The sequence below is a fragment of the Chiloscyllium plagiosum genome, unplaced genomic scaffold, assembly GCF_037043375.1.
Source record: "Chiloscyllium plagiosum isolate Xiang-an unplaced genomic scaffold, Cpla_swu_hap1 HiC_scaffold_43, whole genome shotgun sequence".
Lineage (NCBI taxonomy): Eukaryota > Metazoa > Chordata > Chondrichthyes > Orectolobiformes > Hemiscylliidae > Chiloscyllium > Chiloscyllium plagiosum.
Window position 1 is genome coordinate 28,593,853 of NW_028270181.1, and position 144,179 is coordinate 28,738,031.

Genomic DNA, 144,179 nt, shown 5'->3' on the forward strand with positions numbered 1-144,179 from the left:
TATGTGTAAATAAAGGGTGATTTGGAGATGGGATACCAGCCTCTATGGAATTATTTCAACTGTATGTTTCAATAAAATCTCCTCACATTATTCTATTTATTAATGAGTATGGGCCCAATCTATTCATCTCTTCTTATAAGGCAGTACCTTCATTCATGGAATCACCCGAATGAACCTTCTCTGGACCAGGGTAACTCTAATACTGATACTACTGTCCACTGATAAGGGAACCAGAACTGACCACAGTATTCCAGCTCTGGTCTGACTAGTTCTTTGCATAGTTTTAGTAAAGCCTCCTGACTTTTAAACTCCCTTCCCTTTGAAATAAAGGCCAATCATCCATTTGCCTTCCCTAATGGCTGCTGAGCTTCTTTGCTAGTTTGTTTTGCAATTCCTGGACAAGTAATTCCAAAAACCTCTGTCCTGCAGCTTTCTGCAGTCGTTCTCCATTTAAATGATATTCACCTCCTCTATTCTTCCTGCCAAAGCCCGCTGTCAAGGAAAGGCTGTCAACACTCTCAAAGATCCATCCCACCCTGGCAATACTTTTCTACAACCTCTTGCAAACTCTTTGCGTCACCCTCGCTGCTTATCTTCCCATCTATTTGTCTGTCATCTGCAAACTTAGCTATTACATATTCACTTTTCTCATCCAAGCCATGAATACATGTTGTAAATAATTGGGCCCCCCAACACCAGTTATAGGTTGCCTCCTGAAAATGCCTCGTTTAACCTAACTCTGTCTTCTATTAATAAACCAATGCTCTACTTATGCTAATATACAGCCCCCAACACCATAGGCGCTTATCTTACTAAATATACCAAACTGCGGCACCTTATCAAACACCTTTTGAAAATCCTGACTGGTATAAGCCATAATGTTTTTTAGAGCACCTTTGAATACTCACTGACTTACAGGCACTGCAGTGTGAATTTTCAATACGTTAAGCTAGAATATCATTGTATATATTTTTAATCAAACAGAGCTAGTGGGATTTGAAAGAGCAAATTACTGCAGATGCTGGAATCAGTACTGCAACAAAAAATGCTGGAGATCACAGTGGGTCAGGCAGCATTCATGGAGAAAGAACAAGCTCACTAGAAGACTTGAAATGTTAGCTTGCTCTCTTTCTATGGATGTTGCCTGACTCACTGTCATCTCCAGCATTTGTTGTTTCTATTTGGGGTTCGTTGATTCAGAGATAGGAATATTATCACTGCACCAGAGGTGTGTCATAATCCATCTGAGCAGTTTAATTAAAAATAGACACAATGAAATTTTAGCTCTATTTATTGAAAATTCATACTGCAATGCAAATAACTTGATCCAACACAGGATGGTCTCGATCCGCCAAACGTTTGGTTAAAAGCCAAACAACGCTGACAAATTGTGCGAGAGACACTGAGAAAAGATGCAATCAAGTCTTTTTGATTTTGCATCATCACCTGTTAATTTTATCCACAGATAAAATCTTACAGATATATCTTATAGAAATTTCTGTAATCCTTACAGATATTTCAAACCAGCCTGCTTGACTATGTTACGACACATGCCAGGAGCAGGTAAGACTTAAACCTGGACTTTTAGGCTCAGGGGTGGGAACCCCACCACTATGATCAAGAGCCCCCTGTATTGTCAGTTTTTAACAGTGTGCCATTGAAAAGTTTTTTTTTAATAGAAGCCCTACAGTGTGGAAGCTGGCAATTTGGCCCATCAAGTCCACACCAACCTTCCATTGGCATCCCATCCAGTCCTACTCCTGAACCCTCTCCTGTGGCTAACCCACCTAGTCTGCACATCCCTGAACACTATGGGCAATTTAGCATGGCCAATTCATGTGGCCTGCACATCTTTGGATGGCGGGAAGTAATCAGAGCATCCGGAGGAAACCCACGCAGACATGGGGCGAATGTGCAAACTCCGCACAGACTGTCATCTGAGGGTGGAATCGAATCCGGGGCCCTGGTGCTGTGAGGCAGCAGTGCTGTTTGGCTGCACATTAAAAGACTCCTGCAATGTTTAGAAGCGTCCCACTCAGACCTGGCCACAGTTAAATGTTAGACAACACTGGAAGTGCCTACTTGCTTATAGCTGGTATTCTTATTTTGCTAACTTGGATTGGAATGCAATGGGTTAGAGTCCTGCACCATTTTAACTTCCTTTCCCCCCCACCAAAGGGCAGCAAATTGACTCCAGTGTGTCTGTGCGAATAGATATCAATTCCCATCTACTTTTTCTGTTTGTCTTTTAAAAGGCCACCTACAAATGCCTGCCCCTTGGCAGTCCGGCTCACTTCTTCTGGTTGCTATGGTGACTGTTTAGATGAAAACTTTTGCAAATCAGCTAACGACTTCAGAAGGAGCAAGCGAGCTGCTGATTCAGTTCACTTCATCTCACCCCCTTGTTGGTCCCATGGAAACAGCACTGAGTGACATGAAGGGGCGGACGTTGTCTGAATGGGCTGGAATGCAGCGTGAGATTCAGGCAGTACTGAAAATACTGACCCGTAATATCTAAACAGGTTGAATTGAAACACGAAGACGTTATGCTAAAATTGTCTACAACAACATGACTAGTCGACATTTGGAGTACTGCAAACAGTTCTGGTCTCCATATGATAAAAAGGATATGGACACACTGAAACAACAACCAAATATATTCACAAAGACCGAAAACACAACTTAGAGGATATATTAATCAGTAAGGACTGAACAAGCTGCAACGATATTCTTTGAGAAGAGAGAAAACTTGGAGGCTGACCCAATAAACGGTTAAAAGTTGTGTGGACATTCGAATATACATATCCCTCCTGTTGTAGAAAGGGTATTATTAAACTTGAGAGGTTTCAGAAAATATTTACCCAGAATTTGCCGGGAATGGGGGAGTTTGAGATATAAAAATAAACTGGAAAGCATGGGACTCATGTCACTGGAGTATAGGGGGTTGAGGGATGACCTTATTGATGTTTATAAAATCATGAGGGGCATAGACAAAGTGAATGACAAGCGTCTCTTCCCTCGGGCGAATTCAAAACTAGGGGGTGTTTTTTTAAGGTGAGAGGAGAAAGGTTTAAAAAGACCAAGAGGGGCAACTTTTTTACCAGAGGATGCTTCCTGTGTGGAATGATCTGCCAGAGGAAGTGGTGGATTCAGGTACAGTTACAACGTTTAAAAGACATTTGATTAAGTTCATGAATAGGAAAGGTTTGGAGAGAGATGAGCCAATTGCGGGCAGGTGGGACTATTTAGTTTGGGAACATGGTCGACGTGGATTGGTTGGATCGAAGGGTCTGTTGCCATGCTGTATGACTTGATAATTCTTTGAGTAGAAGTGGAGAGGATGTTACTATTGAGAATCATAAAAGGTCATAATTATAGAATAAGAAATTATAGGGGCAGCACAGTGGCTCAGTGGTTAGCACTGCTGCCTCACAGCACCAGGGACCTGGGTTCAATTCCAGCCTCGGGTGACTGTCTGTGTGGAGTTTGCATATTCTCCCTGAGTCTGTGTGGGTTTCCTCCCACAATACAAAGATGCGCAGGTCAAGTGAATTGGCTGTGCTAAATTACCCATAGTGTTAGATGCATTGGTCAGGGTTAAATATAGGGTAGGGGAATGGGGCTGGGTGGGTTACTCCTCAAAGGGTTGGAATGGATTTGTTGGGCCGAAAGGCCTGTTTCCACACTGTAGAGTATCTTATCTAAAATTCAATAAGGAATTCAGGGCAAATGTATTTACCCAGAGAGTGGTTTGAATGTGCAGGGAATAGCTGAGGGGCAGAGCAGAGCTCCATTTAAGTGAAAGCCAGTAGGGAGAATAACAGAGATGAGTCAGAGTGGAAGGAAGTTTATATAGAGTCTAAATGCTGTGTGGACCAGTGGACAAATGTCCTGTTTCTGAGCTGAAGACTTAACGTTTAATGGTTTGAATTAAGATGCATTAACCAGTTATGGTCCCTCAATCAGATATTTTGTAGGGTGGCGAATGTCTAGTGGTATTATCGTTGGATTATTGATCCAGAGACCCAGGTTCGAATCCCGCTACGGCAGATGATGGAATTTGAATTCGATCTTTAAAAATCTGGAATCAAGAGTTTAATAATGATTGTCAGGAAAAAAAAAACATCTGGTTCACTCATGTCCTTTAGGTAAGGAACAGTGCTGGCCAACAGACTCCAGACCCACAGCAATGCAATATGGGGAATAATTGCTGGTCTAGCCAGTGACCCCATCGGTCCATGAACAAATAAAGAAGAATTTTTGCACAGGCAGCAGGTTCATTAAATGCGCTCCCTAAGATGTTGTATCAAATCTGAGTCGCAAGAACATACACATTTCCATTACACTGATGCCAATTTCAGGAGCTGAAAGAGATGCATATGCAGGAATTCAGGTCTGGTTAAACCTAACAGCTACAGGGTCATAACCACCTCCCCCAAGGTCCAAATATAGTCACCCACAAAGTTGTTGTAAATTGATGTTTTAATAACAATAACTTGCCTTTCTATGGCACCTCTAACTTTTTGCAATAGCCCAAGGCTTCACGGAAGTGTTATCAAGCAAAACCTAGCTCTGTGTTACCGACAGAGCTATTAGGATTCTTGGCCAAAAAAATCTGGGTCTGAAATGAGGAGAGAGACAGGAAGGGAGAGAAACTGAGAGAGAGAGAGAGAGAGAAAGAAAGATGAGAGTTTAACAGACAGAATTACAGAGCTTAGGCAGCTGCAGGAAGAGCCAGGAGAAAGGGAGGACTGCACATGCTGGAGATCAGATCAAAAAGTGTGGCGCTGGAAAAGCACATTCGGTCAGGCAGCATCCGAGGAGCAGGAGAATCGGCGCTTTGAGCATAGACCCTTCATCAGGGATGTCCTCAGATGCTGCCTGACCGGCTTTGCTTTTCCAGCACCACACGTTTTGACTCTGAAGGATTGAATGTAGATTCAATCGGATGCTGTCTTGTGTTTGGGTAGCAGCTGGTCGGAGACAGGGCACAGTTGAGCCATGCCATAGCACAGGAACCTCTCCAGCCTGCCTTTTTCTTCAATCAGATCAAGCCAAATCTCAGCCTCATTATTTTACAAGAGACTTGAAGTTCTCTGTTGCTGCAACCAAGCACAGTTATGTGGGTGGCACGATGGCACAGTGGTTAGCACTGCTGCCTCACAGCACCAGAGACCCGGGTTCAATTCCCACCTCAGGCAACAGACTGTGTGGAGTTTGCACATTCTCCTTGTGTCTGCGTGCTTTGCTCTGGTTTCCTCCCGCAGTCCAAAAATGTGCAGGTTGGGTGAATTGGCCACGCTAAATTGCCTGTAGTGTTAGGTGAAGGGATAAATGTCGGGGTCTGGGTGGGTTGCGCTTCAGCGGGTCGGTGTGGATTTGTTGGGCCTAAGGGCCTGTTTCCACACTGTAAGTAATCTAATCTAAAGTTACCAATCGCGCTCTTGAAAATTTCAATGAATCCACAGAAGGGGATTTCTGATTTACATTCCAATGACATGAAGTCCCATACCAGGAGTGCTCATTTATTAGGTCACCACTCCACTCCATGGATAACCTTCAAAGTCCGCTTTCCCAAACTTTTCACCGGCTCTCAATTCCTTTGCCAAGCACTGGGCACTTTCACCAGCCTAGAGAGCCAGCACTGGCATGTTCGTCATGGAAGGGATGTAACAAACATGATCCCATCGAACGTAGATACCCACACATGGGAACCTCCCAATATTGGGCAGTAGTTAAGGATTTGCAGCGTTTTGTTTCTTATTTGTTTACGGGATGAGGGTGCCGCTGGTTAGGCCAGCATTTATTACCCAGTCCTAATTGCCTAGAGGACAGTTTAAGAGTTAGCCACATTGCTGTGGGTCTGGAGTCACCTGTAGGCCAGACCAGGTAAGTATGGCAGTTTCCTTCCCTAAAGGGCACTGGTGAACCAGATGGATTTTTCCTGATAATGGTTTAATGGTCACCGTTAGAGTCTTAATTCCAGATTTTTAGTGAAATCAGATTCCACCAACTGCCCTGGCAGGATTCAAACCCAGGTCCCCAGAACTTTACTGGGGTTTCTAGATTAACAGCCCAGTGACAATACCACTGGACCATCACCTCCCAATTTAGCTTTGGGTAACCTAACCCATCCCTGATGAATGTAGTGAGTTGTAGCAACCCTGACAACTGGAGAAAGAACGCCTCATCTTCTGCCTCCAACCACACGGCATCAATGTTGACTTCACCAGTTTCCTCATCTCCCCTCCTCTCACCTCATCCCAGACCCAACCCTCCAACTCGGCACAGCCCTCCTGACCTCTCCTATCTGTCTGTCTTCCTGCCCATCTAGCCGCTCCAAACTCCCCTCCGACCTATCACCATCACCCCCTCCCCACCTGCATCTACCTATCGCATTCCCAGCTACCAGCAACCACCCCACCCTCCTATTTACCTTTCAGCCCCCTTCCTACCGACATTCCTGATGAAGGGCTTAAGCCCGAAACGTTGACTCTCCTGATCCGCGGATGCTGCCTCTCCTACTGTGCTTTTCCAGCGCCAGATTTTTCGACTCTGACTCTCCAGTGTCTGCAGTCCTCACTTTCTCTCTGTCCCCATGCATAGCCAACTATTGTAGGGCAGCCCTGAGTTGACTACGCCGTCAAAGCAATAACAGCATTCTCTGTCTGCATTCTCTGATCTTGCTCACAGTTTTTATGGTTGCCTTGTAAAAGAAATATAAAAATACTCTTTGTTACATTCCAATGCACAGAGCACGTTTTATGTGTATCTTCGAATAATGCTGTCAAAGTTTAATGTCTGCAGTACTCTCTGCCAAGGACCACCATTAAAAATACGCGCAAGGCAGAGTCCATTTAACTCGTTAAGAGTCATGATCTTTTCTGGAGATAACATTTTAATTGTATATGATAGCAGAATTCAAATTCAATAAAAATCTGGAATTAAAAGTCTAATGATGACCATGAATCCAGCGTCAATTGTCTGAAAAACCCATCTGGTTCCCTAATGCCCTTGAGGGAAGGAAACTACCATGGTGAATGGTAGGGCCTTAAGGCATGTAGTGGAACAGAGGGACCTTGGAGTTCAGGTGCGTGGTTCTCTCAAAGTCCCAGGTAGGAGAAAGTGAGGTCTGCAGATGCTGGAGATCAGAGCTGAAAATGTGTTGCTGGAAAAGCGCAGCAGGTCAGGCAGCATCCAGGGAACAGGAGAATCGACGTTTCGGGCATAAGCCCTTCTTCAGGAATCTGAAGAAGGGCTTATGCCCGAAACGTTGATTCTCCTGTTCCCTGGATGCTGCCTGACCTGCTGCACTTTTCCAGCAACACATTTTCAGCAAAGTCCCAGGTAGACAGGGCAGTGAAGAAGGCTTTTGGCACACTGGCCTTCATCAGTCAGGGCACTGAGTATAGAAGTTGGGAAGTTATGTTGCAGTTGTACAGGATGTTGGTGAGGCCACATTTAGAGTATTGTGTTCAGTTTTGGTCACCTTGCTGTAGGAAGGATGTTATTAAACTGGAAGGAGTGCAGAAGGAATTTACAAGGATATTGCCAGGACCTCAGGGTCTTAGTTATAGGGAGAGGTTGGACAAGCTGAGACATTTTCTTTTCGAGTGTAGAAGACTGAGGGGGGATCTCGTAGAGGTGTATAAGATCATGAGAGGCATGGACAGGGTGAATGCACTCAGTCTTTTTCCCAGGGTTGGGGAATCGGGAGCTAGAGGGCATCAGTTTAAGGTTAGAGGGGAAAGAATAAAAGGGAACCTGAGGGGCAATGTTTCTACACAGAAGGTGGTACGCATATGGAATGAGCTGCTGGCAGAAGGGGTTGAGGCTGGTACATAAATAACATTTAAAAGGCACTTGGACAAGTACATGGATAGGAAAGGATTAGGAGGATACTGGCCAAGTGCAGAGAAGTGGGGTTAGCGTGGTTGGACATTCTGGTCGGCATGGGCCAATTTGGACCAAAGGGCCTGTCTCCGTGCTGTAGGACTCTATGATTCCATGACCTTATATTTTAGAAACCTGAGTAATCAGAAAGTCAGACAATCCAGTGGTCTACTTAACAACACTGTTCACTAAACTTGCAAAAACCTTAATCCCAACCAACAAATGATAAGAATGTTTAACAGACACTGTTGCTACTCAATGCTTTCAGAAGCCCTGCGACTGGAACATAGGAATATTAGGGACAGGAACAGGCCATTCAGCTTACTCACATATGTTCTAGCAGATGGCCAGATTCCTGTTCTGAGGAAGGGTCACCGGACATGAAACGTTAACTCGGATTGCACTTCACAGATGTTGCCAACCTGCTGAGTTTTTCCAGCAACTTTGGTTTTTGTAGCCAGATTTGGTTGTTATCGTTGGCTGACAGCTAGGGATCCATTGATCAGCTGAATCACCTAAGGGTGGCACGGTGGCTCAGTGGTTAGCGCTGCTGCCTCGCAGCATCAGGGACCCAGGTTCGAATCCAGCTCTGGGTAAACGTCTATGTGGAGTATACATGTTCTCCCTGTGTCTGTGCAGGTTTCCTCCGGGTGCTCTGGTTTCCTCTCACAATCCAAGGATGTGCAGGTCAGGTGAAGTGGCCACGCTAAATTACCCATAGTGTTCAGATTAAGTTAGGTGAATTAGTCAGGGGTAAATCTAGGGTAGGGGAATGGGTCCAGGTGGGTTGCTCTTCGGAGGGTTGGTGTGGACTTGTTGGGCTGAAGGGCCTGTTTCCACACCATAGGGATTCTAAGGATACCTTGGCCTCGGGTGAACGCTGCTTGATTGACTACACTGCCTCATTGATCTCTTCTGTCAATTGTATAATGCAATATTTATACAAGGTTTTTGAGTGCTCACAGTTTCTGCTATTGGTATTTTAAAGATTCTGAATGATTGGCACTTACATTGGATTGTAGGAAAAGGGGACTTTTTTCAATAGAATGGATAGCAATAAATAAGTGTTTTTAAACATTTTTCTTTAAATAGTCCAGTGTCAAGACAGAGATCTTTAGGTTATGTACAGCATATTGTTGGTGAATGAGCATGGAAATGTCATATGTCATGGTATGGGACCATGAGGGACCATGGAGCTATAGGTGAAAGGGTATAGATCTGGCCATGGTGCAGATTGAGGGATTCGTCAATAAAGATCATATACTGACACAAGGAACTTATCTCTCAAGGTGTTTTTTTGTCCAAGAATGGAGGTGCGGTGAACCATGACTCTTTGTAAAATCGGTCCATTCCAATGAAAATTGTGGAGCAGCAGGCCATGCCTGTCTCTGCAATGGATGGAACCAGGGTGGGCATGTTGAGTGCAGACTCAAACCAGCCACCACCTTAAACAGTATTGGTAAAAATCAGAAATACCTTTGGGAATCCAGGACTCAGGATTTGCCCACCAATTTAAAACATCTCTCAAGTCGTCTTGGCTCTGGAAAATTCCAGCTCCCTCAGTTTCATTTACCCAACTTTGCTTTGTTTCTATTAGTACCCATACCTAAGAAAAATCTTTCAATCTAAGTGTTGAAAATTCCAATTGTCCCCCAGGGTTTCAGCTTTATAATACACTTTGTATGGAAATGTGCTTCCCGAGTTTGCTCCTGAGTGTCATGGTTTTAATATCACATTATTGCCTGAATGCCAAGACTGGGTTCTGAGTGCTTTTCATAGAAAAGGATGGGAAGCCATATCAATGCAATACTTATACCAGAGACCTAGTCCAGCAAGGCTCCATTAGATCTTTTGCCTTCACTTCCATGGGATGTGATATTGTCTGACTTAACCAATGAACGCCCAAACAGTTGTTTAGGTGCCTTGCTGTGCCAATGTCGAAATATTACAACTGTGCTCTGGATGGTCAGATAGTTGCAAACTGAAAGGGAGCCATTGAATTATCTGCACAGTCATAGAGTCAAAAGAGATGTACAGCCCAGAAACAGACATTTCTGTTCAACTCATCTGCACCGACCGCATATCCTAAACTGATTTAGTCCCATTTGCCAGCACTTGGCCATATTCTTCTTAACCCTCCCTGTTCATACACCCATCCAGATGCCTTTTAAATGTTGCAACTGTACCAACCTCCACCACTTCCTCTGGAAGCTCATTCCACACACACCATTCTCTGCATGAAATAGTTGCCCTTGGGTGCCTTTTATATCTTTCCTCTTTCACCCTAAACCTCTGCCCTCTAGTTTTGGACTCCCCCCACCCCAGGGAAAATACCTTGTCTATTTAGCCTATCCATGCCCCTCATGATTTTATAAACCCCTCAGTCTCTGACATTCCAGGGAAAACAGCCCTATTCAACCCCTCCCTTCAGCTCAAACTCTCTAACCCCCGGCAACATCCTTGTAAATCGTTTCTGAACCCTTTCAAGTTTCACACCATCCTTCCTATAGCAGGGAGACCAGAACTGCACACAATATTCCAAAAATGGCCTAACCAATGTCCTGTACAGCTACAACTTGACCTCCCAGCTCCTATACTCAATGCACTGACCAATAAAGGTAAGCATACCAAATGCCTTCTTCACTATCCTGTTGACCTGCAACTCCATTTTCAATGAACATTGAACCTGCACTCCGAGGGAGAAGAAGGATTCAGTGAAGTGAAAATCTAAAGAGTTAAGATTGAGGTGCAATTTCTCTGGGATTTCTTCCCTTTGTAATAGATGGTGAAGAGGAACTGGCTGCAGTTTTGCTGTGATGTTTGCGTTAATATCTTTCCAACAGTAAGACAAAGTTAGACTCTTTTTCTTTCTTTTGTGCAATCAACTTATGTTTTATTTTTAAAGAACAATTACAGCCTCTTGTGGATACATTTCAGTGATGAAGCAGCATGTTGATTAACACAAACATTGAACAAAGGATCTGTGCTTGCCTAACAGTTTCTCCCCTGTGTAAACTTCAATACCTTCTGTTTATCTCCATAAGGAATAGGAATTGGAGCAGGTTCTCTGACCCCTCAAAGCTGCTTTGTTATTCAATGAGATTATCGCCAGTATTACACTTTCTGGCTTCCATATATTAGAAACAAGCGCACTTTAGATTTGAAAAAATTACAGCTCTTTCTTTTTCAAGCAGTTTGTCATCTTTTCTCATCAGTAAACTGCCTTAGGACAGTACATGATGTACACTGCATGACTCTCCCAGTGTAGCCGTGAATGTGCCCCTCGGAACACTTAAACATAACAGTCAGTTGCTGGCTAATTAGTTCCTAGATCTTGACAGACAATGTGTCAATATATAACAGTTAGATGTCAACTCCACTTTCCTATCCAAACTCCACATCCCTCGATTTTCAGAGCGCTGAAAAATCTATCGAATTACATCTTGAATATTTTTCAACATCTGAGCATTCATAACCTTCTGCTTATCAAAATACAAAGTTTCCCTCTCCAGTTAATAATCCTCATCTCAGTCTCAAATGGTTACCCCACAACCTGAGATGAATATTCCTTGTACTAGATTCTCCTGCCTGATGGAAGCAAAATCCTGTTGAGGCTTTTAGGAAATTCAATCTATCAATGAATCTATGTGATCACTGATCACCCTTGTAAAGTCAGGAGAATTAAATGGACCACATTTCTCTTCCCAGGAAACTTATCAGCAACATTGCAGAACTTTGCTTTCGCCAAAATCTACAGAACTTTCAATCGCAGAATGCTCTGGTGAACTTTGAAGTTGAATATTGGAACAAGCTTGAACATAGAGTTATAGAGTCTTACAGCATGGAAACCCACCCTTCAGTCCAACTCATCCATCCCGACCAAGTTTTTCAAACTAAAACTACTGCCACTTGCCTGCGTTTGGCCCATCTCCCTCCAAGGCAAAAATGAGGACTGCAGACGCTGGAGGTTAGTGTCAAGATTAGAGTGCTGCTGGAAAAGCACAGCAGGTCAGGCAGCATCCAAGGAGCAGGAAAATCTACGCAAAAGCAGCAAAAGCCCTTCATCAGGATTCCAGGATCGTCGATTTTCCTGCTGCTCGGATGCTGCCTGACCTGCTGTGCCTTTCCAGTACCACTCTAATCTTGACCCATATCCCTCCAAACCTTTCCTATCCATGTACCTGATCAAATGTCTTTTAAATGTTGTAACTGTACCTGCATCTACCACTTCCTCTGGCAGTTCATTCCACACACGAACCAGTCCCTGTGAGAAAAGGTTGTTGTGCAGTTCACTTCTCAATCTTTCTCCTCTCACTTTAAAAATATATCCCCTAGTTTTGAACTCCCCCTGCCTAGGGAAAAGAGCTTTGCTATTCAACTTATCTATGCCCCTCATGATTTTGTTAACCTCTATATGGTCACCCCTGAACCTCCTCTGCACCAGTGAAAAATGTCCCAGCCTGGGCAGCCTCTCCTGTCAGACTCCAACCCTCCATTCCTGGTTACATCCTAATAAATCTTTTCTAAATCCATTCCAATTTAATAATATCCTTCCTATAGCAGGGCGACCAGATACAGTATTCCAAAAACGACCTTAACAGCATTCCGTACAACTTCACCATGATGTCCCAATTCCTACATCAGTAGTCTGAACAATGAAGGCAAGCGTGCTAAATATCTTCTTATAGGAAGGGTTTGGAGGGATATGAGCTGGGTGCTGGCAGGTGGGACTAGATTGGGTTGGGATATCTGTTCGGCATGGACGGGTTGGACCGAAGGATCTGTTTCCAAGCTGTACATCTCTATGACTCTATGACTCTATCTATCCTGCCTACCTGTCTACATTCAAAGAACAATGTACCTGAATCCTTAGGCCCCTCTGTTCAACAACACTATCCAGGACCCTACCATTAACTGTATAAGTCTTGCCCTTGTTTGGTTTGCCAAAATGCAATGCCGCAATTTCTTAGAAACCTTACAGTTTGGAAACAATCCATTAAGTCCAATAAAGTCCACACCAACCCTCCGAAAAGCATCCCAGCCAGACCCATTCCCCTGACATTATAACTCTGCATTTCCCTACCCAAATGCTATGGTTAATTTCAGCATAGCCAACCTACCTAACCTGCACATCTTTGGTCTGTGGGAGGAAACTGGAGAATCCAGTGGGAGCGAGAAGACCGTGCAAACTCCACACAGACAGTCGCCTGAGGGTGGAATCGAAACGGGTCCCTGGCACTGTGAGGCAGCAGTGCTAACAACTGAGCCACCATGCCACCCAAATTAAACTCCATCTGCCACTCCTCAGCCCATTGACTCAATTGATCAAGATCCCTTTGCAATCTTAGATGACCTTCTTCACCATCAACCATACCACCACTGCTAACTTACTAACCATGCCTCCTAAGTCCTCATCCAAGTCATTTATATCAATGACAAATAATAGTCAGCCCAGCAATGGTCACAGGTCTCCAGTCCAAAATACAACCCTCCACCATCACCCTCTGTCACCTACCATCAAGAATATTTTGTATCCAATTGGTAAGTTCACTCTGAATCACATGTGATCTAACTTTACTAATTAGTCAATCATGTGGAACCTTGTCAAAGGTTTTGCTAAAGTCCACGTAGACAATGCCTACTGCTCTGCCCTCATCAATCTTTTTGGTTACATTCTTCAAACATTCAATCAAGACTGTGAGACATGATTTCCCATGAACAAAGCCATACTGACTGTCCCCAGTCAGTCCTCGCCTCTCCAAATGTATCTAAATCCTACCTCTCAGAGTCCCCTCCAACAACATACCCACCGCTGACGTCAGACTCACAGGTCTATAATTCCCAGACTTTTCCTTACAGACTAAATAAAGGCACAACATTTGCCACTCTCCAGTCTTCCGGCACATCACCTGTGGCTGTAGATGATATGAATATCTCTGCTAGGGCCCCTGCAATTTCTTCCTTAACGTCCCACAACATCCTGGGATTTATCCATCCTTATGTTTTTTAAGACCTCCAGCCTGTCCTCTCCTGCAATGTGGACTGTTTTCAAGACATCAATATTTATTTCTCTGAGTTCCCGAGCTTCCATTTCTTTCTCCACAAGAATACTGACACAAAATATTAGTTTAAGTATCTCTCCCATCTCCTGTGGTTCCACATGTAGACAACCTCATTGATCTTTCTGAAGCCCTATAATATCATCAACAGTTAGTGCACTGTAACTACCTCAATGAGAAGATTAAACTCAAAGGTAATCACTATCAAACAATGTAATCAAGCCCTGCTCACTGAAAAGGAAAAGTGATCAAAGATTTACAAAACCCTTATACACTGGAACCAGTATTCTCCCACAACCGACACAACAGTGAGAGATATTAATGAAGGAAAAGTCTTGTCTGTTTAAGAATTCCAAGACCACATTGAATAAAGTGCTGAAGAAAACTTTCTGCTACAGGTTAATCTGTAGTGACCTTGTCTTTGAATAAGAGAAACTGGATTAAGAGAACAGACACCTTCAAAGTCAGCACATTACAGCCTTCTAGATTTCATATTGAGTTCAACACCTTCGGGTTGTTAACCAATTCTCAGGTCTTCCCTGTCTTTTAACTTTACTTGTTAACCTCTCCTATTTCTCCCCTTCCTTTTAGTTTTGCTTGTCACATTCTTTGTTACCATTTCATCTTTCGCCTCTCCCCAGCCCAATGGGACTGCCTTCTCTTTCCGGCAGTTAGACACCCCATGGTGCTGTCATTCTCACAGTCCAATCACTTAATCTGAACTGTCAACATATTTTGTCCCCCAGTACTCTATACCCACCAAACCCACCACACACACACACACCCTCTATCGCCACACACGCAACACACACACACCCTCTACCCCTACACATGCAACACACACACACACACACAAACACCCTGCCCACCCAATTGCAGCATAAATGCTGTCCCCCTTCATATTTCACTTCAGCTCTGATGATGTCATCTGGACTCAAAACTTTAGTTTGCTCTCTCTCCATGGATGTTGCAATCTCCAGCATTTGTTGCTTTTACTACAGATTCCAGCATCTGCATTAATGTTCTTCTACAGATGTTTCCAGTGCCTTGTTCCTTTCCTTCCTCTTCCATGGGATGTGGGTACAGCTGGCAATTGTTACCCATGCCTGATTGTGTTTGAACTGGGTGGATTGCTGGGCCATGAGAGAGGGCAGCTCAAAGCCACCGCGTTACTGTGAGTCTGCGGTCACATACTGTCAAACTTCCTTCCCTCCAGGGCATCAATGAACAAAGTGGTTAATTTCTTCCAACAGTCAATGCTCATTTCTTGGTCACCATTACTGAGACTTGGTTTATATTTCCTGATTTATTTATCAAATGTAAACTGCCATAGTGGCATTTAAACAAATGCCCCAAACCATGAGGTTTAGTCTCTGGGTCCCTTGTCTAATGACATTACCATTGCATCATCATCTCACCTAAATGAGAGGAATTATCCATAGAATGATGCTAATCTTTCAAGTCAGTCTACAGGTCACAGCACTCCTCAGGAATTTTCCACTGACTCTGTTCTGGCTGTGTATCCTGTCATACAAAGAACAAGGAAAATTACAGCACAGGAACAGGGCCCTTTGGCCTTCCAAGCCTGCGCCGATCCAGATCCTCTATCTAAACCTGTCACCTATTTTCTAAGGGTCTGTATCCCTCTGCTCCCTGCCCATTCATGTATCTGTCTAGATACGTCTTAAATTATGCCATGGTGCCCACCTCTACCACCTCCGCTGGCAATGCTTTCCAGGCATCCACTACTTTCCACGCATATTTCCCTTAAACTTTTCCCCTCTCACCTTCAACTCATGACCCCTAGTAATTGAATCCCCCACTCTGGGAAAAAGCTTCTTGCTATCCACTCTGTCTACACCTCTCATGATTTTGTCAGTTAGGTCCCCATTCAACCTCCGTCTTTCCATTAAAAATAATCCTCATCTACTCAACTTTTCTTTGTAGTTAACGCCCTCCATACCAGGCAACAGCCTGGTGAACCTCCTCTGCACGGTCTCCAAAGCATCTACATCCTTTTGGTAATGTGGCGACCAGAACTGTATGTCGTATTCCAAATGTGGCCGAACCAAAGTCCTATGCAACTGTAACATGGCCTGCCAACTCTTCTACTCAATACCCCGTCCGATGAAGAAAAGCATGCCATATGCCTTCTTGACCACTCTGTCAATCTGCATTGTCACCTTCAGGGAACAATGGACCTGAACACCCAGATCTCTCTGTACATCAGTTTTCCCCAGGACTTTTACACTTACTGTATAGTTCACTATGATAGTGCTATCCTACTTTCTCTGGAGTTCCTGGCATGTCATTATCTGCCTGTCTGCAGCTCTCACTTCAAGAAAGATTGAAGGGATACCTCCAGAAAGAAAAAACAAACATCCCAACTCCAGACTTAGTGGAGAAGTTGTCATTTCATTGCCTCCAGAATTGTCTGCAGAATGACCTTTGTTCTATGTTTCGAGTATTTGAGTCATCCCCAGATCCTAGAGCAAAATCAGGAGGAAAGGAAGGCAAGAAATCCAGATCTCCGTCTTTATTTTTCAAAGGCTGAGATTGTTTGATTCCAGGAGTGTTCTTCTCCAAATTTTGGCTCTACTTTATTGGTCTTCACTGCTGCTACTTTCAAATCAGTGTCACAGCCTAATGCTGAGCTGTTGTTTGAAGTTGCCATTCAGCTGCACCAATGTGCTGTATATCCACAGAAATGATATGAGAACACATACATCTTACACATCTATTCAGAGAGTAGAGAACATTACTGGAGGGTAATGCCTCAAGGAGAAATGAAACTTGTGAATGGGTGGGGTGAAGATTTAAATGTTCATGTTTAAATATTAATGTTAAACTGAGGTACTGTCAGAAGGACGTGTGAATGGTGATGTCGAATAAAGGGAAAACACCGTTCCTCTGAGGTACAAATGGAGCTTTGACATTTTGCATTAGACCACATGGAACTGGAGTCAATGTCTGTGGTGTTCCAGCTAAGAACCATCACTTCCTAACCTCTTTATAGTTACATTCAATAAAACCTGCTGCTATTTGTTCACACGAGTGTAGGTCTCACATTGCTATGTCCTGTGTATTTTTTTAAAAGATATGTGTGATGTTGTCTCGGCCAGCATTTACTTCCCAGTGAGGAGTTAAGAGTCAACTGCATTGCTGTGCGTGTGGAGTTATGTATAGGCCAGACCAGGTAAGGATGGTAAATTTCTTCCTGAAAGGGATAACGGCAAATGAGATAGGCTTGTTGCAACATGGTCATCATTGGGCTAAATTCAATTCAAATTTCATCTGCAGTTACAAATTTCTGCTGTAGTTGGATTCAAACACATGGCCCCAGAGGGTTAGCCTGGAATTCTAGACTGCAAGTTTAATGACATTACCACCACACCATAACATTGCCTCATACTTCATTTAACTGGCAGCGTCACTCCTGCATTTATTGCAATACATTGTGTTTCACTGACAATCCCAAGCCTGTAAATAGTACACAGAGCTTATTGCTGGTCTGGTGCCACTGTATGTCTCCTTCCTTCTTAATTCATGGCGATTTTCTGAGATGTAAGATCTGTGGTGTAGTTCTGCTGCTGTTATTAAAACCATCAAATTATTCACTGGATTTTCTACAGCGTTGGCCAGTCTTCAGCCTGGGAACTACTCTGCTACATAGTTTTTGCCTGCTGAGGAATTGTGGTCTAGTGACCTTTGCTGATGTTAGTTAACAGCCCAGTAAAAAATGTTGTCAAACTTGTTCGAACATTGGGCAGGCTGACAGTCTGCGCTTGGGATTGTCTGAATCCAATATGTCTAGTGAATGGCAGAGGCTGTCTCACTGTCTTGCACTATTGCTATAACCCTGTTTGTCTGCATTGATTGAAATGCGCCATCACCATTGGCGTGGCGTGGTGGCTCAGTGGCTAGCACTGCTGCCCCCCAGCAGTACAGATCGGAGTTTGACTCCAGCCTTGGGTACCTGTGTATGGAGTTTGCATGTTCTCCCTGTGTCTTCTAGGGGCTCTGGTTTTCTCTCACAGTCCAACGATTTGCAGGTTATGTGAATTGGCCATACTGAGTCATAGGGGATATATACAGCACGGAAACAGACCCTTCAGTCCGACTCGTCCGTGCTGACCAGATATCCTAAATTAGTCTAGTCCCATTTGCCAGTATTTATACCATATCCCTCTAAACCCTTCCTATGTGTATACTCATCCTGATGCCTTTTGAATATTGCAATTGTACCAGCCTCCACCACCTCCTCTGGCAGCTCATTCTGAACACACACCATACTGTGTGAAAAAGTTGCCACTTAGATTCCCTTTATACCTTTCCACTCTTCACCTTAAATCCACACCCTCTAGTTTCGGGGTCCCCTACCCTGGGGAAAACAGCTTGGCTATTCACCCTATCCGCGCCCCTCTGATCTTATAAACTTCTATAAGCTCACCCCTCAGCCTCTAATGCTCCAGGGAAAATAGCACTCAGGAGCAGTCTATTCAGCCTCTCTCTAAAGCTCATCGCCCAAAGTGTCCAGGGATGTGCGGGTGAGGTGGATTCACCATGGGAAATGCAGGGTTACAGGGATGGGGTGGGATGCTCTTCGGAGGGTCAATGTGAATTCAATGGGCTGAATGGCCTTCTTCATTACTGTAGGGATTCTATTCTATGATCACAATGGATTAATTCCCTCCTCCTCTCCCTGGGGCAGTTATTCTCCCTCTTCCTTTTGCCCCCACTAGTTCTTGCTGATAACTGCAACCCTCACAGTCCGTGACTGTGAATGTCAAGCTTGCCAGCTCCATTTTCCGATTGTAAATATCTTTAATATGTTAAATAAGAGCAGACTAACACTGGCATTCTAAAGTAGCTTTATAATTACAGAGTCTTAACGACCGCATCGGGCAAGATGCTTTATGATTTATAACATCAGCACCCCTCAGTTACACTGTAGCCTTGTAACACTCTCGAAGCCAGGTAGTTATTCAAGATATAAATCTTCTCTGCTCAATGATTTTCCTTTCATATTAAAAGCTCTCAGAGCTGAGACTCGTGAATCAGTTTATGTCTACAGGCAAACATTAACCTAGTCTCTTCTAATTCTCTGCTAAGTGCCTTGTGTGCTTTAAGATGCAGTCTGGCTCATTAGTTAACACACTTTCTTACTTTTTAACAATGCTGAGCTTGAGTTCTCCCAGTAGAATCCAAATTCGATATTTCCAGGCATATACAGCACAGTTTCAGTTTGAGGGTTTTTTTTTTTAACAAACTGGTTTCATGCTTGTAATTATCTCTTGCTGGGGAGCTGTAAATTAGATTAGACCGTAGAGATGCAGTTGAGCGATCCACCCCTATCACCCCAGTTAGAGGGGCACACAGAGATAAGCAGTGTACGCAGGGATTTTTGCCACATCCTCACAGGCATGACCTCCCTCTGGAAAAGATGAATTTTCTGTCACAAACGCTCTGCAAGGCCCTAGTAATCTCCCCAGCACTGGCCTTGTCTGTTCCTGCACTGCTGCAATTTCCATTGCCCTGTTAGTGAAAAGGCAAGGCAAATACTCACAAAGGAGGTTAACAGCCAACTCCTCCTCATCACCACTTGGAGTCAACCATTTGGCCTGTTGAGCTGGCTCTGCAGTACAGTATGATCACTGCTGATCCTGAACATCACCTGCCCAGCTCCTGGAGAGAATAAAAGTCTGTTAATCTTCACCTTAAGTATGCTCAGCAATAGAGCGTTCTTAATACTCTGGGGCAGAGAAATACAGATTTCAAAGTTGCTGAGTAGAAAAGGCAAGAAACCAAAGAAACAAACAGATCACAGAGTGCTTGCAGGATGGAAGCAGGTCATTCAGCCTATATCAGTCCCACTCCATCCTTGTAACCCTGCATTTCCCATGGCCTACCAACCTAACCTGCACTTTGTACTGTGGGAGGAAACCAGATTACCCAAAGGAAGCCCATGCAGACATGGGGAGAATTTGCAAACTCCACGCAGACGGTAACCCAAGGGTGGAAACAAAGGGGGTCACTGACATTGTGAGATTGCAATGCTAACCACTGAGCCACCTTATAGAGACACATTTTATGACTGAGGTGAATTTCTCTTCTTTTAGAAATACAATTGTTTGAAATAAAACACCCCTAGTGTTAAGGTGGGGTGAGGGAAAGGTGTGGAATAGAAAGGACAGACACTTTGCCGCAAAACAGGGCCCTCGGTTGCTAACTGGACCTGGATGTACTCCTGGAGACGTTATCCAATGGACTGTGGGAGGAAACCGGAGCACCCGGAGGAAATCCACACAGACACGGGGAGAATGTGCAAACTCCACACAGACTGTTGCCCGAGGGTGCAAGTGAACCTGAGTCCTTGGAACGATGAGGTAGCAATGTTAACCACTGTACCGCCGATGGTGGAACAGGGAGCCTGTTAGAAAGGGAGAACATCGTACAGCTTCTGGCTGATGCTGTTTGTCAACATCATTCTTTTACATGAAGCAAAGGTCCTAAATGATTGGCCCCTTGTCCTCGGACTGTTCCCACCCTCAATCCAGCATAAACCTACCGAACCACTAGCGCAGATGGGGATGAAGTCCCTGTTTATTGCCAGCATATTGAAGGGCAGTTCACAGGAGACAGTCGTCCACTCTCAATCAGATGGAATCTCAAGCAACGAAATCAGTCCACTCTCACCGTCTCTCATCTCATCCCAATCATTTCCCTTTCCTCCCTCCCTTGTGTCATTCCAACTAAATGAAGCCTTGCTGGTCACAGAGTACAGAAAGTAACTGAGCAAAGAAACAAACAGGTGATGAGAAGCATCTCCTCCAGAGCTCTGATGTCCTTTTTGTTAAGTGTAGACGGAATTGTTCATAGTATTCTAACTAAGTTTTAGATTACCTCCAGTGTGGAAACAGGCCCTTCGGCCCAACAAGCCCACACCTATGCGCAACCCACCCAGACCCATTCCCCGACATTTTTTTTACCTCTTCGCCTAACACTACGGGCAATTTAGCATGGGCCAATTCACCGAACCTGCACCTTTTTGGACTGTGGGAGGAAACCAGAGGAAACCCACGCAGACACGGGGAGAATGTGCAAACTCCACACAGTCAGTCGCCTGAGGTGGGAATTGAACCCTGGTCTCTGGCGCTGTGAGGCAGCAGTGCTAACCACTGTGCCACCTTGATATAAGTTTAACCTAACCTCTCCTATTTTCTTCCCATTCCTTTTGTATTTATAATATTCTTGCTCTTGCTATACTGCTGAAGAATTTGTCGTTTGTTGAATGAAGGAAAAAATGTAACTTTATTTAAAAGGAATCCTACTGTGGCTTCAAGATCATGTGATATTTGATCGCTTTCTGTGGTGTATTGTGTTAGCGTGTGGCACAGTCAGATAGAATCCTCAATTATCCAACATTCGATTTTCTATATGTTGGATTATCCAGCAAGGTCCTGATGCTCAGCTAAACTATGTTATCCTGCTTTCGATTATCCGAACAAAATACTAGGTGAAAGTGGGTATACTGCAGATGCTGGAGATCAGAGTCAAGATTGGAGTGATGCTGGAAAAGCACAGCAGATCAGGCAGCATCCGAGGAGCAGAAAAATCGACGTTTCGGGCAAAAGCTCTTCATCAGGAAATACTCATGTCCTTCAGATAATCGAAGTTCCTCTGTATGTTACAGTAACAACTCTGAGCAGAAGCAGTCATGCAGAGGTGAGAATGAACGAGCAGCCCTTCCCATGATCAACCTTTGGGTCCGCTATGTGGATGAAACCTTCATCATCACGGAATGCAACAAATTAGAAGAAACCCACAAACACATAAACAACATCCTGTCCAGTATAATGTTCACCAAAGAGGAAGACTCCCATTTCTAGACATCACAGTAGAATGTAAAGCCAATGGACAGCTGCAGACGAGGGTCTACAGGTAAGCAACACACACTGACCAGATACTCAACTACAGGAACAATCATCCCAGCACCCACAAAAAGAGCTGTGTCGGGACATTATTTAAATGAGCCACAACACATTGCAGCACCCAGGAACTATGAGAAGCTGAAGAGAAACACCGTATTCAGGAACAACAGATCTACGATAAGCACAGTCCGCCGATTCCTACATAACAGACCTAAACAAGAAGACACAAACACATCCAGAGACTTTAGCCACCCTGCCATACATTAGACATTTCAGAGATGATGACTGGACTGCTCCGGCCTCTCGGCATCATGATAGCCCACAAACCAACCACTACACTGAAACAGCTCCTAATGAATTTAAAGAACCCCATACCCGCAGTCAGCAGAACGAACATCACAAGGACTGCAACAAACATTACATTTTCAGGAAACTAGCCACCGGGATACATGAGCACCAACTAGCCACCAAAAGACCAACTATCACTAGTCTCCATACACACAGATGAAGAGGGACACCCATTCGACTGGGACAATACATCCATCCTGGGACAGGCTAAACAAAGATGATATGGGAACTCCTCGAGGCCTGGCGTTCAAACTGGAACTGCGTCACCAAGCATATCAACCTCTCAGAAACAGAACCAGAAATGATATCACCCACCGCAACAGACCAAGACACATAAGTAGCAAGGGGAACAGAACACCAGCGCTTCATCAGAGGCTCACTGATGATGTTACCCAGCATGGTGACGAAACATCTGAGAACAAACCTACCAGCTCAGCGAGCAAACTTACATCATCATCCACAACCTGAGCTACAAATCTCCAAAATCGCATTACAGTAAAGACAGATAGCGCTTGGTTGTCAGTTTTTTGATGACTATTGTCACTACATTTAGTGATTGCTGCACCCCTACTTTCAGACCCTTACTTTTCAAAGACTAGCTGGACTCAGTTCACCCAAGAGGGAGCCTCGAAGGCTGAGGATTCCAGAAAAAACTTGATTCCTCTGCTGGGGTAGCACAGTGGCTCAGTGGTTAACATTGCTGCCTCACAGCACCAGCGGCCCAGGTTCGATTCTAGCCTCAGGCATCTGTCTGTGTGGACATTGTCCCCGTGTCTGCATGGGCTTCCTCCAGATGCATTGGTTTCATCCCACAATCCAAAGATGTGCAGGTCAGGTGAATTGGCCATGCTAAAATGCCCATTGTGTTAGGTGCATTAGTCAGAGGGGAAATGGGTCTGGGTGGGTTACTCTTTGGAGGGTCAGTGTGGACTTGTTGGGCCGAAGGGCCTGTTTTCACACTGTAGGGAATCTAATCATTATCACCTTCGCCAGCAGGAGTCAATGGATAAAGATATTTTTTAAAAAGCAGAAATTGCTGTTAAAGCTCATGAGATCTGACAGCATCTGTGCAGAGGAATCAGCGTTAATGTTTTGGGTCAAGTGACTCTTCTTCAGAAGTCATGATGTGGAGATGCTGGTGTTGTATTGGAGTGGACAATGTCAAAGGTCACAGAATACCAGGTTATTGATAGATTGATTTAAATTGATTTAAAATCATAAACTTTCAAAGCACTGCTCCTTTGACAAATGAAGACTTCACCTGATGAAGAAGCTGTGCTCCAAAAGCTTGTGATTTTAAATAAATCCAGTAGACTATACCCTGGTGTTGTGTGACTGTTGACATAGAACTAAAGAAGAGTCAACCAACCCATGGTGTTAAGGGTTTAGATGGAGAGGAATTTGTTAAGTGTGTACAAGAAGTTTTCTGATTCAGTATGTGGATGTACCTACTAGAGAAGATGCAAAACTTGACCTACTCTTGGGAAATAAGGCAGGGCAGGTGACTGAGGTGTGAGTGGGGGAGAACTTTGGGGCCAGTGACCATAATTCAGTTAGCTTTAAAATAGTGATGGAAAAGGATAGACCAGGGAATGATAGACCAGTGAGTCTGACCTCAGTGATGGGCAAATTGTTGGATGGAATCCTGAGGGACAGGATGTACATGTATTTGGAAAGGCAAAGAGTGATTAGGGATAGTCAACATGGCTTTGTGCGTGGGAAATCATGTCTCATAAATGTGATTGAGTTTTTTGAAGAAGTAACAAAGAGGAATGATGAGGGCAAAACGGTGGAAGTGATCCATATGGACTTCAGTAAGGCGTTCGACAAGGTTCCCCATGGGAGACTGGTGAGCAAGCTTAGACAGGAAGAACTAGCCATTTGGATGCAGAACTGGCTCAAAGGTAGAAGACAGAGAGTGGTGGTGGCGGCCTATTTTTCAGACTGGGGGCCTGTGACCGGGGGAGTGCCACAAGGATCCGTGCTGGGCCCACTATTTTTCATCATTTATACAAATGATTTGGATGTGAGCATAAGAGGTATAGTTAGTAAATTTGCAAATGACACCAAAATTGGAGGTGTAGTGGACTGCGATGAAGGCTATCTCAGATTACAATGGGATCTGGACCAGATGGGCCAATGGGCTGAGAAGTGGCAGATGGAGTTTAGCTTAATGTGATGTGCTGCATTTTGGAAAGTAAATCTTAGCAGGACTTATATACTTCATGGTAAGGTCCTAGGGAGTGTTGCTGAGCAAAGAGACCTTGGAGTGCAGGTTCATAGCTCCTTGAAAGTAGAGTTGCAGGTAGATAGGATAGTGAAGAAGGCTTTTGGTATGCTTTCCTTTATTGGTCAGAGTACAGGAGTTGAGAGGTCATGTTGCGGCTGTACAGGACATTGGTTAGGCTACTGTTGGAATATTGCAATTCTGGACTCCTTCCCATCAGAAAGATGTTGTGAAATTTGTAAGGGTTCAGAAAAGATTTACAAGAATGTTGCCAGAGTTGAGGATTTGAGTTATAGGGAGATGCTGAATAGGCTAGGGCTGTTTTCCCTGGAGCTAAGGGGTGACCTTATAGAGGTTTATAAAATCATGAGGGGCATGGATAGGATAAATAGACAAAGTATTTTCCCTGGGGTGGGGAGGCCAGAACTAGAGGGCATAGGTTTTGGGTGAGAGGGGAAAGATATAAAAGAGATCTAAGGGGCAACTTTTTCACACAGAAGGGTACATATGGAATAAGCTGCCAGAGGAAGTGGTGGAGGCTGGTACAATTGCAACATTTAAGAGGCATTTGGATGGGTATATGAATAGGAAGGGTTTGGAGGGATATGGGCCGGGTGCTGGCAGGTGGGACTAGATTGGGTTGGGATAACTGGTCGGCATGGACTGGTTGGACTGAGTGGTCTGTTTCCATGCTGTACATCTCTATGACTCTCTGACCCAAAACATTAACCTTGATTTCTCTCCATGCATGCTGCCAGACCTGCTGAGCTTTTCCAGTAATTTCTGTTTAAGTTTCTGATTTGCAGCATTCTCAGTTCTTTTGGTTTTTAGAGTCATAGAGTCAGTGTAAGGTACCAGTCTTGCCCATCCCTGAGCCATGTTTCCGTAATTGCTATGATATCCCAGTCCCATGTTCCTAACCATGCCCTGAGTTCATCTACCTTCCCTGTTAGGCCCCTTGCATTGAAATAAATGCAGTTTAATTTATTAGTCCTACCTTGTCCCTGCCCTGGCTGTTTGACTCACTTCTGTTCTCAGCTGTACCCATCTCAGATCGATCTCTTTCCTCACTATCTCTCTGGGTCACACACACCTCCTCCACCCCCACCCCCACCCCCGCCCCCACCTTACTAGTTTAAATCCTCCCGAGCAGTTCTGGCAAATTTCCCTGCCAGTATATTAGTCCCCTTCAAATTTTGGTGCAATCCGTCTTTCTTGTGCAGGTCACTTCTACCCCAAAAGAGATTCCAATGATCCAAAAATGTGAATCCTTCTCCCATACACCAGCTGCTCAGCCATGCATTCATCTGCTCTATCCTCCTATTCCTGCGTTCACTAGCTCGTAGCACTGGATAAAAACTGCTGGCTGCATTTTCTTCCTCAATCCTCACTGTTTTACAGTCATTTCTGAATGGAGCTCCAAGTTGACCAATTCAAAGTCAATTCCTAAGCTGTTTTAGAGACACATTAAGAGTAAAATCATAACAAAGAATTCAGAATGCATTAAGGACCACAACAGCAAGCTGTGCATGGAACCCAGAGGATATAGGTAGTATTCTAAATGATTACTATGTGTTGGTATTCATTAGTGAGTAGAACAATATGGGTGTGAAAATCAGGGAGGGGGTCTGTGCTACATTTGAAGAAATTAGCACAGGTAGAGAGTCAGCTTTGAATTGTCCGGCTAGATCATAATGAGATAAGTCTTCAGGGTCGGATGGAATACATGTCAGGGTTTGTGTGAAGCAAGATAGGAAGCAGAAGGGGCACTTGCAAAAATTTCACTTCCTCTCTGGTCACTAGAGAGGTGCCGGAGGACTGGAGGACAGCTAATGTGGTATTGTTATTCAAGAAGTGACCTTCAAGAAGTAGATCTCTGTGACTCAGTAATTCTATGACTCATCTCAACACACCTTTGACATGATCCACATTCACTACCTAACGCAAGCTGATTTTTCTTCCATGTCAAAAGACGATGGTAAAATAGAGAACAGTGGCTTTGAAAAGTGGCATTGTGACTGATCAGCTTTAGCACATCACCAGGCTGAGTGAGGGAGCGATGTTCCTTTATCTTCATTTAATTGCTGTGAGGAGATGGAATTTGACTCTGTGTTGTAGTGATCCATTCACTACAAACCTCTAAATGCCCTGATTGTTCAATGATGCAATAACATATTATGCAAAGAATAGCAAAGCGATTCCACTCTTGGATTTTAATAACTCTTTTCTCTGAAAGTCAGTTTCTTTTGTTTTGAGTGCAAAGTCTGGAAACAAAGTTAATCATTTTTTACAATTATGGTTTTAAATTTAAAGAACATTTTCTTTCCAGTGCGTGTCCGCACTCAGAGAGGCATACAGATTGAGAAACACACATAGTCACACACAGAGACTGACAGTCAAACAGACATAGACAGATGCAGAGATCTTTGGAGCAGAAATTCTTGCACTAACATACTCAGTTCAGTTACATACACACAGACAACAGTCAAGTAAATGTATGTACATCTTCACATGCACTGGGATCTTAAACATAAGTACGCAGACCTACACAAACACATATACACAAACACGTATAGATGCAAACAAGCACAAACGCACATCAGAATATTTAAATGCACAGACACACAGCAACCACGCACACAGGAAACAAACATGTGCACACTCAGTGGGCAGTGGTAGTGTCCCTGCTTTTGAGCCAGGAGGCCTGGGTTCAAGTCCCACCTGCTCCAGAGGTGTGTCATAACATCGCTGAACAGGTTGATTAGAAACTATAAACACATGGAGATGTAATCACACACAGTACGATACAAATGTACAATGGGTGAACAATCAACATTGTTGTCAGGTAATTATATTGGCTTCATCCATTCTAGCGATGTTGCATAAAGCCTGGGGAGACAAAGAGCTTTCAGGGGGAGCAGATGAATCAGCACCAGCTCCCAAACAGCCGAGTAATTACACCTGAGCAAATGGAGGGCTTTTGCCTGACACGTCGATTTTCCTGCTCCTCGGATGCTGCCTGAACTGCTGTGCTTTTCCAGCACCACGTCTAATCTAGACTCTGGTTTCCAGCATCTGCAGTCATTGTTTTTACCTACCTGAGCAAATGTAGCTGCACTCGTTGCTATCATGTGATAAATTGTCTGATTCTGTAGACCCTCTCTGTTGATGTATCCTCCATAGTTCATCACCAGATAGGCTCAAGTCAAAGGAAGGGTGGTGGTTGCAAACTATTTCAAATAACTCTTTCTAGACTGCAAACACCACCAGGTCCTGGGAAACACCACATGCGGATCTGACCCTTACAACAGGGAGAAGGAAATCCAGAAGATCCAGAAGCAGAGAAAGCAAACTGAAGCAAGTGAATTTTCCACTTTAAGAGTGAAATAACTCCACAGAGGCTGGTATCCCATCTCCAAGTCGCCCTTTATTTACATGCGGAGAGTCCTTGTCACTGATCCAGTTCCCTCAGAGCTGGCTCTCAGAGTGAGCAGAACTATATCTGTCAGCCAGGGCTACCTGATTGAAACAGATTAACAGCCCCAATCAGGGAACTCGGATTCTATGAGGTTCACGTGACAATCTGTACAAAAAAACATGATTGTTTTAAGAAGGCAGGAGTGACCTGTCAGCAGCTGAAGTGGAATGACTACAGTGAGAGCCGCAGCAGCTGTGGGAGTCGATAAAATGCAAGTCGAATGCAAAAGTACATCAAGAAGCTGATAAGAAACACTGGGACAGGAAATGAGAAAAAAAACCAGCTACAGGATATTGGTGAGGCCCCTACCAGAGCACTGTATTCAGTTCTGGTTGCCCTGTTATAGGCAGGATATTATTAAGCAAGAGAGGGTTCAGGTGTATGGAAGGTTTGAGTTATAAGGAAAGCCTGGATAGGCTGTGAATTTTTTGACTGGAGCTTAAGAGATTGAGAGGTGACCTTATCGAGGTTTATAAAAACATGAGGGGTAGATAATGTTAATGGTAGGTGTCTTTCCCCTAGGGTGGGGGATTTTAAGACTAGGGGGCGTATTTTTAAGGTGAGGTGGGAGAGAGATTTAAGGAAGAGATGAGGGACAACTCTTTTATGCAGAGAATGTTTCATGCGAGGAATGAACTTCCTGAAGAAGTGGTGCATGCAGGCACAGTTACAACATTGAAAAGATGCTGAGAAAAGTACATGGATAGGATAAGTTTGGAGGGATATGAGCAAAATACAGGCAATTGGGACTAGTTTTGTTTGGGAATATGGTTGACGTGAATTAGTTGGACCAAAGGGTTTGTTTCCATGCTGTATGACTCTATAGGTCTATGACTTTACAAGTTATATAGCAACACAGGGAGCATTGAAAATGTTTAAGTGGGTTTCCAATCATAATTCATTGCTTTTGAGAATGCTCATGTGTCACAATCCAAATTTCCTGAGGTAAGTAAAAAAAGGTTTGACTACCTCCCTCAGAGAGCCGACCCAGAAATGCACAGCTGTTAAATGGACTAGAAACAAATCACTGACTTTGTGACTTCCAAAATGGTGGTGGTGGGGTTGGCAGTATTTGGCTCCTGAGTGCGGGGCTCGGCTGCTCATGGCTCGGCTCTCTGAGGGAGGTAGTCAAACCACACCACTCAAGCTTGGGAATGTATTTATTCAGTTTTGGTTGCCCTGGGGCCTCCTCCGGATGTCGTCCCCCGTGTGTCTCCATCCCTGCTCCATCTCAGGATGCGGCATCGGAAGAAGAGCCAGGGCTCTGTCACGACCCCATTAGTCAATGTCCAGCGTCGGAGGTGATGGCAGACCCACGGAGCGTGACCGTCTCCAGCTCAAAAGCAGCGGAAGCGACTGCGCCAATGGCAGCAGGAAAAGAGCAGAGGATCCTGGGAACAATATTGGATGGTGGCGAATGGAGGAGCAGAGGAGGTAAAGTCTGCTGAGAGGGAAAGACAAACATTTGCAGTTGTTTCAGTTTTAGTAATGTCAATTAACATTAACTTATTCAATATTTTACCATTTGTGCAATTTATCCAGTAATTTATTCTGTAATCCAAGATGGCGCCGGAACGTGACATTATCCTAGGTACAAGTGACAATATTAAATAAATCATTTTTGGACAACCAGTCAAAGTGCATCCAGTGACATACTTCACCGTCTTCCTAAGGCCATAGCAGAACCCGATGAGGAGCACAAATCTGTTGTGTTTATCTATGATGGCACAGGATAAATGGGCTGAGAACAAACAAGTTGGAAGGAACCCTTCAAAAGTACAAAAAAAGTGAAGATTTTATAGATTACATTACAGTGTGGAAACAGACCCTTCGGCCCAACAAGTCCACACCGACCCGCCGAAGCGCAACCCACCTATACCCCTACATGCACTATTTTTTGGCTCACATTGTATTGTTGGATAGTTAGACCAAACTCCCAGTGTGTTGGCTGAAAAGGCTTTCTTTGAACATTTCATCATTACAGATGACGGACTTTGGGAAAATGTATTAGAAAGAAAATACTGGAGGTACTTCAGCATTGCCCAGATGTACAGCCAGGGAGCAGTCATCACCATAGACAATTCATACAAAGACGCAACTTTAGGAACTGGCCACTCAGCCTCTCAAGTCCGTTCTGGTGAAAGTTTGAATTCAACAAAGTCTGCCGTTAAGAAGCTCCAATGTTATTTGATACACTAGTGTCCTTCAGGGAAAGAAATCTGCAACCTTACTTTGTTTAGCCTACACGTGACTCCATTGCCAGTGGCTAGGTGGTTGACCTTTGAAGGGTAATAAGTGCCAACCTAGCCAACAATACCCACATTCCATTGGCGAATAATTTTTTAAAGAGTGTCAAATGAGATGTTTCGAGAACAGTGTAGAAGGCTGAAAGCAAACAGCTCGATGTGAAAGAGGGACAGAGAAATAAAATGACAAGCAGCTGGAAGTTTGGAGTCATGTTTGTGCCCTGAATGGACGTGTTCGTGAGAGTGATTATTATTTGCTCTCCTCAACATAGAGGTAACGGCTAATGTCATTAAACTGCGCTTTAAACCAAAAGTTTCCTAGCCTTTGTCGGTCACGGAGCCATTGTAGAAAGAACACTTATATATTCATGAAAACAAGTGGAAAAAGATCATCTTGGAAACAAGAGACAAATAGATGAAAGGATGTGTGCAGCGAATGCAAAATATTCAGGAGATAATTATTTTACAGTCGCATAAACAGAAAAAGGAATGTGTAATATGTTGGAAGTTTACAGTGTTTAACCTTTTAATGTTAGCTCCATTTAAGAGTACACGTTGGCCGTGATAAAACCTCAATGGGGGAGAGGGGTGTCTGAAACAACATCGAAATGTTCTTTCAGGGGCAGTTCTTTCTCATCTGGCAGGTTCTGGAACAGTCTCTTTGAGAATCATTATTTTGACTCTTCCTGTCCATTACTGACATACAGACCATATTCTCTGTGTATTGTGTGATCATAGCTAAAAATCACAAAACACCAGGTTATAGTGCAACAGGTTTATTTGGAGGCACTAATATTGGAGCGCTGCACCTTCATCAGCTACCTGAATATACTAGCTTCTCACCCTAGATATATTTAATCAAGACAGAGTCTGATACATTTATGATGACACAGTGGCTCAGTGGTTAGCACTGCCGTCTCACAGCAACAGGGAAGTGGGTTCGATTCCAGCCTCGGACGACTGTCTGTGTGGATTTTGCACATTCGCCCCTTGTCTGTGTGGGTTTGCCTTCGGATGCTCTGGTTTCTTCCCATAGTCCACAGATGTGCAGGTTAGGTGAATTAGCCAGGCCAAATTGCCCATAGTGTTCAGGGATGTGTAGGTTAGGTGCGTTAGTCATGGGAAGCGGGAGTAATTAGGGTAGGGGAATGGGTCTGGGTGAGATACTCTTCGGAAAGTTGGTGTGGACTTGTTGGGCCAAATGGCCTGTTTCCACACTGTAGGGATTCTATGATCTATGGATGGCTCGGGTAGAACTTGAAAATGGATCTTCTGTTCTCACCCCATTTTCCAGTGGGTAGTATAGAACTTGTTGAGTTTGTCATTAAAAGTGTCCTTCCATCACGAAATAGTGCATCTAGTTTCTTGTGAGTTTAATTTGTTTTGACAGCTCAAATGCAGCAATTTGTTTGAAACTCATGGGGAGGTCAGGTCTGAATTCCTCATTGTGTGAGGCTAACTGTGAAGAGCCAGTCATTTGTGATGGTTTGCAATTTGATTTGCTGGATGGTTTACATATTACGAATACATGTACGTCAAAACCTGTTATTTCCCATCATATCCTGGACTGAAAACTCATTATGCAAACATTGCCATCTCGCCAAACCTTATATTACGTTTGTTCATATGTTTGTACATTGATAATCCACTCTGCAAATATTAATTTCGCCCCACCTGCTCGAGGGATGCAGATTCCATCCAAACATTCAGAGGTAGATTTGTAACTTCTAACCTGAATGAAAAGCTGATGTCAATCAAAATCAAAGGTTTCTCAAATGTTCAAAAAATCCATGATGCTATAATTATATTTACATTGACAGTTAGAATACAACTGTAGTATTACTTTAACAGTTACTGTCACATTAATGCGCTGATGTGCTTATGGAATCCCTATAGTGTGGAGGCAGGTCATTAAGCCCATTGACTCCACACCCACCCTCGGAAGAGTATTCCATCCAGATTCACCTCCTTACCGTTTCTCTGTAACCCTGCATTACCCAATCCACCAGCACATCCCTGGACACTATGGGTAATTTAGCATAGCCAATCCACCTAAACTTTGTACCGTGGGAGGAAGCCGGAGAAGAGAAACTAGATAGAAACATAGAAGATAGGAGCAAGAGGAGGCCATTCGGCCCTTCGAGCCTGCTCCGCCATTCATCACGATTATGGCTGATCATCCAACTCAATCGCCTAACCCTGCTTTCTCCCCATAACCTTTGATCCCATTCGCCTCAAGTGCTATATCTAGCTGCCTCTTGAATACATTCAATGTTTTGGTATCAACTATTTCCTGTGGTAATGAAACCCACAGGCCCACCACTCTTTCGTCTCCTCATCTCTGTCCTGAATGGTCCATCCCAAGCCCTCAAACTGTGAACATAGAACATAAAACAGTACAACACAGTACTGAGGCTTCGGCCCTTGATGTCCTGCCAACCTTTTATCCTAAGATCAAACTAACCTACAAGACCCTTCATTGTACTATCTTCCATGCGCTAATCCAAGAGTCACTTAAACGTCCCTAATGTATCTGACTCTACTACCACTGCTGGCAGAGCATTCCATGGGCCCGCCATTCTGTGTAAAGAACCTGCCTCTGACATCTCCCCTAAACCTTCCTCCAATCACCTTGTGATAGCTATTTCTGCCATTGGAAAATGTCTCTGGCTATCTACACGATCTATGCCTCTCATCATCTTGTACACCTCCATCCAGTCACCTCTCACCCTTCTTCGCTCCAATGAGAAAAGCCTGATCTCCCTCAACCTTTCTTCATAAGACATGCCCTCCAGTCCGGGCAATTTCCTGGTAAATCTCCTCTGCGCCCTCTCTAAAGCTTCCGCATCTTTCCTATAATGAGGCAACCAGAACTGAACACAATATTCCAAGTGTGGTCTAACCAGGGGTCTATCGAGGAGAATGTGAGGACTTGAGATGCTAGAGATCAGAGTTGAGAGTGTGGTGCTGTAAAAGCACAGCAGGTCAGGCAGCGTCCACGGAGCCAGAGAATCGACATTTCGAGCATAAGCCCTTCATCAGGAATGAGGCTTGTTGCCCAAGGGATAATGGAGGGGGTGGGGCTGGGGGGAAGGTAGCTGAGATTGTGATAGGTGGATGAAGGTAGGGGCAATGGTGATAGGTCGGAGAGGAGGGTGAAGTGGATAGATGGGAAGGAACAGGTCGGGGGGGGGGGTGCCGAATTGGAGGGTTGGATCTGGGATAAGGTGGGGCTGAAGGGAAATGAGGAAACTGAGAACGTAAAACAGCAGGGGTCCTTTGCAGTTCTGAGTTGGGGCAGAACTGACTGTAGAGGATGTTTCCTCATTTCCACTCCCCCACCTTATCCCAGATCCAACATTCCAACTCGGTACTGCCCTCATGACCTGTCCTACCTGTCCATCTTTCTTCCCATCTATCCACTCTACCCTCTTCTCTGACCTATCACCAACTCCCCCACCTTCATCTACCTATCGCATTCTCAGTTCACTTCCCCCCAGCCCCACACACCCTCTCGTTTATCTCTCAGCCCCCGGCTCACCAGCCTCATTCCTGATGAAGGGCTTATGCCCGAAACGTAGATTCTCCTGCTCCTCGGATGCTGCCTGGTCTGCTGTGCTTTTCCAGCACCACACTCTCGACAGGAGTCTGTAGAGCTGCAGCATAGCTTCGTGGCTTTTAAACCCAATTTCCTGCTAATGAAAGCCAACACCATGCACCTTTGTAACAACTCTATCAACTTGGGTGGCAACTTTAAGGGATCTATGCACGTGGACCCCAAGATCCCTCTGTTCCTCCACACTGCCAAAGATCCTACCTTTAACCCTGTTCAAATTCGACCTTCCAAAATGAATCATTTCACACTTTTCCAGGTTGAACTCCATCTGCCACTGCTCAGCCCAGCTCTGCATCCTGTTAATGTCCTGTTGTAACCTACAGCAGCCCTCCACACTATCCACCACTCCACCAACCTTCTTGTCATCGGTAAACTTACTAACTCACCTTCCATTTCCTCATCCAAGTCATTCATAAAAATCACGAAGAGCAGAACCATTGTGGAATCCCTGCGGAATACCACTGGTCACCAAGCTCCAGGTTGAATACTTTCCATCTACTACCACCCTCTGAAATTGCGGTCCTTGAAGAAGGAGGCCATCTGGGTTGTGCGTTTTTGGAACTGGTCCTCCTGGGAGCAGATGCGGCGGAGTCGAAGGAATTGGGAGTTACCGCAACTTCCCCCCCGACGTGGTCGACGATGCCCTCCACCGCATCTCTTCCACTTCCCGCTCCTCCGCCCTTGAACCCCGCCCCTCCAACCGCCACCAGGACAGAACCCCACTGGTCCTCACCTACCACCCCACCAATCTCCATGTACAGCGCATCATCCGCCGTCATTTCCGCTACCTCCAAACGGACCCCACCACCAAGGATATATTTCCCTCCCCTCCCCTATCAGCATTCCATAAAGACCACTCCCTCCGTGACTCCCTCGTCAGATCCACACCCCCCACCAACCCAACCTCCACTCCCGGCACCTTCCCCTGCAACCGCAGGAGGTGCAAGACTTGCGCCCACACCTCCCCCCTCACCTCCCTCCAAGGCCCCAAAGGAAACTTCCATATCCGCCACAGATTCACCTGCATCTCCACACATATCATCTATTGCATCCTCTGCACCCGATGTGGCCTCCTCTATATTGGGGAGACAGGCCGGCTACTTGCGGAGCGTTTCAGAGAACACCTCTGGGACACCCAGACCAACCAACCCAATCACCCTGTAGCTCAACATTTCAATTCCCCCTCCCACTCCACCAAGGATATGCAGGTCTTTGGACTCCTCCATCGTCAGACCACAACAAAACGACGGTTGGAGGAAGAACGCCTCATCTTCCGGCTAGGAACCCTCCAACCACAAGGGATGAACTCGGATTTCACCAGTTTCCTCATTTCCCCTCCCCCCACCCTGTCTCAGTCAAATCCATCAAATTCAGCACCGCCTTCCTAACCTGCAATCTTCTTCCCGACCTCTCCGCCCCCACCCCAGTCTGACCTATCACCTTCACCTTGACCTCTTTCCACCTATCACATTTCCGACGCCCCTCCCCCAAGTCCCTCCTCCCTACCTTTTATCTTAGCCTGCTGGACAAACTTTCCTCAATCCTGAAGAAGGGCTTATGCCCGAAACGTCGATTCTCCTGTTCCCTGGATGCTGCCTGACCTGCTGCGCCTTTCCAGCAAGACATTTCCAGCTCTGATCTCCAGCATCTGCAGACCTCACTTTCTCCATGCTAAGTTGCCCATAGTGTTAGGTACGTTAGTCAGGGGTAAATGGGTCTGGGTGGGTTGCTCTTCGGAGGGTCGTTGTGAACTTGTTGGGCTGAAGGGCCTGTTCTTACACTGTAGGGAATCTAATCTAATTCCTACTCTTTGCTTCCTCTCCGCCAACCAGCCTTCTATCCACCTCAATACAGATCGGTGATGATGGGGCTATGAGTAGATGAAAATGGATTGGCAGTGCTGGAAACAAACCATTTCAAGATAGGACGCAGAGTGTGGGTGTGGATAATGGTCTGGAAGGAGCTGAGGGTCATGCTGTAAAACTGTTATCCTCGATACTGAGTCCTGAAGGTTCTGAGGTCCCGAAGCAGATAATGAGATGTTACTCTTCCAGTTTGTGTTGAGCTTCGCTGGAGCACTGCAGCAGATCTGAGACAGCGATGTTAGCATGAGCACACGGTGGTGTGTTAATCAGGCCGGTAACTGGAAGCTCAGAGTTAATTTACAGACAGTGTGTAGGTGTTCTGCAAAGCAGTCGCCCAGTCTGCGCTTTGTTTCCCCAGTGTTGAGGAGACCACATTGAGAACAACGAATACATTGAGTGAAGGGCAAGTGCTGCTTCACCCGGCTGTGTGTCTGGAACCTTGGATAGTGAGGAGGGAGGAGGTAAACAGCCAAATGCTGCACCTTCTGTACTTGCAGGGGAAGGTGCCATGGGGCTGTGGGGGGTAGAGGGGGCACGATGGGCGTGAAGGAGGAGTGGACCAGGGTATCCTGGAGTGAACAGTGCTGACAATGGAGGGGATGGGAATATGTGTCTGGTGATGACATCCCAATGAAGGTGGCGAAAGTGGCAGGTTATGATGCTTTGGATGCAGAGTCTAGAGGTGGTAGGTGAGGAAGAGGGGAATTGTTACTGTGAGAAGAAAGAGAAGAGACGAGGGCTAAACCACGGAAAATGAGTTGGACCTGGCAGTGAGACCTGTTGACCAGGGTGGTGGGGAATCCTCAGTTGAGGAGATAACACCTCAGTTGGGTGTTTCTAGGGTCCCCTGTGGAAGCCTGATATAATGCAATAGTTCAGCTCTTGTACAATCTTGTGTTATAAGAAAATCACGCAAAAGCCAATACAGGCAAGGAAAGTTCGCATTCTACAAATAACAGTCTAAGTTCTTCAATCGCATTAAAGCCGAATCTTGTTGAGGAAACACACATTATGGTAGAACCGACTGTATATATAAGTGTGCTGTCCCTTTAAGTTGCTGCTTATGGTCACACCCATATGATCATTAACCAGATAGATTGTGTGTTATCTGTGCAAGAGCATTCAGGTTGCTAGGTAATCAGTGATGGTTAAGCTCCACTCAAGAGTTATGTGTGCCAGTTAATATGAAGTTTCAGTCATACCTTTGTAATTCATTATGCAATTATAAAAATCATATGCTAGCATAATCACATTTATAATTAAAGCTCAGTATTTATGTTGAGGTTATGGGTATTCAATGGCACTGCTCATTTTAATATGAATAGCACAATGGATATGAATATTGTCCACCGCCTTTTCTATGGGGAGGAATGGGTCCTATCCATACTGCTGACTTCTCGAAGCTATTTCATTTGGTGCTGGCCTGAAGCACTTACTATTTCACATCACTATTTCATTAAACAATGCAGATCAGTGTGTATTAACCTGCTCAGGGGTTCAGCTTCATTGGTGTTAAGGACCAGACCAAACCCCAAATAAATATATCAAGGAGATAGCCTAAACCCTAACTTTTTATTTAATGGCAAATATTAGACCCTTTGTTCTAAATACATAACAAATTAATATTTTATTTAACTACTAATCATCAACCTTTCCAATATAGCACCATCCCATGCACACACCCTTGGTAAAGGTGAAACAGGTTTCCCTCATTGCTATCTCTGCTCCGGTCCAGGAGAAAGGAGCATTGAAAGAAGCAAAGAGAGAGAAAACTCAAGTCTTTTGCTGCAGCCGAGAGAGATAGATATATCTCTCAGCTTCAACACCCAACTCCAAACCCCAAATGAAAGCAAAACTAAAATCCTGAGTCTGTGTGAGACTGACTTTACCCACTCCGGCTTCTTTTGTCTAATTTCAGGGAGCTCAAAGCCGTTCACTCACTGTTTTTGAAGCAGACATTCTAGTACTGCTGTGGCAACACCTCTCTGCAAGAGAAACAGCACAGAACAAATCTCTCAGAAAGGCACGGTGCCCTCACAGTCTGTCAAATACAAATTGTTCCTCTCCTCTTATTTATGCTTGCCATGGTGAAGTCCAACCAATGAAGAGTCACCGCACGCTACTCCAAAGTCTGCGCGGTCAGTTAACTCATTTGGATAGACAACTAATTTATAATGCGTTGGATGCGAAGATTGGTGGGGAATGGATTTCTCTCCCAATATACTTGTTGACCTGCATTGCCTTCCAGCCAACTCTCGCATTCTCGCCCTTGTTTTCAAAGGAGAAGTGTCTTCAACCAGAGAGTGGAGAGCCTGTGGAATTCTCTGCCACAGAAAGGATTAGATTAGATTAGATTAGATTAGATTAGATTAGATTACAGTGTGGAAACAGGCCCTTCGGCCCAACAAGTCCACACCGACCCGCCGAAGCGCAACCCACCCATACCCCTACATGTACCCCTTTTTACCTAACACTATGGGCAATTTAGCATGGCCAATTCACCTGACCTGCACATCTTTGGACTGTGGAAGAAACCGGAGCACCCGGAGGAAACCCACGCAGACACGGGGAGAATGTGCAAACTCCACACAGTCAGTCGCCTGAGTCGGGGATTGAACCCGGGTCTCTGGCGCTGTGAGGCAGCAGTGCTAACCACTGTGCCACCGTGCTGCCCACCAGGACGGTGGTGGGCAGCACGGTGGCGAAGGAGTCGAGGCCAAACCATTAAATCTTTTCAAGGAGGAGGGAGATATAGTTCTTCGGGGTAAAGGGATCAAAGTGTATGGGGAGCAAGTGGGAACTGGGAACTAAATTGGATGATCAGTTATGATCATAGCGAATAGCAGAACAGGCTGGAAGGGCTGAATGGCTAACTTCCGTTCCTATTTTAGATGTTTCTAAATCTCCGAGGGCTTCATCCTCCCTTATCGCTATAACCTCCTCAAGCCCCAGAACCACTCTATAATTCTGGCCTCTTGCACGTCCTGCCATTTTATTATAGCTCTACGGTTGGCAGCTGTGCCTTCATCTATAAAGGTCCTAAGCTCTGCACCTTCCTGTGCAAGACCATCTATCTCCACCTTCCTTAAAACCCAACATTACTGCCTACCTTTTGGTCACTTGTCCTAAAATCTCCTGAAGGGAATTGATGTCAAACTTTCTTTTGCTGATGTTGCTGTGAAGTCCCTTGCAGTATAATCTCACCATTTGGAAGGAATTTGTCATTGCGATTATCATCAAAGTTTGCCAGGGTTGGAGAATTGTCGCTACGAGGAGAGATTGAAGGGGTTGGCACTGTTTTCCATGGAACAGAGAAGGGTGAGGGGTGACATGATTGAGTTAAACAAAAGTGTGAGAGTTAGTCAGGATGAGCCAGTTTCCCTTAGCAGAACAGTTCAAAAACTAGGGGCCATGGTTACAAACTATGTGGCAGAAAGATTAGAGGGGCCATGAGAAAAGTCGTTTTTATGCTGAGGGTGGTAGGTGTCTGGAATCCATTGCCTGAGCTTGTGGTGGAGACAGAGACCTTAAACTCTTTGAAAATGTACCTGGATCTGCCCCTTAAGTGCTGTAAGCTGCAGGGCCATGGGTCTTTAGAACAGTTACACCCAAAACATTGACTTCCCCACCTCCTGATGCGTGCTGTGTCCTTCCAGCCTACTTTGGATTCCAGCGGCTGCAGTTTTTTTTGTCTCTAACTTGTAATACAGCATGATACCAACAGTGTAAGTTCAGCTCCTTTACTGACTGACAGTTACCATGAAAGACTCAAATTCACTGGGATGTGATGGCCCTCAGGTTAAGTCACCTTTCTGTCTAATGAGAAAGTAGAACTGTGGTGACTTTACTTTAACTCCAAAATTAGCCAAAAATGACGTTTGCGATTAGTACAAAGTGATTCCCTGGTAGTAATAACGTCTTTAGCTATAACCTTGACTTAACTTATTTTACAAATAGCCATTTATCTGCTTAATAACTTAATAAACATTATGAGTGTAAAATGAATCAAAAGGCGCAAATGAGCTTATAAATAAATAAATACGGTTTTAACCAACTGAAGTTAATAAACCAAATTGTGCATTTTTTGCTGTAAGGATTTGGAGCAGGCTTGCACTTAAAAAAAAACTTTATGTTGCAACTAAAACAGGCAACCCAATGTGCAACAATTTATATAAGACATGGACCAACATTCAAGATATTGCACTGTCTCCACAACTTGATATAATGCCCTGTTTCCTGGTAGTTGAAAATTTGTGATGTCTTTTCCTTTTTGAAAGGTTCGAGTTGGGAAGCTGGTGAATTTGCTGCTACCTTGTCAAGATCAGCTCCGTGGCAGTCCCTGGATTTGCATTCCAGGCTAGGAGGCCAGGCGAAAATGTTTAATTTGCTTTGGTTCTTTAGTATAAAACACGACACAGCGATGTGTCCGCTCATTTTTTGTGTTTCTGTCAAGAGCCTGTTTCTCGCTCAGCATTTAATAAATCAAAATCCTCACAGGCAAACACGTCACTTTCATTTTCCTTTGCATTTGTAGTTTCAATTTTTAAATTATTGTTTAGGTTCCTTTCTCTTTGCTTTTGAACCTCACCAACCCCTTGCCCCCATTGTCACAGACGAAGGTAACTGAATCGTAGGCCTCTTTGTCCCACACGGTTACTCTCTCTCACTCTACCCAGCCCAAGCAAATGTGTTCCAGTCTCAGCCAGAGCAAGATCTGGTGTGGGCACCTGTTTGATTCAAAATGATCGCAGTCCCGGTGAAGGTGACACCTACTCTTCTTGTTCCATAGCAACTGACTGAAAAACAGTGTTCTGTAATGCTCAACCAAACAGATCTCAATAGGACAGGCTCCTGCTGGTAATAGCATGGAGGTGACAGCAGCAAGTCCCACAGCAGAGCTACCAACTTCCCCACTGGAACCTCTTACAAAGGAAACAATATTACAACATTTCAACTATCAATAAAAAGGGCAACAGACAGCAAAATATCTTGAATACTAAATGCAAATTTTTCTACATTGAGTTGGCCATTTTAATTGAAACACAGAGTTTTCTTATATGCAAGCCTGTCCAAAATCCTTCTTGCTGTAAATGCACAATTTAGTTATTTAAGTTAGGTGGGTTAGGACCATATTTATTCATTTATATGCTCAGTTATGCTTTTGATTCATATTATACTCATGTTAATATAAATTAAGTTACAATAATATCTTTATATGTGTTAAAGTCATAACATTGTTGCAAAAATATTTAATTTATTGTGGTCTCATTAATTGATAGCAATAACTATAATTTTATACACTCTACTAACACCAAAGACTAATATTGTAAATGCATTTATAAGATTATTACGATAATGTATTCAGTCACGAGCACTGGTAGTTCAGATATGTTTACATAAAGTGGTACATTTGCATTTATACAATTATTAAGTTCCTGTAATAGAATATATTACATAAAAATGGCAATATCGTCATATTTACATAGAGTAATACAGAGTAATAATTACTTATATTCAGATAGTTTCAGTCATGTTACATTAATGCTGATGTGTTATAAATAATTGGGCTTATTAGCCAAGCTGCAGAATATATTGAATACTAGAGCTATGTACAGTAACTGATTCAATATATGTACCATAATATGGAGACAAAATTCTATAAATCATATTATATTATAAATAGTTCTTCTTTATTTCATATCATCTTATTGTGTTCTTAAAATAATATGAATGCTGTTAGTTACATCTCTATAAAATGCTAATGTATCATATCAATGAAGTTCTGTTAGAATACGTGAATGAGAAAGGCCATTCAGCCCAATGCTACTGTTCTGTTTCTCTTTGATCTTAGCTCTATTTTTGCAATATTAGTTAATCCCTTCTCTCTCCAGAAGAGTGTCTGATTGCCCCTTTGAAGCCATTTGTTCTCTTGGCTTCGATGGCCATGTGACTGATTCCACACTTCCCGCAGCCATTGGGTAGGCAGTTCCAGCTGACCTCTCCTTCTTACTCCTTTAACTTGCTCATTTTTAACTTGTGTGCCCTGGTATTTGAACCATCACGGTCCTGACACTATGTGCTCGGTTGAATATTGTCAGTTCCCTTCCTAACCTAGTTATGGTATTATAATTGCATTTAGTTTTGCTGTTTCAATTTCATTAATATAGTTAATATGCTGTATAGTCACAACTGCATAATTAACATTATGGTTACAGTAATATGATTGTGTTATTATAGTTGGTTACATTGCTATAATTATAGCAGTACAGTTACATTAATACTTACATTTCTCTAATTACATTATTCTCATTACAGTGTTATCATTGTGTTAATATAGCTCCAGTCATATACTTTATGTTGCATTAATATAGTTTAGACTAACAATCACATTTATATAATTGCATTAATTTAATATAAAGTGAAAATTGTTTATAAACCTTAAGAAGTTGGCAAGCTCACTGCATGGTTACTATCACTTAGAACAGCAAAAGCTTCCTAGTGTTATTTCATATAATATACTTCTAAATTTATTAGGTCAAAATACTTCAACCACCACACTGACAACAACATAGCTGTACACTCCAGTACTGCGACTGGCATATACCCATCAACTCCATCTGTACCCACTCATTCTGTTGTTCAGTAAAATTTCTTTCTCAACCATTGCTTTACCACAGAGCTGTACACTGACAGACTTGTAACTATCACTAATATACCTCTGTATTACACAAAGAAATTGTGTTCCCAATATACAGAGAATTAAGCCTCACTTATTGAACTCTAAGCCCTGAACCTGATCTCTTAGTGCCCGTTCACAGAGTGCCTTGCTTCTCCTGGTTATGCCAATTGGCACAGACCCACTGCCTGGCATCTTACCTTGCTGGTCAGCAGTGCTCATTCAAAGGGGCATATAGCTGGCTGTATCAGTCTCATAGTTGCACCACTGTTCTCAGTTTACACAGAAAACACGCTGGAATTGCGGCCGACACTGAAGGAACCGTGATATGCTTCCAAATCAGGATGGTGAGAAACTTAGAGTGGAACTTGAAGGTGGTGGTATTCTTGGATTGCCCTTGTCCTTCTAGATTGAAGTGGTCATGGGGTTTTGGAAGGTGTGGCCTGAGGATCTTTGACAAATTTCTGCCGTGCATCTTACAGAGAGTACACACTGCTGCTAAGGGCAGTGCCTGAAACCAGTCCAGGTGATTGGCCGTGGTCAGATTTCCCGTTGCGATGTTCTGAATCGGGTGTTTCGTGCTTTTGAAATCTTGGGTGTGACTCCATAGTGACAGTTCGAGGTGTAGGGTCAGTATGATTGTGGAGTTTAGATCAGAGTGGTGCTGGAAAAGCACAGCAGGTCAGGCAGCATCCAAGGAGCAGGAAAATCGACATTTCGGGCAAAAGCTCTTCATCAAGAATAGAAGCAGGAAGCCTCCAGCGTGGAGAGATAAATGGGGAGGGGGGGTGGGGGGGCTGGGGAGAAGGTAGCAAAGAGTACAATAGCTGAATGGGGATGGGGATGGAGGTGATAGGTCGGAGGGGAGGGAGGAACGAATAGGTAGGAAGGGAGATTGGCAGTTAGGACAGTCATGAGGACAGTGCTGAGCTGGAAGGTTAGAACTGGGGTAAGGTGGGGAGAGGAAAAATGAGGAAACTGGTGAAGTATACTAGATTCATGATTGTGGATGCATGTGGGCAACAATCAGGGTCTGGCCACTTGTCATCCAGGTTAGGTCACCCAAGAGGGCAAGCCATGGTCTACCTAGAGAAACTAAGGAGAGAAAGGGTTAGGGGGTGAAGGGACTGGATGGAGACTCAGGAACCTACTGTTAAGGATTGGGAGGGCAGAAGATAGTCAGGAAGAGATGAAAATTGTGATGGTTGAGGTGGACTATTTGTTAGGAGGTGATGGTACAGTAAAGCATGGAGGGGAACAGGGTCATGATGGAGGAGGCGTTAGACCAGGGTCAGGAGCCATTTGTTTTCTCAGCTTGTTTGGTCACGTGACTGGCTTCAAGTTGGGGACAGCGGTCATCTCAGATGCCAGGGGCTGGGGGTGGGGAGGAGCGCTGGGCAGGTGTAGTCTCATGCTGCCAATTTGGATGAGTTTTCTGGGGTTCACTGGGAGGGCTAGCCAAAAGGGGTCTGGACTTTTCTCAGGACCTTACCAACACATTGAGGCGAAGGCTGGAAGCCATTGGGTGAGGAGCACTGACTGTCACCTTCCATTGCGCTGGAAATCAAGATTATGCGATGAGAAAGGAATTGGCAGCAGCTGGTATGGGAGTGGGTAGGTTGAGAGTCCCAACTTGTGAGCGTCAGAGCTGGAAAACCCATTGATGTGAGACCCTTTAACATTACACTCAGGCTCACTTGCTGTACATGATACAGACCTGAAGGCTGCTGAGACCCTGGTGTCCCCCCACGCATTGGTTCCTACATGCTTCACACATAAGTGGGCGACACGGTGGCACAGTGGTTAGCACTGCTGCCTCACAGCGCCAGAGACCCGGGTTCAATTCCCGCCTCAGGCGACTCTGTGTGGAGTTTGCACATTCTCCCCGTGTCTGCGTGGGTTTCCTCCGGGTGCTCCGGTTTCCTCCCACAATCCAAAAATGTGCAGGTTAGGTGAATTGACCATGCTAAATTGTCCGTAGTGTTAGGTGAAGGGGTAAGTGTAGGAGTATGGGTCTGGGTGGTATACGCTTCGGCGGGTCGGTGTGGACTTGTTGGGCCGAAGGGCCTGTTTCCACACTGTAAGTAATCTAATCTAATCTAATCTAATCTCTGACCACCAACACCAACACCAACACAGCGAAAAGAAGAGGGATGTTTCCTCACGAGGGACATTGGTGCCAGTCAAACCCATTGTCAAACCTCATTCCGCAAGCTTCTAATACAGGCCTTGATCCATGATATATCCAGTATGGACATAGAGCTCAGCATCATCCCAGCACAGTGACATTCAGGACTACACAGTGACTCAAACAAACACATCTCATGCAAAACCAATCAAATTTTATCAAAACACGTGTTTTAGATACAGGGTGCAGCCACCTGTGTCACCAGAGTGCCCCTACAGAATGTTTCCTTTCTTTCCCTCACCACTCGGAGATTGTGTTGTTCTGGTTCTATAGCTGAGCTGGGGAGAACCTCCTTGGCAGTGGAGGCTATTGACCTGGGAGGTTTGGTTGGGTGACCAATGGGAGCATTTGTGTCTGGATGGGCCAGACATTCTGATGGTTGTCCTACCAGAGGCAAATTGGCTTAAATTTCCTAAGGTCCTGGGGCAAGGTGGAGGTTGGTGGAGTTGTTGTGTGCTCCCTCCTCTGGCTGAGTATCTCCTGGCACCTCCCTGTCGCCTTGTGAGGAAGGGGGTACCTGGAGTGCTGGCCAGGTGCTGCCCCAATGTCCCCGCGCCATCAGTCCTGAGGTTAGCCTCTGCGGTAGATTCTGAGGCACTACACGGCTGCTGCAAACTTGGCCATGGGGGTGGACAGAGGATCACATGTTTGAAGCAGTGTTGCTGCACTGCTGCAGTCTCTGGGCTATGAAGGCCACACTCTCTCACATCCATGTCTGCTGTGCCTAACTCTCACTGTTCATTTGTATGAAGTCACTGAGTGGCATTAGATCCTCAGTTGCCTGGAGCTCAGGAGGTCCTCTGGGTGTCCTCTGAGGCAATGGCAATGAGGTTTCCCAGGGGTGAGTGTGTAGGCTGGGTGGAGGCAAAGCAGGGTTAGTGGTATGGAATGTTGGTGTGGGGGCAATGAGAGCGAGTGAGGGGAGGTGTTCCAGGCAATATTGGTGGGTGAAGGAGCAGAAAGAGAGTGATTATTAGGAAGCATTGACTCTGAGAAGGTCATGGACTTTCTTGTTGCAATGCCGGCTGCTCCCCTGGATGGTTCAGACAACACAAGCCCAAGAGCAGGCTGCTAGGGGATGCTCCTCCTCTGGATGTGACTTTTCACCAGGACGTGCAACTGCAGAATCACAGTCAAGTCCAACATCTTCTTTGTTACAGCAGACAGGGCAGCCTCGCAATGCCAGTGCTCACCCAGATTCATAACAGCCTTGTAAAGAAGGCATGAGCTCTGTGTAGGATTCAGCTCTGTGTGGGATTTCTATCCACACTAGTACTGCCCCCCAGTGTTACATAGTGACAGACTTGTCCCCACCAGTACTGTACACCAGTGTTACACAGTGACAGACTTGTCCCCACCAGTACTGTACACCACAGTGTTACACAGTGACAGACTTGTCCCCACCAGTACTGTACACCACAGTGTTACACAGTGACAGACTTGTCCCCACCAGTACTGTACACCACAGTGTTACACAGTGACAGACTTGTCCCCACCAGTACTGTACACCAGTGTTATACAGCAACAGACTTCTCCCCACCAGTACTGCGTCCCAGTGTTATACAGTGCCAGACCTGTGCCCACCAGTATTGCACCCTGGCGTTATATAGCGACAGACCTGTCCCCACCAGTATTGTATCCCAGTTTTACACAGCTTCAGATCTGTTCCCACCAGCACTGAACCCCAGTGTTACGCAGTGACAGACCTGCACCCCCCCCCCAATACTGTACCCCAGTGTTACACAGTGACAGACCTATCCCCACCAGCACTGTCCCCAAGTGTACACAGTGACAGACCTGTCTCCACCAGTACTGTCCCCCTGTGTTACATAGTGTCAGACCTATCCCCACCAGCACTATAACCCACTGTTATACAATGACAGACCTGTCCCCACCAGCACTGTATCCCAGTGTTATACAGTGACAAACCTATCCCCACCAGTACTGTAACCCAGTGTTATACAGTGACAGACCTGTCCCCACCAGCACTGTACTCCAGTGTTACACAGTGACAGACCTATCCCCACTAGCACTATAACCCACTGTTATACAATGACAGACCTGTCCCCACCAGTACTGTATCCCAGTGTTATACAGTGACAAGCCTGTCCCCACCAGTACTGCACCCCAGTGTTACACAGTGACAGACCAATCCCCACCAGTACTGTACCCCAGTTTTATACTGTGACAGACCTGTCCCCACCAGTACTGTACCCCAGTGTTATACAGTGACAGACCTATCCCCACCAGTTCTGTATCCCAGTGTTATACAGTGACAGACCTGTCCCCAACCTGCGCCCTGTTCTCCTTTAGTGAGTTGAAAATCCTTTAACTATTTTTGGCTGGACAAAATTTCCTGCTGGATGTTCAAACAGATTTAGCACCAAAAGTTTCTTTTTCCTCTCCATTAAGCTTTACTTAAATCTTTTTGACAATCTTTTAATATTTTCACAGTGGTATAATTATATGTTCACAGATTATATTATGTAACATTTATAAAGTTAGAGCAGTGTAATTATGGTATTATATAAACATTAATTTGTTAAATTAATACAATTAATGTGCCACAATATTGTATTTACTATAATCGAGCTAAATTGATATATTTACTGTGTTTGAGCTCAAAGTGGCTGCTGCTGTCAATGGTCCATCTTTCTGTTCAAATGAAACCCATTTGTTACAGGAACATATTTAACCTCCAGAGTGTGAGATACAGAAACATTTCTCTAAACTATTTCGACGTCAGTATTTAAAGCTGTTTCAGCTTTGCTCCATGATTAAAAGGCCAACCTACATTAAGGTCTGTATTTATTTAGTTTCCATCTGCGGTTTCTGTTATTTGAGGTGCATTGGTGAGATGAGTCTAAAATATATGTTTTCCCTCTCGATCTCTATAACGGAAAAGCGGCTTGTGGTATTCAGTATGACTCTGAAGATAAGGTCAGAGCTATTAATTAGTGGCTTAGCCTTCCTGACTCTTTGTACATTTGACTCACTCCATTAGATGCAAAACAAACAAAAAAACTTCCTTTTATTAAAAGGCTCTGACTGATTGCACTGGTATGGAGGGAGTGGGTAAGCACCAGGGAGCACTGTGTTCTCTAGAAGCTGACATGATCGCGAGGGTGTAGCGTCTCAGTATTTGCCAATTCATATCACTCCCCAAATTTTTTTGTGGATTCCTTTTGTTTTCCAAAATTGAGATATTCCCTCTTCCTGTTTGATCCTTTGCTTGTACCCCAGACCCTATTTCTTTGGCATAGGTTAAAAGTCCAGCCTTTAAACCATCTCTCCACAGGAATGGACACAGACTGCCCTATGTTCCTTCCCTAAGCTGTCATTATTTTCTGCCCAAGTGCCTTCAGACTATTTCTTGACCGGCAACAGTTGAAATTTGCCCAGTTTTTGACCTTGATTAAATATTATCATGATTTTAAAGCTTAGCTCAGACAGTTGGCATCACTATGGGAGGCTTTAACACAGAAGAAGCATCCTCTGTGTTGTGGAAGAGGGTGACTCCCCTTTAGGAAATTTAATTCTGCACGTGTGAAGCAATGAAACTCTTACTTTTCCAACAACGGATCAGGAGATCTCATACGTTGCTGAATATTTCCATCATTTTTAAAACAAATTCCACATACAATGTGGTCTGTTCTCTAATTTTTTTCAAAGGCTGGTTTTATAGATTTATTTTAGCAGTCTGGTTTTTATACGGACTATGGAGGAAGGTGAAATCGCTTGTACATCCAGTCTTTGAGGTTTATATTTTTAGATCCTTTGTAATGCGAAGTGCACTTGTCAACAGCAATGTCATAAGCAAGAACATTAGGTGCAAAGCATGCCTGATTGGTGCTGTGTGATAAACCTTTCAACGTTGTCCCTCGAAAGTTTTCCACCAGTAGTCCAGTGGTGGTCTCTGCTCATTGCAATCAAAGATGCCTCATATATTAACCAAAGTTATGTCAGGAAGAAATTTGTCCCTTTTTTTTTCTTCCCCTTCCTGCTTATTAGACAAGAGATTTCTCTCTTTCTTTTCATCTCTCATTTCCTGTCGCACTCACTGCTCTCAGATCAAACGGAGTAGGAGCTTAGGCTTTCAGTACGGGCCAATGATTGGACTCTGTTGCTCTTTTAACTTCTGCTCCTTTCAGCTTTTGGACAACAGCAATCTCTCAAGCAAGGAGAGAGGGGGGTGGGGGGGAGGCGGTGGGGCTGGGGGAGAGACCAACACGGGAAAATAATTAAAAGTCTCAAGCAGCTGAAAAATGCATCACAAGTGAACAGTTGGGGTTCCATTCTGACGCAGCCACTATCCCCATTAATTGATCTAAACGGGACCTGCCCATTTCGCAGGCCTATCATTGACATTAATGACCTTAATTGGTGCGGAGAATTGACTCGTGGGTCTGAAGTTTTAACTGTAGTTTCCAAAGCAAACTTGTCACATTAGCTGTCTTCCTGCTTTCTCTTTCAGTCTCTCCACCCCCTCTGCAGCTCCTGAAAGCAGATGTTTTGCAACGTGCTCTCTTGGGCATCACACTCCCTTGCACATCTCACCAAGGTTCGGGGGAGGCGATGGCCTAGCAGTATTATCGCTGGACTGTTAATCCAGAGACCCAGGTAATGTTCTGGGGACCCAGGTTCTGGCAGATGGTGGAATTTGAATTCAATTTTTAAAAAATGAGTTAAGAGTTTAATGATGACTGTGAATCCATTGTCAATTGTCAGAAAGACCCATGTAGTTCACCAATCTCCTTTCTGGAGGGAGGCTGCCATCCTTACCTGGTCTGGCCTACATGTGACTCCAGACCCATAGCTAAGTGGTTGACTCTTAACTTCCCTCTGAGCTAATAGGGATGGCAATAAATGCTGACATTGCAGCATTCCTATGTGAATAAAAACAAAATTCCTGATCTGTCAGTGTTGATGCTGAGGAGAGGAACCCAGATACATATATTGGAGAGATTTTGGTGGTGAGGGGGCAGGTACATATTGTGAAGGTATTTGAGTGGGGGAAGGGGCAGGGTAATCCCCATCTCCTATTGTGTCAATGTTTCATTTTCATAGCTAACTTGGAGGGTCAGTACTCTGTTACAATCAGATGCTGGGAGAGATTCCCCAATTATGGTTCCAGATGGTATACCCCAACTTGTTAAATCTCCCAGCTCAGGAAGGATGAATGGAATCCCTTTCTTTAATTGTTCACCTCTGCAATTGTCACCACAAGGTCAATTTAAAAAAAAAGATCTCTCCCCTTTCTACCTTTCTCTTATAACCAACAAAACTCACGTTTGAAAAGGAGGCAGTTTAATGAGACTTTCTTAAATTTGTATTAACAAAAAGATTGAGTTTATTCATGATGCACACAAAGATAATTAATGACGCATCATATGTACCTGCAAGTTAGGAATAAAAGGTAAGTCCAAAAATGCAGCAGTTGGGAAAAACAGGACAGAATCTAATGGGGTCTGTGTGATGTGGATTATAGTGAGAGGAGTGGCAGAATCGAGTGCAATGTTCAACAAGGTTTGACTCGACATTGAGATTACCACACTTTAGCTTTTCTCATGTAGTGTAGCAAGATTCCTGTGGATAACAGTGAGTTCCCAATTGCAGCTCATTATTGCTTGTTTAACATACTGTTAACAGCCCAACTCATCATATTCATTTTCTGTTGCGATCTTACCAAAATCACCAAGCAAGCTAGCCGTTGGGAAAACCCAACATGGGAACTAGAGTATTTGGGAGGTTGAATTCAATGCTTGCTACAAATGATCTTCACATTCGACATTGGGCACCAACATCTCAGGGCATACTGCATGGGCACAAGGCACACATGCCCCATGTCCGTAGTCATGGGCATTTGACATCTGCCAGTTCTGGAAACCCTCATGGTACATCTCTGATCCACTTGCAGGACACTTCTGTTGTTCAGGACTGTACCTCTCATTGTAACACTGCAGCAAGGACATTTAGTCTTCAGAGACACACATCTCACTCATGGAGTGGAGCTGGCTGTATATTCACGCTCTTTATTCACTGTCAGAGTCCACACTCACTCTAAAACCTACCTGAGTGTTCCTGCATTGTTACCTTAACATTTTATGCTTTGACCCCTTAGCCACAGACACTAGGCTCATATTACTGCTGTCTTGTGCTATTGTCTAGCGCATACATACAGCTAGGATGCTTGATGTAGTCATCAGCAGCTCTCAGTCAAGTCAATGGGAATGGCCTTCACTGAGGGGTGCCAGCGCACTAAGTCAAGGGCAGCCTCTGATACCAGAACAGACCTGGTTGGCGATGAGCAAAGACAGGACCCTCTAATCATAAGGAGCTGATCAGCAGTACACCATCAACTTTGACTCTTTCTGTACTCTCTTACCCTGTTTTCCTGCTGGAAGAGAGAGAGGTTGCTATTAAGAGTGGCAGAGCTGTTACTGTTGGTGTGGGTGGTGAGGTGTTTCGAGTGAGTAAGTCGGCAGCACAGGAGGAATACGGGGTTCATGGTGTCAGGCAATTTGGGGTGGGTGAGAGTGAGTGAGGGAAGATGTTGCAGGCAATAGTGAGAGTGGTAGAAAGAGAGATTGAGTGTGAGGTACTAGAGAGAAGGTAGTGGCACTTCCATTGACAGAGTGGAGAAGGTCACTGAGGTACAGGATTTCCCACCTTAACGCCCCCACCCCCACCCCCTCCTCCCCATCCAACAGGAGCTCCAGGTCCGGCGCAATCTACACTTCACCATAAATCTGTGAGATTCAGCCAGCAGAAATATGGATCAGCATCTGAACTGTTCATGAGAAGCAGATAATTGTGGTTGTTGCAGTGAAGGGCATTTTCTTGAGATTCTTGGTTTTGCGGACTGAAGGAAGCTCCTTTATCCTGATCTTTCCTTCTCCGGTTTGCAGCACTCAGAGTGTTAGGCGGTCCTTACTTGCAACGTGGAGGTAATTAGAGGAGAGCTCTTTGACTGTGACCTTTACCATTTGCTAATACTGAAACCCAGGCTGATACACATACAAGTGTTGAGTCTTGTTAATCCACTCCAGAAGAGTCAACCCTGGTTTATTAATCTCTGTTCTTGTGCAATCCTTTAAGGCAAAGACACAACATGTCTCTGCAATTTGGGGTATAATCTGCAGGAACTGGCTTGCTGGTGAGCAGGGTTCAACCGAGATCATGGTCCATGATGTTTAAGTTTTCTTTGACACCTTTAACTGTCATGTTCTCTCAGTCCCACACAGATATTTTACACATGTTATCTTAATGGCAGACCATTTTTTTAAAAAAAACACATGTTGAACTTAAGTGGTAAGAACACCGGTTGTAATTCAGTGCTCCAAACCCTCGTTGTAACAAGTCTGATCATGTTCATTGTCGAAGGGTGTGGCGCTGGGAAAGCACAGCAGGTCAGGCAACATCCGAGGAGCAGGAGAGTTGTGTTTTGGGCATAAGCTCTTCATCAGGAACAAGGCTCCTATCATATTCATTGAAACTATTGACACCATACAATCGTATGAAATAGGCCATTCAGCCCCTTGAGCTTGCTCCACCATTCAATAGGATCATGGCAGATGCTATTATTTTTAAAGTCAATGATTTTATATATTTGGGGAAGCAAAAGTGGCCTACTTGCTGCATAATTAACCCTGAGACTCAGATAATCCTCTGGGGCCCCGGGTTTGAATCCCACCATGGGAGATGGTGAGATTTGAATTCAGTAAAAATAAACATGGAATTAATGATCTATTGATGACCATGAAACCATCGCCAATTGTCTGGTCCATTAATGTCCTTCAGGGAAGGAAATCTACCATCCTCATCTGGTCTGGCCTACATGTGACCCCAGACCCACAGCAATGTTGTTGGCTCTTAACCAGCCTCTGAAAATTTCCTAATAAGTCATTCAGTTCAAGCGCAGCGAGGGATAGACAATAAAAACACTGGCCAGCCAGCAATACTCATGTCCCACAAGTGAACAATAATAAAAAAAAAATCCATTCTGAAGGTTTGAGGCCAGTTCTGAAAGCTTGAGAACAGAATAGGCTAAAGAGATTTGGCTAATTGGGTTAACGATTAGTCAATGGCAATGCACTTGAAGGTAATCTTTCAGAACATACAGCACAGGAACATTGAAGCAAGTGAGGAAGATTCCAGAGATGTGTGGTTCACTAGAAATGTTAATTAAAGTCAAGCTAAAAGCAAAAGCATAGAACTGAGCAAAGCCAGGTAATGGGTCAAAAGATTAGACAGAACGTAAAAAAGCAACAAAGCGTAAAGGAAGCAATAATAAAGAGGGAAAAATGAAAATATGAGAGAAAGATTGCAAGATATATGAGAACAGATAGTAAAAATTCCATACATATTTAAAGAAGAAATTAACTTCTAAAAAAGTGAGCATTGGTTTTATAGAAAGTAGGACTGAAGAATTAATAACAGAAATTAAAGAAACAGCAGATGAATTAAATAGTTTTTTTCATTCATAAGGAGGTGTTGCTGCCCAACCCCTAATTGCCCAGAGGGCAGTTAAGAATCAATTGCATTGCTGGAGTCACATGGCGGCCAAACCAAGTAAGGATGTCAGTTTTCTTCCTTGAAGTGAACCAGATGAGATTTTTCCTTGGTTATCATTGGACTCTTAATTCTAGATTTTTAGTGAACTCATGTTCCACCATCTGCAGCAGCAGGGTTTGAACCCAAATCCCCCAGAACATTACCTGGGTGTCTGCACTAATAGCTCAGTGGCAATACCACTTGTCTCTTCCCCAGTTAGCATCAGTTGTTACTGTAGAGGATTGAAGTAACATTCCTGAAAGCAGCAATAAATCAGGAAATGGAAGGGAGAGAGGAACTCATGAAAATTACAACCATTAGTCAAATTAGTAAGTTTGCAGACAATATAAAGATTGGTGGAGTTGCAGACAGTGAGGAGGGTTGTCAGAGGATGCAGCAGGATATAGATCAGTTGGAGGCATGGGCAGAAAAATGGCAGTTGGAGTTTAGTCCAGACCAATGTAAGGTGATGCATTTTGGAAGGTCAAGTTCAGGTGGAAATTATACAGTGAGTGGCAGAACCCTTAGGAGGATTGATATGCAGAGGGATCTGGGTGTACAGGTCTGCAACTCACAGAAAGTGGCAACACTGGTAGATAAGGCAGTAAAAAGGGCCAATGGCATGCTGGCCTTCATTAGAAGGAGACAAAAAACTGCAGGTTCTGGAATCCAAACTGGACAAGTAGGAGGCTGGAAGAACACAGCAAGCCAGGCAGCATCAAGAGGTGGAGAAGTCAACATTTTGGTGTAACACTTCGTCAGTCCTGAAGAAAGGTTACACCTGAAATGTTGACTTCTCCACCTCTTGATGCTTCCTGGCTTGCTGTGTTCTTTCAGCCTCCTGTTTGTCTTCATTGAAAGGAGCATTCAATATAAAATTAGTCAAGTATTGTTGTAGCTTTCTAGAACTTTCCTTAGGCCACACTTGGAATATTGCAAACATTTCTGATTACCCCACTATCAGGAGGATGTGGATATTTGGAAATGGTACAGTAAATGGTTTACCAGGATGTTGCCTGTTTTGGGGGATTTTAGGTATGAAGAAAGGTTGGGTTTGTTTTCACTGGAATGCAGGAGGTTGAAGGGCAACCTGATAGAAGCTTAAAAGATTGTGAAAGGCATGGATAGAGTGGAAACTACGAGGATGGGGGAGGGGTCCAATTACTAGGGGACACAGGTTCGAGGTGCAGGGGGAAGTTTAAAAGAGATGTGCGAGGCAAATTTTTCACACAAAGGGTGGTGAGTGCCTGGAATGTACTGCCGGAAGAGACGGTGGAAGCAGACACGATAGCAGCATTCTATGCAGCAGCTGGATGATACATGAAAAGGAAGGAAATAGAGGGACATGCATCCTGTAAGTAAAGGCAGCTTTAGTATGGAAGATCAAAATGTGTCAGCACAGACTTGGAGGGCCAAAGGGCCTGTTCTTCGGCTGTGTTGTTCTATTTCTTTTGTCCGTTAGAGAAGTAATAGCGAGTCAGTTGTTTGGAGCTAAAAAAAGGTCTTAAGGAAGTGACTGGTGAGGTAGTTGATATATTGGTTTTAATTTTCCAGAAATCCTGATTCTGGGATAGTGCCAACAGATTGGCAGTTAGCAAATGTAACTCCTTTATTCAAAAAGAGAGGGAGTCAGAAAGCAGGAAACTACAGGCTTAACATTTATCATAGGAAATAAGTTAGAAATAATTTATCATAGGAAATAAGTTAGAATCTATCCTTAAAGAACACAGCACTTGGATAAGTTCAAGCTAATCAGGCAGAATTGGCATGGTTATATGAAAGAGAAATCATATTTGGCTAATCTATTACTAAAGCTGTAGGTCTCACTCCCATCTAAAGTAGCCCAAAGAATCTCAAATGTGTTGAGTAATTACAAAGGTTGATGCTCCTGTATATTTGCCATCTTGGTCCCCTTACCTATCACACTCACAGACACAGCTTCCTTTCCATAACCATTGAACAAATCAGGAGACCCAGTCAGACACTTCCTTGTCAAAAAATACACAAGTAACGTCCACCTCGCCTAATGTTTTACAATGTCTGTAATTTGACCAGTAGCTCACAATCTCTGAGCCTAGGCTAACATTTACCGTCAATATGTTTACCCTGGATTACAAATGTATCCAGGAACACCCACATGATGCAGTCATCTCACATTCCCATCCTGAAAATTAACGACTTAAATAGCTTAGCAAACTCTGTCAGGTATTTAATTAACACTATTGTAATAAAGACTGTCCCTTTTCATTTTTCTATAATCTTGATTTTGGACTGAAATAAGAAAAGAAGTGATTTAAAAACCAACAATCATTGAAGGCTGCGTTTAGATTAGATTCCCTACAGTGTGGAAACAGGCCCTTCGGCCCAACAAGTCTGATGAGTAACCCACCAAGACCCATTTTCCTCTGATTAATGCACCTAACATTATGGACAATTTAGCATGGCCGATTCACCTGACCTGCACATCTTTGGACTGTGGGAAGAAACCGGAGCAAACCCACACAGACACAGGGAGAATGTGCAAACTCTGCACGTTCACCCAGGTTGGGAATTGAACCCAGGTCCCTGGCACTGTGAGGCAGCAGCACTAACCACTGAGCCACCGTGCCACCCAAAAGCAAGTTCTTAAAAGCAACTTCTTAAAAGCAAGTTACCCGACATTCATTGTGAGTACTGTTTACACAGCTGCTTGTTCAGGTAGGAGTGGGAGTCCAGTTTACGGTAAAGCTGGAGCAAGAGGTAGTGTCCAAATGGATCTTTTGCTGACAGTAAGTAGCTAAATGGTTTTTGATTTAGGCCTTGATTAAGGCCTTGGGTAATCAGGCAGAGTTGACATGGTTTTGTGAAAGAGAAATCATTATTTGACTAATCTACTAATTAAACTGTAGGTCTTACTCCCAAAAATGTGATTAAGATTAGAATCCCTACAGTGTGGAAACAGGCCATTTGGCCCAACAATTCCACACCGACCCTCTGCCCAGACCCATTTCCCTCTGACTCAGGAACCTAACACTATGGGTAATTTAGCATGGCCAATCTGACCTGCACATCTTTGGACTGTGGGAGGAAACCCACGCAGACAAGGGGAAACTCCACACAGACAGTCATCCAAGGCTGGAATTAAACATGGGTGCCTGGTGCTGTGAGGCTGCAGTGCTAACCACTGAGTCACCATGCCACCCTAACTTCCAGATCACTGAACAACTTAGGGCTGTGAATGTTAGGGAGAAGCTATCAGATCTCCACAAATTGTCTCATTTCTCTGCACTAAAAAAAACATTGCAAAGCCTGCAGATAGACAGTTTCTTCCTCCTTTCCAGTTGCTATAGGCTTTGGCTTTTAATTGAAAGCCAAAGACCTTTGTACATAGAAACCACGTGGTGGTGGTCAGAAGCAGCTATATTACTGCTTCCTCTGAGGCCACGGCTTCCTTGTCCTCAGAGATCCAGGAAGGGAGTTCCTCTGCAACATGCTCATGGTGGGGTTTGTGAAACCTATGAGTCAAAGCAGAGAGAAGGTGTCATGGCTGGAGTTGGAAGTGTTGTGCAGTAACTGAGTGTTTGCAGGGTTAATGGGAAAGTGGCAGTGGCATGCAAGGTGGTGCTTATTCATTTGGACTGACACAGATAGTTCTGCATCCCCTACAGGAGTGGCCCCAGTCTTCTCCTGCGAGGTCCTTGTAGGGAGTGAGGACATGGATGGTGGGGAAACATCTCCCTACCCCTAGGTTTCTCATTTATTAAAAACAATGCAGCGGGGGGGGGCGCTCTTGAGTGAGGTGACATTGGGTGGTATGACTATTAGTGCTGTATGTATGTGGAAAACGTAGTGAGATGTTCTGAAGGACTCAGGAGTCAGTACAGAGGACACGTTGAGTTAGTGGTGTGGGGGGGGAGTGAGGGGGACAACGTGGAGTCATAGAGTCATAGAGATGTGCAGCATGGCTTCGGTCTAACTCATCCATGTCAATCAAATATCCTAAATACATCGCGTCCCAGATGAGGAAAGGTGTTGTAAGCAACAGTGGGAATGCTGGAACATGAGCTTTGGTGAGAGGTAGGTGCGGTGGCACTGATTAAGTGCAAGTTGGCAAAGAATGTGGCACTTAGCCTGACAGAGCGGTGAAGGTTGATAACCTTCTCAGTGCATTGCTGGCCATTCCTCCACATCACGGAGATGGCACCGACTCTGACCAGTCTTCAAGGCTCTGGTGGTGCAGCCTCTCTGCCAGTCGTCCAGGAAGAGGACACCTTTCCCTCATTGGATGCCAACCATCAGAACCTCCGAGTCCCTGTTGGAGGAACTCAGTGCCATCTTCTTCTTCTCTGCCATGTTCTGACTCTGCCTGTCAATGAGCAGGGCAGCTTTGGAATGTCCAAGCTCATCCAGATACACAGTAACCTTTTCAAGATGGCGTGGGCACAAGAGATGCCAGTCTTTGAGTGGGTATCTGCTGAGTAGTGATTTGTTGTTGAAGGAATAGGTGGAAAGCAAGTATGAGAGATGCCATGGGACATAGTACGTAATTAATGAGGTGAGTTTGGTAAGATACGGTGAGAGAACCTGCTAGACCTCAGCAAGAAACCCTCCAAAACATTTAATAAAACTTGGACTTAGTCAATGAAAACAGAAGATTCAACACAGTCATTTTTGTTTTACAGAGCTGCTGTGAGAGATAGGGTTATAGACTATTATATTACGACATGGTGGTGAACCCTTCTATTAATTAAACCAAACACCCAGAAAAGCTCACCTTGCCTCATGATCTGTTAAAATATGAGTGGCAGAGAACCTCCAAATTTCACTATTTTAAGAAAATAATATCAATTTTGTTTTACTCTAAAAGTAAACATTAAACACCAACTATTCATAACTCTCAGCCCCCCCTTTCTCTTAAATACTGATGACCTGATGACTCTATAATCATATGCTGTTCCAATAAGACACTTATTAAAATTGCATCATTGTAATTTCAAATCCACACAGCTGTTGTCGTCTTCTGTGACTTCACTCTTCTGGCTGCTGAATTCCCTGGGTCATCGTCGTTCTTTTTACTATGAGTATGTTTCATATGAAAATGTATCTTTGATAGAGAGTGTTTCCTAATTTCTTGGATCTATCTCGATGGCAGTTGCTCTCTCTCCAATTTTCAAAATGTCCGCATTTTAATATCCCCAACATTAGATTATCACATTGGTTTGATGTTGGCAAAACAATAAATTCAATCTCAGTTGGCTTTTAATATCCTGGGGCATAATTTAAACTGATTGGTTAAATTTGAATTGTTGTCAAAACAGCAACCAAACCTCAGGTATCCATTTCACAGCCAAATGTTACTTATTTTCAATTTTCCAGCACACTCTGGGACTGCCATATACATAGGTGCTTGTAAGCTCTCAGTTCAGAACAACATTCACTCTCTCTCAAAAGTATAGTACACACCTTCAACTTCATTATAATTGCAACACGAAAGACCTATCATGACCATATGAATCATTTAAACCCTATCTACTCTAATCCTGTCTCTCAGCATTTGGTTTATAGATTATGAATGCTTTGGCATTTAAATTGTGTACATCTAAATATTTCTTCAAAATTGTGATGGTTCCTGCCTCTACCATCAAAAACATTTCTCTTTAACTCCTTCTAAACCATTTGTGCCTTACCTTAAAACCCCTGGTAATGGATCCTATCCACCCTCTTTATCTAATTTCAATCAGATCTCCCCTCAGCAAACAATCACAGTTTCTCTGCACAGCTAAATCTCTGTAGCCTAGGCAACATTCTGACAGACTGGTTAGCAAGGTTAGATCATGTAGAGTATAGGGAGAATGAACCATTTGGATACAGAACTGGCTCGAAGGTAGAAGACAGAGGGTGGTGGTGGAGGGTTGTTTTTCAGACTGGAGGCCTGTGACCAGGGGAGTGCCACAAGGATCGGTGCTGGGTCCACTACTTTTTGTCATTTATACAAATGATTTGGATGTGAACATAGGAGGTATGTTAGTGAGTTTGCAGATGACACCAAAACTGGAGGTGTAGTGGACAGTGAAGAAGGTTACGTCAGAGTACAACGGGATTTTGTGGCCCGAGGAATGGCAGATGGAGTATAATCTAGATAAGTGTGAGCTGTTGCATTTTGGAAAGGCAAATCAGGGCAGGACTTACACACTTAATGGTAAGGTCCTAGGGAGTATTGCTGAATAAAGAGACCTTGGACTGAGGGTTCGTATTTCCGTGAAAGTGGAGTCGCAGGAAGGCAGGATAGTGAAGAAGGCACTTAGTATGCTTTCCTTATTGGTCAAAATATTGAGAATAAGAGTTGGGAGGTCATATTGCAGCTGGCAAATGGAATTAGATTATGGACAAGTTGGACCAAAGGGTCTGTTTCCATGCCATACAGCTCTATGACTCTAATCTCTTCTGCAACCTTCTACATAATCATATTCTTTCTGTGTGTGGTTACCAGAACTGTACTCCTACTGTGGTCTAACCAATGTTGTAGATTGCCTCAGACTAACTAGCCAGCTCTTGTAATCTATGCCTCACGTTATAAAGGCCAGTACGCTTTGAGAACCATCCTATCAAGGATGGTTACCACCTTGGTTACCACCAAGGACGCACAGATCAAAGTCCCATTGATCCTCAGCACTAACTAGTGTCCTACCATTCATCATGTATTCCAGTGCCTCGTTTGCCCTCCCAAAATGCATCTCCTCACACTTTTCTGGATTAAACTCCACCTACCACTGTTCTGCACATCTGACTAGCTGTCTGCATTCTCCCACAGCCTGACACCTTCCTCTTGAACTGTTCTGCTAAATTAAAGGTGCCACATAACTGTAAATAGTTGTTGTTTTATCGTGGAGCCCAAATTTCACTCCTGACATTTTCCCACTAGTTCCCTTATCCTGTTGGTCTGTGGTTATGGCCATAGCGAAGATAATTTATCTTGCTAATGACTGACTGCCACGTTAAAAAATCACACAACACCAGGTCATATTCCAACAGGTTTTTCTCACTGTGATCGTTGCTGTTTCCCAGCTAACCCCTGCCTCATGACGCTGTGAAAACGACATTGTTTTTCCATCGTCATTGGTGTCATCCGCATGATATGCAACCAGAACTGTATTCCCATCAAAAAATTCCAAACCTACACTTCCCTCTGATATCAATCCTTCCCTCCTCCTGAGGATTTCAATCTACTTCCCACTCCCAGACTCACTTTCTCTCAAATTCCACTACAGCAGATGGAATTTGAATTCAGTTACAAACATTTGGAATTAAGAGTCTAATGATGACCATGAATCCATTGGCAATTGTCATAAAACCCATCTGGTTCACAAATACCCTTTAGGAAAGGAAACTGCCATTCTTATCAGGTCTGACCTACATGTGACTCCAGACCCACAGCAATGTGGTTGACTGTCAATTGTCTTCTAGGTAACTAGGGATGGGCAACAACTGCTGGCCCAACCAATCACACCCATGAATGAATGAAACAAACCCAACTCTTGCAATCTCAAGTATGGTACCTTGCCACTTAAGGAGGTATTTCATTAAATAAACAAAACCTCAGTTAAAATGGTAAAGAAGGAGAGGCTTAGGGTGGGAATTCCTGTGCTGGAAATCTAGCCAAACATTATATGATATCAACCAATGGCAGGACAAATTATAATTGGGGATTAGATTACCTCTAGTGTGGAAACAGGCCCTTTGGCCCAACAAGACCACACCGACCCTCTGAAGAGTAACTCACCCAGACTTATTTTCCCCTGACTAATGCAACTAACACAATGGGCAATTCAACTTGGCCAATTCATATAACCTGCACATCTTTGGACTGTGTGAGGAAACTGAAGCAAACCCACGCAAACACGGGGAGATGGGAATCAAACCCAGGTTTCTGGGGCTGTGAAGTAGCACTGCTAACCACTGAGCCACCATGCCACCCCACCTACACAAAAAGATCCCAGAGATCTTGGGGGATAGTGGGACTGGAGGAGATGACAGAGATAGGGAGGTTTGAGGGATTTGAAAACAAAGATGAGAATTTTAAAACTCAAACTTTAACCTTGACAGGGAGCCAATTTATGTCACCAGTCCTTCCTGCATTGCTTTCACATGAGTGTTGCAGGCTCAGCTATTTACCTGCTTTTCGCAAACTACTTAAATGAGTTACTAAATGTTAGGATAAAATCCTAGTGTTTCTTCATTATTAACAGCCAGAGTCCAAATTTCAAACTTTCAGAGATGCAAATTAATAATATACATTTATGTGCAAAATTTTTCATACTGAGAAATAACAGAGGAGTCAATTTTTCGGTTATAAATAGGAAAGTTTACTCGATTTTGCTGAGGAGTTGTACTTATGCAGCAAGAAAATGTCAGGGAGTTTTCTGCAGTTGGATAAATGCTTCATAAACCTAGTGACCGTCCAGCAGAAAGCAGTCACTCAGCGTGTACCTGCACTGATAGTTATTTTCATACTTTCTGAGCAGCTAACAAGCTGCTTAATCACCATTTCCCGTGAACAGGTCATAAATACAGCCGTGCAGTCAGATTGCTCAAGCAGTGGCTAGTTTGTTATTTTGATTTTGATCTGACCATCCTTTAAGGAGTTGAATTAAAGCCCAGGTGACTTTTCCCAGGTCCAAATGACAGCCCAGCGATGGGGGTCTGGTTGTTTGCTGAGACCCCCAACTCAAATATCCGAAAAGGAGACAAGATGGAATGAACAAAGACATTGTGAAACTAGAAAGGGTTCAGAAAAGATTTACAAGGATGTTGCCGGGGGTGTTGGAGGATTTGAGCTATAGGGAGAGGCTGAACAGGCTGGGGCTGTTTTCCCTGGAGCGTCGGAGGCTGAGGGGTGACCTTATAAAGGTTTACAAAATTATGAGGGGCATGGATAGGATAAATAGGCAAAGTCTTTTCCCTGGGGTCGGGGAGTCCAGAACTAGAGGGCATAGGTTTAGGGTGAGAGGGGAAAGATATAAAGGAGATCTAAGCGGCAACTTTTTCAAGCAGAGGGTGGTACGTGTATGGAATGAGCTGCCAGAGGAAGTGGTGGAGGCTGGTACAATTGCAACATTTAAGAGGCGTTTGGATGGGTTTATGAATAGGAAGGGTTTGGAGGGATATGGGCTGGGTGCTGGCTGATGGGACTAGATTGGGTTGGGATATCTGGTCGGCATGGACGGGTTGGACCGAAGGGTCTGTTTCCATGCTGTACATCTCTATGACTCTGTGACTCTAACACAAACTGATGGCATGTAGGACAAACTTTCTCATGGGCAATGCCAGTGTGAATGTGGGGGGGGGTCTGCTACTCCTATCTTGGTGCCATCCAGACAGCATCGGATTCCCAGTTTCTTTGCATGAGATTTTGAGAGGGGCTCCAAACTATGGACAGGCTTTCAGAAGAGACTCGGAATCTCCATGCACCCAAGAAATGCATTTTGCAGAGCACCTTTCATGACATTGTAAAGCATGCCATGGTTAATGAAGCAATTTTTGAAATGTAGTCTATATTTGGTGGCAAGCTCTGACAACAGCAACATGAACTTACTGGGTGATCTCTTTTGAATGGCTTTGTTTTGAGGGTGCATATTGATCAGATTACAGGAAATTTTCATGGAAGAGTATTATACTTTCTGGAAGCTCTCGAGAAGGGAGGAGTGAGAACATAAATTACACAACAACAAATTTGCTCACAGATACTTAGTTTGGGTTCCTGCAGAGCAACTTTGCACCTGACATCATTATAGTCTGGGGTCTAAACTCGGACAGATTGATGAACTCAGGAGCTAAGGTGGCTCCTCTCTTATTTCTCAGTAGGAAAAATTATGCACATAAATGTATATATTAATTTGTATCTCTGAGAGTTTGAAATTTGGACTCGGGCTGTTAATAATGAAGAAACACCAGGATTTTATCCTAACATTTAGTAACAAAGATCCATTTTGATTGACTGGACTTACTCTCCCCAGCAAACCCACCACTTTCTCACTCCTTGCTGCTTTTGAGTAACACTTTCAAACGATGACCCCTGGTTTCCGATTCTCTTCTGAGCTGGAACAGTTTCTCGCTATCCAACCTGTTTATTAACAAGGGAGTCAGAGGTTATCAAAGGTGGGCAGAAAAATGGAGTTATGGTGACAATTGGATTAGCCAAGACCTTATTCAATGATGGAGCAAATTCAAGGGACAGTTTGGCCCACTCCTGTTCTGAACTCATATGCCCATATGAATTAAATGAGACAGCTTGCTTCAATGATCAGTACGGTTGTCATAGAGCCATAGAGATGTACAGCACAGAAACAGACCCTTCGGTCCAACTTGTCCCTGCTGCCCAGATATCCTAACCTAATTGAGTCCCATTTGCCAGCACTTGGCCAATATCCCTCTAAACCTTTCCTATTCATATACCCATCCAGCTACCTTTTACATGCTGCAATTGCACTCGGCTCCACCACATCCTCTGGCAGCTCATTCCATACACACACCACCCTCTGTGTGAAAAGGTTGCCCTTAGGTCCCTTTTATATCTTTCCCCTCTCACCGTAAACCTATGCCCTCTAATTTTGGATTCCCCTACTTTGGGAAAAAGACCATGGACAAAACCAACGTCATCTACAAAATTCCATGCAAGGACTGCCACAAACACTACGTAGGACAAACAAGAAGAAAGTCATCCACCAGGATACATGAACACCAGCTAGCCACAAAAAGACACGACCCTCTCTCCCTCGTAGCCCTACACACGGATGAAAAAAAACACCATTTTGACTGGGACAACACATCTATCCTGGGACAGGCTAAGCAAAGACATGCCAGAGAATTCCTAGAGGCCTGGCACTCCAACTACAACACCATAAACAAACACATCGATCTAGATACCATCTTTCAACCCCTCAGAAAATGAACTGGAAATGACATCACCACAAACCCCAGGAACCCCATCCAGGACAAACATATAAATAGAAAGCAGGAGACAACAGCTTCGTTTCACTTGGAGGTCGCCACTGATGATGTTACCTAGCCAGGTAATGAAACATCTGGATATCAAACTTACAACTCAGCGAGCGAACCTACACCCGAGACCTTGTCTATTTATCCTATCCATGCCCCTCATGATTTTATAAACCTCTATAACCTCAGCCTCCAACGCTCCAGGGAAAACAGCCCCAGCCCATTTAGCCTCTCCCTATAACTCAAATCCTCTAATCCTGGCAACATTCGTGTAAATCTTTTCTGAACCCTTTCAAGTTTCACAATATCCTTCTGATAGGAAGGAGACCAGAATTGCGTGCAATATTCCAAACGTGGTCTAACCAATACCCTGTACAGTTGCAACATGATGTCCCATGCACAAAGCCATGTTGACTCTCCCTAATCAGTCCCAACTTCTGTATTCAATGCTCTGACCAATAAAGGAAAGCATACCAAACACCTTCTTCACTATCCTATCTTTTGCAACTCTATTTTCAAGGAATTATGAACCTGCACTCCAAGGTCTCTTTATTCAGCATCACTCCCTAGGGCCTTACCATTATGTGTGTAAGTCCTGCCCTGATTTGCTGTAGCAAAATACATCACTTCACATTTATCTAAATTAAACTCCTTTGTCACTCCTCGGCCAATTGGCCCATCTGGTCGCAGTCTGGTTGAATTCTGAGGCAACCTTCTTTGCTGTCCAGTATACAACCAGTTTTGGCGTCATCTGCAAATTTGCTAACTATATTCACATCCAACTCATTGATATAAACGGACCCAGCACCGATCCCTGCAGCTCCCCATGGGTCACAGGCCTTTAGTCTAAAAATCAACCCTCTACCATTATCCTCTGTCTCCTAAATTTTGTATCCAAATGGCTAATTCCCCCATATCCCATCTGATTTGATCTTGCTAACCAGTTTACCATGAGGAACCTTGTCAAGCGCCTTCCTGAAGTCCCTACAGACAACGTCCACCACTCTGCCTTCATCAATCTTCTTCATCACTTATTCAAAACTTCAATCAAGTTACTGAGACACGATTTCCCATGTACAAAGCCATGTTGACTATCCCTAATCAATCCTTGCCTTTCCAAATGCATGTAAATCTTATCCCTCAGAATTCCCTTCAACAACTTGACTACGACTAACATCAGGCTCACTGGTCTGATAATCCCTGGCTCCCTGTTGTGTTCTGTCTCACAGTAGATACAAGGTCCTTTGAAGTTACATGCTCATGATCTCAGTGCTGTTCCATGATCTGTGACCTAACGGTATAAAGATCTCAGTCACTAACTATTGAGCCCTTTTGCAGCAAGGTATGCTGAGAGATTAATGCTCTGGATACATCCATTACTGACAGAGACAGAAGTGTCTCCGATTGTCATCTACATTTCACAGCATCACAGAATTGTTTTGGCATCGAAGAGGTATTCAGCCCATTGTGCCTTCACTCATTCTAGTTCCAGTGGCAATCTCCTGCCTTTCTACACAATAATCACCCAATGCCCCTCTTGAACACCTCAATTGAACGCACCTCCACCACCTTCCCAGGCAGTGCATTCCATCCCATAACTGCTCAGTTTGTGAACAAATATTTTTTCATATCATCCTTGCTTCCTTTGCACATAACTTAAAATCTATGTTGTGTGGTTTGTTTTTCTTTTATGAGTGGATGTCATAGATTTTGAATGACCTGATAGTTGTCCTCCCTATTGCTGTAAGATGCACACTAACACTAACCCGATAATACCCTCCAGCCCTGTGCTCCTCTGAGGTTTCTGCAATCCTTTCATTCCGGCCTCTTGTCCATCTCACATTTCTTACATTTCATCATCACTGGTAGCGCATTCAGCTGTTTCAACCCTCATCAGGTATAAAATCAAAAAGGCTAGGGGCAGGAGTAGCCCATTTGATCTCTTAAGCCTTCTTCACTTTGACTAAGGTCATGGCTGGTCTGATTTTGGCCTTCACCTCAATTGCTGCCTGATCCCAAGATCAAGAATCTGCCTGACGGATCTTTGATTCAGAGCTCCACTAGTCGCTGCTCTCTGGCTATTGGAATTGCAAAAATGAGCGACGCTCTGACAGTAGAAATCCACCCCCCTTATCGCTGACTTAAATTGGAAATCCCTTCTTTTGAAACTGTGCTTCCACAAGGAATCCACCCTGTCAGTTCCCCTTAGGATTCTATATATTTTAATCAAGTCTTCCATTCTTCTTCAAAACTCGAATGAGTGCAGGCCCAACCTGCCAAATGTAGGGAAATTTGCTAGAACTGCTTTTGAGGATTTAAACTAGTAAGGTGGGGGGTTGGGACCCAGGGAGATAGTGAGGGAAGAGATCGATCTGAGACAGGTAAAGCTGAGAATAGAAGTGAGTCAAACAGTCAGGGCAGGCAGGGACAAGGTAAGACTAATAAATTAAACTGCATTTATTTCAATGCAAGGGGCCTAACAGGGAAGGCAGATGAACTCAGGGCATGGTTAGGAACATGGGAATGGGATATCATAGCAATTACAGAAACATGGCTCAGGGATGGGCAGGACTGGCAGCTTAATGTTCCAGGAAAGATAGAAAGGGAGGCAATAGAGGAGGGGGGGTGGCATTTTTGATAAGGGATAGCATTACAGGTGTGCTGAGGGAGGATATTCCTGGAAATATATCCAGGGAAGTTATTTGGGTGGAACTGAGAAATAAGAAAGGGATGATTACCTTATTGGGATTGTATTATAGACCCCCTAATAGTCAGAGGGAAATTGAGAAACAAACTTGTAAGGAGATCTCAGCTATCTGTAAGAATAATAGGGTGGTTATGGTAGGGGATTTTAACTTTCCAAACATCGACTGGGACTGCCATAGTGTTAAAGGTTTAGATGGAGAGGAATTTCTTAAGTGTGTACAAGACAATTTTCTGATTCAGTATGTGGATGTACCTACTAGAGAAAGTGCAAAACTTGACCTACTCTTGGGAAATAAGGCAGTGCGGTGACTGAGGTATCAGTGGGGGAGCACTTTGGGACCAGCGACCATAATTCTATTTGTTTTAAAATAGTAATGAAAAAGGATAGATCAGATCTAAAAGTTGAAGTTCGAAATTGGAGAAAGGTCAATTTTGACGGTATTAGGCAAGAACTTTCGAAAGCTGATTGGAGGCAGATGTTCGCAGGTAAAGGGATGGCTGGAAAATGGGAAGCCTTCAGAAATGAGATAACAAGAATCCAGAAAAAGTATATTCCTGTTAGGGTGAAAGGAAAGGCTGGTAGGTATAGGGATACTAAAGAAATTGAGGATTTGTTTAAGAAAAAGAAGGAAGCATATGTCAGGTACAGACAGGATAGATAGAGTGAATCCTTAGAAGAGTATAAAGGAAATAGGAGTATACTTAAGAGGGAAATCAGGAGGGCAAAAAGGGGACATGAGACAGCTTTGGCAAATAGAATTAAGGAGAATCCAAAGGGGTTTTACAAATATACTAAGGACAAAAGGGTAACTAAGCAGAGAATAGGGCCCCTCAAGGATCAGCAAGGTGGCTTTTGTGTGGAGCCACAGAAAATGGGGGAGATACTAAATGAATATTTTGCATCAGTATTTACTGTGGAAAAGGATATGGAAGATATAGACTGTAGGGAAATAGATGGTGACATCTTGCAAAATGTCCATATTACAGAGGAGGAAGTGCTGGATGTCTTGAAATGGGTAAAGGTGGATAAATCCCCAGAACCTGATCAGGTGTACCCGAGAACTCTGTGGGAAGCCAGAGAAGTGATTGCTGGGCCTCTTGCTGAGATATTTGTATCATCGATAGTCACAGGTGAGGTGCCAGAAGACTGGAGGTTGGTAAACGTGGTGCCATTGTTTAAGAAAGGTGGTAAGGACAAGCCAGGGAACTATGATCAGTGAGCCTGACCTCGGTAGTGGGCAAGTTGTTGGACGGAATCCTGAGGGACAGGATGTAAATGTATTTGGAAAGGCAAGGACTGATTAGGGAGAGTCAACATGGCTTTGTGCATGGGAAATCATGTCTCACAAACTTGATTGAGTTTTTTGAAGAAGTAACAAAGAGGATTGATGAGGGCAGAGCAGTAGATGTAAGGCGTTTGACAAGGTTCCCCATGGGAGACTGATTAGCAAGGTTTGATCTAATGGAATACTGAGAGAACTAGCCATTTGGATACAGAACTGGCTCAAAGGTAGAAGACAGAGGGTGGTGATGGAGGGTTGTTTTCAGACTGGAGGCCTGTGACCAGTGGAGTGCCACAAGGATCGGTGCTGGGTCCTCTACTTTTTGTCATTTACATAAATGATTTGAATGCGAGCATAAGAGGTACAGTTAGTAAGTTTGCAGATGACACCAAAATTGGAGGTGTAGTGGACAGCGAAGAGGGTTACCTCAGATTACAACAGGATCTTGACCAGATGGGCCAATGGGCTGAGAAGTGGCAGATAAATGCGAGGTGCTACATTTTGTGAAAGCAAATCTTAGCAGGACTTATACACTTAATGGTAAGGTCCTAGGGAGTGTTGCTGAACAAAGAGACCTTGGAGTGCAGGTTCACAGCTCCTTGAAAGTGGAGTCGCAGGTAGATAGGGTAGTGAAGAAGGTATTTGGTATGCTTTCCTTTATTGGTCAGAGTATTGAGTACAGGAGTTGGGAGGTCATGTTGCAGCTGTACAGGGTACTGATTAGGCCACTGTTGGAATATTGTGTGCAATTCTGGTCTCCTTCCTATCGGAAAGATGTTGTGAAACTTGAAAGGGTTCAGAAAAGATTTACATGGATGTTGCCAGGGTTGGAGGACTTGAGCTATAGGGAGAGGCTGAACAGGCTGAGGCTGTTTTCCCTGGAGCGTCAGAGGCTGAGGGGTGACCTTATAGAGGTTTACAAAATTATGAGGGGCATAGATAGGATAAATAGGCTAAGTCTTTTCCCTGGGGTCGGGGAGTCCAGAACTAGCGGGCATAGGTTTAGGGTGAGAGGGGAAAGATATAAAAGAGACCTAAGGGGCAACTTTTTCATGCAGAGGGTGGTACGTGTATGGAATGAGCTGCCAGAGGAAGTGGTGGAGGCTGGTACAATTGCAACATTTAAAAGGCATTTGGATGGGTATATGAATAGGAAGGGTTTGGAGGGATATGGGCTGGGTGTTGGTAGGTGGGACTAGATTGGGTTGGGATATTTGGTTAGCATGGACGGATTGGACTGAAGGGTCTGTTTCCATGCTCTACACCTCTATGACTCTGTGACTCCTCTGAACTATTACCATTCTTACACAAGGAGATGAAAGCTGTACACAGTATTACAGGTGTGCTTCCAGGTGTACGGTCGTAATAAGCCTTCCTTACATCTATAAGGGTGGCATGGTGGCTCAGTGGTTAGCACTGCTGCCTCACAATGCCTGGGACCTCGGTTCACTTCCACTCTTTGGTGACTGTAGGGGGGGCAGTGAGACCCAGGGAAATAGTGAGGAAAGAGATCAATTTGAGACTGGTACAGTTGGGAAAGGGAGGGGGTCAAACAGTAAGGGGAGGAAGGAGCAAAGCAGAGTACAAAGCAGGACTGTTAAATTAAACTGCATCTCAATGCAAGAGGCCTAACAGGGAACTTGGAGCATGGGCCTTGGATATCATGGCAATTACAGAAATGTGGCTCAGGGATTGACAGGACTGGCAGCTTAATGTTCCAGGATACAAATGCTACAGGAAGGATAGAAAGGGAGGCAAGAGAGTGTGTGTGTCTGGGGGGGGGTGGGGGGGTGGTGGGAGGTGGGGGGAAGTGGTGTTTTTGATAAGGGATAGTATTATAGCTGTACTTAGGGAGGACATTAGGGAATACATCCAGAGAAGTTATTTAGGTGGAGCTGAGAAATAAGAAGGGGATGGTCGCCTTACTGGGATTGTATTATAGACCCCCTAATAGTCAGAGGGAAATTGAGAAACAAATTTGTAAGGAGATCTCAGCTATCTGTAAGAATAATCGGGTAGTTATGGTAGGCGATTTTAACTTTCTAAATGTAGACTGGGACTGCCATAGGGTTAAGGGTTTAGATGGAGGGGAATTTGTTAAGTTTCTGATTCAGTATGTGGATGTACCTACGAGAGAAGGTGCAAAACTTGACCTAGTCTTGGGAAATAAGGCAGGGCAGGTGACTGAGGTGTCAGTGGGGGAGCACTTTGGGGCCAGCGACCATAATTCTATTCGTTTTAAAACAGTGATGGAAAAGGATAGACCAGATCTAAAAGTTGAAGTTCTAAATTGGAGGAAGGCTAATTTTGACGGTATTAGGCAAGAACTTTCAAAAGCTGACTGGGGGCAGATGTTTGCAGGTAAAGGGACAGCTGGAAAATGGGAAGTCTTCAGAAATGAGATAATGAGAATCCAGAGAAAGTATATTCCCGTTGGGTGAAAGGGAGGGCTGGTAGGTATAGGGAATGCTAGATGACTAAAGAAATTGAGTGTTTTGGTTAAGAAAAAGAAGGAAGCATAGGTCATGTACAGGCAGAAGAGATCGAATGAATCCTTAGAAGAGTATAAAGGCAGTAGAAGTAGATTTAAGAGGGAAATCAGGTGGGCAAAAAGGGGTCATGAGATAGCTTTGGCAAATAGGGCTAAGGAGAATCCAAAGGATTTTTATAATTACATTAAGGAGAAAAGGGTAATTAGGGAGAGAACAGGGCCCCTCAAAGATCAGCAAGGCAGCTTTTGTGTGGAGCCGCAGGAGATGGGGGGAGATACTAAACAAGTATTTTGCTTCAGTGTTTACTGTGATAGATATAGAATGAGGGGAAATAGACTGTAGCATCTTGAGAAATGTCCATATTACAGAGGAAGAAGTGCTGGATGTCTTGAAACACATAAAAGTGGATAAATCCCCAGGAACTGATCAGGTGTACCCTAGAACTCTTTGGGAAGCAAGGGAATTGATTGCTGGGCCCCTTCCTGAGATATTTGTATGATCAATAGTCACTGGTGAGGTGCCAGAAGACTAGAGATTGGCTATCGTGGTGCCACTATTTAAGAAAGATGGTAAGGAAAAGCCAGGGAACTATAGACCAGTGAGCCTAACATTGGTGGTGGGTAAGTTGTTGGAGAGAATCCTGAGGGACAGAATGTACACGTATTTGGAAAGGCAAGGGCTGATTAGGGATAGTCAACATGGCTTTGTGCGTGGGAAATCATGACTCACGAAATTGATTGAGTTTTTTGAATAAGTAACAAAGAAGATTGATGAGGGCAGAGCGATAGACATGATCTATATGGGTTTCAGTAAGGCATTTGACAAAGTTCCCCATGGGAGACTGGTTAGCAGTGTTATACCTCATGGAATACAGGGAGAACTGGTCATTTGGATACAGAACTGGCACAAAGGGTGGTGGTGGAGGGTTGTTTTTCAGACTGTAGGTCTGTGACAAGTGGAGTGCCACAAGAATCGGTGCTGGGTTCACTACTTTTCATCATTTATGCCAATGATTTGAATGTGAACATTGGAGGTATAGTTTGTAAGTTTGCAGATGTCATGAAATTTGGAGGTGTAATAGAGAGTGAAGAAGGTTACCTCAGAGCATAACGGAATCTTGATCAGATGGGCCAATGGGCTGAGACATGGTAGATGGAGTTTAATTTAGATGAATGTGAGGTGCTGCATTTTGGAAAAACAAATCAGAGCAGGATTTATACACTTAATGGTAAGGTCCTGGGGAATGTTGCTGAACAAAGAGATCTTGGAGTGCAGGTTCATAGCTCCTTGAAAGTAAAGTCGCAGGTAGATAGGATAGTGAAAAAGGCGCTTGGTATGCTTTCTTTTATTGGTCAGAGTATTGAGTACAGGAGTTAGGACATCATGTTGCGGCTGTACAGGACATTGGTTAGGCTGCGTTTTGAATATTGCGTGCAATTCTGGTCTCCTTCCTATCAGGAGGATGTTGTAAAACTTGAAACGGCTCAGAGTAGATTTACAAGAATGTTGCCAGGGTTGAAGGATTTGAGCTATAGGGAGAGGCTGAAAAGGCTGGAGCTGTTTTCACTGCAGCGTCGGAGGCTGAGGGGTGACCTTATAGAGGTTTATAAAATCAAGAGGGGCATGGATAGGATAAATCGACAAGGTCTTTTTCTGAAGGTAAGTGTGTCCAAAACTAGAGGGCATAGGTTTAGGGTGAGAGGGGAAAGATATAGGAGGGATTTAAGGGGCAACCTTTTCATGCAGAGGTTGGTGTGTGTATGAAATGAGCTGCCAGAGGAAATGGAGGAGTCTGGTACAATTACACATTTAAAAGGCATCTGAATGGGTATACGAATAGGAAGGGTTTGGAGGGATATGGACCAAGTGCTGGCAAATGGGACTAGAGTAGGTTGGGAAAACTGGTCGGCATGGACGAGTTGGACCGAAGGGTCTGTTTCCGTGCTGTACATCTCTTTGATTCTATTCGTGATGAAGAGCTTTTGCCCGAAACGTCGATTTTCCTGATCCTCGGATGCTGCCTGACCTGCTGAGCTTTTCCAGCACCACTCTAATCTAGACTCTATGGCGCTATGACTGTCTGTGTAGAGTTTGCACATTCTCTCTGTGTTTGCATGGGTTTCTCTGGGTGTTCAATTTCCTCCCACAGTCCAAAGATGTGTAGATTAGTTGGATTGGCCATGGGAAATGTAGCCATAAGGACTGAGTGGGACGCTTTTCAAAAGGTTGGTGTGGATTTGATGGACTGAATGGCCTGCTTCCTCACTGTAGAGATTCTCTGTAAGGCTCCTCCTGCAAACCAAGGGCTAGCACTTGACCACTGGGGTGACAATGTAGTGAAATATTTTCAGATATTTGGTGCAATTGTAATCAACTCAACATTGACATTGCACTTTAGATTTTTCCATCTCCCTCTGCTCTGATGGGGCACACTTTAAAACCTTTCGATGACTGAGGTTTCAACCATTTGCCCAAGATTTTATTTTTCTGTGTCTTGGTATATCTTTTATCTGTAAAGAATGACCTTTAGAATTGTAGAATTATCAAATCCCTACAGTGTGAAAGCAGGCCATTCAGTTCAGTGAGCCCACACTGACCTTCCAGCCAGATCCACCCCCCTATCCTATCCCTAAAACCCTGCATTCACATGGCTAGCCCACCTAGTCTGCACATCCCTGAACACTATAGGCAATTTAGCATGCTCTGGATTAGTGGTGCTGGAAGAGCACAGCAGTTCAGGCAGCATCTCGGATGCTCTTCCAGCACCACTAATCCAGAATCTGGTTTCCAGCATCTGCAGTCATTGTTTTTACCTAATTTAGCATGCTGTTGAACAGTGGAACAGATTTAACTGAGGTAATTTTGACTGTGTGTTAGTTACACAATTTTACTGGGCCTATGAAATACTTGCATTAATAGGCAACACAATGATGCTGCCTGATTTCAAGATACGTTGAATCAAGCTGTGTAGAGATGCTATTATACCCCTCTGGAGCAGGTTTGATTTGAACCCAGGTCTCTGTATCAGAGGTAGGAACAGTACCACTGCAGAATAAGAGCCCAACTCTGTGGGATTTCAAGATATTTTTAGGCAAACTTTTCAGATGCATCAATGGAGCAGGTGGATCTTGAACCTTCTTACCCAGAGATAGGGGCACTGCCACAGCAGCTCAAGTCCCCTTCTGTCTGATTTCAATAATTAATTATCAAAGTGATTTCACACTTTGGCCCTGTCATCTAAGTTGAAAGCTGTAATATCATGTGTACTACCAACTGGAGATATGTCAAATGCTGGCAAATGGGACTAGACTAGGTTGGGAAATCTGGTCGGCATGGACGAGTTGGACCGAAGGGTCTGTTTCCATGCTGTACATCTCTATGACTCTGTGGCTGTCTGTGTAGAGTTTGCACATTCTCTCTGTGTCTGCATGGATTTGACACTTAGAACGTCTGAATGTGCAAAAGTATTAATAAAATATTCCAAGTTTAAATGAATCAGCCACTAACGTTTTATAATATTGTTTTTTTTAATTCTGGGTGGGGGGGAGCTGGGGAGGTGGTAAGGAGGGGATACCTGTGATAGCTACTCTAACGTCACTAATTAACTAAAGAAAAGAAAGGTTATTCATTTAATAAATGCCAATAAATGTTGACAGAAGTTGTTGTTAACATAATTTATTTGATGCATTCATTTGACTTCAACAGAAGTCAAGTGGCCCTCCAGATCAAATCATTGCCATTCCTGCTGTCTGGAGACTTTCAGTGAATGGCCAACAATTAGATCTTTATCCATTTCTTCTTTGGGTTTATTCTTTATTTTAAAGTTTGCCTAATCAATCTATGTTCTTTCTGTTATACTTCGGTGTATTAGGGATGACAGCTCAGAATACTTTGAATTCTATGCACTTGGCCACGTCACCTGGTGTCAGAAAGTATGGTGACAAATGAAGCCAATGCCCTCTTGAAGACAATGGTCCTTGAGAGGCTTTCACACAACTTGCCGTAGCACAGGTCTAACAAAACCTCAGCAAATGGTGAAAGACGCTATTTTAACTCAAAGGTGCGCGGCAGAGAAAGCACGTAATTTGCTGACCATAGGACTGGGAGCATTGAACATGAGATAAATCTGTGCCGAAGCAATACTGTTGACTGAAGAGGAGGTTGCAGCAATTCAAATGGTTCAACATTCACTATGTTTCCATTAGCTGTGACAGATCGTTAGTTTTGGAAGTGTGACATATATCTCCAGTTGATAGTACACATGATATTGCTGCTTTCAACTTAGATGAGATAACATTGCTTGACAGGGCCAATTGAAACAAATGAAGGAGGGGAGTAAACATTTCATCTGATAGGGACTGTTTATGGTCTATCAGAGTCAGTACTTCTATCATTTTCATTTTACATTCTGAGGGCCTTGTTTAACTTGAGCTTAATCCAAATTCAGGTGATTTGGATAGTGAAATACAAACGTGGGATTGGTAGATGGTGTTGAAATTTGTCAATCTTCTGAGCAAACATAACTTGTACAATCCCTGCCAAGTGTGTCTGACCTATGTGTCCATCCTTCTCCAGGTAAGAGGCAGCAAACCTACACAGTTGACTACCATCCATTAATCCTTTCAGCCTGTCTGACAATTGTCTCATTGAGATGGCTTGCTCCGACCTCTTGATTCTCCCATTTTTCAAAGCCTGCTGACTTGTTTTTCAATGTTATGTTACACGCCTGGTAACGCCTGGGGTTGGAAATTCAAAACCAAGGTGCAGCCATTGATCCGATCCTGGAGCAGGTACAGAAATTCGTCAAAAAGGCGAATGTAATGCTGGCCCTTCAATCGAAAAGAATGAAAATCACAAGTGTTCATAGTATTGCTTCTGAGGGCTACAAAACCCTAACTGGGTTGTACCTAAAGGATTGGGAGCAATTCTGAGCAGCCTTCTGTAAAAAGGATGTTTCAGTCTTAGAGGGGGTGCTGTGTAGATTTATCAAAATGGTACATGCTGGATTATTTGCAATCGTGGAACTTCTGCCAGCCTTTAAAAATGATGGCTGCATGCCAAATCCATAATTCCCTGCACCCCCAATTTTCATCAAGGCATAATAGAGCTGAGGGCTGGTGTATGTCATGATCTGGTCCTTGAACACTCTACATTTCTAGCCCACCTTCACGATGGATGAAAGTCCTCTCACCAATAATATTTGTTGGATCAACTTTTCAATCATTTATGCTTCATAGCCCCTCACCTACTCCCAATGGGCCCTCATACCTTTCATTCAAACCCATCCTCCTTCTCCCACCTTTATTGCCAATCTGTGTCCCCGTACCCAGCCCTTCCTATGCTCCATACTAACCTCACATTCACTCACAGGGATTCTGTACAGAGTCAATGAATCTGATAGTAACAATGGATAATGTGAAAAAAAAACTAAAAAGTGGCCATTCGAAGGGTTCTTTAAAAAGTATGCTTCCATCCTAGATTTGTTAAAGTGTCCATCATCCAGCATTTTAAATCAACAACTGCAAAACTTGCAAGCACTTGAATACTCTTTATCTTGTATCGATAAAGGCTGTGCCATTGAAAAAATAGATCTAAATGAAAGAGCTATTGATCAAGCAATGTTTGCCCTCCTTCATAATTGCTTCAACAGATTAATGGATGGGCTCTCGTCTGAGCTTGGTGTTGGGTGGAGGGGCCTGTTGCATGGATTGTCCCCTTATCGACTTACAACACCATAGGGCTGCTCTACAGTGGAATTGAACCCACACTGTTAGCACTACTCTGCATTACAAACCATGCTTCAGCCAGCTGAGTGAACAATTACTGTACATAGGATGCTTGTTCTAAATATTTACACTCTTGATACTAAAAGGAGAACAGCATATCATAGCACAGGAAAAGAAATATTGGTAGAGCCATTGGCTAACAGAAAGCAATGGTCTTTCACAAGAGTGACACAAGCAAATAAATTTGAAATGACATATGTACTTCTTGCGATAAATTTGCCATTGCACATGCTAAGATAGTGGACAGAGAAACCACACACTCGCAGCAAACATAGAGTCATACAGAACAGAAATAGACCCTTCTGTTTAACCAGTCTGTGCCAACCATAATCCCAAACTAAACTAGTCCCATCTACTTATGCTTGGCCAATATCCCTCCAAACATTTCTTATTCATGTACTTACCTAATGTTTTTTTAAACAATGTAACTGTACCTGCATCCACCACTTCCTCTGAAAGCTCATTCCCCACATGAACCACTCTTTGTGTAAAATAATTGCCCCCATGTCCTTTTTGTAATCTTTCTCCTCTCACCTTAAAAACATGTCCTCTAGTTTTGAACTCCCCCCCCCCCCCCCCCACCAGAGAAAAGACCCTTGTCATTCACCTTTTCTATACCCCTCATCATGCTATAAACCTGTATAAGGTCACCCCTCCACCTCCTTCACTTCAGCGAAAAAGTTCCCAGTCTATCCAGTCTTTCCTAATAACTCACACCCTCCATTCACAACAATCCCTCAACTGGAGTTGACGAGTCCCTCTCCTTACTTTTCAGTTGTTTATTTATTCCCCTGTAAAGTAGCAAATGCACAGATGCAGGCTTCGGAACTTTGAAGTATGGGGAAGGAAGGTTAAAACAATGGGTTGAAATTCATCAAACATCAGTGAAGTGTCAGTTTTATTGAGTCACATGGAAGGTTTCTCTCTCTGTGATGCCGTGGTATGCTCATGCTAGTGTTCCCAAACCCACCTCATTAACAAGGTAACACCTATGCCACCCCTGCTCATCCAATGCTAGCTCCCACTTACTATAGAAGGAAGTGCTCGTCACAGCCTGGATATCGTAGGTCCCTGGTGTGAGCATAACCTTTGACCCTCAGTCATGCACCCAGATGAGCACTGGCAGTCAAGAGTTGGCTTTCACTGTCAATGTAGTGCCACAGCAGCCACAGACTTGCCATGACATATAGGTGGCACAACTGGCAACTCCTTGTACATCCAATTGAATATTCCTCCACCCATCATTATCTAAGCTTTAGACCACAGAGTGTACCAGTTCTTAGCTGCATCACATCTTACATTCCTTCCTGAGTCACTGCTATTGTTTCCCAAATAACCAGCATCTTTTCAAATGTGGAACCATCACATACACAGGGAAGCTTTTTGGTCAGTATGGGCCAAACTGGCCCATACTGACCAAAATATCCATCCACGCTAACCCCATTTCCCTGCACTTGGCCCATATCCTTCTAAACCTTTCCTATCCATGTATTTGTCCAAATGCCTTTAAATGTCATTAATGTACCTGCCTCACCCACTTCTGCTGCCACTCATTCCATATGTGTACCACCCTCTGTATAAAAAAGTTGCCCCTCAAGTTCCCTTTTATTCTTTTCCCTCTAACTTTAAACTGATGCCCTCTAATCCTCAATTCCCTAACCCTGGGAAAAAGACTGAGTGTATTCATCTTATCCATTTCTCTCATGATCTTATACACCTCTATAAGGAACTCCCTCAGTCTCTTACCCTCTAAAGAAAAATGCCCTAGCTTGTTCAACCTCTCCCTATAGGCGAAATTGAGGACTGCAGATGCTGGACATTAGAGTCAAGATTAGAGTTGCGCTGGAAAAGCACAGCAGGTCAGGCAGCATCTGAGGAGCAGGAAATCGACGTTCTGGGCAGGAACCCTTCATCAGGAATTCCTGATGAAGGGATTCTGCCTGAAATGTCGATTTTCCTCCTCCTCGGATGCTGCCTGACCTGATGTGTTTTTCCCGTACCAAACTTTCCTATAACTGAGACCATTGTGTGGTGGCAACATCCTTGTAAATTTCTTCGCAGCCTTTCCAGCTTAATAACAGCCTTCCTATAGCAAGGTGACCAAAACTGAACACAATACTCCAAGTGCGGCTTTACCAACGTACTATATAATTGCAACATAACTTCCCAACTTCTATACTCAATGCCCTGACTGATGAAGGCCAGTGTGCCAAAAGCCTTTTTCACTGTCCTGTCTACCTGTGACTCCACTTTCAGAGAACCATGCACCTGAACTCCAAGGTCCCTCTGTTCCACTACACTCCTTAAGGCCCTCCCATTCACCATGAAACTCCTACCTTGATTTGACTTTCCAAAACGCAACACCTCACACCTATCTATGTTAAACTCCATTTGCCATTTCTTGGCCCACTTCCCCAGCTGATCAAGGTCCTACTGCAATTTCTGATAACCTTCCTCACTGTCCACGATACCTCCTATTTTGGTGTCTGCAAACTTACTAATCATACTTTGTACATTCTCATCCAAGTCATTTATACAAATAACAAGCAGCAATGGGCCCAGCACCGACTCCTGAGGCACTCCACTAGCCACAGGCCTCCAGTTTAACAAGCATCCTTCCACTAGACATTCTGCTTCCTACCATCAAGCCAATTGTGTATCCTGTTTGTCAACTCGCCCTGGATTCCATGCGATCTAACCTTCCAGAGCACTCTACCATGTGGAAGCTTATCAAAGGCCTTACTGAAATCCATATAGACTATGCAAAAGTGAGTACTGCAGATGCTGGAAACCAGAGTCTAGATTAGAGTGGTGCTGGAAAAGCACAGCAGATCAGGCAGCATCCAAGGAGCAGGAAAATCGATGTTTCGGTCTACCGCCCTACCCTCATCAACCTTCCTGGTCACGTAATCAAAGAACTCGAATAAATTTGTGAGGCATGATCTCCAATGCACAAAGCCATGCTGAATACTCCTAATCAAATGATGTCTTTTCAAATGCATGTATATCTTATCTCTCAGAATCTTCTCAGGTAACTTACCTCCAACAGATTTTAGGCTTATTGGTATATTGTTCCCAGTATTTTCTTTGCAGCCCTTCTTGAATAATGACACATTTGCTCCCATCAAGTTCTCTGGGGACTCATCCAAGGCTAATGATGATACAAAAAAATCAGCCAGGGCCTCTACAATTTCTTCTCCAGACACTTGCAATGTGCTTGGGTAAAGCTGGTCAGGACCAGGTGATTTATCCAACTTCATACATTCTAATACATCCAACACTTCCTCTACTGTGATGTGGACTGTCCCCAAAATATGACCACTAACTTATCCAAGTTCCCAAGTCTTCATGTCTTTCTCCACAGTGAACGCAGAGGAGAAATATTCATTGAGGACCTCGCCCATCTCCTGCGGTTCTACACATACATGTTGACTTTTGTCCTTGAGGGATCCTATTCTCTCTCTAGTTATTCTTTTTCCTTTAATATACTTAAAAAACCTATTTGGACTTGCCCCAATCTTCTCAGCCAAGGCTATCTCATGCCTTCCTTTCTTCTTCCTGCTTTCCTTCTTCAGTGAACTCCTGTATCCTCGATGTAGCTCCAGGGATTCCCTTAATCCCAGCAGCTTCATCTGAGCCATGCCTCTTTCTTTTTTTATGGTCAAAGGTCATAATATAGTATCAGTTTGTGTGGAGGTAAGAAATATTTTGACACAACGGCTCAGTGGTTAACACTGTTACCTTGCAGTGCCAAGGACCTGTGTTCGATTCTAGCCCAAGATGACTATCTTTGTGAGGTTTGCCCATTCTCCCCATGTCTGGGTGGAATGATATGGTCCTCTTAGCACAACGTTTGCAGAATTGGTGATGCCCTACTCTACATTGCCAACGCTTACTGCCTGGGCTACAGTACTGACCCTATCACCGGGCAAAGAGATGAAGTGGTGTGATGTGGCATCAGTAATAGCTTCAGTACGTTTCTGAGTGTTTGATTCATAGGTCCCCAATAACTGGAAAATCCTACACAGGTCCCCATCTTGGAAGGAGTCAGTCACCTTGATGCCCATTGGGATAGGATGACTACTCACTCCTTCAGGTCACAGGTCATTCTGCTCCAGCCATTGGCCCAATTCAAAGACCGTGTTCCGGGGTATGCTCAATCTGTAGCAAAACTGCACACCACCATCTGACTTGTAGCTAGTACACACTGCTGCTACGGAGCATTGGTGGTGGTGGAGGGTGTGGGTGCTTATGGATGTGATGCTAAACAAGTCGGCTGCTTTGTCCTGGATGGTGCCAAGCTTCTTGAGTGTTTCGGAGCTGCACCCATCCAGGCAAGTGGAGAGTATATCTCAGTGCCAACCCTTTGATGGATGACTGATGGTAACCATGACAATATGTCTGGCTTTCTGTCTGCACAATGTAGCAAGGCAAGGCAGAAGTACCATGATACTTTAAATGTGTGGCTCAGGGGCAAACGTACCAAAAGGCAAGGCATGGATGCTGTGAACAAGGCATGCTCAAAGTGAGTGTCTGTTCAGCGTGTGAGCAAACAACACTGAAATACTCCGTGGGCCAATCCATGAGCTGCGTGCTGTCTCTGAAAGAAAGGTCACTCTGAATAGTACTATAATGAATGGTTCTGGGATGCTCCATAGTGCAGCTTTGAGGTGCACATCATATTGCAAGTGAGTTGGAGATGTATCATGCTCATGTGATGAGCCTGGCATATGCCAAATGCCAAGATCTGTGGGTATGGGGTGTGTGTGGATGCTGTTTTTAAAGAGTGCCCTGACTTAGTATGCCCTTCATAGAGGTCTGGAGTCACCGGGTACCTGCTCTGACCTTGGCGTCTGTAATTATTGGCATTTAGTTTTTAATCTGGTCAGTGTGAGAGGGTGAGAGGGTGAGAGGGTGAGAGGGTGAGAGGGTGAGAGGGTGAGAGGGTGGGAGGGTGGGAGGGTGAGAGTGGGAAAGTGGGAAAGTGGGAGAGTGGAAGGGTGAGAGAGTGGGAGAATGGGAGGGTGAGAGAGTGCGAGAGTGCGAGAGTGGGAGTGCGGGAGTGCGGGAGTGCGGGAGTGAGTGAGAGAGAGACAGAGTGGGAGGGTGGGAGAGTGGAACAGTGAGAGAATGGGATGGTGGGAGAGTGGGAGAGTGGGAGAGCGGGAGAGCGGGAGGGCGGGAGGGCGGGTGAGCGGGAGAGCGAGACAGTGGGAGAGCGGGACAGTGGGAGGGTGAGAGAGTGCAAGAGTGGGAGTGTGGGAGAGTGAAAGTGAGAAAGTGAGAGAGTGAGTGAGAGAGAGACAGAGTGGGAGAGTGGGAGAGTGAGAGAATGGGAGAGTCAGAGAGTAGGAGGGTGAGAGAGTGGGAGAGTGAGAGAGCGGGAGAGCGGGAGAGTGAGACAGTGGGAGAGTGGGACAGTGGGAGGGTGAGAGAGTGCAAGAGTGGGAGTGTGGGAGAGTGAAAGTGAGAAAGTGAGAGAGTGAGTGAGAGAGAGACAGAGTGGGAGGGTGGAAGAGTGAGAGAATGGGAGAGCGAGAGAGCGAGAGAGCGAGAGAGCGAGGGAGAGAGTGGGAGAGAGTGGGAGAGAGTGGGAGAGAGTGGGAGAGAGTGGGAGAGTGAGAGAGAGTGGGAGAGTGGGAGGGTGGGAGAGTGGGAGAGTGAGAGAGTGCGAGAGTGGGAGTGTAGAAGCCTATATATTAATCAGAAAAGCTGAGATAGTAATGGGGGGGATAATCCAAGCAGACTGACCTCTCCCTGCTGACTAGTGAGAATATCATGTCAACATTCAGTATTTGGTTTGGAAAATGAGACTTTTTAGTCTTCACATTGTGAAGGGTCTCACTCAACATCTTGTCCAATTTTCCCAAACATCTCAGCATTGATTAGGGGCTTGGAAGGTTTTGCACAACATCACTGGGCATTGTGATTTTAAGTCAAGATGACTGGAGCTTCTCATCGTCAGCAGAATCGTAGTTTTGCATCAGAATAATTGGGTGTTTAAATGCACGTTAAGATCAGTATTACTATCCTATAAATTCCTTAACTGGTGTTCACTTTGAAAAGGTACAGTGAAGGCAAAGAAAACTTATCCAAACACACTCAAAGGCCATTAATGAGATATTTTGCATCATTACCCTTTCAATTAATGCCAGTTGCAGGATAATGCTACTCAAGAAAGACAGAAAAATGTCAAATTTAACAGTCTCCTCTTCTAGGGTCAATCAATTGCACCACATAATCTTTCAGGCAGGAATGCAATGGCTATCTCCCTCCGACCCAAACACAAGCCATTTGACATGACTGGGAATAGTTCAGTAAAACAGAAATTACTGGAGAAACTCAGTGGGTCTGGCAGCATCTATAGGGAGAAAACAGAGTTGACATTTCAGTCCAGTGACCTTGCTTCTGAATGGGAATGGGAAAAATGTGTTTAGGTCTTTGGATGGTAGGAGGCAAGGCTGCAATATCAACTCTTGGCTTTTATAAAATAGCGATCCAATATCCAAATTCCCTTCCATCCACAAAAAAAACTTGACTGTGCACTCACATCCAAAATCCTTGCCCATCTTTCCCAGAATGCTGTGCCTGAAACACACGGATTAGGATTTTGTTCCTATAGCAGGACCCAAATTGCTCTCATCAAAGTCAAAATGGAATCTGATGTGATTGAGATAGAGATAAACCAACTTTCCCGACGTGGTAATCTGCACCATCCTCCACCATGTCCCTTTGTGTTGCCCAAGAATGACCCTGCTCATCTTGTTTCATTCTTACTCGTGGACAAATTCAGCTGCAATGTCGTCCATTACCACTTCCGCGTTGTTATGACTGATTTTCATTGTCCTGTGTATTTTTTAATAAGAATACAATAAAATACAGTGGAAAACTTTCATTTGCTACCATGATCTAGTGCCATTTTGAATAATTTAAGAATAAGGAACGAAAAGAAAGATTATAGCTTAAAGAGAGTCCATCAGTCCTGAACCAATTTATCACTATTGATGATACCCATGTAGTCTTCCTTCCTTCACCACCTTGCCGCCATCTATACCAACCCAACCAAAGACGAAGTCGCCAATTCTCAGGCACTATCTTTTATTGTTGGGCCTACTTTACCAATGAAACAGCTGCCAATTCACTGTTAACTCTAGTATCCCCCAAAGATTCATTGACTCCTCATCTCCTCTGCTGCTGCCTCCCAATGATAGGGTCTGAAAACCCAATATCAGCTTTCACATGAACACTGATGCCACCCAGTTCTACCACAACAATTCAGGGTCAGTGCATTCAGTTGGCACCTACATTAAAGTATCCATGATGAAAGACTGAGCAGGTTGGCCAACGGAGCTTAGGAAATTGAGCGGTGATCCATTTGAATCATTTTGAGGGAATGTGACTGTGCAGATGCTCAGAGGATGTCTCCCACCAAGGGATAATCTTGAATTAGTGGACACAGTTTCATAAACAAAAAGGTGTCCCATTTAAGACAGAGCTAAGAAGGAATTTCTTCTCTTGGAGGGTCAGTAGTCTTTGGAATTCTGTCTCCCAGAGCAGGAGAGGCTGCAACATTGAAATTATTCACACTGAGTTCAACAATTTGTTTTTTATTTACAAGGGAGTCAAGGTTAAGTGTCAGGCAGACAGGACTATGAGGTTGAGACCACCATCAAATCTGATTGAACAGTCAAACAGGCTCAATGACCTTCTCCCCCACCCATTCTTATGATCTTCAATCTCAACACATCTCTCTTGATTCTCCCCTCATCTCGCAATTGTCAGACTAAATCCTCATCCAGCATCTAATATTGAATTTGTGGAAAATTGGGAAGGGTGAAGCCGATGTCTTTGATCTTTTGCCATAAATTGGCTATGATTTCCATCCCACTCCCTGGAAACTGTGAGAGTATGCACCAAACTGCAAACTCAGCATTGTCCCTGACTCTTTCATCAGTTCTATGCACCCCGATTCCCGCTACTGTAACATTGTTTCACCCAAGCCCAACCCTCCCTCAGTGCATTATAGTCTGGTCTCTCGCTACATGACATGAATCCATTAGCTGCCATTTATCTTTACATTTGTTCAAGATTCCCTCTTGGATCAATAGGATTCTCAACACTGGTCCATCATTAATGCAGAATGCATTCAGGAATTGTGCAAGTGTTGGCACAGTGATTAGCACTGTTGGCTCATTTCACTAGGAACCTGGGTTCGATTCCACCCTCAGGTGACTATCTGTGTGGAGTTTACACACTCTCCCTGGGTGTTCCAGTTGCCTCCCACAGTCTTTGAATGTGCAGGTTAATTGGATTGGTCATACTAAATTGCTCGTAGTGTCAGGGATGTGCAGTCTAGATGGGTTAGCCATAGGAAATGCAGGGAGTGGATCAGAGCAAATGTGTTTTGGAGAATTGTGTTGATTTGATGGGCTGAATGGCCTCTATCTGCACTGCTGGGATTCTAAACTAACAAGTAATATGTCATCACTCACTGGTCAAAGAGGAGCAAAACATTTTTTAAAATAGTTTAACATTTCAGTATCATACTTCCCAAAAGCCTTCAAAGACGTAGAAAGGATGTGGGGCAATCCAGAGCAAGGAGGTCAGAGTTCTAACATAAGGAGTAGCAGATTTAAAACAGAGATGTGGGGAAATGACTCCTCTCAAGGGGTGTGAATCTGTGGAATTCTCTGCCCCAGAGTGCAGTGGCTTCTGGGACATTGAGAAAATTTAGGGAGGAGATAGGGCGATTTTTAAATGGTGATGGATTGAAAGTTTATGGGGAGTTGTCGAAGGTGCAGTTGAAGCCAGGGTGAGATCAGCCATGATTATATTAAATGGTCTTAAGGGTCTGAATTGCCTACTCCTGCTCTGTATTCTTATATTCTTAAATTCACAGAATGTGATTCTCAAATCAGGCAACTTAGGAGTTAGTTTACAGGCTAATTACTCCTCTTCTGATTTAGTTCATTTCCATTCAGTCAACATTAATGCTCGAATAATGAACCTCAGTGTTTTTGAACTGGGGAAGGGAAAAGCAGCCAGAGTCTTGATCTGACTCACTCTCAGCGATCTCTGTCATGCCAGGCTATTTGCTGAGGTGGTCAAATTGGCTTTGCTTCATGTTCACTACGGTCAAATAGCTGGTCATTTGTTGCAACTCATGCATGAGGATGGCCATTGGTTGGATTACCAGAGAAATTGGGACAGTCATAACAATGGTTACCAGCAAAAGCCAACAAAGCTTTTCACTGTACTTAGGTACATGCGACACAATAAAATCAAATCAAATCAATGATGGGAAATGAGAATTAAATAAAAGAGAGCCAACAAAAGGATTTTTTTTTTACTGTAAACACCCCCTTGCACAAAGATTAAGACCTTTTCCAGATTAAGAGGTTATTATAGAGAGGGCCTGCTGTTCCACATTACATATTAACTGTGAATTTCCCAGAGATCGACTCAAAGTATCACACAATGTGCTTCATACTTTAAGACTTTTACTGTAACAAACAAACTAGAATCAACATCAACTAAACATCATCTAGTAGGCAACCACTGTACTAACCTACAGAAAAACATAATGTCTGTTCACATTTTTACACAACTGAAAACATTAATAAATTGGACCACATTCTCTGTCATAGTGGAGCCTTATGATTAAAATCCCATGTTTTTCCAGGTTTGAACAGGATTTATTCAATCAAAACTCTCTTCATTCATCCCTGCTAATTCCCCTCCGAGCCAGTTACTATCCTAATTCGGGAATGTATTGTTATTCCTGCAGTGTCTCCGGGTCAATATCCTGGATCTTAATTGTGGGTTAATCCACAGCACATAGACTGTAGCAGTTCAAGAAGGCAGCTCACCATCACCTTCTCAAGGACAACTCAGAATGTGCAATAAATAGTGTCCAGCCAACAATGTCTAGATCTGAGGAATGAAGAGAAAAGAATGTTTGGGTGGGATTGTCAGCACTTGAACTGTGTCCAACTCAGCGTGATCTTGCTAACTCTTTGATGAACTCAGGACCATTTCAGTTGTGACTCCATTTGTGGGAAGTGGGGAGGTCTTAGCCTCATGACATTATCGCTAGATGATTAACCCAGTTACCCAGGTGATGTTCTGTGGACCTGGGTTCAAAATCCAGTATGGCAGATGAAGCTTGAATTCAAAACAAAACAAAAAAATCTGTAATTAAGAGTCTGATGACCATCCTGAAGCTATTATTGATTGTCAGGAAAAGCCCACCTGGTTTACTAATGCCTGTTCGGGAAGGAATCTGCCATCCTTACCTGGTCTGGCCTACAATGTGACTCCAGACCCACAATAGTGTGGCTGACTCTTGTCCATCCCTGATTGCCTCTGGAAAATTAAGGAGAGACAATAAATGCTGGCCTAGCCCTTAATAATGCCCTTATCCCATTAAAGATTTTGAAAAAAGAATTTGAAGTAAAAAGGTGAATGCAGAGATCATTAATGATCACACATGACAAGATATCAGACAGAGAAGCTTTGGGGTTACCCAGGTTTCTGAAGTGCAACGGTAGAATCTTCACCTGAATGTGAACATCTCCTATAGTAGACGCAAACCTTCCATTACATAACCCAAGACCTGATCTAAGCTTTTGGTCCTGTTTGACTGCTAGTGTGGGGGGCAATTTGGGGACAATTTTAAAGCATTACACAAGATTGAAAAGAAGAAGATCTGAGGGAAGGGGTGATGGCAAGGCGGAGTGAGAACAGTTCAGGCCTCTGTGGCTGGAATTGGGTGCCTGAACATGGTAAGAAGCTGTTTGCTTTTATTCACGAGCCTCTGATGGCAGAGGAGTTGAAAACAAGGCTCCTGTTAAGGCAAATGGCATGAAAACAGAGCAAGGGAGACATGAGGCGAGTGGGTAAGGTTTGGACTGCATTGCCTGAGGGTGTGGTGGAGGAACATTCAATTTTGGGGCCTTCAACAAACGTTGTCCGACCATTACCTGAAGAGGAAAGGAATTGTCAGGATGTGTGAGATGGATCAAATGCCTGCTTGCTGTAAACCTTCTATGGCTCAGTGACCCACCGGAATCAGGAAAGCACCTTGTTCACCCAGTTGTGTCACTACTGGGTGGCAGGAATGGGCTGGTGTGTTCTCGGAAACAACTCTAACCACAGAGACAATTTTGCATGGCTAATCCACCCTGAGCTGCACATCTTTGGACTGTTGGTGGACACTGGGACACCCGGAGGAAACACAAGCAGACACGGAGAGAATGTGCAAACTCCACATGGTCAGTCGCCCGAGGGTGGAATTGAACCCAGGCGCTGTGAGGTAGCACTGAGCTAACCACTGAGTCACCCCCTTGAAGAAATATTTAAAATCTAACATTTCAACCAAGTTATTGAGTACCAGTGTTAATAATCTTTACTATGACCTGGTTTCAAATATTGATTATGATTCTGGGCTCTTTGCACCAATCTAATCCACCCCAACAACTGAGTTAACCCATCACTCCAGGAAGCTATTTTACCAGGACGACATGCCCTTTTACAAGCATGTTGCAGTCTGGAGCTATGGGTAGAGTTGGTAGTGGAGACTCCAACTTTTTTGTTCTCATTTCCTGGTGGACTAGGAATCTCTCCCACTCTTACCACCATAATAAAATTATGTTTTATGCAGTGTTGTATGCAAAGAATCTTTTTTTTGTAAATATGATTCTGGCCTTTTGCAAGGGGATGTACCCTTTGACAAGCACAAGGTTATTTTAACACAAAGAATTGCTGCTCATTAGGAAGGGCACTTTACTGAGGTGTGTGTGTGTATAAAGTGTTATAGGACAGCAACGGACAAGCATAAACTGGAGAAAACATTGGAATTTTGAGTACCAGCTTTGTTGGCAACTTAGCATTAACAAGTGGGCTCTGACTTCTGCTTCAGTTGCTATTAATCTGGTCAGGTCAACTCTTACTCCTATTAAGTGACATTTCTACCCCCAGTTAGACTTGTTGCTTCGCGAAAAGAAAGATGGAGGCAAATAATAAACATGGCGTCCAATGTCGGAGAGTTCGCAAGAGACAAACCATTCTCACTCTATTGACCAGAGAGGACGCAGAAACACTGGTACCTCCATGTAAAAGGCCATTTGATTGGTGCAGCTCTGAATGCAAATGGCTGTCAGCATTAATTTGTCTGCAAGGCCTCCGTGCTCTCAGCTTGCAGATAAAACACTGGCATGATGATCCCTGATTGCTTTTCCTCCCAAAGACACATTTATCTGTAACTGGCTATGACAGAGCCCCATCACCAAGAGGCTGAGGCTGTGTGGGAGGGAACATTTTGTCACTGGGGACAACTTTTATTTAAAGTGGGCAATCATCATGGTCCCCAAAGTGCACCTGGGGGCAGGAGGAAAAGGGAGAGGCTTTTTTTTTGTTTTAAAAAACACAGAAAAACATGTCATTCTTCTGGAAAATAAAACATAAAAGGCCAGTGCTGATACGTTAGCTTCTGCACACTCCTTCCTGCTTCTTAGCCTCTGTACCTCTGACCAAACTGCAACGACAGCAGAAAAGAAGAAATCAGATTAACAGGAACCTTCCCAGCATGCTGCACTATGACAAATGATTGACTCTGAACAATATCTAAGGCGATCAGGATAAAGTACCAACCATTTCAAGGCTCAGCAAAATTCAAATTCTAATTAGAGCTCTCACCACATTCAAAATAAAAATTGTTCCCCTGATATTTTGCCTATCAGGTGTCTCTCTGATCATTGAGACAAAACGAATAAAGAAAATGATTAAAGTGATAACAAAGGCATAAAATTTAAATTATCATGGCATCACATCTGGGATCGTGGTGTGTCACTGCGCTGCCATTTTGCCCCTCGCTCCATATTCCAATCTTTCTGCATGAGGACAATCGCAGGAGAGGCACAAAAAAAAAGTATGAAATTAAAGGTGCAAAGCGAGAAGGCAAATAGGCAGCCTTTCAGCTTTAACATTATTAATGACTCTTCAAAAATGCCCGACTTTCCAATCTCTCGGATAATCGCTTGAAGGAGCTTGCAGATGAAGCTGACCTTCAGAATGTTCTTTGGTCTTTAGTTAAGAAATTCACTCGCCATTATGGCATCATTAGGGAAACAAGGATAAAATTACTCCATGGTTAATGACCTATAGGATCTCCCACCAAAATTTGTTTCAGATCTAATAAAACTGTGCTTAGCACACTCGAATGAATTATGAAGACTGTTATGTGGGGTATTAAAATGTGGGAAATAGATTTTCTGAAGCTGGGAGGACTGGACTTTGAAGTAGATAGCAGAATGGAATTTTCTGGACAATAAATTCTCCCATGTCTCAATTTCATTTTTTCCCCCTGAAAGGTTCGGCCACATTTGATTATCTGAGGCACACGCTCTTGAAACTTAACAAAATCTTGCTAAGCAAATGCTTGCGGATTTTTCTAAGATGCACCTGAGGGAATTTGGGCTGAGCACATTAGATAGTCGAAAAGCAGAAGAGTGTAATTAACAAGATCTGTGTTATTTAGCGTGATAATTTACCATTAAGGCCTTTATGAAATTGCATTTTTGCATTTACATTTCTTTAGCAGGCTGTCCTGACTAACGGGTGTCAGGGTAGCAATTAGCATATTACGCGTCGCAGGACAGAGACTGAAAGCAAGTCTTGGTGGAAATATTTATCTAAAACATATACAAAAATTATTGAATCCGTAGTCGACTGTACAGAAGGACAAATGAATTAAATCTGTGCACTTGGAGCTGAGAGGATGCATAGGGTTAGAGGTGCTTTGAAGAAAGGGAAAGTGAGTGAGAGTTTAGGTTACTGGATAATAGTAAGTACTGCTGAGAGGTAGATGTGAGGTAGTGCCATTTTGCTCTCTTTAAACTTTAATCTTTCCTATTAATTCACTGCAACTGGAGAATGTATGAGAGTTAATGTTCCATGAACGTGTTTCTCACTCCACAATCTCTTCGAGCTAATTACCTTCAGGTGCTAAATGGAGGGAAATTGCAATCCATTTGGATGAGAAAAATTCGCCTTTCATTCCCCTGTGAAACATTTCTTTGTGATGTACAAAAATAAAATCCTACACCCTTTCTCTTGCAAAAAGCCATAAGGTTATGGGATGGGGGTGGGGTCGGGTATGAGGGAGGGGGTGGGGTGACCCACCAGTCTCTTTCTTCCCCGTGTGTATTATTTTTCCACTTAATTTAGCTGAAATAAGAGATTTGGGGGGTGTCTGTGTGTAACTCAACTCCATTATCCTCAACGAGGGGTCGCACTGAGGTCAGCAGGTGCTGCTCCTGACAAGAGGATTTCTTCACTGCGGTTTGATAGACGTGAATCATTTAAGGCATCCGTTTAAATAAGAAAAAAAGCGGTATAACCTGGGTCCTGCCTCCTTTCCCGTCTCTAAATTCAAGCCGCCACCTCTGAGAAGGCCCAAAGACTCCAGGGACCTTGACAATCTACTCCATAGTCTCAGCTTCTACTTTGTGATTCCTCTCCTTCCCCTGCTCCCGATTCCTTCATTTTGCCACCAGTTCCCATCTTTATTGAGTTGTTTCGGCTTTGAGCTGAAGGAAAAAGTGTTCTTGAAAACATGACGCTCCACAGACCAGCTGGAGTGGGTGGGCACAGCTGTGATTACTCACCTTCAACATTAATTGGTAATCACTATCCATCTGTAAGAGACAGGGTCATGTATAAAAGTGACCAATAGAGATTAAAATTACCTCAAAGATATCACGGTAAAACAATGCCACAGTAGGAAGCCAATGTTTCTTCTGTGAGCGATTTACGCAAAGTTTAAGGTGCCTCACAAATGTAGTTTCTGTTTCCCAAAAAATGTCAACCAGTAAAATTCAATTTAAACCCGGACCATTAAAATCACAGGCTTGGTGCATGGGGCCAACCCCATATTTAAACATTTTGGCTTTTCGACTGGTTGTGATGAAGCTAGGCCGGACTCCCATCCTGCCCCAGGTAAAAATGCTGGAAACCTGGTGAAGGGCTTTTGCCCGAAACGTTGATTTTTCCTGCTCCTCGGATGCTGCCTGAACTGCTGTGCTTTTCCAGCACCACTCTGATCTAGAATCCCATCCTGCCCCAGAGTCAGGACGGGATACAAAGCCAAACTTGCCTGCAGGAGGTCATACCCATCTGCGTCAATAGAGGTAAGCACCCAGTTCCATTTAGAAAGGGTTTATTGTTTCACCTGTTTTATGAAGTTTAGCCTGATCACGACAGAAAGGGAGCTGAATGAGAGAGGGGGAGGTAATAGAGGAACAGAGAGAGTTTGTTGAACTTTGTGTCCATGGAGGGAGGGCAAAACATTCTCCTCACGTTTGAGAAGACCAAGACAATATTTCAACTGGTTAAGAGTTGTTTTTATTGTGTGTGGGAGTTTACTCACTAATTTTTATCTCTAGCTATAAGATCTTTCCTATTTCCAGATTAGGAGAGAAACATATTTTCTGAAGACTCTAGTCCAGCTTCTTCCCCTTTCCAGTTCTATTTATACAACTACAGGACACCAAAATCATCATTATATCACCATGATACATTCTGCCAATGTCTCATTAATCTACTGTTGCCTTTGCCAAGAATGAGAGAATGTATTATGGAAACAGAAGTGGTGATGTATATGGTAATTTCATTGGGCTAATCACCCAGGATCATAGGATCCCTACAGTGCAGATAGAGGCCATTCACCCCATCACTGTGCTTCCTGATTCCACGTTGCTTCATCTGAATGTGAAGACCAAGGATTGAGCTAACCTCCACAGCCACTGGATGAGACAGACTTTACTTTGTACATTGGCTGCAAGTTCCTCCATAGCAGATGGCAAAACTTTTCAACTGGCTACCTAATGGCTTGGCACCTGCAGAGACAGTTATCCTTTGCCATTGGCAGGTAGAGGTGCCAAGGCCAGCAGGTAGAGTAGGTGGCACGATGTCAGGTGTGGCCAGCTGATCACCTTGGCATGTGGTCTTTCATCTTGTGCCACTTCAACTATGAAATTCCACATGTGGGGAGCAAGCCAAAACAGTCTGTGTTGTTAACTTTACTTTCACTTCATCGCAACTTACTTTAGTCACTGTGGCTGTCCATCCTTTAACTCCCTGGGCCCATTGAAAGTTGGTAGAGGAAGAAATCCTTTTCTTCTTGCACCTTTTTCTCCCTATCCATTATCTGTTTTCCTGAAGTTCTTTAAATTCTTCAATTTTAATGAACATTGCAATAATGCACTGGCCAATCTTGGGCTAATCTTCGGTGATGAGGATCCTTTAAGTTAAAGACATTCATGAATAAAATAAAATTGGAAAAGCAGATAGCAATTCTGGGATTCCAGAAAAATCTATAATCTTAAAATTACCAAAATTGCAGCAAAGTAAGGCTCCGCTGTCCAGTGAGAGCATGCTAGCTCTTTTGTGCAGCTATCTAGCTCGCCTGCCCTTTCCTCATAGCCCTGTGATCATTTTTCTTCCAAGAATTTATCCAATTTCCTTTTAAATGTTGGAACTGAAACTGTTTCCACTGCAGTGAATCCCAGAACACAATGATTCACCCCGTGACAAAATGTTGCCCCATCTCACTCTGCTCACTTCAACAATCACCTTAAAGCTGTGCTTGCCAGTTATCAAGCCCCATGTCACCATTTCTCCTCAAAACCATTCTTGCTTTTCAATTAAACCTTTGCTCCAAAACAGCTGAGTGACTCAGTAGTCAGCACTGCTGCCTCACAGTACCAGGTACCCGGGTTCAGTTCCACCCTCTGCATAAAGTTTGCACATTCTCCCCGTGTGTGTGTGGATTTCCTCTGGGTGCTCTGGTTTCCTCCCACAGCCCCAAGATGTGCAGGTTAAGGTGGATTAGCTATGGGTCAAGATTAGAGTGGTGCTGGAAAAGCACAGCAGGTCAGGCAGCATCCGAGGAGCTGGATTTTCCTGCTCCTCGGATGCTGCCTGACCTGCTGTGCTTTTCCAGTACTACTCTGATCTCCAGCATCTGCAGTCCTCACTTTCGCCGAGTGGATTAGCTATGGGAAATGCAGGGTTATAGGGTAGGGAGGAGGGTCTGACTGGGGTGCTCTTCAGAGGTTCGGTGTGGATTCAGTGGGCTGAATGGTCTGCTTCCACAGTGTAGGGATTCTACAATTCTAAAAAGAACAATCCCAGCTCCTCCTGCCCCTCCAAATAAATAAACTCACCCATCCCCGGCATCTGCCACCTCCTCATGGCTTTGTCATCCTTCCGAAAGTGTGATGCCCAGGGACAAGCCGTACTGCGTATGAATCTACACAGTTTCTGCTGAAAGGCTTCAGTGAAAGTAAACTACTATTCTGTCACTATTGCTGGGTTGAAATACTGTAACTCTGTACCTAACCACATGGTGGGAATACTGATACCACATAGACTTCAGAAGTATAAGATGGTGGCTCATAACTGTCTAGGGCATGTAGGGATGGGTGACAATAGCCAAAGATGCCCACATGCCATGAATGAATTAAAAAAATTCCTTGGTATTCTTCTTCTTGTCATTGACTTGAGTTGATGATGATGTCTGTACAAGAATCGTTAGGGACTTGAGATGTGCAAATATTGAGCACAGGGTTCATATAAAGTGTTAACATTTCTGGGCTATTATCTCTATACAATGGTGTAATAGAGCAAAGCTTCACTAGGGCTTTGTTCCTGCAGGCCTCAATCCCATGTGATCTGACACCACCGGTGCCATAAAAGTGTACGAATTAGGAGTAGGCCTCAACCTACTCTACTATTTACTATGATCACACCTGATCTCATCTTGGCCTCAACTCCACTTCCCTCCCCGTTCTCTAGAAGCCTTCATCCCCTCACTAATTAACAATCTATCTAGCCCCTCGTTAAATTACACATTTACACATTACTTTGAGGTAATACATTCCACAAATCCACAACGCTTTTGAGAGGCGTAACTTCTCTTCAAAATCTGTCCTTATCTAAAACCATGACCTCTCATTCTAGATTGCCCCAAAGAGAGAAACATCCTCTTTCTGCTGTGTCAATCTCCTTTAAAATTGTAGATACCTCAGTTAGATCTCCTCTCATTCTTCTAAACATGAGAGAGTATAGGCCGAAACAGCCCAATCTCTCTTCGTAAGACAAATCCCTCATCTCTGGAATCAATCCATTGAACCTCCTCTGAACTGTCTCCAATGCAACTACATCCCTGTTCAAGTAAGGAGACTAAAATGGTATATAATACTCCAGGCTTGGTCTCACTAATGACTTGTACAGTAGCAGCTACACTCCCTGTTTTTGTAATCTATTCCTTTAGCAATAAGTCCTAAAATTCCATTTGCCCTCCCTACTACCTGCTGCACCTGTGCAGTAGTTGTCTTCAATTCATACACGAGAATGCTTCATGCACATGCTTGGTAGCTATTCACGACGTATTAGTACAATGAACCCTTTACCCTACATCTCCCCCAAGTTCTCAGTCCCCAGGACTGTTAACCTCACAGACTATTTATAATTCAACTTCTTCCCCCACCAAGTTTTAATGTGAAAGTGTTGATCTCCACAGTGTTCCCAGCCTCTGTTGCTGGTCCTGTAGGCTTCCCAGTGTCTCCATGAAAATTCAATGCAGCGATGGAATGGGATATTGGCTGGTTTCTGGGCTGCACACAACATTATCATAATGTGCAGCTAAAGCCAGCAACAATCCATCAAGGATTCGAGGAGCATAACCTCCAGGAAGTGAGCCATCACAACCCCTTGGAGGGTAACACTGCGAACTAGTCTCCTATACCGCACACTGAGGAAAGGTGAAAGCACTAGCAAGACACAATGAGGTGCTTTTGACTCCGATGAAGGACTTTGTAGTTGCATCATTTCCTGCTGCAGTGATGTTGAAAGTGATATTTAAAACCTGATTACTATCTATCTGCTTTTTGACCAAACCCAATAGCGAGTGGTCCAGTCTCCACTGAACCGTCAGCATGAACTGTTCTTTATTTTTTCCCTTTTTTATTTCACAGGATGAATGCATTGCTGGCTGGGTGAGCATTTAGTGCCCAAGCCTAATTGCTCAGAGGGCAGTTCAGAGTCAACTACCCTGTGGTGGATTTGGAGTCATGGGTAGGCTAGACCAGAAGGGGCAGATCCACTTCACTCCAAGAAGCTAGTAAACCTGATGAATCTCTCTGACAGTGATCACATGGTCACTCTTCGATCCAGCTCTCTGTTCCAGATTTTTATTGAATTCCAATTTCACCATCAATCCCTCCACCCCTATCCCTATGGTGAGATTCAATTTTATTTCCTTCAAACAGTAGTCCGGGTCTGCTCGCCCAGTGACGTTACCACTACACCACCATCTCACAATAGACAGTGTCCTCTGTTTAGCCTAAGGGTGTGTAGATTCCTCTCGTCTGCTTTGGCTACCATCAGCTCCAGCCGAGAGAGGTGGCGCAGTCACCTTTCAGGTTGCATCTCCCTCTCACAGCTGAAGTATCACTTTGTTGGTGCCATGTGCAGTTTCCCTCCCTGTGGTTGGCCTCCGATTCCGTCACCCACTCCTCCAATGACACTGAAATCCTCCATGCACCATTTTCCATTGTTTCTGCTGGGCCTAGTTGCAAAGTACCACCACATAAGAATATTCTGAGCAGTTTCCATGATCTTCAGCCGTGTGATGGTGGAGCAATGGTACTGTCATTAGACATGCAAACCAGAAGTCCAAGCCAATGATTTGGTCACATGTCATCAAATACCATAAAAGCAATTGGTGACATTTAACTTGTAAAATCCAGAGTTTGCAAATTGTTAACAGTTACCCAGCAACCATCGAGTCTCATCAAGCCCCAATTGGTTTTTCAGGGAAACAAATCCACCCCCCTCACTTACTTGTAACTCCAGAGCCAAGGTATTGTCATTGGCTCCTCAACTATTCTTTGAAAAGGCATTCAGTTCAGGGGTAATTAGAGATAGCTGGTCTCGTTAGAATTATCTCCAATGTGTTTCATTTTTTAAAAAGCTATTTTATGGGCATTACTGAAAAGCCAACATCTGATGCTTACCTCCATTTAGCAATGAACTATGAGGTTTTCTAGGTAATTTCAGAGGGTTACTAAGAGTCAAAGCGTCATACAGCACGGAAACAGACCCCTTGGTCCAACTCATCCATGCTGACCGAGTTTTCCAAACTAAACTAATTCCATTTGCCTCCATTTGGCCCATATCCCTCAAAGCCTTTCCTATCCATGTAACTGCCTTTTAAATGTTGCAACTATATCTGGCATCCACCACTTTCTCTGGCAGTTCATTCCATATGCTCACCACCCTCTGTGTGAAAGCATTGCCCCTCAGATCCGGCTGAGGCTGGTTAATTTCCTCCTCTTGATTTCTCTACTCGATGGCGGGTCTGACCCATGAAGCTGTGACCTCTCACCACGGGATAGGACAATAGAGCAGATCCTGAACACTCTGTAAATGAGGCAGGGATTTGAACCCTGCCAGTTCTGAGGTAGGGTCACTGGACCCAAAGTGTCAGCTCTGATTTCTCTCCACAGATGCTGTCGTACCTGCTGAGCTTCTCCAGCAATTTTTGCTTTTGTTGCAGAGTAGTGTTACAGCTACAGAGAAAGATTAACTCTAACATATGAGAGGTCATAAGCGTGATAACAGTGGTTGTTGTTAAATTGGGTGCTTGAACCTAGAGTTAGGAGGCAGACATACTGCCCACCGTATCATAAGACATCTCACTTAAAGGGGCTTTAGTGAACCACATGGGTTTTTGACAACACTGATTAGCCCTATGGTTGCATTAACCTGAGCGTTTGGATTACAAATCAACTTATAGAGGTTTATGAAATGGTGAGGGGTATAGATAACATTAATGACAAAGGAGTTTTCCCTAGGGTGGTGGATTTCAAAACTAGGCAGCATATTTTTAAGGTGAGAGGAAAAAGATTTTAAAAAGCCGTGAGGGGCAATAATTTTACATAGAGAGTGGTTCATGCGTGGAATGAACTGACGGAGAAACTGGTCGATGTGTGTACAGTTACAACGTTTAAAAGACATTTGGATAAGTTCATGAAGAGGAAAGGTCTAGAGGGATATTGGCCAAGCATAATTAGGTAGGATTAGTTTGGTTTGGAAGCATGATCAGCATGGCCTGATTCGATTGAAGGGTTTGTTTCTGTGTTGTGTGATTCTGAGTGACATTGCCACTATACCATTGTCTGATCAAGAGATCTCCATCAGGGACATTGCTCAACCTTACTACAGTGATACAGAACAGATGTAGGAAATGCTTTTTATTTGCAATTTAACCAGGAAGAAAATACTTTACATTTATATCAACCCTCTCATGACCTCAGGAAATCTTAAAAGCACTTTGACTGAAGGATGATCACTGTTGCTGTTGGGAAGGCAGAGACCTAGTGGCATTATCGCAAGACTATTAATCCAGAGACCACAGGAAAGGTAAAGTCACCATAGCCCTACAGTTTTATAGGACTATTCTCTCATTAGAGAGGGACAACTAGTGGTGGTTTAACCTGAGGCTCACCATTCTGGGTGTAAATCCTCCAGATAGTGGATTTCAATTCAATTTAAAAGAATTTAGAGTCAAGAGACTATTAATGACCTTAAGGGATGCTGTCAATTATCTGCAAAATTGCAAAAAGGCATTAAGGAACAGGACAGATTTTTTTGACAATCAAATCTGCCGACTTACCTGGTCTGGCCTCCATGTGACTCCAGACCCACATCAATGCTACGGACTCATAGCTACCCTCTGGGAAATTTGGGAAAGGTAATAAATGCTGACTTGGCCTGTGAGACCCATATCCGTAAAAACGTAGAAACATAGAAGGTAGAAGCAAGAAGAGGCCATTCGGCCCTTCAAGCCTGCTCCTCCATTCATCACGATCATGGCAGATCGTCCAACTCAATAGCTTAGCCCTGTTTTCTCCCCACAACCTTTGATCCCATTTGCCCCAAGTGCTAGATCTAGCCACCTCTTGAATACATTCAATGTTTTGGCATCAACTACTCCCTGCGGTAATGAATTCTACAGGGCCACCACTCTTTAGGTGAAAAAATGTCTCTTCATCTCCATTCTTAATGGTCTACCCTGAATCCTTAGACTTGATGATTTTCAGATCTGCTGAATGAATGAAAAAAAGTGGGCAATATGATATCCATTGTAACATCCCACAAGCACTAATTAAATAGTCATCAGCAGAAGGGTTATACTGTGTCCTAATGCTTGGGTTTAAATCTCATCTACCACATACCTGTGACATTTGCCTATCCAAATGAGTTGATTAAGCAAAATAAAATGACTGGAATATTTGTTTCTTAATGATGTTGATTGAAAGATAAATGTTAGCCAGACCTTCCCTGGAGCAGGAAGTCTTCTGTTCTTTCTCACATAGTGCCACGTGTCCACCTTGAGATGTTCTCCTGTTTAATTGGGACGTATTGATGAGGGAGGTGGTGGATTCTCACCCCAGAGTGTCAATGTGTGGAGTAATCTCTCACCCTGTAATGGGGGAGAGGGAGGACAAACCTACATTTGTCACCGTAACCATTTCAGTCCTGTGCGGGAGTCACATGTCGAGCTGAACATTCTGCTAACTCAATCATGTCCAATACATTGAGGACACTAACATCAAAGGCAAATGGCCATTCATCATGAGTCAGGATATTGTCCTCAGAAGATGCAGCCAGTTACTCAACTCAATGTTATAAAAGTTGAAAAATGTGGTGCTGGAAAAACACAGCAGGCCAGGCAGCATCCGAGGAGCAGGAGAATCGACATTTCGGGCATAAGCCCTTCTTCAGGAATGAGGCTGGTGTGCCAAGTGAGCTGAGATAAAAGGTAGGGGGGAGGGAATTTGGGGGAGGGGCGCTGGGAATACGATAGGTGGAAGGAGGTGAGGGTGATAGGCCGGAGAAGGGGTGGGAGCGGAGAGGTCGGGAAGAAGATTGCAGGTCAAGAGGGCGGTGCTGAATACGGGGGTTGGGACTGAGATAAGGTGGGGGGAGGGGATATGAGGAAGCTGGAGAAATCTACATTCATCCTGTGTAGTTGGAGGGTTCCTAGGCGGAAGATGAGGCACTCTTCCTCCAGGCGTCGTGTGGTCAGGGTCTGGCGATGGAGGAGGCCAAGCACCTGCATGTCCTTGGCGGAGTGGGAGGGGGAGTTAAAGTGTTCAGCCATGGGACGGTTGGGTTGGTTGGTGTGGGTGTCCCAGAGGTGTTCCCTGAAACGTTCCTCCTACCTCAATGTTATAAAAGCCCAGCTCCTCAATACAATTTGGAACATCCATGATGTTTGTCCTCTAACCTTCTTGATGTTGCATTTTCGGGAAGAATGCTTTTAGCTTTTGTTGTATCCAAATCTTAGGAACATTGGTACAACAGGAGGCCATTCAGCCCCTCAAGCTTGTTCTGTCATTCAATCAGGACATTTTTGATCTGCATCTTCACTTCATCTATCCACCTTGGTTTTATAACACTTACTACACTTGCTGAACAACAGTATCTGAGGTTAGAAATTTTTAATTGACCCGCCAGTTCAATTCTCCATGAGGGAAAATGTTCGGAAATTCGACTCCCCCTTGTGTGAACAAGTGACACCTACCATCATCCCTTGAACTCCCTATTCCTAATTTTAAGTTTACTGCTCCGTGTTCTGGACTATCCAGCCAGATAAAATAGTGTATCAAAACTATAAATTGTCTTAAGCATCCAGTCAAATGCGAGGTTATGCACTTTTGGAAAATCCAATTCAAGAGTGAACTATACGGTAAATGGAAAAACCCTGGGGAAAACTGATGTACAGAGAGATCTGGGTGTTCAGGTCCATTGTTCCCTGAAGGTGGCAACACAGGTCGATAGAGTGGTCAAGAAGGCAAATGACATGCTTTTCTTCATTGGAGAGCATATTGAGTACAAGAGTTGGCAGGTCATGTTACAGCTATATAGTACTTTGGTTCAGTCACATTTGGAATACTGCATACAGTTGTGGTCGCCACATTATCAGAAGGATGTGGATGTTTTGGAGAGGGTGCAGAGGAGGTTCACCAGGATGTTGCCTGGTATGGCAGGTGCTAGCTATGAAGAGAGGTTGAGTAGGATTATTTTCATTAAAAAGACCAAGGTTGAGGGGGGACCTGATTAAAGTCTACAAAATCATGAGAGATATAGTAGACAGGGTGGATAACAAGAAGCTCTTTCCCAGAGTGGGGGACTCAATTAGTAGAGGTCACGAGTTCAAGGTGAGGGGGAAAAGTTTAGGGGAGATATGCATGGAAAGTTCTTTACACAGAGGGTGGTGGGTGCCTGGAACAAATTACCAATGGAGGTGGTAGAGGCGGGCACGATAACCTCATTTAAAACGTATCTAGACAGATACATGAATGGGCAGGTAACAGAGGGATACAGACCCTTAGAAAATAGGCGACAGGTTTAGATAGAGGAATTGGATTGGCCTGTTCCTGTGCTGTAATTTTCTTTGTTCTTTGTTCCTTGGTCTACCTTGAGTCCTGATGAAGGGCTCCTACCCAGAACGTCAATTTTCCTGCTCCTCGGATGCTGCCTGACCTGCTGTGCTTTTCCAGCACCACTCTAATCTTGACTCTAATCTCCAGCATCTGCAGTGCTGACTTTCGCCTAACTTGAGTCCCATTTAGTTACCTCAAATATTTTAATTCAATTGACTCATTCTCTTCACTTTGAAAGATATTTATCATTGTCCCAAATTAAGGGTGATGGAATCAGACTGGATAACCCATACCTGCAGAGACACAACAGACCTTCTCAGGGGAAACCCTGCTTCTGTTATAGAGGGACTATGTCAGGAGCGTGATGGAATGTTCCCCACTTGCTGAATGAGTTCAGCTCCATTAACTCTCAAGAACTTCAGCACCTTCCAGGATGAAGCATCCCACTTGATTGGCACCCCATGCACCACCTTGAGCAGTCCCTTCTTTCTCACAAGCAGCAGTGTGTACCATCTACATGATGCACTGCAGAAATTCACCAAGATTCCTTTGACAGCATCTTATAAACCCGCAATTACTACTGGTGAAAAGGACAAGAGAGAACATGGTCACCTTGAAGTTCCCCTCTGAGTCACTCACCATTCTGACTTGGAAATATATCATCGTTCCTTCAGTGACATTGGGTCAAAATCCTGGAACTCCCTCCCTAACAACACTGTGGGTGTCCCTACAGCCTGAGCTCTGCAGTGGTTCAAGATCGCAGCTCACCATCACCTGCTCCAATGCCATTAGGGATGGGCAATAAATAATGACCCAGCCAGCGATACTCACATCCTGTGAGAGAGGAGACTAAAGATCCAGAATGGATGTTGCGAGGCAGTATGAAGATGGTAACTATTTATCAAAAAGGAAATCATGGCTGTGGCTAGTGATGGGTCTTTTCTTCAGCTGGCATGGTATTTGATGGATATAATTTCCATGGTTATTTGATGGACACAATTTCTTCGGCTGTCCCACCTCCAACCATTCCCACCCCAGAGGAACGACAGTAGGTGGGAGAGTCTTCAGCCTGCACTCAGGTATGTGAATTCAAGTTCTCCCTCAGATTCACTCCCCCCACCCCAGGTTTGTCAGTTCCCACCCTCTGTTACTGAAGGACTAGCGCCACGATTGATCTTTAAATCTTCCTTTGGTGGATCTGGAAAAGCACAGCAGGTCAGGCAGCATCTGAGGAGCAAGCGAATCGACGTTTCGGGCATAAGCCCTTCATCATACTGACCGGCTGTGCTTTTCCACACTCTCGACTCTGATCTCCAGCATCTGTAGTCCTCACTTTCTCCACTTTGGTGGGTCCCCCAATCCCAAAGCTGAACCTGTCCTACTAAATGTGACACTCTCTCCCTTGCCATTTCAATAACTGTGGAATAAAACAAGTGACAAACTGCCTATTTCTTTAGTTAGGCACTACACAAATGCCCATGTTTGCATTTGGAGACCTGTGCTGAACCACAAGTTACGGTCCAAGGCTAGTATCAGGTCAACAAAGAGGGCAACTTATAACGTTATTTCAAAATCAATAAGTAACAACAAACAGGGCACATGTACCTCATCGTGCACAACTATATGTACACACACACATACAGACACACACACACACACACAACACTTTTAATTCATTAACAAGATGAGGGTATCGTTGGCTGCACCAGCATTTATTGTCCATTCCTAATTTGTCCAGAGGGCAGTTAAGAGTCAACCACATTGCTGTGGGTCTGGATTCAAATGTAGGCCAGACCAGGTAAGGATGGCAGATTTCCTTCCTTGAAGGACATTAGTGAACTCTAACAGCCAGCAATGGTTTCATGGTCATCATTAGAATCTTAATTCCCAGATTTTTGTTTAACTAAACTGGAAACCCACCATCTACCATGGTAGCATTCGATCCTGGCTCCCCAGAACATTAACAGAAATTGCTGGAAAAGCTCAGCAGGTCTGGCAACATCTGTAGAGAGAAATCAGAGTTAGCATTTTGGGTTGAAATATTAATTCTGTTTTCTCTCCACAGATGCTTCCAGATTAGATTAGATTAGATTACTTAGTGTGGATCTGCTGAGCTTTTCCAGCAGTTTCTGTTTTTGGTCCAGATACACAGCATCGGCAGGTCTTCTGGTTTCCCCGAAACATTACTAGGGGTCTAGATTAATAGTCCAGTGGTAATACCACTAGGCCATTGTCTCCCCCAAACGTACGTGTGAGCACGCACACATACAGACACACCCTCATACACACACACCAGCGTACACACACACACCATCATACACACACACACCCCGTCATATATACACACACACCCCGTCATATATACACACACACACACCATCTCTCTCACACACACCATCTCTCACACACACAGACACATTCTCACACACACACATACACAGACACATTCGCACACACCCACCCACCATCACACACACACACACCATCTCACACACACACCATCACATACTCATACACACATGCACATATATACAGACACATCCTCACACACACACACCCACATACCGACACATCCCCCCACACACACAAACCATCTCACACACATCCTCTCACACACACACCCACCATCACTCACACACACACACGCACATATATACAGACACATCCTTACACACACAAGCCGCCATCTCATACACACACCCACCATCACACACCCACACATACACACACACCATCTCTCACACACGCACATATATACAGACACATCCTCACACACACAAGCCACCATCTCACACATACACACACACCATCTCTCACACACACGCACATATATACAGACACATCCTTGCACACACACAGACACATCCTCACACACGCACACGCACAGACACATCCTCACACACACACATCCTCTCACACACCCACATCCACAGACACATCCGCACACATACCAACACACACATACAGACACATCCTCACACGCGAACACATGCAGACACACCCTCACACACAGACACATCCTCTCTCACACACATCCAGAGACACATCCACACACACACCATCGCACACACACATACACACACATATACAGACACATCCTCACACGCGCACACATGCAGACACACCCTCACACACAGACACATCTTCACACACATACCCACCATCACACACACACATGCAGACACATCCTCTCACACAAACCCACCATCTCACACACACACATCTTCACACACACATCTTCACACACATATCCACCATCACACAGGCACACACGCACACATACAGATACATCCTCTCACGCACACACCCACCATCTCTCACACACACAGACAAATCTTCACACATACCCACCATCACACAGACATACACACACACAGACAGGTCCTCACACACACACATATATAGACACATCCTCTCTCTCACACACACACACACAGTCTCTTTCAAGCATGCAAGATGTTCAGACATGTACCGATACACTGAGAAGCACATGCAAACACGTGGCGGCCCATGTCCATGACAAATGCATGCATGCACACACCTGTACATACATGTGTGTGTCCAACAGCAGCATGCATTCACTCAATTGCCCACGACAAGCGGATGTGCAGGCATATGCCAGCTAGCTCAGTAGACTGGGTGGCTGATTTGCGATATAGAGTGAAGCCAACAGCATGGGTTCACTTGACGTGCTGGCTGAGGTTACTGTGAAGGACTCGCTTTCTCAACTTCTCTCCTTACCTGAGGTGTTGTGACCCTTAGGGTAAACCACCAGTCACCTCTATCTAATGAGCAATAAGCGATAAGTGACATTTAGGTGCCTGTACACACACAGGCAATGGATACACACAGGCATGTATGAAACACATGCAGAGAGACGCATGTATATACACCTGTCTGATGCATGCCTACATGTAAACGTACAGCCACATACATGCATGACACTTGTTGCCCGGAGCAAACCTATAAGCCTGAACATATGCACGGATGTGTAGTTCACAGGCACATGGACAGATAAAAGCAATACCCTCAAACAAACGGCATATACATATGTGTACCCACACACAAGTATGGTCCAGCACATGAAGTGTCAGCTGTTGGCTGGGCATTTGAGCATCTGTTAGCAAAGCATGTCCACAGTTCTGAATACAACATCATAAATCTATGTAATGAGCTAGGGAATATCTGGAATTATGTGATCTTTTGATACAGGACTTACACTGTCAACCAATGCATTTTAGATCCTGGACCCCTTTATTATGATTTCTGAATTGCTAAACCCCCTCTTGGCTGCTCAAGACTGCAATTGGTGAGCACTTGCTCAACTTCTTAAATATTTAAGTTTTTATAATGAGTTACACTAGTCATTGACAACTGCGTAAACAAACTAGCAGTACAGAACATGAGTTCCTAGAGGCAGTGAGCAGTTTATCCAGCCTATTGTATACTGCCTGCTCAGCAAATCACACCCAAGGCTGAGGTCAGTTCCTGCCATCACCACTGCTCCAAAAACTACAAACTTGTGCTGAGTTCACACAAGGTTGACTCAAAGGCTGCTAGAATCTTTTTATAGACTATTTTTTAAAAAGGGATGAGCCACAAAAATATTAGGGAAACTTGCTCCAGTTGTTAAACCAACTCTAAAATGACCCTAATGCTTGTGTTTCATCTTCAGTGATCACAATTCTATAACGAGTATGCTCTTTCCTTTCATACAGCATGTCATTTGAACTTCAAGAGGATTTTGATGCACCTTTGATCATAATTTTATCTTCTTTCTTTTCCCAAAATATATTGACTGAGCAAATATTTTTCTAATCAACCTGTTCGGAGATGTTATTACGCGCCTCTGGTGAAGGTGGAACTTGCACCTAGGAATCTTGGCTCAGAGGTAGGGACATTATCACACTGAGAATTTACTGCCTTTAGCTGGGGAATCTAGAATATGGAGATATAGCGCCTGGATATAGGGCCTATCATGCATGACTGAGATAAGGAGAAATTTCTTCAATCAAAGGGTTGCGTATCATTGGAGGTGTTTAACCTCTAGGATTACGAATGTACATAATTAAAGCTCAGATAGAGTGATTATTTATCTCCCATGTAATTGATCCAGTGTGCCCTCAGCATGGACATACAGCCTTGAGGTGATTCCAGCGCAATTTCCCAGGCTCGAGAGTCTCAAGGTGAGGCCCAGTGAGGTCAGGAGTCAAGGCCCACCATGGATTGGATGTTATTCTGAACTTTTTCTTTTTCTGTATCTCTTTCCTGAAGAATTTGCACTTAAGAATCTGTACTTAGATACCTTTGTACCTAAAATGTGGTGGTAAGTGGCAACTTGTAAACTTTTCACTGTACTCATATGAGTACATGTGGCAGTAAAGCTAATTCTGGTCAAAAGATATCGGTGCAGGAAAATGAAGTTAAATTCCAAGGTCAGTGTTAAATGATGGAGTAACCGGCTTGATGGACGGAATGGTCTATTCCAGCTCCCATACCTCATGTTCTTAAAGTGAAACAATTAACAGGCAATACTGAAATCAACAATCCATGCCAAAAATTGGACAGGCCTGTGTCTTCTTTGCTTCACTCCAAGGTGAGAGTATTGTGAGCATTGAAAGCAGCGGGATGATTTTATAATCAATAGATCTCACTGAATACTTTGCCCCATATCACTGGGAGGAGCCACTCCAGCAGCAAGGTCTCTGCAGTCAGTTGAAGGTTGTACCCACACTCCCTCCTTGACCAATATCCAGATGGTGAGTTGGCATCAACTGTCCTGCCTTCTGATGAAACGTCAAGCACAACATTAAAAAAATTGAGAAAATGTTCGGGGATCGACTGCCTCACTCTCTGGACAGAGACTGACCACTGAAGTAAGGACGTTATTACCAATGCTCATGGCCAGAGTAGAGGGGGATTATCTTCATTTCAGGGCATCAACCTTTAGGAAAGAGGTCAGGGCACCAGAAAGGCTGCTCAGGAGAATCAGATGAATGGCCTCAGGTCTGTGGTGACATGGCTAAAGGTGAAGATGCTATCTGCACAGAAGAGCAGGCTGAATGGTAACTTAAAAGAGGTCTTCAAAATTTAAGGAATGATTTTCATTGCACCTAAAGAGAGAAAAAAATTAATTCCAGTGATAGGAGGACCGATTAACGAGCAAACAGAGATTTGACATAATTAGCTGAAAAACAGGGACGTCAAGGACTAATTATTTTACAGGGTTAGTACTGGGTGGGTGCACTTGACACTGAAGGGGTTTAACTCTGGGTGAATTATTATAGACTGCATGCTTTAGAGGCCAGGTAAATTCGACGCAAGGTGTGTTTGAGACTGGATAGGTTTAACAATGGATATGTATATTTTAGGATATGTTTGACATTGGGTGTACTTAACACTGGACATCACAGAACTCTGACAGTGCAGAAAGAAGCCATTCAGCCCACTGATCCTCCAAAAAGCATCTCTCCCTATCCCTGTTTCCCTGTATTTCCCATCGTTAATGTACCTAGTCTGCACACTATGGGCAATTTCACATGGCCAATCCACCTAACCTACACATCTTTGGACTGTGGGAGGGAACTGCAGAACCCTGAAGAAACCCACAGAGATATTGTGAAAACTTCACACAGACAGTTGCCTAGTAGTGGAATCAAGCCTGGGTCCCTGGCACTGTGAGGCAACAGTGCTAACCACTGAGCCACTATGTCTATCTTAACACTTGATATGTTTAGCTCTGAAATGTGATAACACTGGGCAGGTTTAACACAGGCTATATTTGCCATTGAGTGTGTTTAACACTGGATATATGTAACACTGGGTGTGTTTAACAGTGCGTGTGTTTAATGCTAGATATCAATAATGTTGGGTTTATTTGACATTAGATATGTATAATGCTGGGTGTATTTAATACTGAATATTGATAACACTGGCAGTATTTAACATTGGATATGTGTAATGCTGGGTGTATTGAATCCTGGATATATATTAAATAAAACACTAGGTGTATTTAACACTACATATGTATAACACTGAGTATGTTTGATATTGACAGTGTTTAACACTGGATATCTATGACACTGGATGCATTTAACACTGGAAATGTATAACACTGGGTTATTTAACACTAGGTACATAGAACACTGGGTATATTTAACATTGGATGTATTTAATATTGGATATGCGTAACACTGGGTGTATATAACACTGGATATGTAGAATGCTGCGTGTGTTTTATGTTAAACATGTTTGACGCTGGAAGGATTTAAAACTGGGAGTCTATACATTGGATGTTTCTCACATTGGCCATGTTTGACACTGAACATGGGTTACAAATTGACTCTGGTTCCCCAACATTTTATGGTTCAGGATGGGACACCACAAATTGTCAAGATGCCCAGTGAGGAAGGAGGAACTGACTCCCATTCTTTATTCACTCACCACACCACGATGGTTGTAACATGGTTAATTTGCAAAGGATTTCCCCCTTATGAATAACTTTCTCCCACAGCCAAATTAATTGATGTTTTTAAAGGTGTTAATTTAAGCAAGCTTTCTTGACGGAACTAAAAGCGTGAGTTTATTGATTACAAATCACAAGAAGAAATTATAGAGCAATTCACATAGACACAGATTAGAAGAGGCGTGAGCCTTCCCAACCCCTCACCCCAAAAATTTAAATATCAGGAGATCAGTTTCTATGGATCATTCATGGAGTGCAGATGTTTGAACATTGCAATTATTATAGTGGATGTTACCAATAACATTGACATTATCCGTTGAAAGCAATTTCAAGACGTGAGTTTTGGTTGTAATTCATTTGTCCTGTTTCCTTTTGAGAGTGGTGACAGGTTAGCTGGCTTCCAGAACTCACTGTGAGGAATTACAGCGTTGTAGGGGTGTTTTCAAAGCTGTGACTCTCATAGAACATGAATACTCACACTAGGATATCAGGACACCAACACACACAGACCAGGGTTGAAGCTCGCTTTTAACCCCTGTCCCTATGTATTCTTAGAGTTATAGTGTCATAGAGATGTAGGGCTTGTTAACAGGCCCTTTGGTCCAACCCATCCATGCCGACCAGGCATCTTAAATTAATCTAGTCCCACTTGCCAGCATTTGGCCCATATCCCTCCAAACCCTTCCTATTCATATACCCATGCAGATGCCTTTTAAATATTGTAATTGTACCAGCCTCCACCACTTCCTTGGGCAGCTCATTCTTTACATGCATCACCCTCTGTGTGAAAAGCTGCCTCCCCAGGCCCCTTTTGCTTCTTTCCCCACTTATCCTAAACCTCTAGTTCTGGACCCCCCCACCCTGGGGAAAAGACCTTGTCTATTTATCCTATCCATGTAACCACATGATTTTATAAACCTCTATTAGGTCACCCCTCAGCCTCCTATGTTCCAGGGAAAACAGCCCCAACCTATTCAGCATCTCCCTATAGCTTAAACCTTCCAACCCTAGCAACATCTTTGTAAATCTTTTCTGAACCTTTCAGGTTTCACAACATCCTTCCTGTAGCACGGAGACAAGAATTGCATGCAATATTCCAAAAGTGACCTAACCAATGTCCTGTCCAGCCGCAACATGACCTCCCAACTCCTGTACTCAATACTCTGACCAATAAAGGAAAGCATACCAAACGCCGCCTTCACTATCCTATCTACCTGCGACTCCACCTTCAAGGAGCTATGCACCTGCACTCCAAGGCCTCTTTGTTCAGCAACACTTCCCAGGACCTTACCACTAAGTGTATAAGTCCAGCCCTGATTTGCCTCTTGAAAGGCGTAAACACAAGTTTATCTTGTACCCAGAATGCTGTCTCTTTATAGCATCACATTCGCAATGTGAGATAATTCCCAGTTCATGTAGTGTCGCCGTGCACTTTCCCCTCTGTAGTCCATCCCTTTGAAGCGTTCTTGACGCCAAGTTAGGTGTGACATTCCAACACCTCTCTTCAGGCAACTACCACACTTACATTGCAGTCAATGATTTTCCTTAAATTTAAGAAAAACTCATGATGTAATTAATTTTCAACTGCTGATTCGGAAATACAATTGTGGTCAAAATGGTATGTTTAACACTGAGCTTAATTGGCCCAGGGTAGATTTGACAGAGAGAGAGTGTGTGACTTATTCATTCAGGGGTGCGGTGTTGCAGTTAAGAATCAACCACATTGCTGTGGGTTTGGAGTCACACATAGGCCGGCCTGGGTAAGGATGGTAGGTTCCTTTGTAAAGGAAATTGGTAAACCAGATGGGTTTTTCCAGCAATCAACCTTGGATTTGTGATCATCATTAGACTCTTAATCTGGATTTTTATTGAATTCAAATTCCGTCAACTGTCGTGGTGGGATTTAAGCCCAGATCACCAGAACATTACCTGGGTTTTGGGGTTAACAGTCCAGGAATAATACTGCTAGGCCATCCCTCCCCTTAAACTGTGCGGGTGCGTAACTGTGTGGGTGTGTTTAGATTTAGATTTTATTGTCACGTGTACAGGAGTACAGTGAAAGCTATAGAATGTCACTGACCACAGCACCATCTTAGGTACAAAAAAAACGTACAAATAAGGTAGTAAGAGAAACAGAGTTAAAAAGTTAAGCATTACCTTCAGAGAATAAGTAAAAAAATGAAGGAGTAAGCTAATAGTTAACATTTTCTTAACTTAAACGAAAACCAAAGAAATTAGGTGAAAAGTTCAACAGTCTTTGATGAGTCGTCTGGTGAGCTTGCTCTCTGAGAGACCTCTGATCTTGATGATGGTGTCACAGATACCAAGAGGAGCTTTCTGACCACTTACTCTTCCCATGTTAGGCTGTGATGCCATTGTGGCTGCTAATGCTGCTAATTCCTGACTCCCCCTTTCCCCCCACCCCTACCCATCATGGCTCCAGGACCCCCCCTCCTACCCCTCCCCCCCCGTGCCCCCAGGACATGCCTGGGCAGGATCCAGCAGCCACTGAGATACTGCCACGCTGAGCAGAGAGACCAAACCATGACACCATCTTTCTGGGTCCATGCCAAGGCTGGGAAGAAACTCCAAGGGAAAAAGGAAAATAGAAAAAAGAGAAAGAAATGAGAAATAAATGGATAAAACAGACCAGCTCCAGCTGGAGTGTCCTACTCCGTTGTCATCTTGGCAGTTTGTACCTGTGTGGGCTTGTAACGGTGTGAGGGGCTTGTAATGGTGTGAGGGGCTTATAACGGTGTGGGGGGGGGGTTGTAATTGTGTGAGGGGCGTGTAACAGTATGAGGGGCTTGTAACAGTGTGGGGGGGCTTGTAACAGTGTTGGTTTGTAACCGTGTTTGCAACAATGTAGGTTTGTAAGAGTGTGGGTTTGTAACAGTATGAGTTTGTACAGTGTGGATTTGTAACTGTGTGGGATTGTGACTGTGTGCCTCAGGACCCTCCAACCCCAGGACATCAATGTGGACTTCACCAGTTTTCTCATTTCCCCTGCCCCCACCTTGCCCCAGTTCCAACCTTCTAGCTCAGCACTGTCCTCATGACCTGTCCTATCTGCCCATCTTCCTTCCCACCTATCTGCACCACCCTCCTCCCTGACCTATTACCTTTACCCCCACCTCCATTCACATATTGCACTGTCAGCTACCTCACCCCCAGCCCTACCCCCCTCTTATTTATCTCTCCACCTCTGAGACTCCCAGCCTCATTCCTGATGAAGGGCTTTTGCCTGAAATGTTGATTATCATACTTCTCGGATGCTGTCTGACCTACTGTGTTTTTTCAGCACCACTCTAATCTCCAGCATCTGCACGAGGATGCAGTCCTCGCTTTCGCCTGAGTTTGTAATAGAGTGAGTTTGGGTCTGTAATCGTTTTGGTTTATAACAGTTGTGTTGTGACTGTGTGAGTTTGTATCTGTGTTGGTTTGTAACTGGACCATTTTAACTCGAGTCAATTTGACACTGGGGTAACCTTCCTTGATTCATTGGGAAAAGCAGTTTGGAAACTCATGGTTTAGCAAGGCTCAACCTTTGAATCCAAGTCGGTTCCACTTTCCCTGGTCCAGGAGCCTTGGTGAAATTTAATGCTGAAGATCCGATTATAAGAAACCATACCTCTTTTCTGGACAATATAGGAGAAATGGACACTGCTTTTAAAAGGGAAGAACATGTGCAGAGATATTCGCAGATTGGAAAAATGAGTGAAACTACTGTTAAATGAGGCAAAAAGAGAGGACTGCAGATGCTGGAAACCAGTGTTAAGATCAGAGTGGTGCTGGAAACGCACAGCAGGTCAGGCAGCATCCAAGGAGCAGGAAAATCGACGTTTCGGGCAAAAGCCCTTCATCAGGAATAGATGCTGCCTGGCCTGCTGTGCTTTTCCAGCACCACTCTGATCTAAACTACTGTTAAATGAGACATGTTAATTTTTCGACACATTGAGTCCAGCCAACATGGCTGCATTTGCTATGGGTTCAGGAAATCTCACTCTCGCAACTGCCCTTTGATTGGTCAGGTTGCAATTTAAGGCAGACCCTGTGCAGGGGAATGAAACGGAGGGGAAGAAACAGACTTCCAGAAGGTCACAGCATCAATCTCTCCCTTCTCTTGAAGGATGCCTTCTCCAAATTTCTGTCAATCAGCAGCAAACTGCATTTAGAAATGCTGAGATAAATAATTCTGAAACCCCAAAACAACAAGGAACAGCCTGGGTCTCACCAAGCAACCGGTGAACCACAGCATGAACATTTCTGTGAAGGGAAATAGATGACAGAAATGTGGAGGTTGTTGCTGTGAGTGCTGGACAAGTTTATCCCACAGAGGCAAGGAAGGAATGGTAGGGTGAAAGATGACAAGTGGTATGGAACATCTAGTCAAGCTTACTTAAGGTTGAGGAAGCAAGGATCAGACAGGGCTCGAGAGGGTTTGAAGGTAGCCAGGAAGCAACTGAAGAATGGACTCGGGAGAGCACGAAAAAGCGTTAGTGGAAAACCCTAAGGTATTCCACACTTACATGAAGAACAAGAGGATGGCCAGAGTGAGGGTAGGGCCGATCAGGGAGAGTGAAGGGAACTTGTGCCTGGAGTTAGAGGAGGGAGGGGTAATCCTTAATGAATACTTTGCTTCAGTATTCACTACTGAGAGGGATCTTGGCATTTGTGAGGACAGTGTGAAACAGGCTGATGTGCTCAAACAGGTTGATGTTAAGAACGAGGATGTGCTGGAAATTTTGAAAGACGTGAGGATAGATATGTCGCCTGGGCCAGACGGGATATACCCAAGATTACTATGGGAAGCAAGGGAAGAGATTACTGCTCTTTTGGTGATGATCTTTGCATCCTCACTGTCCCCTGGAGTAGTACCAAATAATTGGCAGGTGGCAAATGTTATTCTCTTGTTCAAGAAAGGGAATAGGGATAATCCTGGAATTACAGACCACTCAGTCTTACATCAGTGGTGGGCAAATTATTGGAGAAGAGTCTGAGATACAGGATTTCTGATTATTTGAAAAACCATAGTTTGATTAGAGAGAGTCAGCAGGTTTTGTGAGGGGCAGGTCATGTCTCACAAACCTTATCAAATTCTTTGAGGATGTGACAAAACTGATGAAGATAGAGCAGTGGATGTGGTGTACATTGACGTTAGCAAGGTGTTTGATCAGGTTTCCTATGGGAGGCTCATTCAGAAAGTAAGGAGACATGGGATACAGGGAAATTTGGCTGTCTGGATATGGAATTGGCTGGCCCATAGAAGACAAAGATGGAAAGTATTCCACCTGGAGCTCGGTGACCAGTGGTATTCCACAGGGATCAGTTCTGGGAGCTCTGCTCTTTGTGATTTTTATAAATGACTTGGATGAGGAATTGGAAGGGTGGGTTTGTAAGATTGCCGATGACACAAAGGTTAGTGGAGTAGTGGATAGTGTGGATGGCTGTTATAGGTTGCAACGGGATGCAGAGCTGGGCTGAGCAGTGGCAGATGGAATTCAGCTTGGAAAAGTGGGAAGTGATTCACTTTGAAAGGTTGAATTTAAATGCAGAGATCCTTCAAAGTTGCCACCCAAGTTGATAGGGTTGTTAAGAAGGTGCATGGTGTGTTGGCTTTCATTAGCAAGGGGATTGGGTTTCAGAGCCAAAAGGTTATGCTGCAGCTCTGCAGAGTCCTGGTTAAATCACAATTGGAATATTGTGTTCAGTTCTGTTCATTTCATTATATGAAGGATGTGGAAGCTTTAGAGGGGGTGCAGAGGAGGTTTACCAGGATGCTGCCTGGACTGGAGGGCTTGTCATAGAGTCATAGAGATGTACAGAATGGAAACAGACCCCAACCCGTCCATGCCGATCTGATATCCCAACCCAATCTAGTCCCACCTGCCAGCACCGGCCCATATCCCTCCAAACCCTTCCCATTCATGTACCCATCCAAATGGCTCTTAAATGTTGCAATTGTACCAGCCTCCACCACATCCTCTGGCAGCTCATTCCATACACGTACCACCCTCTGCGTGAAAAAGTTGCCCCGTAGATCTCTTTTATATCTTTCTCCTCTCGTCCTAAACCTATGCCCTCTAGTTCTGGACTCCCCGACCCCAGGGAAAAGACTTTGTCTATTTATCCTATGCATGCCCCTCATAATTTTGTAAACCTCTATAAGGTCACCCCTCAGCTTCCGACGCTCCAGGGAAAACAACCCCAGCCTGTTCAGCCTCTCCCTGTAACTCAGAGTGTCTTATGAAGAAAGGTTGAGGGAGCTCGGGCTTTTCTCATGGGAGTGAAGAAGGATGAGAGGTGACTGGATAGAGGTGTACCAGATGATGAGAGGCATCGATAGAGTGGATAGCCACAGACTTTTTCCCAGGGTGGAAATGGCTAACATGAGGGGACAAAGTTTTTAAGGTGATTGGAAGAATGTTTAGGGGAGATGTCAGAGGTAGGTCCTTTTCACAGAGAGTGGTGGGTGCGTGGAATGCACTGCCAGTGGTGGTAGTCAAGTCAGATACATTAGGGACATTTAAGCGACTCTTGGATAGGCACATGGATGTTAGTAAAATGAAAGGTCTATAGGTTAGTTTTATCTTGGAGTAGGGCAAAACATTGGCACTACATCAAGGGCCGAAGGGCCTGTACTATGCTATACTGTTCTCTGTTCTATGTTCTGGAAAACATGGAGGCTTCATTGAAATTATCCTCTAATTCCTCCCAGACTGCAATTCCTACTAATCAGATCTGACTCTGCATCCCAACCATCACCAAACGCGACCTGAATGGTCTACAAAAGCTAATGAGCCATTGCCTCAACAACATCTCGTGGCCCAACCTGTCTGTTCCTTAGAATGTACCCCTCTCTCCAGTCACTGCCCCCCAACTCACCCATCCCATTCTAACCATCTACCGGTCTAACTACCTGGCACTTTACACTGCTGCCTCACCACCCACTTTGGCATCTACCCAGACCCCATCATTAATACCCTAACAAAACCAGAAATGACTGAGAAACACAACAGGTCTGGCAGCACCCTTGGAGAGAAAGTAGTGTTGGTGTTGTGGGTCTGGTGACCCTTCCTCCGAACCATCAAAAATACACTAAGCCAGTTCCTCCATTCACCAGCCATCACGCTGGACATTTCAACTCACTGTCGATGTCCATTAATAATCAGTCATGTGCTTTCCTCTGATGGCCCAATGCTACCAGGAAGCAAGTTCAATTGAAGGAACATGCTGCATTTCTGAACAAGCTGGGACCAGAACACACAGCCAGAATTGCGGAGCTGCAGTTGGACACAGACACTACAGTCAGCGTGACACTGTAATCCAACTTGGATTGCAGAACATTGGAGCCAATCTCAGTCATTTCAGTTCTGGTGTTGTAATCTTCCTCTTTGTCCAGCTGTGATCTGTTGTCTCTTTTTACTTATAGAGTCATTCAGAACAGAAACAGACCCTTAGGCCCAACACATCCATGCTGACCAAGTTTCCTAACCTGAGCTAGTCTGATTTTCCTGTACTTGACCCGTATCCATCTAAATCTTTTCTTTTCATACACCTGTCTAGATGCCTTTTAAATGTTGTAGTTGTACCAGCCTCCACTACTTCCTCCGGCAACTCATTCCATACACGTACCACCCTCTGTGTGAAAATATTACCCCCTCAGGTCTCTTATAAATCTCTCCCTGATTGATTCTCTTCCTGAAAAGGAGAGGTCAGGCACAATGTTTAAATATTTTTAAAGACAGTGGTGAATAGGGTTTTGGTAAACAAGAGGGTTAAAAACTTAGTGAAGGTAGGAATATAGAGTGAGGACATAAGATCGGATCAGTCACGCTCCCAAGCTGAGGGGGCTAGTCCTACTCCACGTACAGGCGTATATTTGTGTGAAGACTCTTTTCTTAATTTTGTTAAACCCTTAAATTCCGTTGACGTGCTGTGTTAATATTCTACATCAAAGATGCCAGAGAAATGCACGTTGCTCATGTTCTTGATAATACCTGGTGCCATGAAGCCAACAAAAGGGCAGAGTTTATCACCCCAGCCAAAAAAACTGCTTCTGACAGGGCAGCACTTCCTCAGTGCACCGACTGAGATTAGGGACTGGAAGCTGTCAATGATCGCTCAGGAGGAAGAATGTTTCCACGGTGTGAAGGCTGATATGGTTAAACTCTCGCATGGGACCCCCTCCTGCCCCATTTTTGTAAATTGGCTGCATTACAGTCATGAAAATGTGTTGCTGGAAAAGCGCAGCAAGTCAGGCAGCATCCAAGGAGCAGGAGAATCGACGTTTCACGCATGAGCCCTTCATCAGGAATGAGGAAAGTGTGTCCAGCAGGCTAAGATAAAAGGTAGGGAGGAGGGACTTGGGGGAGGGGCGTTGGAAATGCGATAGGTGAAAGGAGGTCAAGGTGAGGGTGATAGGCCGGAGTGGGGGTGGGGGCGGAGAGGTCAGGAAGAAGATTGCAGGTTAGGAAGGCGGTGCTGAGTTCGAGGGATTTGACTGAGACAAGGTGGGGGGAGGGGAAATGAGGAAACTGGAGAAATCTGAGTTCATCCCTTGTGGTTGGAGGGCTCCTAGGCGGAAGATGAGGCGCTCTTCCTCCAGCCGTCGTGTTGCTATGGTCTGGCGATGGAGGAGTCCAAGGACCTGCATGTCCTTGGTGGAGTGGGAGGGCGAGTTGAAGTGTTGAGCCACGGGATGGTTGGGTTGGTTGGTCCGGGTGTCCCAGAGGTGTTCTCTGAAACGTTCTGCAAGTAGGCGGCCTGTCTCCCCAATATAGAGGAGGCCACATTGGGTGCAGCGGATGCAGTAAATGATGTGTGTGGAGGTGCAGGTGAATTTGTGGTGGATATGGAAGGATCCCTAGGAGCCTTGGAGGGATGTAAGGGAGGAGGTGTGGGCGCAAGTTTTGCATTTCTTGCGGTTGCAGGGGAAGGTGCCGGGAGTGGAGGTTGGGTTGGTGGGGGGGTGTGGATCTGACGAGGGAGTCACAGAGGGAGTGGTCTTTTCAGAACGCTGATAGGGGAGGGGAGGGAAGTATATCCCTGGTGGTCAGGTCCGTTTGGAGGTGGCGGAAATGACGGAGGATGATACGATGTATCCGGAGGTTGGTGGGGTGGTAGGTGAGGACCAGTGGTGTTCTGTCCTGGTAGCGATTGGAGGGGCGGGGCTCAAGGGCGGAGGAGCGGGAAGTGGAGGAGATGCGGTGGAGGGCATCGTCGACCACGTCTGGGGGGAAATTGCGGTCTTTGAAGTAGGAGGCCATCTGGGTTGTACGGTATTGGAACTGGTCTTCCTGGGAGCAGATGCGGTAGAGACGAAGGAATTGGGAATATGGGATGGCGTTTTTACAGGGAACAGGGTGGGAGGAAGTGTAGTCTAGGTAGCTGTGGGAGTCGATCGGTTTATAGTAAATGTCTCTGTTGATTTGGTCGCCCGTTAATCTAACCCAAGTTAATCTAGCCCAATTTGCTGGCATTTTGGCCTATATCCCTCTAAACCTTTCCTATTCATGTACCCATCCAAATGCCTTTTAAATGTTGCATTTTTACCTTCCTCCACCATTGCCTCTGCCTGTGTCACAGCGCTAGGCACCCAGGTTCGATTCCACCATTGGGAGGCTGTCTGTGTGGAGTTTATACATTCTCCCCGTGTCTACGTGGGTTTCCTCCAGGTGCTCCAGTTCCCTCCCACACTCCAAAGATGTGCAGGTTGGGTGAATTGGCCAAGCTAAATTTCCCGTAGTGTCCAGGGATGTGCAGGCTAGACGGCTTAACCATGGGAAAAAGAGGGTTCCAGGAACAGGGTGCAGGGCTGGGTTTGGGTGGGATGCTCTTCGAAGGGTTAGAGTGGACCCGCTTCTACACTGTAGGGATTCTATGATACTCCAATGCTGATGCAGAATCGTGGTATACATTGTACAACATAGATTTCAATCCAAGACTATCTGCGAGTAATCCTGTGTGAGATCACTGAATAAATCATAAATGGTGGATATGGCCCCTTTCTTGTCAATATATCTGCAGAAATAGTCGCTAGAATTATTTCCTTACTTTCAGTATAGCCATCCCTTCTGGTATATATTGCATCTAATATAAAATCAGTCCTGCTATCAGCTCCTTGTGTTGTGCTGCGAGACAAATACTCACTACTTCTTTGAAATTGCTTGCTTTCATCTTTCCCTTTCAATAGAATCTGATCTGCCCACATTACCTCTGAGTTATTGAAAATCCCCTGTGATTATCAGATTACAATAATTGCAGCCTCCCTACTTTGCTTACGAGCTCGCTCTTTACCTTTTCACCTTCAGCTGCCAGTCGATAGCAGTTGCCAATTATTACTTTGTTCCCTTATCATTACTAATTTCCACTCAAATTGCTTGTGCATCCCTTACCAATAGCGCCACTCCTCCACCTCACTTAGATCTTTGTACAGTGCATTTAGCTCTGCCTCCTGCTCACAGTATGTTTTTACTGTGATGTTAATTCTCACTGGCTGTGTCTTCCATTAATTTCTTCCATTCAAGCTGAATGTTTCAATCCTTGGTATTAAAACAAGGTCACCGATCAGCACATTCCTGCTTTCATTTGAACTTTCATTGTATTGACTTCTCTTCTTTTACCCCGAACACTATTATCTCCTTCCTTTATCACTTTGTCAACAGTAACCACTTTTTTTCCTTGACGTTTCACAAAGCCTGAAAGCCTGTCCAGCCAATGTGGCTAAAGTAAAAGCCACACACTGTTTTCAATGTCTTTAATAGCTTGGCTACAGGCACAAGTCAATTTCCAAATTGTGTCAGGGCCAGCATATGTTGCCCATCCCGAATTGCCCCTTGAATTGCGTGGCTTTGCTAGACTCATTTCACAGGGCAGTTCAAGGGTCAACTACATTACTGTAGGTCTGGAGTCTCATGTAGGTCAGACCAGATAAGGATGGCCCATGTTATTCAATAAAGACGATTGGTGAACCATGTGGGGTCTTACAGCAATCATTGATCGCTGCATTTACGCCCATCCCAATTTCTCCAGAGAAGTTGGTTGTGAGCTGCCTTCTTGAATCATGACAATTCTTGAATCATGAACTTTGGGTTTGGAATTTACCCACAAATGGAAGCACTTCTTCAAGTCTACATGATCAAACAAACCTTCTTAGTTTTAAGATAACAAGGGAAGTGTTTCACATTGTTGGGGTGGCACGGTGGCTCAGTGGTTAGCACTGCTGCCTTACAGTACCAGGGATGAAGGTTCAATTCCACCCTGCGGTTCCTTCTGTGTCTGCGTGCCTTCCCTTCAGGTGCTCCGGTTTTCTCCCACAATCCAAGCACGTGCGGGTCAGGTGGATTGGCCGTGCTCAGTTGCCCCATAGCGTGTGCTAGCTAGGTGGGTTAGCCATGAGAGATGCAGGGTTACAGGGAAAGGATCTGAGTGTGATCGCTTTTTGGAGGGTCAGTGTAGACTCGATGGGCTGAATGGCCTATTTTCACACTGTAGGGATTCTATGAAATATAGCAATCCCAATTATTGAGACCACAAGATCACACAGGTCAGATCCCTAGTGTGTGATGTGAAAGCCATGGAACTAATTGAAAATGATGTGATAACGACCCAATAAAATTGTGACCTCGCAAAGAATAAAGAGTATCCACTGAAGCCAAACTTAAGAGAGACCGAGAGAATGCCTGACGAACTAATGAAAGGGCAGAGATTGAAACTTTAGCAGGTGGCTGCCTTTGCTGACACCCAGGAGTATTAACAGCAAAATCGGTGAAATAAATTGAAATAAAGAATGATTAAAACCTAACAAGCCCTTAAAATGAAAGAAAAATAATTAAAAAGTGAAGAGAAGAAACTGTTAAATAAAGTAGAAAGTACATCATTCAAAATCAGGGGCACAGTTGGAATTTATCATCGGATTATTTGTGTTAGCGCACATTCTTACAGCAAAGGTTGTGGGATAACTGGATGGACAAACGGAAAAGAATGGCAGCAACCACGTAACAAGACTTTAAGTCATGGCTCACTGGTTAATACTGTCACCATGAAGTCACAAAATCATGGCTTCACAATCCCCTGGCAAAATCATACACATTTAGACCTCGATTGACAGTACTGTGTAGCACTGAGAGAAAGCTGCACTGTTGGAGATGCCACCTTTGCTGTTAGGCTTAAAACTGAGGCTTTATCTGTTTAAAATAACCCATAGCATGATTGTGAAATATAACAGGTAGATGTGCGAAATGTTTGGTCAACGATTGTATCTCATCCCGCACCACTAAAACAGACAATCTGGTCATTTTCATGTCAGATATTGTGGGATCTTGTTGGGTACAAATGGGTACACCCAGTTCCTACATTCCAAATGCTCTAGTCTTGAGCTAGCCTGCTGTTGTGTGGGGACAGTACAATGTTGCTGGAATCAAAGGGTGTAAGACGGTGGCACAGTGGTTAGCACTGCTGCCTCACAGCGCCAGAGACCCGGGTTCAATTCCTGCCTCAGGGCGACTGACTGTGTGGAGTTTGCACGTTCTCCCCGTGTCTGTGTGGGTTTCCTGCGGATGTTCCGGTTTCCTCCCACAGTCCAAAGATGTGCAGGTCAGGTGAATTGGCCATGCTAAATTGCCCGTAGTGTAAGGTAAGGGGTAAATGTAGGGGTATGGGTGGGTTGCGCTTCGGCGGGTCGGTGTGGACTTGTTGGGCCGAAGGGCCTGTTTCCACACTGTAATGTAATCTAATCTAATTGTGCCACTATTTATATCAGAGGTTATTTGAGAATCTTTGGGGGTTTGGGGTGGGATACTGCAGTAATAGAAACACTGCAACTAGGAGCAGGAGTAGGCCCGAAGCCTACTCCACCATTCAATCTGATTCTGGCTGATCATCCAACTCAGTCTCCTGTTTTTACTTTGTCCCTTTGATTCCATAAGACCCAAGAACTCTATCTAACTTTTCTGTGAAAAATGTCATAGCCCTCTTAGTCCAGAAGCCCAGAGTAATTCTCTGGTGTCTCAAGTTCAAATCTCACAGCAGAAGATGGTGGAATTTAACTTCAATCCATGAATCTGGACAATACATCAGTAAGCAAAAGTGAGGACTGCAGATGCTGGAAACCAGAGTTTAGATCAGAGTGGTGCTGGAAAAGCACAGCAGGTCAGGCAGCATCCAAGGAGCAGGAAAATCGACGTTTCGTGCAAAAGCCCTTCATCAGGAATAGAAGCAGGAAGCCTCCAGGGTGCAGAGATAAATGGAGGTGGGGGGGCTAGAGAGAAGGCAGCAAAGAGTACAATAGATGAATGGAGGTGGAGATGGAGCTGATAGGTCGGGGGGTGGAGTGGATAGGTGGGAAGGGAGATTGGCAGGTAGGACAGGTCATGAGGGTGGTGTTGAGCAAGAAGGTTGGAACTGAGGTAAGGTGGGGGGAGGGGAAATGAGAAAACTGGTGAAGTCCACATTGATGCCCTGGGGTTGAAGTGTTCTGAGGTGGAAGATGAGGTGTTCTTCCTCCAGGTGTCGGGTGGTGAGGAAGCGGCAATGGAGGAGGCCCAGGACCTGCATGTCCTCGGTAGAGCGGGAGGGGGGGATTGAAATGTTGGGCCACGTAGTGGTGGGATTGATTGGTGCATGTGTCCCGGAGATGTTAGTCGTTAGTCTCCCCAATGTAGAGGAGACCGCATCGGGAGCAATGGATACAATAAATGACATTGTACAAATCAGTACACTGCTGACGATGACGATTCATGTCAGTTAGTGTATGCAAAGGATTTGACTTCTGAGGGCTCATTGTCTCAATAATTGAGATAACTACTGTTGTGATTCTCATGAGGTCAGCTAGCTGGATCTCATGGAGTATGAGCTCCCTGATTGGGAATGTTAATCTGGTCCAATCTGGGAGCCCTGGCTGACAGATAAAAAGCGTCAGAGAAAGGAGCACGCGGTGTCGACCAACACCCTGGAGTTGTTCAGGGAGAGGTGGGCGCCGCAGGGAGTGGAGTGCATCATTTCTCCCTCCAACTCTATTTTGATTTAGTCCCTACCCTCCCCCTTCACTGTTTTGATCACACAGCACTGCCCTTTGATGTGAAGGGCAGTGTTTGTCACTGGCCACCCGGGTGTTTTCCCATCTTCCTGGTGGTGGAAATTGAATAAAGATTCGTGCACTTTGTGTCCTTCACTGTGTTTCACACGTAAAAAAAAAAGCGTCAGAGATACAGACACGCTGGTAGCTGACTCTGAGTGAGGTCATACTATAGTCAAAGTCAATTCATGTGTAAATAAAGAGTGACTTGGTGACAGAATACCGGCCTCTATGAAGTTATTTCAGCCACTTTTGTCTGGGCAGTGTTATTGTCTTAAAATTAGTGTGTTTAATTGCGATAACTTAGAGAAAATGTTTCCACTTGAGGGTGAATTTAAAACCAAGTGCCAAAAGGGAAGGTTAGTCATATCAGATGCTGGGGACCATGGAGTGTGATACTGTATCAAGTACAAAGTCAACAGGAGATCCATTGGTGTAGGGAACGTCTGTCTCTTCTATTAATTACTTCCTGTAAGGAATGCCTTGGAAAAACGTCTTCAGTGGAGGTCTTGCATCAAATGCAGGTATTTTTTCCATTCATGATGGTTCTTCTGCTGCGTACATCTCTGTATGTATGTGACCACCAGTACATCCAGAGTTTAGAAACTGAGGGCTGGACTGTCCCATTTTTAGGCTGTGTTGTTTTGGGGGAGTTTCACGGTGGGTGAGCCGTTATGGCTCACTGCAGTGTTTCCCATTCTGTGTTCTACTTCCCACCTCATTAATCATGCACAAACAAAAACAGAAATTGCTGGAAAGACTCAGCAGGTCTGGCAGCATCTGTGTAGCGGAGCCAAAGTTTGTGTTTCGGGTTCAGTGACCATTCCTTAGAACCCTTCAGGGTCATTGTACCTGAAATGTTAACTCTGAATTCTCTCCACAGCTGTTGCCAGACCTGTTGAGTTTCTCCAGCAATTTCTGTTCTTGTTTCTGATTTCTAGCATCAGCAGTTCTTTCTTTAGCATCCTTCTTGTGCACTCATGAGGTGGGAGACGTCATTTTCAAATGTATCTGTACTCACTCTCCCTTTGATACTTTGTTACATTGTCTGTTGATAACATTATCTGCAGTTGGACCTAATGAATATAATATTGTATTTGCTTGCAGACTGAGTGTTTAATCATAAGACACTGTTGTAATAAAAAACAGTCACCTTCTGTTTTGCTTGGTTCTGGCTTTAAATCTCTATGAAACGTTATAACTTCTCCCATTTCTTCTCAATATGCGGATTAGTTTTATTACTGTATAGGTATTTTAGATTTGTATCATTTCATTGTTGTTTTAAGCCCGCTACTCTTTAAGCTGGTATTCTTATAGTCACCAATCCTGCTTTAAATTGAATGATGATAGAGTTTGCTAGACTCTACAACAGTTTTATTGTCAACCAGTTTTTTGTAAATTCTGTACTGCTGTTGTGTTTTGTCACATTTTTCAAAAAAGCTTGAAATTGTTTTGTCTATTCTGTAATGATTTATAGCTTTCAACCTTGTAAAATCTTTTTTCTTCTTGGGAATACTGTGCTTTTGGACTGCTTATTGGATTTTTCTGTCTTTTCAATAATCAAACTGATGGCTTCCTACATCTCCTAGGGGTTTCCTGTCTTCTGTAGCCAGCATGGAGCTTTTTGTCCAGATAAAATGGGCATTTTTCTGCCTTTCACTGTCTAAGGCATTGAGCACTTCCATGTACACAATTTTACTTTTTAAAAAAAAACAATGATTACTGGCTGCCGAATTTATAAGTCTTCCCAACAAAACATGCCTTAATTACTGAGTCCCAGACATAGAGTCATAAAGTCATAGAGTCATAGAGATGTACAGCATGGAAACACACCCTTCGGTCCAACCGTCCATGCCGACCAGATATCCCAACCCAATTTAGTCCGACCTGCCAGCACCCGGCCCATGTCCCTCAAAACCCTTCCTATTCATATACCCATCCAAATGCCTTTTAAATGTTACAATTGTACCAGCCTCCACCATTTCCTCTGGCAGCTCATTCCATACACATATCACCCTTTGAGTGAAAAGATTGCACCTTAGGTTCTTTTATATCTTTACCCTCTCCCCCTAAACCTCTAGCTCTGGACTCCACCACCCCAGGGAAAAGACTTTGTCTACTTATCCTATCCATGCCCCTTATAATTTTGTAAACCTCTATAAGGTTACCCGTCAGCCTCCGACACTCCAGGGAAAACAGCCTCCGTCTATTCAACCTCTCCCTATAGCTCAAATCTTCCAATCCTGGCAACATCCTTGTGAATCTTTTCTGAACCCTTTCAAGTTTCAAAACATCTTTCCGATAGGAAGGAGCCCAAAATTGCATGCAATATTCCAACAGTGGCCTAACCAATGCCCTGTACAGCCGCAACATGACCTCCCAACTCCTATACTCAATACTCTGACCAGCAAAGGAAAGCATACCAAAAGCCTTCTTCACTCTCCTATCTATCTGTGACTCCACTTTCAAAGAGCTACGAACCTGCACTCCAAGGTCTCTTTGTTCATCAACACTCCATAGGACCTTACCATTAAGTGTATAAGACCTGCCAAGATTTGCTTTCCCAAAATGCAGCACCTTACATTTATCTAAATTAAACTCCATCTGCCACTTCTCAGCCCATTGGCCCATCTGATCAAGATCCTGTTGCAATCTGAGGTAACCTTCTTCACTGTCCACTACACTCCAATTTTGGTGTCATCAGCAAACTTACTAACTATACCTCTTATGCTCACATCCACATCATTTACATAAATGATGATAAGTAGTGGACCCAGCACCAATCCTTGTGGCACTCCACTGGTCACAGGCCTCCAGTCTGAAAAGCAACCCTCCACCACCCTCTGTCTTCTACCTTTGAGCCAGTTCTGTATCCAAATGGCAAGTTCTCCCTGTACTCCATGAGGTCTAACCTTGCTAACCAGTCTCCCATGGGGAACCTTGTCGAATGCCTTACTGAAGTCCATATAGATCTCATCTACTGCTCTGCCCTCATCAATTCTCTGTTACTTCTTCAAAAAAAACTCAATCAAGTTTATGAGACATGATTTCCCACACACAAAGCCATGTTGACTCTCCCTAATCAGTCCTTACCTTTCCAAATACATGTACATCCTGTCCCTCAGGATTCCCTCCAACAACTTGCCCACCACCAATGTCAGGCTCACTGGTCTATAGTTCCCTGGCTTTTCCTTACCGCCCTTCTTAAACAGTGGCACGATATTAGCCAACCTCCAGTCTTCCGGCTCCTCACCTGTGACTATCGATGATACAAATATCTCAGCAAGAGGCCCAGCAATCACTTCTCTCGCTTCCCACAGCGTTCTAGGGTACACCTGATCAGGTCCTGGGGATTTATCCACCTTTATGTGTTTCAAGACATCCAGCACTTCCTCCTCTGTAATATGGACATTTTTCAAAATGTCACCATCTACTTCCCTACATTCTTTATCTTCCATATCCTTTTCCACAGTAAATACTGATGCAAAATACTCGTTTAGTATCTGCCCCATCTCCTGTGAGTCCACACAAAGGCTGCCTTGCTGATCTTTGAGGGGCTCTGTTCTCTCCTTAGTTACCCTTTCGTTCTTAGTATATTTGTAAACACCCTTTGGATTCTCCTTAATCCTATTTGCCAAAGCTCTCTCATGTCCCCGTTTTGCCCTCCTGATTTCCCTCTTAAGTATACTCCTACTTCCCTTATACTCTTCTAAGGATTCACTTGATCTATCCTGTCTATACCTTACATATGCTTCCTTCTTTTTCTTAACCAAACCCTCAATTTCTTGAGTCCTCCAGCATTCCCTATACTTCCCTTTCACCCTGACAGGAATATACTTTCTCTGGACTCTTGTTATCACATTTCTGAAGGCTTCCCATTTTCCAGCCGTCCCTTTACCTGCGAACATCTGCGCCCAATCAGCTTTTGAAAGTTCTTGCGTAATACCGTCAAAATTGGCCTTTCTCCAATTTAGAACTTCAACTTTTAGATCTGGTCTATCCTTTTCCATCACTATTTTAAAACAAATAGAATTATGGTCGCTGGCCCCAAAGTGCTCCCCACTGATACCTCAGTCACCTGCCCTGCCTTATTTCCCAAGAGTAGGTCAAGTTTTGCACCTTCTCTAGTAGGTACATCCACATACTGAATCAGAAAATTGTCTTGTACACACTTAACAAATTCCTCTCCATCTAAACCCTTAACACTGTGGCAGTCTCAGTCCATGTTCAGAAAGTTAAAATCCCCTACCATATCCACCCTATTATTTTTACAGATAACCTAGATCTCCTTACAAATTTGTTTCTCAATTTCCCTCTGACTATTAGGGGGTCTATCATACAATCCCAATAAGGTGATCATCCCTTTCTTATTTCTCAGTTCTACCCAAATAACTTCCCCGGATGTGTTTCCGGCAATATCCTCCCTAAGTACAGCTGTAACGCTATCCCTTATCAAAAACACCACTCTCTTGCCTCCCTTTCTGTCCTTCCTGTAGCATTTGTATCCTGGAACATTAAGCTGCCAGTCCTGCCCATCCCTGAGCCATGTTTCTGTAATTGCTATGATATCCCAGTCCCATGTTTCTAACCATACCCTGAGTTCATCTACCTTCCCTGTTAGGCCCCTTGCATTGAAATAAATGCAGTTTAATTTATCAGTTCTACCTTGTTCTCTGCTTTGTCCCTGTATGATTCGCCTTTGTTCTCAACTGTACCAGTCTCAGATTGAAATCTTTCCTCACTATCTCCCTGGGTCCCACCCCTTACCAGTTGAAATCCTCCCGAGCAGCTCTAGCAAATCTCCCTGCCAGTATATTAGACCCCTTCAATTTAGGTGCAATACATCCTTCTTGTACAGGTCACTTCTACCCCAAAACAGCTTCCACTGATCCAAAAATGTGAATCCTTCTCCCGTATAACAGCTGCTCAGCCATGCATTCATCTGCTCTATCCTCCTATTCCTGCCCTCTCTAGCTTGTAGTACCCTTTTAAATCTTTAGTTTTTCCTGACCATTTTTTTTTCCTTTTGCCAGACTCTTTTGTTAGATTTCACTAAATTCATTTTCAACTTAAATAATCTGTAAAGCCTTCTTGATTTGGCAGCCCCAGTCAATATGTAATTTATTTGACCTTTCACTTTTACTTGCAGCTGTGCCTCATGGACCCTGATGCCTACGGTGAGAATGCTTATTATGAGTTCATAAGATAGAGGAGCAGAATTAGGCCATTCGGCCCATCGAGTCTGCTCCGTCATTCGATCATGGCTGATATGCTCCTCACCTCCATTTTCCTGCCTTGTCTCCATATCCCTTCAACCCATTACCAATTGTAAATCTGTCTAACTCCTCCTTAAATTTGCTCACTATCCCAGCATCCTCCACTCTTTGAGGTAGCGAATTCCACAGATTCACAACCCTTCGGGAGAAATAGTTTCTCTTCAACTCTGTTTTAATTTTGCTCCCCCTTATCCTAAGACTATGACCCCTTGTCATAGGACGCCTCACAAGAGGAAGTATCCACTCCATGTCTATCTTATCATTTTGAATGCCTCAATTTTATCTCCCCGCATTCTTCTAAATTCCAGAGAGTACAGGCCTAAACTGTTCGATCTCTCTTCATACAACAAAACCGTCAACTCTGGGATCAATCTAGTGAACCTCCTCTGAACTGCCTCCAATGCCATTACATCTTTCCTCAAATAAGGGGACCAAAACTGCCACACAATACTCCAGGTGCAGTCTCACCAATGTTTTGGACAGTTGCAACGATACTTCGTTACCTTTAGCTATAAAAGCCAACATTCCATTTGCTGTCATTATTATCTACTATACCCTGCAAGCTAGTTTACTGTGACTCATGAACCCAGATCCCACTGTACCATATCACCCCAACGTCTGTCCCCATTTCGCTAATAGGTCACCTTCCCATTTTTACGACCCAACTGCATGACCTCACACTTATCCACATTAAACTTCAGCTGACATACTTTAGCCCATCCTCCTAATCTGTCTATATCCATTTGTAAGGCTCTTATTTTCTCATTGCAGTTTTTGTGTCATCCACAAATTGGCTGGAGAGCCTTCTATCCTTGTATCCCAGTTGTTAATGTAGATTGTAAATAGTTCGAGTACAAGGGCTAAACCCTGTGGCACCCCACTGGTTACATCTTGCCATCCAGAAAAAAGAAACATTTATCCATCTATCCATCAGCCAATCATATATCCAAGATACTAAATTAACCCTAATTCCATATGAGCCATCCTTGTGAATTTCCCTTTCGGGCAGCACCTTGCTTGTTACATCTTTGAAGAACGCTGGCGAATTAGTCAAACATGATTTGCCCTTCATAAAACCATGCTGACTCTGATGGATGGCGTTTTGATTTATCAAATGTCCCCATATTGCTTCCTTGATAATTGATTCTAACACTTTCCCAACAACAGATGTTAAACTAACTGGTCTGTAATTTCCCACATTTTGCCACCCTCCCTTTTTGAATAAGGGCGTTATATTAGCCATTATGAGTGGTGAGAACTCACTTTTACACTCCCTCACCTCTTTCTGGTCTTTGTGTTGTTTCTCATTTTAATTCCCTTTCTACTGAGACATCTCTAACTTTACCTTTTGGAACCTTCAGTTGCTCCTTACAGAGTACCCTTTGCAAAGTCCTCTGAATTTACGTGTGACTGCTTCTTTACTCTCTCTTTTCCTATTGCTCCAATACTTCTTAATAGCTTCCGAATGAACTTTCGCCTTTGGAGTACTGAGCTGACTTTGTCATTAATCATATTTAGTTTACTTGTTTGATGTTTTTGTTTTCCCTTCTGGGTTTTTCACATTTCCTCTCTTTGCAGTGAGGGTCAGAGCTCTACCATTGGGACCACGAGATATTTTCCCAGGATGAACACTCCTGCCACCTTGTAGCTTTTGCCACCTCTGTCAGTATGTTTCACTAAGTAAGGGTTGTTTGAGGCAATATTTCTTTGTCTTGGGCTTATCTACTGATTAATGGTAATGAGGATACACTACCATAAGAGTATCGACAAAAGAAGTGATGTGTTTAGATAACAAGGAGGTTTACTGCAGGATAGTAATCAGTGTGGTATAGCTACCAGGAACTTAGGGAGCTGCTCCCTCTGAAAACTGAAGGAGACCTCCTTGTTACACACATAGACTGTGTGTAACATCAGTAGAGTAGATGCAGCCAATACAACACACATACTTGAGGACGTTTTCCCAGTTACTACACCCAGCAGAACTAAACCATGAACTGAAATATACCCCCATCCCATGAAATTTTGTGTCTTTCTCTATCCTTGGCAAGTGTAAACATCCCCATGGTGCCTCTGTTACTCTCCCTCTCCTCTGTTTCTTTCCCTGTTCACTTTCTGTCTCAGGTTATATCTCCATTTTCACTAATTTTAACAAAAAACGTTAGGAAGAGTATCTCCCAAAAATTCCTATTATTTCTTGAGTCTCTATTCGTTTTGCCTCTGATTAATTTCTCTCAGTCTGTGGCTCAGTAGCTAGCACTCTTACCTCAGGGTCATAGGTGAATGATTGTAATCCCACACCAGGCCTTCAGCCAAAGAGAATTTCAGTGTGATACTGTGGGCTGCACGGTCAACTATTCTGTCTCTGGATGAGATTCTAGACCAAGGCTCCATTTGTCTGTTGGGAACAGGCTCCATCTCACTCTAATGGAGAAGAGTAGGGGAGATATTATCCCTGGTGTCCAGGCCAATAGTTATTCCTCATTTTCCATGATGACAAAGATAACCCAGCCCTTAACACATTGTTGTTTGTCAGTGTTTACTACATTCTTCGAGATGGCAGGCGAGCCCCAGGTGGACAGAAGAAATGCTTCAGGGATACCCATAAGTCTTCACTGGCAAACTGCCGCATTCCCACAGACACCTGGGAATCACTGGCCCAAGACTGTCCAAAAGAGAGGAGGAGCTTCCAGGAAGGCGGTGAGAACCTCGAGACTTGCCGTCAGGAAAAAGCGAAGGTCAGGTGCAAACAGCGGGAGGAGCGGGCTGCCACATCAATGCCCCACCCACTCCTTCCCATGACCACCTTCTGCCCCAAGTGTAACAGAACCTGGGAAGAGGCATCAGACTATACAGCCACCTATGGATTCACTCTGAGAGAGGAGGAGAGTCATCCTCATCTGCAAGGGACCACCATTGACAATGACATTATACAGGGATGACCCTTCAAAAATACATCAATGACCATAAGACATTTTGAGACACAAAGTGTTCAGGAATAGTGCCATGAAAATACAGTTTATCTTTTCCTCCTCTAGCTTCACTGTTTCTCTCTATCACTCTTCCCCCTTGTATTCTTCCTCGATTACTCTTGCCTGGTATAGATGCTGCCTGGGCAGAACACTCACCAGCCATTATGGATTGACCGTCAGTGAAAAGCAGAACAGTGAGAGATGGATAACAGCGGTCTGACCCAGCCTCATCCATTTTGCAATATGACCAGTGAAGTTAGCATTTATTTCCCCCCTTTATCATTCTCTCATTGCGTCTGTTACTCTCTTATGTCTCTTCTACTTTCTGAAATTCTACTTGGTATATTCTCGGCAGTCACTAATAATCGTGCCAGTCCATTTATAATAAATAACAAACAAAAATAAAATGCATTAATATTAGTGCTCGCCTATCCTCATCACTTATTTAGTTTTATACAATCTTTGGTCGGATATGGGTGTCACTGATAAGGCCAACGTTTCTGACCCATCTCTAATTGCCTTCTGGGACATTTCTGGAGGCACTTGAGAACCAACCACATTGATTCTGGAGTCACATGGCCTTTAGTGAACCAGATGAGTTTTAACAATAATCAATTCTAGTTGTCATGGTTACCATTACTGAGAACGTTTTCAATTCCAGACTTATTAAACACACGTAAATTCCATCCACTGCCTGGCATGATTGACCCTGTGTCCCCAGCGACTTAGTCCGGGACTCTGGATTACAAGTCCAGTGATGTTAATACTTTGGTTGAGGGGGAAACTGATACAACAGGATTTATTTTTAAACTTGTTACACCTGGCATTGAAGGATCATAGGATCCCTACTGTGCAGAAAGAGGTCATTCAGCCCATCTGCACTGACCCTCTGAAGACACAGCCCCCACCCAAGCCTATTTTTAGCACAGCCAATCCACCTGACTTGCACATCTTTAAACTGTGGGATGAAACCAGAGCATCTAGAGGAAACGCACGCAGACACGGGGAGAATGTGCAAACTCCACACAGACTGTCGCCTGAGGCTGGAATCGAACCCCTTATCCCTGGTGCTATGAGGCAGCAGTGCTAGCTCCTGAGCCACTGTGCCACCCCCACAATGGAACCATTACTCCATTGAAAAGGAGCCTCTTGCCTGTTTGAGGTGATAAACTAAGACAATAATAAGAATCCTCAGACCCTGGTGCTATTTGAGGTTGGAAGTCACCAGAGTGTGTACCTCTATTTTGAGACCAGTGATCACAAAGGGTCTGACAAAAGTAGTTTGAGATCATTTCATAGGAAATGCTTTTCCAGTCCCCAGTACAATAATCTAAGCTGTTTCGCACTTGTACAACATTCATCAGCCATCATATCCCTCACTTACCCTGCCTTTGGCCCCTTTAAACCCGGTGAGCTGTCATGGTACGTCTATTTGGTGCCTGCACCTGACCAGCTTGATATTAATGAGGCCTTGGCCTAGTAGTATTATCACTGGACTCTTAATCCAGTGACCCAGGTAATGGTGTGGGGACCTAGGTTCAAATCCTACCATAGCAGACGGTGGAATTGCAATTCAATAAAATGAAGGGCCTAATAATGATCATTGGGGGAGGGGAGAAATAATCTGGTTCACCCATCACCTTTAGGGAGGGAAGCTGCCATCCTTAACTGGTCTGACCTGCATGTGACTCCAGACCTTCAGCAATATGATTGGCTTATAATTGGGCAATTTTGGATGGGGAATAAATGCTGGCCTAGCCAATAACACCCACATTCTGTGATTGAATTTAAAAAAGGCCAAGGACAGATACCAGATAAAGTCCCAATTAGCAGAGTCTCCAAAATTTTAGATTGAAGTGGGGACTGTGCAAGGCTTTCAGGGAGAACATTGAGGAGCAACACAGCCGTTCCTTGATCAGTATTTTATGAGGGCGCTGCGCAGAGTAGAAGGAGTTGGAGTGTAGGTTACACAACAAAGGTGTAGGAATCCCTTAGTAGGCCCAACCCAATTAACTGAGAGGCAGTGCGTTGACAGTCTAACATTGAATTTTCACCAATGTGAACTCAGAAATATGATGGATGCTGAAAACCTGAAATGAAAACAGAAAGTGTTAGATGCGTTCACCAGGTCAGGCAGCATCAGTGGCGAAAGAGCAAGTGGAAGAAAGAGAATTAATGTTTCAGGCCTGTGACCTTTCATCAGGACTGGAGCTGTAATTGGTCCAGATTGAGCAAATGTCAATGAGGGTGGGAAGAGAAACAAAGGGGGATTTCTGTGTGATGGGCAGGTGAGGTCAAATGATAAAATGTTTCATCATGTAATGGGGTAATAGGGTAGGGGAATGGGTCTGGGTGTGGTACTGTTCAGAGGGTCAGTGTGGACCTGTTGGGCCAAATGGCCTGTTTCCACACTGTAGGGATTCTATGATTGTATGATTCGGGATGAAACAGGAGAAACAAGCAATGTGTCCCAACGAGATGTGAATGGAACTATTGTGGAGACAGGAAAACAAGAGGGCAATGACAGAAAGGGAACAAACCATTCAACAAACATTAGACAAAAAGGGGGTGAGGAGATGAGGAAATGATCCAAATTGTTGAATTGAAATGTTGAGTGAAAGAGGCGTTTGGGCACCCCAGTCTCGAGTTTGCTTTGAGGTTCATTAAGCCACTGCAGCAGGGTTAGGACAGATAGAGTGGAAACAAAAAACTCAGCGGTTCTGGCAGCATCGGTGGAGAGAAATCAGAATTAACATTTTGCGGGTCCAGTGATCCTTCCTAGAGTGGGAGCAAGGTGGAGCATTGCAATGCCGTGCTTGTGGACTGAATAAAAATGTCCACCCACTTTCGGCAATGTTGACATAACAATACCCAACACCCCCATCCTACCTTCTGACTGAAATACTCAGAGCAATTCCAGCTCACTCACTGACTGACTTATTCAGCCTCTCCAATGGCAAGGGGGCTACCTCGAGCTGAGGGATTTGGGGGAACAGCTGGAGATTGACACTAGTTGGTTAAGTGTGGGAGTGATGGGCCGAATGGCCTCCTTTCTCACAGTCACAATTCAGTAAGGAGATGTGAATGAGAGCTCACTGCCCACTGTGCAGCGGGTGCAGAGGGATGCTGACTTCACCGTTTCTAGCAGAAAATGGCGAAGATTATAAAATTGGAACATTTTGAAATCACTGCATTGCTTAGTGTATTGAAGCACAGAGTACAGTCTGGTAAATGATGTCAGGAGATCTGTTGAAAAACAACAAGAAATCTGTTCTGTCTGATATCTCCACTCTTTTCCATCTCAGTCACCAGTATTCATGCACCATGAGGGGATTAATTTCAGAAATAAGCTGCAGGCAGAGGTAATAAAGAACCCCAGGTAGGATAATGCTGGCCTTAGACCCAGCCGATGTTATGTATACCTGGGTGCTTGCACTGGCTTCCAGTGTGATAAACCAGCGATGGAACACATTTCAAAGGCTTTCATTCTTACACTCACGCCAGGAGTGTTTATTAAATATTTTTAAAAAAGAAACAAAAACTGTATGTAAAAGAAATCTTTGTTTCAAAGTCTCGTCAGGCCTCCTTATAGCTATTCCACCAGCACCCCTCTGCCTCAAACCAGCCAGCCAAAGTGTTTGACCTCCTTGGCTCCAATGCTGGGGATGGTAAATAAAATTTATCAGTGAAGCTTCTGTAAGCTAATTCTCGTTATTGCTTTTGTCAGATGCATGTTGCGACAGCTTGTAAATCTATCGTATGCTTACTGTCTTGCACTTTAAGCAGGTACTGATGTGCTTTCTTCACCGGTTCTGCTTGCATTATTTGCCAAATTGACTCATGACGGGCTTGGTAACAGACTGCGAGAAATGTAATACAATACATTTTTCTCTCTGCTTTCCAGCTGAATAGCTAGGACTGGACTAGGACTGATGATTCAAAAAGTAATTCCATTAAATGTTTTTTAAAAGCTGCAGGAACTCCTGAGTATCACAGTGATTATTAATGATATCATTATTATGTATAGGATCCTTCAGTGAATAATAACCCATTATCTTTCATTTTTTCTGTTTTGTCACTGGAAGTTGGAAAGGTTAGGTAATTCATTTTAATGTATAAACTGTCAAACTTGAACATCAGCGCATTTGGCCGATGTATTTGCAGTTAAGGGGAATGGTTATTTTTCGTATCAGCTTCAGCACTGCCTAGATGTTAAATTAAAACCTGAACCCAGAAATGGTTTACAAAACCAGGAAGGAAATATTAGAATTTTCATCCCCTCCCCATTTCCCTGATTTATTTTAATTTGCTGCGTTGGAAGATTTGTCAGTTGGAGATGTGGCAAAATTACACTTGCAGTTACAAATAAATCTGCTTTTCTCACTGCCATTCCTGGACTGGAACTTTTTCACGCAAGATTACAGATTCAGGGGAAATGACCCCTGATCAGTAAATCTTGTTGCTATGGATATCCATTCACTGCGGCATTTATTGTTCTTTAGTATAATTTTGCCTTATTCCACGCCAAATAAAATTAAATTACATCTTCCTAAATAACTCAGCAATCATATTCGTGACTTGCTCAGGGAATTTTCAAATACTCTTTAAACCGTTTCTTGAGTGGGTGAATGCTGTTTCTTATTTTTTAAAGTTCGGTTTTTATTTTACTCCAGGTCGCAAATGCTCATTTTGTTTTATTTCTGATTTCATGCTGTTGGCTTAAACTGTGCTAATAGTCTTCAAATGAAAGTCTGGGAGGGGTACGGGATGCACAAGGGCTTCCTTTTCCAAGACTTAATCTCCACGAGTAACATCTTTAAATCAATTCTTTCTAGAAAAATCTTGTGTTTTCTTCATCGTGTCCAGAACTGTAGCATGAGAGGATTTGGCCAGCCCTTGGAGAGAGGTTAAACTCAAAACTAATCTATGGAACTGGCTCTCAAAGGAAAGAGTGGGGGCAAAAAGGGGTGTCATGGTGCCTCAGTGGTTAGCACTGTTGCCTCACAGCGCCAGGGACCCAGGTTCGAGTCCACCCTCGGGCGACTGTCTGTGTGGGTTTGCACATTCTCCCCGTGTCTGTATGGGTTTCCTCCCACAGCCCAAAATGTGCAGCTTAGGTGCATTGGCCGTGCTCAATTGCCCATAGTGTTCAGGGATCAGTCATAGAATCCCCACAGTGTGGAAACAGTCCAACAAGTCCACACCTCCAAAGAGTAACCCACCCAGACCCATTCCCCTACCCTATTCCTCCACATTGACCCCTGATTAATGTACCTAACCTACACATCCGTGGACACTGTGGCCAGTTCACCTGGCCCTGCATACCTTTGGGCTGTGGGAGGAAATCGGAGCACCCAGAGGAAACCCACACAGACACAGGGACAATGTGCAAACTCCACACAGTCGCCCAAGGCTGGAATCGAATGCAGGTCCCTGGCACCGTGAGGCAGCGGTCCTAACCACTTTGCCACCCTAGGCTCTAAAAAGTATGTGGATTCGCTGTGGAAAATACATGGATAAGGCAGGGATGTGGGTGTGGGTGTGGGTGGGATGCTCTTCAGAGCATCAGGATGGGTTGAAAGCCCTGCTTCCACACTGTAGACATTCGATGAGAAAAATACTGCTTCATTCAAATGATATATGGTTTGATTTCTTTCAGAAAATAACATTTTAGGATACCGTATCTAAGCAATTTCAGACAAGACAGAGGTATGTTTCACAAGTTAGAGAGGAAAGAGCTACGTTGGCATTTCTGCTTTCCAAAATTCTCCATCGCTGTGGGAAGGTTCCCTTACCCAACATCTGGAAGTGCTGTAAACCAATTGATAGAAATTGAATGTTTTATTATTGTTATGATTATCAGAAAGCAAAAGGTGAATGAGATAGATCCTGGCCTTTATTTTTGTGTAGCATTCCCAGTAAACAGGAGAAGCATGTGTGGATAATTTTGCAAACTGTGCTTTTTTACCCGATGCAAATATTTTCTACTTATTTTAATCTATATGCATTAACAATATAGATAAGCAAAGACCATGCTTACATGGGATGAAAGATATATTGTGTTGCAGTCGTGATAAAATGTGGACGAGTGATTTTTGAATTCCAACATCTTATTATAATACTTTAGTGGAATTAAATGGTTTTGAAAACAAAAACACTCACTTACAATTCAGTTGATCCGACAGGCGAGCCAAGCTTCACGAAATCAATGTGAAAGAAACAAATTTGTCCAAACTGAAATTAACATGAAACTAGTCCACTCTGTCAAAATTCTGTTTTGATTTACACCTATACGACAGGGTTCACACATTGGAGATGAAAGATATCTGCAAGTCCCCACCTTGAAATCAGTGAACACAGACAGGGAATTACACAGCTCAGATTGTATTACAAGCAACTTCTTTTAGCAGAACAAGAGAGATAGATTTGTCACTGGAACCATCAAGAGAAACTATGCTGTCAGCCTCTCAAGAAGGACAGGTGTCCAGTAACAGACAAATAGAAAAGATACATCAGAACGCTGAGGATTCCTTGGACAATTGAAATATTGAATTCTACTATCTTATTTTAATGCATTGACTTTAATAACTGAGATGGTTTTGAAAAGGAAAAGCACTTGTAAATGACTACTGAATCTCTCACTATCAATATCCTGGGGGTTAGCATGAAGCAGAAAAGGTGAAGAGTCAGTGTGGGGTCAGTGACTGTGGGGAGAGACAGTGTGGGGAAAGTCAGGATGGGGTCAGTCACTGGGGAGAGACAGTGTGGGGAGAGTCAGCATGGGATCAGTCACTGTGGGGAGAGACAGTATGGGGTCAGTGACTGTGGGGAGAGACAGTGTGGGGTCAGTGACTGTGGGGAGAGACAGTGTGGGATCAGTCACTGTGGGGAAAGACAGTGTGGGGAGAGACAGTTTGGGATCAGTCACTGTGGGGAGAGACAGTGTGGGGAGAGACAGTTTGGGATCAGTCACTGTGGGGAGAGACAGTGTGGGGTCAGTGACTGTGGGGAGAGACAGTTTGGGATCCGTCACTGTGGGGAGAGACAGTGTGGGGAGAGACAGTGTGGGGTCAGTGACTGTGGGGAGAGATAGTGTGGGGAGAGACACTGTGGGAAGAGTCAGTCACTGTGGGGAAAGACAGTGTGGGGAGAGACAGTGTGGTGTCAGTCACTGTAGGGAGAGAGAGTGTGGGGAGAGACAGTATGGGATCAGACACAGTGGGGAGAGACAGTCATTGTGGGGAGAGACAGTGTGGGGAGAATATGTGTTGGTCCAGTCAGTGTGGCATCAATTCCCAAATGGGAAAGTCACTGGTGGCTGGAGGACATGTTGGGCTGCAGAGAGGTGGCATCTGTTAGTCTCGTGAGACTGTGAACCTGTGCCGGGGAAGTCTTGCTTCAATCTTTGTTGGTAAAGCAGCATCTGTTGTGGCTGTGGAGGTCCACATGGGAGTGGCAGCCTCGACTCCAGTGTTGTCCTGGTTCTGATTGATCAGCGGGTGGGCTTTTCTTCAGCAGCAAACCTCAGCTTCTCCTCTCCTCCTTTCAGACCTCGGTGTAATTCCAGCCTCCAACGAGAACGATCGCTTGCAATGTCCTCCCAACTTTCGACGATCATGATCAGTGATTACAAGTCTGTCTTGCAGAAATCTTTGAAACAAAGGTGGGGCCATCCTTGTGCTCTCTTGCCAGAGGACAGTTCTCCACACAGAAGGAATTTTGGGATGGTGCCGTCTGAAATACGGTGCATGTTGGAGCAGGGTTAAGGGGCTGGGTATCTGGGTGAGGGCCAGGCCCAGCCAGTGGAGACAGTGATGTCAGAGCAGGTTGAAGAGGCTGGATATCTGGGTTAAGTCTAGGCCCAGCTAGCGGAGACAGTGATGTTGGAGCAGGTTGAAGAGGCTGGGTATCTGGGCATGGGCCAGGCCCAGCCAGCGGAGACAGTGATGTCGGAGCAGGGTGAAGAGGCTGGGTATCTGGGCATGGGCCAGGCCCAGCCAGCGGAGACAGTGATGTCAGAGCAGGTTGAAGGGGCTGGGTATCTGGGTGAGGGCCAAGCCCAGCCAGTAGAAACAGTGATGTCAGAGCAGGGTGAAGAGGCTGGGTATCTATGTATGGATCAGTGGTGCTGGAAGTGCACAGCAATTCAGGCAGCATCCAACGAGCAGCGAAATCGACGTTTCGGGCAAAAGCCCTTCATCAGGAATAAAGGCAGAGAGCCTGAAGCGTGGAGAGATAAGCTAGAGGAGGGTGGGGGCGGGGAGAGAGTAGCATGGAGTACAATAGGTGAGTCGGGGAGGGGATGAAGGTGATAGGTCAGGGAGGAGAGGGTGGAGTGGATAGGTGGAAAAGGAGCTAGGCAGGTTGGACAAGTCCGGACAAGTCAAGGGGACAGTGCGGAGCTGGAAGTTTGAAACGAGGATGAGGTGGGGGAAGGGGAAATGAGGAAGTTGTTGAAGTCCACATTGATGCCCTGGGGTTGAAGTGTTCCGAGGCGGAAGATGAGGCGTTCTTCCTCCAGGCATCTGGTGGTGAGGGAGCGGCGGTGAAGGAAGCCCAGGACCTCCATGTCCTCGGCAGAGTGGGAGGGGGAGTTGAAATGTTGGGCCACGGGGCGGTTTGGTTGATTGGTGCAGGTGTCTCTGAGATGTTCCCTAAAGCGCTCTGCTAGGAGGCGTCCAGTCTCCCCAATGTAGAGGAGACCGCATCGGGAGCAAAGGATACAATAAATGATATTGGTGGATGTGCAGGTAAAACATCTAGGTATGGGCCAGGCCCAGCCAGCGGAGACAGTGATGTCGGAGCAGTTTGAAGACGCTGGGTATCTGGATGAGGGCCAGGCCCAGCCAGCGGAGACAGTGATATCGGAGCAGTTTGAAGAGGCTGGGTATCTGGGTTAAGTCTATGCCCAGCTAGCGGAGACAGTGATGTCAGAGCAGAGTGAAGAGGCTGGGTATCTGGGTGAGGGCCAGGCCCAGCCAGTGGAGACAGTGATGTCGGAGCAGGGTGAAGGGGCTGGGTATCTGGGTTAAGTCTACGCCCAGCTAGCGGAGACAGTGATGTCAGAGCAGGGTGAAGAGGCTGGGTATCTGGGTGAGGGCCAGGCTCAGCCAGTGGAGACAGTGATGTCGGAGCAGGGTGAAGGGGCTGGGTATCTGGGTTAAGTCTAGGCCCAGCTAGCGGAGACAGTGATGTTGGAGCAGGGTGAAGGGGCTGGGTATCTGGGTGAGGGCTAGGCCCAGCTAGCGGAGACAGTGGTGTCGGAGCAGGGTGAAGAGGCTGGGTATCTGGGTTAAGTCTAGGCCCAGCTAGCGGAGACAGTGATGTTGGAGCAGGGTGAAGAGGCTGGGTATCTGGGCATGGGCCAGGCCCAGCCAGTGGAGACAGTGATGTTGGAGCAGGGTGAAGAGGCTGAGTATCTGGGTTAAGTCTAGGCCCAGCTAGCGGAGACAGTGGTGTCGGAGCAGGGTGAAGAGGCTGGGTATCTGCTCATGGGCCAGGCCCTGCGCTGCTTGCCTGGAGGCTTTGACCCAAGTCTGATCTTGCAGCAAACCAGAGAGTGATCAGTGTCGCAGTCGACACTCTGAAAGGCGAGATGCATGAGCACGTTACTCAGGTGGTGGCATCTGGAGATTATCAGGTCTTTCTGGTGCCAGTGTTTGGAGCGAGGATGTCGCCAAGACACTTTTGTGCTGAGCTTTGGTCTGGAAGTAGGTGTTGTTAATACACAATTCGAGCACTTGTTGCCCGTTGTCATTCATCCTGCAAATCCCATACTGCCCCAGGCAGCATGGCCAGGAATCGTGGTCGGCGCTCACTCTGCCGTTGAAGTCTCCAAGTAGCAGCAACTGTTCCTGATCTGGGATCCCCTGTATTATCATTGACAGCTGGTCGTAGAGCCTGTCCTTTGCGTCTTGTGTGAAGCAGAGGGTTGGGGCAGAGACACTGACAAGATTGACAGGCCCGTCAGATGTGTGGAGTCGCAGTGAGAAAATCCACTCCATCCCATTCTCGCTCGGCTCTACCATCTTCAGCAGCGAGTTCATCACAGCAAAACCAACACCATGCTCTCTGGTCACGCCTGGGCCTTACCCCTGCCAGGAGAAGGTATGGTCTCTCTCATGTAGAGTTCCTGATTCTGCAAGGTGTGTCTCTCGGAGTGTTGTGATGTCTATTTGGAGTCTCAGCAGTGTACTGTTAATCACTGCTGTCCTATGTGTGTTGCTGATCTCCCGAAGATCATCTGATATACCAGTGGTCATGGTCGGTCTCATCCAGCATCCTAGTCTGAGTGTTGGCTTCTTTCTTTGTCTTCTTGTTGTGCTCGATGCAGTGTTTACAGGCCTCAGTTTGGGCTACTATATCCCTACGCTCCATGCGCCCAGTGGAGTGGGCGGCCTGTGGCTGGAGGCAGCCCACCTTGAGAGGGGGAGTAGCTGACGAGTGAGATGCCATGGCCTCTCCCTCCATCGAAAGCAACCCCTGGCACCTTGCTCTACGCCAATCGAGCGCAGGCTTATAACCAGTAGGCTGTTGCTTTCCGTGTTGTGCAGTTGCGGTGAGGTAACACTGGAGTGTACTGTCCGGGGCCCAGGCCTGGTTAAGGTTGTATGGAAGACCGGCAGATGCCCATGCAGCAGATCTCCCCTCTCAACACCACCGATGGTGTCCAAGGGAAGGCACCAGTGGCCTTGGAGGAGTTGCCAGAACGAGGTTGAAGACAACGTTGGACTGCCTTTGGGACTCCTGCTCCAGATTTATCCTCAGCGTTTACTCCCGAAGCCTTCCCCATGAGTGGATCTGGCTGCAAGGCAGAGGAGGTTTGAAATCAGAGTTCCTTACCACCCCCCCAGTACAAAACATCCCCCTCCCTCACCACCCCCCAGTAAAAAACATCCCCCTCCCTCACCACCCCCACAGTAAATTACAGCCCCCTCCCTCACCACCCCCAGTACAAAACATCCCCCTCCCTCACCACCCCAGTAAAAACATCCCCCACCCTCACCACCCGCACAGTAAATTACATCCCCCTCCCTCACCACCCCCAGTACAAAACATCCCCCTCCCCCACCACCCCCTAGTAAAAACATCCCCCACCCTCACCACCCCCCCAGTACAAAACATCCCCCTCCCTCACCACCTCTCAGTAAAAGCATCCCCCTCCCTCACCACCCCCAGTAAAAAACATGCCCCTCCCTCACCACCCCCACAGTAAATTACAGCCCCCCTCCCTCACCATCCCCAGTAAAAAACATCCCCCTCCCCCACCACCCCCACAGTAAAAAACAGCCCCCTCCCTCACCACCCCCACAGTAAATTACAGCCCCCTCCCTCACCACCCCCACAGTAAAAAACATCCCCCTCCCTCACCACCCCCACAGTAAAAAACAGCCCCCTCCCTCACCACCCCCACAGTAAATTACAGCCCCCTCCCTCACCACCCCAGTAAAAAACATCCCCCTCCCTCACCACCCCCACAGTAAAAAACAGCCCCCTCCGTCACCACCCCAGTAAAAAAATGCCCATCCCTCACCACCCCCACAGTAAAATACATCCCCCTCCCTCACCACCATCCCAGTAAAAAACATCCCCCTCCCTCACCAACCCCCACAGTAAAAAACATCCCCCTCCCTCACCACCCCCAGTAAAAAACATCCCCCTCCCTCACCACCCCACAGTAAAAAAATCCCCATCCCTCACCACCCCTAGATAAAACACAGGCCCCTCCCTCACCAACCCCCACAGTAAAAAACATCCCCCTCCCTCACCACCCCCCTGTAAAAAAAACATCCCCCTCCCTCACCACCCCCATTAAAAAAAATCCCCTCCCTCACCAACCCCCATAGTAAAAAACATCCCCCTCCCTCACCACCCCCACAGTAAAAAACAGCCCCCTCCCTCACCACCCCCACAGTAAATTACAGCCCCCTCCCTCACCACCCCAGTAAAAAACATCCCCCTCCCTCACCACCCCCAGTAAAAAACATCCCCCTCCCTCACCACCCCACAGTAAAAAACATCCCCATCCCTCAACACCCCCACAAAAACATCCCCCTCCCTCACCACCCCCAGTAAAAAACATCCCCCTCCCTCACCACCCCACAGTAAAAAACATCCCCATCCCTCAACACCCCCACAAAAACATCCCCCTCCCTCACCACCCCCAGTAAAAAAATTCCCCTCCCTCACCAACCCCCATAGTAAAAAACATGCCCCTCCCTCACCATCCCCCAGTAAAAAACATCCCCCTCCCTCACCATCCCCCAGTAAAAAACATCCCCCTCCCTCACCACCCCCCAGTAAAAAACATCACCATCCCTCACCACCCCCAGTAAAAAACATTCCCCTCCCTCACCACCCCACAGTAAAAAGCATCCCCATCCCTCAACACCCCCACAAAAACATCCCCCTCCCTCACCACCCCCCAGTGAAAAACATGCCCCTCCCTCACCACCCCCCCCCAGTAAAAAACATGCCCCTCCATCACCACACCCCCAGGTAAAAGCACCCCCCCTCCCTCATCAACCCCCCCAGGAAAAAAAATCTCCCTCCCTCACCATCCCCCTAGGCAAAAACATGCAACACCCTCACCACCACACCCCCCCCCCCCCCCAGTTGAAAGCATTCCCCTCCTTCACCACCCTCCCCCCAGTAAAAAGCATCCCTCTCCCTCTATAAACACATATCCCTCCCTAACTAACCCTGGGCTGCAGTGTAGGAAGTCACTAAAGAAGAGAGTTCTCCCTGACTTGGGAATAAACCCATTTCTACAGAATGCAGAAACGATCAGAGTCCACAGAAGCTGTCTATTGACTGAAAGAAAGGTAAAGATTTAATTTGCCTGTGTAAGGATAGCCAGCTGAACGGGCAGATGATGTCTGTCTCTCTCTCTCTCTCCCTCCCCTCCTCTACCTGTCTGCCCCTCTCTCTCTCTGTGTCCAGGACCTTAATCATCTGTTGGGCCCAAATGGATCATTTAACAACGTTGCACCAAACACAGGAATGTGCTGGGACTTTTATTGTCACTGACCCTGACTGCATTCAGAGTTTGGCCTGGACAAGAGGTCAGACATTAAAAGAAATTCTCTGCTGGTTGTGAGATAGAATCAGTGACCCTTTTAATTTTAGCTGTGCCTGTTCTCAGTGTTTTCAGATGCAGGTGTATCTGAGAGGAAGCTTCTCTCTGCTTGACCATGACCTCTGAATGACATGGTTGGAGATTAATATCTCCAACAACAACCAACATCACAAGTTCATTCCATCTAGCTCATTGGTGGAGTTCAAGCTGAAGTTATGTCTTTTAACAATGAGGCAAATTTTGAAGGCTAATTTTGAAGTTTGGAAGGATAAGTCCTCCATCATTCAAAAGTGAATTCCTGACAGAAAGACTGATTTGTCTTCACAGGGATGCTCCTTTTCAATGCTCTGGGATTAGAGTTAGAGTTAGAATATCCTTTACTGTCACATGTAATTAAATACGGAAGTACAGGAGTATAGTGAAAAGTTTACAATGTCCATAAGACATAAAACAAAGGAGTGGAAGCAAGGCTATTCGG

The 144,179-nt window shown here is 44.5% G+C and overlaps 1 long non-coding RNA gene across 1 annotated transcript; it reads left to right on the plus strand.

The window, feature by feature from the left end:
* Positions 1–30,176: 30,176 nt before the first annotated feature.
* Positions 30,177–105,720, plus strand: LOC148137459 (uncharacterized). Its single transcript, XR_015754296.1, has 4 exons — positions 30,177–30,456; positions 41,555–41,641; positions 47,211–47,327; positions 105,555–105,720. It is a non-coding gene; the product is annotated as an uncharacterized LOC148137459 (long non-coding RNA).
* Positions 105,721–144,179: the final 38,459 nt, after the last annotated feature.